Consider the following 144,179-nt stretch of genomic DNA (forward strand, 5'->3'; position numbering starts at 1 on the left):
GTAGAGAGATTATTCCTGTAATAGTTGAAGACCTGACACTAAGGTTTCCCAGAAAAAAAGGAACTCTACATCAAGACCGTAACATAGAAATTTTGCCCGAGTTTCCAGCCTTCTAGTCTGCCCCAGATTTCCAATTTGCCTGCCTCACAATCACATCAGTCAATTCCTTAAAATACATATCTTGATAGTTATCTTTCACATACATATAATTTTCAGTTAATTCTGCTCCTCTGGAGTACTCATTCTAGTTAAGGCATTCAATTAAAAAACTTAGGGATCATTTTTTTATTTGCATTTCACTTACTGAAAACACCATACACACAAATCCACGTGCTCATACAAGCACATCCCACAGTAGTTCGACCTCCTAAACATCACGTGAATTTTACTCTTCATCTCCAGTTCATTTATGATGACATCTGAGAATACTTCAAAAAACAAAACAAAGCCTCCAAACAAATCTACCTTTCAGACTTTTCATATCTGATTTATTGAACACACTGTATTCTCTCATATCTACTTTTGCCTGGTTCATTAATTTTTCCCTGACTCCTAAAGTCACCCTAATTCTTTGAGTCTAACATGATCTTATTTGTGTGTGTGTGTGTATGTGTATATATATGTATATTTGTATACATATATATGCACACACATATATATCTCTCCTAGCCATTATCACACTGTGCTTTTATTTTTTTATTTTTTTTAAGATTTATTTATGCATACAAGAACTGGGGTACAGGCCAGAGGTGTAGCGGGCAAGAGGATTCACCAGAGACAGAGTGAGGACAGGCAGATTTTGCTGAAATACACTGCTGAGGGGAGCAGCGGGTGAGTCAGGAGAGGTCTGCTGTGCCATGTGGGTTTCTTCCTGGCCGGGGATCGAAATTGTGCTGCAGTGGCTGCGGACAGCGTCATAGGCTGTGTCTTAACCCCTTGAGCCACAAGGGAGGCTCTCTTTTTTTTGTTTTTTGTTTTTTTTTTAAATAGTGTCTATCTGCCAGTGCCATACAAGACAAGTGTAGGAAAAAAGCATTAACAAAAAGGATGGGAAAGTAACTAATCCCTTGGGTGGAGAGGAAAGATTCCTCTGTAGATCTTACTAAAGGTAAGGAAAATAAATGAATGATAAAAATCTCAGAGAAGTCTCAGACACAACCAAACGATAGTGTTTTGATCCAGTTGCCCCATTACTCCAATGAGGTAATGGCCCAATGTTCATCAATAAGTGATCATTAAAGACTGTTCCTTTGAAACTTGTGTAAGTAGTTTCAGTACAATCTCGAACTTTAACTAAGATGCCACTTAAAATAATATTACTGTTTAGGTGTTCTGAAATTATAAATGCCACTTTCTTTACAACATTAACATGGCAGTAGACTGAAATCTATGAAAGTAGGAGCAGGAGGCTAGATAGTTATCAAGGTTCACTTTAGCAGTAACAGAAATGTATGACAGTCCCTAGTCTCCTCCTTATACTGGAAACAATATACACAAAAAGAGACAAAGCAGATCAGGAAAGGCAACATTCAGAAATAGACAAATGCCTAGAAATTCTCCATCTTCATACAAAGAAAGAGGTCTAAGAAAACAGTAAACAATGCATATAGATGAAGTTAAAAAAACATTCTCCATTTATAGCTCACAAATCACTTTCACATATTTTCTCATTTAATGTACATATACTAAAGTGAAAAAAGAATAATAATTTCCAAATTTTAAGAGGGGCTTACCCAAGCTATCACAATGGTTAAGCCATGATTTAAGAGTTAAGGTTTCCTGATTTCTTGGTATACTCTTTCCTATTGTACTTAGATATAAAAGGGAATTATATAAAGAAAATAAATTCACAATTTGCGTGAATATACACACCAAAAACTATGTTGGGCGGTATATTTGTATTGTCTTACTGAGTCCCACCACCACCTCTGACATATTTTTGTCTTCACTTGGTGGGTGAAGCTGTTCTGGCAAAGAGGTTTAGTTAATCTTCGAAAATTCACAATTAGAAAGTGGTAGAGCCCAGAGTGACTTCAAATTCCACAAACTCTATGTTAGAGATTGCCGCTTGCCTCCCAATACACAGTTTTCTACTTATTCCCTACTAATAACTACCTGATATTCAGTTGAGCACAATGCCACTTAACTAAAAGACTATATTCCCTGGGTTTTCTTGCAACGAGATGTGGAAATATCAGTAAATCTTGGCACTGCATTGCACCTTCTGGGAAGCATACTGAAGAGGTATACTTCCTTGGTCTTTCTTCCATCCTGTTAGCTGGAAAGTAGATGCTACGGCTACAGCTCTAACAACCATCTAGCTTATAAGGACAGTAGTCAACCCTAGGAAAAGCATAGTTATGTGTTGGAAGTTGAATCCCTGAAAATTGTGAAATGCCATGACACTGGACTGCCTACCTCTTGCAGGAGAACAAAATAAACTACCTTATGTCAATATTTGTTATTATTGATTCTATCAATAATATTTATTCTATAAGTCACGACACCTTAACAAATATCTATCATTCCCTGCTCCAATGTTACAGGAAATTATTCCCCTGATATCAAGGTTTACATATCAGCAAATAATGGTAATGTTTATAAGTTGGACCTTCTTTTTACACTAATAAATCATCTTATATTTGATCATTATATTTTACCTTTATTTCTGCAAAATCCCCGAAAGATTATTTCTACATTCCACTTGCTCCCCACCCCCCAACAAAAAGCAAACTACTCAAAGTCAAAAATTAGTCATAATGTCGGTTATACTAAAAATCTAGCAGAACTACTAAATACATAAAGCTACACAATTAGATAATGCAGCCAATTATTATTTGTGCACCTACTACACACTCCCAAAAGATACAGTGGCAAGCAAAATAAACATAGTCCCAGTCCAGTTCTCATAAATTTAAAGATGATCTTATGTTAAAAAGACAGTCCACATCACTACATTAGGAAAATGAAAATCAAAAACATGAAAATGCTCACACATACTGGGACCATTCCTATCAATAACAAGTGGAAACTAAGTTTTGGGAGGATGTAGAGAAACTAGAATGCTTGCAAAATACAGATGGTAAAGTAAAATGGTGTGGTAGATATGGAAAACAATATGGTGGATCCTAAAAAATTATATGATTCAACAAATCCACTTTTAGATATATATGCAAATGAAAGTAAAGGTATTTTTACTCCATATTCTTAACAATTTTATTCACAATAGTTGAAAGGGGAAAGCAACAGAAGTTCATAATAGTTGAAAAAATAAGCAAAAAAAATTATATACATGCGCGCGTGCATACACACACACACACACATAGCCATAAAAAGGAATTAAGTTCTGATACATGCTACACCATGGATACCTTCAAGACATTATTTCGGTATCTAAAATTAGTTAAACTCATAGAGAATAGTAGTTGCCAGGGGCTAGGATACTGGGGGAATGAAAAGCTACTGCTTTACCCATGTAAAGCAGTTTACCCATGTAATGTCAGTTTCACAGTTCTAAGATGTATATGATGATGGCTACACAGCAATATAAATGTACTTAATACCACTAAACTGTGTACTTAAAAATGGTTAAGATGATCAATTTTATGTTTGTGTTTTTTTACCACAATGAGAAATCTGGAAAAGGAAAAGTAATGCCCTAAGCAAATAAACATGCAAATTTTACACACTTGCAACAGAAGGGTCACAAAAATGTTACCTTTCACTTAAAATGCCTGTAGTTTAGTTACTAAAATTTCTAAAGTAGTCTGTGGTTGTGGTTACGTTTTCACTGGGCTCCAAATAAAATGTACAATAATTTTGTCTAATGGAGGAATGTTACATCAAGTTTATCTCTGGAATGTGGAAAAAATGTTCCTGAGATGCAAGCATAGTATAACTGAAAGTTTATCATATTTAACATGTTAACTCTTGGAACATCCTTCCAAATTTTTGTGGGAAATTGTTGGTGAGCTATTAATATACTCAAACCAAAGGTTCAGCTTTTATAGGTACAGCTAACTAAATCACATGTCAAAGGAATAAGCTACCAAGTGAGAACGTTAAAATATCAGGGAAGAATTCCAAGGTTGCTATTTGGGCAAACCTGCATGAATTTTTTAAGATGTAGTTTTCTGATGTCTGAAAAGTTGCTGACCATGAGACAGCAGAAAAGTAAGAAAGAAATTGTCTGCTGTTATGCAGGAAATGCATATTTCATTTTAGAAAAACATGAAACTAAGAAGGAGCAAAGGGGGAGGAAGGAGAAGAGAAGCATAATGAAATGTAAGGAGCTGAAAAGAAAAAACATTTATTGAAGGGCTAAGTTTGGCTTTCGATTTTTGGTGGGGGGTCACTACTAGATGATAGGCTACTGCTTCTGAAAGAAAGGTTGTAAAAATTAATTAAGCATAACAATGTTATACAGATTAGCCAATTCATCAATTCACTCTAGAAATTGAGCTGACTGACAAGATGAAATGTCAATGAAATTAGACTGTAAGCTCCATGAAGACAGAATTCATATGTTCCTGTTATACCTGGGCAATAAAAAACGCCATGAGACAGACAAAAGTTAAGAATTGAGTTATTTTAAAGGATTTTGTTATAATGAATCACAAATTATACTTTCCATATAGCTATTTTCAATATTATGCCAGGGAAACCTTCCACTGTAAGATCTAAATGTAGCTTATTAATATTTTTCTCCAGTTCCTCTAGAAAAAAGAAACAGAAAAACCAAACACAAGTCTAACTAATGCTACTTTTCATCATCATTATACAAGTGATCCTAAAAATAATGACTTTTGTTAACAGTTAAGGTTAGGAGGAAGAAAAGATACAAGTAGATATAAGCAGATGGGTTCCATGCAGACCAGGCTCAAAGGGAGTAGAGCTGGCTAGCTCTGTGGCTTTTGTCCTCCAAGCCAATTTTGAAAGGAGAAAAAACAAAACAAACCAAAAAAAAAAAAAAAAAAAAAAACCCACTGGAAAAGAAAGCATTAAAAATAACACCATGGCATTAGTTACCATGAAGCCAGAAAATCTGTCCTTTTCTGTAAACCTAACAGCTTTACACTGATATATATGGCACGTGGATCTAAAATACAGTACGTGCAGACATTTTTGAAGGTACTGTATTATTTCTTAACAATCCTTAATATGACAAGCAGGGAAATTCCCCAAGTTATGAAATACAATTTCCCCAACATCTGTACCTAATCTCCTCTATTCAACCTTTCCTGAAACAACTACACATACCAGTAAAACTAACATTTAAAAAGAATGTTCCTATCACAATCTACCCTCCAGATTTTAAAATAACAATTTCTAAAGGCTTTTTTTATACACTCAAACCTTAATCCCACCTGCAGAGAATATGCTCTGTAAACTGATCCTAAAATCTAAGAGCCAAATTACTCAAGGAGTGCCACCCCCAAAGCAGTTGTCAGCAAGCAACATACAATAAAACTCACCCTTCCTTACTTTAAGTTTGGTTTTCTCACTCTTCACATGTTGTTCGAGGGTACAGAAGTTCTTCCTCCACCCATTTTCACTCAGTTTAGGTCTCTATGCCTGCTCCCCAGAGGAATATGGTACAAGCTATTCCTGCTTCCCAAAGTGTGGAACAATGTGCTCTACTCTAGCCCCTTTCCCCAATCCCATCCAAGTGTTCATAGGGTCTTTCAGTTCAAAGAGAAGGAAGGAATTTTCAGAAACTCAATCTAGTGACATACCCCAGTAGCAAATCCCAGGTGCATATATATGAGGGAAAGTTAGAATTGGGAAATATGTTTCATCCTGTGCCCCAAGAAACTAATGCCTGAAGCTTGGTGGGTGTTCATTGGTGAGGGGACAAAAGAATGTTCACTTCTGTGCTTCTTCACAATATGGCTGAGAAAAGGTAGAGGATTTGTACCATGCTGCTGGGAATTTCCCCCTGAAGAGGAAAGGGGACTGAATGAGGAAAAAGGAAAAAGGGGAGAATTTCTTATTGTCCCTCTCCCCTTTACCCACCCCCGCCCCCCAGATGCTACTATATTCAATAGGAACTCTAAGGAAACATGACCAAAAATTTAAAAGCCATAGAAAGTAAGATCACTAGAATTTTAGCTGGTAGTCAAAAGTCTAAAAGGTTAACTATTCAGCTCCTGCAGAGGGAAAAGCAGGAAGAAAAAAGTGGTTCTTGACTGAGTGGAGAATTCTATGTGATTGAATTTGCCGTTCCCCTTCTTGTCTGTTTTCAGAATCAGACTGCCCCCCTCCCTGACAAGCGGACTCAGCACCTGGTGGGAGTAAGAGAAGACAAGAGAGAAAAAAGGGAGACAGAGAAAAACATCAACAGCCATGTTGCCAAACTAACAACTAAATCTATGACATGAAAGAAGAAAATTAACAGGATAGAGAGGAATAAACAAAAGATTGTCTCAAAACAAAACAGGCCTCCTCCCCTTTGCAACTGACCAAGTAACACATAGCATTCACTATAAAGGAGGTTTTTCCATAGTAAATGTTAGAAAATAAACGTGAATTTTACATAACTGGAATTTCAGAGAGTGTTTTATTCCAAGAGTATCTTTAAAGTATGTTGGCATGGATTACTTTACAAATAATTTTTAAAAAGCAGGTGAAATGAAGTTTAAAGTACCCCAAATTGTGAAAGAAATGAGACTTCAATAACATTCTAGTTCTAATGGTTACAGTTAATTAAGAAGATCCACAAATAGATCAAGCCCACCAAAAAGGAAAACTGTCCCTATGTGGGTGGCCATATACTTCCTGGAAATATGTTACCCCAACTCCACAAAGATGTGGCAACAATTCATGGACTTGATGGGACAACAGCTAACGGAAAGACTTTTCATCGAAGTCACAGTCAACACGGTTAGTAGAACTCCACTCAGAAACCAGAATGAACGCCCCATCTCCAGTCATAAACAGAAGTAGGATTAAACTACTGGGATTACAAATCTGTGGTCCGAGATATGGAGACATTAAAGACAAATTACTGCATCCTCTGTATTTAGGCGTCTGGGCTTTAAGTGGGAAGGGTGGGGAGACATGTAAGATTTGCATCATGGACATTATTATTTTTTTTAAATCAAACCCAGGCAAGCAATGATTTGGCCTCCCATTCGCATGCAGCGGGCTGTCAAAGGAACGAGTGTCACACTCTCTAAAATTTACGCGTAAGGAGGCCAACCTGCAATGGAAAACGTCAGCGCTGCGGGACCCGCACCACAGCCTCCTCCCGCGACCACAGCGCAGGAATCCGGCCGCTGGGCGCGGGGGCCGCGCAGCCCGCCACACGCTCGAGGACCAGCCCGGCTCCTCCAACAAGCCTTCCCGGGGTCACCACACCCCCTCGCCGGCGGGGGGCACCGGCTCCTCCAGGCCCGCGGTCGCCGCCGCCGGCCCAACCACAGCTCCCCCGGTCACCCGCGCGCGGCACCCTCCACCGCTCCCTGCGCCCCCCGCCGCCTCAGCCCCCCGAGCCCCGGCGCCGCCCGCCCCGCCGCCCACCGCCTCAGCCTCGGGGGGCGCCCCGGCCTTCCCCAGCCCGGCTCCCGGGCGCGCACAGCCCGCTCCCCTCCCCGGGCCGAGACCCCGCGGCTCGGAAGGGTCCCTCGGCCGAGCTCGCCCGCCGGGGAGAGGGGCGGGCGCGCCCCCGCCTCACGCCCGACCCCGGGGGGGCCGCGACGCCCCGCTCACCTGGCTCGGGCGGCGCCTCCCTCGCTCGCAGCCGGCGGAGAAGGGCGGCCGGGCGGGCTGCAAGGGGGAGAGGGAGCCGGGGGGGAGGGGGCCGGGATGCCGGGAGCCGCCTCCTTTCTCCGCCGTCGCCGCGGCTCCCGCAGCCAGGCCGGGCGCCCTCGCACGCTCGCCCACTTTCTCACAGCCCAGCGGACGCTCGGGCGCTCCCTCACCCCTGCTCCCACACACACTCACTCCTCATTCACACACACACTCACACACACACTCACTCACTCACTCACACCCGGCCGCCCCTCGCTCCCTCGCTCGCCTGACGTGCGCGCGCGCGCGACCGCCCCCCCACCCTCTCCCTCTCTCTCCCTCTCTCTCCCTCTCTCTCTCCCTCTCTCTCCCTCACACACACACAGCGCGCGCGCCGCCGCCGGAGCCCGCCTCGCGCGCCCCCAGACGAGGCGCCGCGCGCCGCCCGCCGCGTGCACAGGCCCCGCGCGCACCCCGGCCCCGCCCTCTCGGCGCGGCGGCGGCGGCGGGCGGGGGGCGACGGACGGCGGGCGGGGGCCGACGGGCGGCGGCTGGCGGAGCGGGGAGCCGGGTCAGTCCGCCGAACTCGGCCGAGCGGATCTGACACCTGCGTCGGGACCCGCCCTCCCGGCGCCGCGGCCCCCGCGCGGCCCTCGCCGGCCAGTGGGCGGCGGAGAGGCGACGGGGGGCGCGCGGGGCGGGCCGAGGGGCGCGAGAGCGCAGCGAGGACGCGCTTTCCCCACCCGCCCCCAAACCGTCCTCGGTGTGGAAGAGAAACGGGTGGGGGGGCGAGTTTTGTTCCCCACTCGAAACCGCGAGGTCAATCCCTTCCGTTGTCCATCCTCCCGGCCCTCGCAGGGTCTCCTCAGGCCCCATTCATCCACGCTGTGAACCCCGACGCCAGCCCACCCCGCCTCGGCCGCCGGGGTGCTGCTGACCGCGGCCACCTAAGTCCTCGCTGCCCGCGGACCTTCCTTCCCAGAGGCCAAGATTTGGGGAGGAAGATCATTAATATCCATAAGGTCCTCACGCGTGTATGCAGGGAAGACAATGCCTCTGTATTCTGAGGCAACTGTTTAAATGGATGTACATCGTCAATTTAGGCAGATTGAAAGATTTAGGCAGAGTCGTGTGGTTTGGCCAACTCGGCCATTTAGAAACCAGGGGGAAGCTTGGGGCGAAAGAGCTTCTGAGCTTCATTGGAGTCTTTATGATGATAAGACAAGAGTATGTTCCAAGATTGCTGTGAGAATGAGATGAGATCCTGAGGAGCATTTTGTAAACACTAAAATTGTTTGAAAATACAATTACGGTTTGAAGGAAGCGAGTATGAATACTTTCAATTCATTAAATTCATATCGGCCAACTCATGTGTATGTTCATTGCTACTCTGCTAACAAATTTTTCTAGATCGTGAAGAATAAAGCCAACGACAACAGATGGCCGTGCTACTTTACATGGGAGATCCAAATAACCTTAGTTGTTTATTACCAATTAAGATATCCGATGTGAGATACAGTTTGCCTTCTTGTTGGTCCCACCCCCCTCACCTCAGGCAACAAAATCTTTTCAGCACTCTTTTCTTTTCCCAAACCTTTGGGCTGTTTTTTGTTTTTCTTGATTTCTCTCAGGGAACTGAGTTTTTAAAAATAAAGCATAACCTGGGGTGGTAATTCTGAAGTGGACAGTTCCACCCACCTCAAGTGCTCTGTATCTTCTTCACCTACTCTAAAAGTTAACTAAAAATATTTTAACTAAAAATGTTATAAAAACAAAAATAGTGAACCATTTCATTGACTTGCTCTACAGAGTAAATGAGTTAATAGGTATTAATATAAAGCCCGGCACAAAGCAAGTGCTAGTATATTTACTATTATGATATGTTATGCCACTCAGAATAACCTAGGATACTGAATTATGTTTACAAAAGATACTTTTAGAGGAACAAATGTGCTAGAAGATATACTGTTTCAAGAAAGTGTGGAAATTTTACATAACTAAAATGTTGCTTCTACGTCTACTAAACAGTCTCCTGGAACATAAATAAGACAAGCATTTTGTGGTCAAGGAAAACAGATCAGAGATAGTAACACTACGAAAATCTGGGGAGAGATACATAGGGAAATGGACAATAGGGAAAAGATTCCATGGTTTGCCTAGGAAATGATCAGTATTACCTAGTTTAGCCTTCATTCCCACTGATAACCATGCACCTCTCAGAAAAAGCAGCTTGAATTGGCAAAACTATGGATAGGTTATTAATTCACCACTTGCCTTTCTTTTCTTTTTTTTAAAGATTTATTTATTAAAGATTTATTTATTTATGCATACAAGAACTGGGGTACAGGCCAGAGGTGCAGGAGTTGGGTGGGGTAGGGGGTGAGAGGATTCACCAGAGACAGAGTGGGGAACAGATTGACAGAAATACACTGCTGAGGGGAGCAGCGGGCGAGACAGGAGAGGTCTGCTGTGCCATGTGGGTCAGCTCCCTGGCCAGGGATCAAACTGGTGTGCAGCAGTGATTGAGGATAGCATCATAGTGCTGAGACTTAAGATTCTGTGCCACCAGGAAGAACTTGTCTTTCTTAAAAATGGCAGAGTCTTGGTGAATCCTCTCACCCCCCACACCTCTAGCCTGTACCCCAGTTCTTGTATGTATAAATAAATAAATCTTTTTTAAAAAGCATCAAATAAAAGGCAGTATCTTATTCAATGTAGTGTCACTATGTGCCAGACATGTCCTCTGAAATTCATAAGGCATACAATAGCACTGCTTTTCAATTAAACTAGTCATAAAAAACCCCAAAACCATTTGAAAAAAAGCTAAGATTATCATTATATGAATTATGATCAAATTCATACTTCATATTTTTATATGAAGTAATAATGGAACAGAAATTATTTTCAGCAAAAGCCACAAAGATTCAGCTTCTTAGATTCATTAATAATCTTTTTAAACATGGATGACATGTTTGGACAGGTATGGATCCATATTTCCTTTGAGAAGCAATGTGCTCAGAAGTAGCCCTTATGGGTTTAAGTGTGTGCCACTCATTTTTAACCAATAAATTAATGTTTTTCAGAAGGTTCGGGGTCAGTCGAATCTCTTAGGAAGATTTATAGTAACTCAGCATCTCGAGAGTCACATGAATCTGATCGGAAATCCAGCTTGATTTACCAGTGACATGAGATTTTTGCTTAACTTCTGTAAGCTTCAGTTTTCTCATCAGCAAAATGAAGATTAACTAATCAAATTATAGGATTAATGAGACAACTCAAATCTAATGCACTACATCGATAAATACTGCCTATTCTTATACAAAACGGATATCAAAATAGTCAAATATCAAGCAGAAGTCATGCAGGCTTTAGATATGCGTTAATAGTACAAATATACATATTTATGGTACTCAGTTCCTAAGTGTGAAACCAAACTCACAGAAGAGCAATGTCTTCGAAAGAAAATTGAAGCGTACCCTTTGCTTGAACCAAGAACAAATTTTTGCTCTTATTCTGAGACACACTCTTTTTTTAATTGATTAAATCAGATTGTCTGGTGTTGGGGTCCAGGCATTAGTGTTTTTTTCTCCAAGGAATTCTAAAATGCAGCCAAGCTGAAGACCAAAGTTTAGACAACAGAATGTTAAGAATTAACAATATATTTTGCCATGTTGAAATTTTACCACTGTATGAATCAATTGTATGAGCATTTCATGATCAGTTGGATTTAGTGGTTAGAATATGATAGCTAGATTTGCAACAAGAGTCATTTTCAAAGTTCTTGCTAGATAATATAAAGGACAAGGGGGAAGCAGGTAAAAGGAATTGATAAAACACAATCTCTTCCCAAAAAGTTGCCCTAGTCCAACCAATCCCCGTCTGATTCTACTTTTGTACAACCATGTATATCTACATCGGCCAGAAAAACAAAATTCATTCATGAAACAAAAATAAATTCTAAATTGCATGTCAAGCAAAAAGTACCCCATAGACAGCATCCAGTGCAAATCTTTTCTTCCTGCATTTTAAGACAAGGGAATAAGCAAGGATTTGATCAAAACTCAAGGTCACGAAGTAGTAAGGAGGAGAATAAATTCAGAAATAAATTCAGGATTGTTAGCAGTACCTAAAATTCTTTGTGGAATCTCACGTGACTGCTGTAAAATTCATGTGACTAGAGAAAAGGTGGGTATCTTCCCTCCGAACCTACACTCGCAAATAAGGAACAGTAGCAGCAGCTGCAGTAAATCTAGCTCTCTCCACTGCTTCCTCTCCCGGAGCCAGCCGGCTAGAACCAGCCCGACAACAACAGTCTTCACAGAATAACTAAACACCGATCTAGCCTTTCTCCACCCATGTCCCTCCTCCTTTCTCTCCACTCCATTGCGGCATGTTAAACTAAAACTGAGCGCCCCTCTAACTATGCTAAGAAAATGCCAGTGCCAGACACAAAGGAGGATGGGGTGGAGAAAAAGAGAGGCGAGTGCGTACATTGGCTGAATCAGGAAAGGATGTAAGGGGTGGGGGGACTTAGAGGGCTGATGGAGGTCCTTCTCTCCTCGTTAATTGTGTCTGATTGTATTTTTTTTCTCTCTTACATAGGAATAACCTGGAATGCTTGTTTAAAATGCAGCTTCCTTGGCTCTCACCTCTGCTTTCTGAATTAGCCGGTGTACCTGCCTTTTTATTTTTTTGAGCCAAACTTAAAGCTTATGGAGTCAGCCATCAGTCTGCATTTTAATAAGCATACCAAGAGATTCTTAGACACATGAAACTAGTGGATGAGAGAGACTGAAATAACCACTGTAAAATGTCCTTTATTTAAAGAACTCAACATTTATAAACTCATTTTATTTTCAAGCAAGCTTGCAAGGTTGAGCAAATACTTTTAGTTCCCTCTAACAACAGAAAATTGAGGCAATTAAATCTTTGGTGGCAATTTCTTGGTCTCCTGACTTCCCTGGCTGCTGGATTATGCTAAAAGTGTATCACTCTGGGAAGAAGGAAACAAATAATGGTGGAAAGGCAGGGTGTGAGCTAAAGAATAGTGGAGGCACAGGGCCTTCCTGGAGGCGCAGGGGTTAAGTCTCAGAGCTATCAAGCTATCACCAGCCAACAAGTTTGATCCAGGCACCTGGCTACATGGTGCAGCAGATCTCCTCTGTCTTGCCTACTGCCCCCCTCAGCAATGTATTTCAGTAAATCTACCCGTTCTGCTCCCCACTGTCTCCAGTTAGTGCTCTCATACCCCTACCCCCCACCTCTGGCCTGGACCCCAGTTCTTGTATGCATAAGTAAATAAAATAAGCTTGCTTCTTGGTCCTGGACTGGTTGAAACAGATGTGGGTGAGAGACCAGTGGAGAGGTGTAGGATAAGGAAAAATGACAGGCTTTTCTGCCCTCCTGCCATCAGGATAGATGATAGATCCTTGTGGACCTGAATGCATGCCTGATGGTGGGCACCTGGAGTAGGATGTGCGCATATGTAGATGGGATTCACCTGGGCTAAGACTGGGCTTTTAAGGGCAGCGTCACAGGGACGCCAGCAGCAGCAAAATCCGAAGAGAAGCTGAGATCACCGGAGAGCCCAGATAGAGTGAGGATTTGCTGGGGGCCGGGAAGACTGCCAGCCTCCCGGCCCCCCAGCACCCCTGCCTGCTATGAACCTGATAAATCCCAATAAAAGACCTGCAAAAAACCACTAAGGACTCTGACTCCTCCTTTACCCGGTCTGCATGGGATCAGAAAACCTGCACTGGTCCATTCCTGACCCCACAAGAGGTTAACAATGGCAGCTTTTATCTTGATTTTGGTTTTGCTCTTTTCCTCCCATACTTGTCTGACTGTTTCTGACCCTTTTCTAATGGTCCCTGCCAGAAGGTGCTTTAGACTTGTGGCAGGCTTTCCAGCCTTGCTTTGGGTCAACCCTGTTTGGCTGGACATTTACTCAAGAGGGGATGAGTAACTTTGGGTGCTAGATTTGGAAACTGAAAGGTCGATGCAGGGACCAGGAATGAGGAAGCCCACATAGAAAAAGACAAGATGACCCTGACACCAGGACCACTGACACCATCAAACCTAAACCTAAAGCCTAAACAAACCTAAACATCAAAACTAAACTGAAGCTATAGACAGGAGAAAACAACTTGGCTCCACCCAAACCTGTTCTCCTACCACCCTACCAACCCAGTTTTCCTGCCTGACCTGTCCGCACCCTATAAAAGGGACATCTCTCCTCACAACGGGCGTGGCTTCACGGACCCCACCTTGGATCCGTGCGGTCCGCTAGGAGCGCAATAAATTTTCCCTTCCTTTGAGAAATTTAGCCTGGCTCACCTTTTCCTTACCACTCCAAACCTTTCGGAAACTATATTCTTTGACTGGTCTGTATTGCACACTAATTGTATTAAAATGTTCCTTTTCATTAAAGGCCTTATATATATTTTGTGTTGATGCAGAAAAACCTATTTAGAACCATCTGGCAGAACCTATTTAGAGCAGGCAGATTTGGGGGTTTGGGGGTGCCACTCTCACTGAGCTGTAACAAAATCTTTATTAAAAAAAAAAAGAATAGTGGAGGCAGGGGCCTCCCTGGTGGCGCAAGGGGTTAAGCATGGCACTATGAAGCAATTCACAGCCTCTGCAGCACGAGTTCTATCCCCCACAGGCCAGGGAGCAACACACCTGGCACAGCAGACCTCTCCTGTCTCTCCCGCTGCTCCCCTCACAGTTTATTTCAGTCAGTCTGCCTGTTCTGTTCCCCACTCTGTCTCTGGTGGGTTCTCTCACCGCCCCGCCCCCCACATCTCTGGCCTGTACCCCAGCTCTTGTATGCATAAATAAAAATAAATCTTTTTTAAAAAAATAATGGAGGCACACTGTAAAAAGGGAAAAAGCAATAGGACACACCCCTTCCCACCCTCACGACTGAACTGGTAGACATTTCAAACCACACATGAGTCATGTGGGTCTGTCACATATCTGAGTCATGAGCAGTGCCCAAAATACTTAACACACGTTTACAAATTGAGTGAATGAATGTGTGGGATACAGCTCCCCTAAGGGTCAAATAGGCATTGACCAATGTGTACGTGTCTTTTTCTAAAAACTGTCACCTTGGTACATGGAACTTTAGTTAATCAATGTCCTTTACTTAAAGAATGCAAATTCTTTTGAAAGCAATGAAGATCCTGGAGGGTGAGGAGGAGCTCTGCTGCTTCCCTCAGTCTTTTATCCTTCCCTAAATGGGGAAGAAAAAATCACTGTTCTTCTTTTTATTTTTGTTTAAGATTTATTTATTTATGCACACAAGAGATGGGGTACAGGCCAGTGATGGGGAGGGGATGTGTGTGTGTGAGAGAGAAGATTCACCAGAGACAGAGTGGGGGGCAGAACAGGCAGATTGAAATACACTGCTGAGGGAAACAGCGGGCAAGTCAGGAGAGGTCTGCTGCACCATATGGGTCACCTCCTTGGCGGGGGATTCAACTCGTGCTGCAGTGGTTGCGGATAGCTTCATAGTACTGCATCTTAACCCCTTGCACCACCAGGGAGCACCCCACTGTTGTTTAATAAATAACATAGAAAAATGTGGTTTGGGGGGATATCATCCAGGTGGAGGTTTATCAGTGACCAGTAAAGCTCATCTTTTTATGCTGAAAGTGAAGATGAAGTCATACTCTCCTTGTCATGTGCAGCCTCCCCCTCCTTAGTCCTCCTTAGTGCCCCACCCCATGACTCTTAGCCAGAGACTTAAAGCCCTTTCTCACTGACCAAAATGAGCTTCCCCTTGCACAATGCACAACTATTAAATGCACAATTACTAAATTGACTTTTCTTTGCTGACACCTCTCATGCTGGTGGTTACATGTTCAGTGGGAGAAAACCCAGAGGAGTAGATTTTCCCCTATACTCTGACAAATGAATGAATGAATTCTGGGAGCATATTCATGCCCTGTCAACTCCATGATTGTCCTGGTTAAGTTTGCTGTCTGTTGCATTTTTTTTTTTTTAAGTTTTTTTTTTTTTATAGAGGCATGTTTTATTTGTTTGTTTGTTTGTTTTTTTGTTTTTTTTTTTTTTGTTTATACATGCACTGGGTACAGTCAGAAGCCCGGGAGGGTGAGAGAACTCACCAGAGCCAGAGCGGGGAGCAGAGCAGGCAGAAGGACCGAAGTACACTGCTGAGGGGAGCAGCAGGCGGCAGGAGAGGTCTGCGCGCCATGTGGGACCCTCCTCTGGTGGCCGGGGAGCAGCTGGGAATCAAACCGGTGCCGCAGAGGCCGCGGGCAGCTTCGCAACCCAGCGCTCTACCGCTGCGCCACCGGGGAGGCCCTGTCTGTTGCATTTTTAAAAAGTTATGTTAGGGGGAAAGGATGTCCTGCGCTAATCCCATACAGGCTTTGTGGACTCCACCCCCACTCCAGACCAAAGCCATCAGGACATTGGGAAAGACAAATCCCGTCACCACCAAAGGGAAGGTGGCTGGGACCTAAGGGTGGAGTTAAGCAGCCACGTTGGGTATAAAAACCAAACACGTGGGCCGTGGGGCTCTCGCTCTGTGGCTCTCCTCCTGGCTTCACGGCTCCTGGCTCGCGGCCAGCTCTCAGAGTGCCATTTGGGATTCCAGATCGGTGGATCGGGTAGGACACATTTAAAACTTTGTCTCCCATTTTTCTCCATGAGCTGTACATTTCCTCATTTGCCCTTCCCTTGTAAATAAACCTTTTATTAACCTTTCGTGTGTGCCTGCAGTAGAGCATTAGTAAGTCCTTTTAAGCGTGCAGGTGAGGACTCACAGTCAGGCACCCTGTTTTGTATCGGGGCTGCCCTATAACAGTTAGACTAGAAAACCTTGTTCATTAGTCTTAGTTCATATAATTATTCTCAGTGCAAAGAATCAGAGAGATTTGTATCTATTCTGTCCTATTTTTTCCCCTTAAATAAGAGCTTTGTAAGAGCTTCTGGAAGATTTTCAGAAGGACTTAGAGAATATTGAGATTGATGTACTAATCCCTCACAACAAACTATATTTCTCCTTCTTCCCAGTGCAAACCTCAGTGCATCAAAGCAATAGGGAATCAGATACAATGCCAAAACCAAAATAAAACCCAAACAAATTTTGTGTGCTCATCCAGTAGACCCAAAATGGAGGCACTTGTGCTATGCACACCGCGTCTTAATAACTGTGGGTTTTTTTGCGTCTCTTACCCTACCCCCATTCTACCCCCCCCCCCTAGCAATTTCAGCCTCTTCCAAGAATACAGTCCTAACTGACCACTATGGAATTTTCTGGTCAGCACCAATGAGGTAATCATTTCATTTCCCAAAGGAAAATGATATCATCAGTCACAAGACTTTTTCCCATTCCCCACAGGTAGGTTACCTAGCTTCTGTCCAAAATTCTACCTTCCCTGTTACTTTGTTTTATTTTTCAAAAGTTTTTTGCTCTCTTGTTTTTCAAGCACATCTCAATCATTGCACTAGATTGGCTTTTTTTGGTAAATCTTCCTGACTTTTCCTATTTCCTACTTTTCTTATATCAGTTGCAACTGAATCCCCAAACGTCCTGACTTTTCCTATTTCCTCCTTTTCTTATATCAGATGTACCTGAATCCCCAAATTAATCCTTCCTTGATTTTTCTTGTTTTTCTCACTGCTTTTCAATCTGAGTTTCATCCTAACAGTGTGGGTCTGCTAGACTTAAGTGGCCTGTTCAGCCACCATTATGGTTACCTGCAGTTCTGCATCCTTATACAAAGGTCAGAACTGCCCAGTCAATCAGTCATATGAGGCAAACCTTACAAGGTGACTTTCAAATCAATCAAGAGCAGAAAGCTTGATCACTCTGGAAAGGATATGCATCACAAGGTATGAACCCGAATGCCCGGGGAGCTGATGACAGATGCATAAACCTACTCCCAACTCATACATCATGAGGTAAGACTGGGAAGGCCCAGGGGGCTGAAGACCGATATATGACAAGGGACCCCAGAAGCTGACCAGTGGAATGCCTTATTGATAAGATTAGGACCATGGCTGGGGGTCTAGGATCCAGTTTTGATGACAACACTTGGTCATCAAGCTGATCACATGGTCAGCAGACTCATGTCCCCCCCAAGCCCCAGATGACATTCCTGAGTTTCACCCATCCATTCTCCTTGTCCTCCTAACACAGGTAGCTGATGCTGTATGATTATTCTATCAATAAAAACGGCCAGAATCTTGCTCTCGAGCAGCATCCTGCATTATGTAGCCTGCTCCACGACTCCCTTATCTTCGTCAGTGTAGTGTTGCCCGGCGCAACATAACAGGATGAAATAAAGTCAGAGAATATGGTAAAGTGAAAAGGAAATTTTGAAAACCTGAACTATGGAGAGTGAGACAGTGGAATCACTAGGCAAACCCATAACACAGAACTTCCCGTTATTTTCACTTATGTGCCAGAACTTTTCTGTATGACTTGGGGCAGACTACTAAAGTCCAGATAAAAGATCCATAATTCTACATAGTAGATAAATGGCAAATGAAGGCTTAGGCATGAGGAAATTACTATAGTATCATTTGGAACATATATAGATAACAGTCCCCAGTCTAGTAATAAAATTAACATATCTTAGGAAAGTGGAATATTCTCATAACTTTCACATATATAAATAGCTAAAGGTCTCTTATTTTTGTAACTAAGCATAATGAGTCAGAGACACTGAGCAAATTGTCTGAAATCACACAGCTGGTAAAGCCATGATTTGAAAACAAGCAGCAAAATACACACTCTTAACCATTTATAATTCCTCCACAAAGTATATTACATTGATTTTGTCTACAGTTTCCCTCCATTTCTTGGTAAAGTTTTATTGAAATATTACTGCCTGCTGCTTATATCTTCAATATTATATACAATCTTTAAATACATAATATACATTAGAATTTATCACAAAGGAAAGAGTTCATTAATCATGCGTACAACCAAAAATTCCTAAATGTATTCTTCTTCAAATACACAGATTCCATTTTTAAAAATATGTATTTATTTATGCATACAAGAGCTGGGGTACAGGCCAGAGATGGGGGGGCGGGGTGAGAGGATTCAGCAGAGACAGAGTGGGGAGAAGAACAGGGTGGATCTACTGAAATACACTGCTGAGGGGAGCAGCAGGTGAGACAGGAGAAGTCTGCTGTGCCATGTGGGTCACCTCCTTGGCCAGATATCATGCTGCAGTGGCAGGGGATAGCTTCATAGTGCTGTATCTTAACCCCTTGTACCACTAGGGGGGCCCCAGATTCCATTTTGATTAAAAAACTAAAAATCAGAGAAATTTAAAATGAATTTACTAAAGTCATTGAAACTTTTAAAAAAAAAAGATTGATTTATTTATGCATACAAGAACTGGGATGTAGACCAGAAGGTAGGGGGGGAGGTGAGTGGATTCACCAGAGACAATGGGGAGCAGAATAGGCAGATCTACTGAAATACACTGCTGAGGGGAGCAGTGGGTGGGACAGGAGAGGTCTGCTGCGCCATGTGGGTGACCTCCCTGCCCAGGGATTAAACTCGTGCTGCAGTGGCTGCAGTTAGCTTCATAGTGCTGACACTTAACCCCTTGAGCCACCAGTGAGGCCCCATCATTGAAACTATTATTACACATATACTTTCTCTCAAAGATCAGATACTAAATATGAAACTATTATCTTAGCAGAGACAGAAATGTTTGAGTTTTCAAAAGGGACACACTGACATGTTGAGGTGCAAAGAGTTGAGTTTAGCAGAAAAATCAAGTCTAGTGGAGAAATCAGGATTGAGTACCTAACAGGCAAAAATAGGTCAGTGTCCCTGGCAGTCACAGCTGGTGGAGAGTGATGTCACCGGGGAAATCGGGGAGGGTGTGGGGGAGGTGGAATTTAAGGTGGGGAAGCAGAGAGACCCTTTGAGGGGGAGATCTGTGGGGCGGGAGAGGAGGAATTTACAGAGAAGCTTAAGTCAGCCTTTTACAGGCTGATTGTAGAAACAGCTGAAGCACCACTTCCTCCCCCCTCTCAGCTTCTCCCAGGCCTCTTTCCCTACCTCCGATCACCATCAGACCCCCTCTGCTGGAGACAAAGACTCCAGAGAAAGGAATGAGGAGAAAGACAAGCCTGAAAAAGAATTTCGATCAGGGAGACCGTGATCAGGAAATTAGTGAAAATGAACATTTTCATTAAATCTTGGAAAACATGATGGAGAAGAGGAAAGAACAAAGGAGAGATGCAGATGAACAAAATAGTAGGAGGAAAAGATGGCTGAATGAAACAAAAGACAGATTGACACAATGCAGCTAAAGTCATAATGGAAATATAATTCTTGTAATTGTGAATTGCTTAGGTTTAGAAAATGAAGCAAAATGAAGAACTGAGAAAAACATCGTAATCATTGTAATTTGAAATTGTCCAAAAAAATAGTGTTTTGGCAACAAGCAAAACTGGGATGCTTTCAACTAAGACTTCTCTCCCCAGCTCACGTCTACGTTCAAAGTTATGCTGTCTCAGCGTTTACTTATCTCGATCTAGAAATTGTCCTGGCTAAGTTAAATGTCACATTTTAGTAGAGATGGTCCCTGTTCAATTGTTAATGATAATAAGAGTAATAATAATCATCTTTGGAATATGGAAAGAGTTCATTTGAAAACTCTTGCTTTTGAAAGACGTCATGCAGTTCACATATTTTGATCAACGACATTCTCTAATCCTGTTCAATTAATTTCAGATCAGCGCTAAATCTCTCTGCTGTGTCCTGTGGCTGTCCTGTTGCTACCAAGACAGTAGCAACAAACCTTTTTCTCCTCTAAGCGTGAATGCTGCTTTTAGGGTGATTGTTATCTCCTCCCTGCTCTAACCAAAATGCACCTATAATGTGCATGGTGAGATACACCATGCCAATAGAGAAATAGAGAAAAATCAGGAAACATCTCACCAGAAGGACGGGTATACAATGCCTACAATTGGAAGAAACCTGTATTTCTTTTCTCAGACTTCCCAAGAAAGGATTTCTATTATTTCTATCATTTATCTCCTGTTTTCTCATCTTCCCCCTTTCTCCAAATCATTCTCTTTATTGTAAGTTTCTCTATTTCCATCTCATGTTGCCCCCACATCTGATTTTGTTGTGTTTTGACTTAGTCACCCAGACTTCCACTAAACTTTCAGAGTTGGAATCAGAATAGTGCATTAGGCAAAAAATCAGGCGCACAAATCACACAACCACAAACAAGCACTCTCACTGCAGAATCCTTTCAACAACGCATTCCGGTTTCTGGCAGTCAGCAGTTTACAGAGACCTGAGCTCTGAACGAAGCAATCCGCACATTCACATGCATGCTGCATGCACATGGCCTCTGCGGTCGGCTCACAAAGACACCATATCTGCAGAAAGGGTTTGCAAGCAGCATATACCGGCTGTGTATTCTCCACCCCTTCCATAAGCTCTTCCTGACTGGCTCCTTCTCCTAGTCACCTCCTCCCTCATGCTGCCTAGCAATACCTCCCCTCCTCTTCCTGCGGTTCTCAGACTCTAACTGCAGTGCCATCCATCACCCTCCCAACAGGTCTTCAGGAAAGCAATTGTTTCAAGAAGCTCACTTTTCCCCTGACTATGAACTTGCTGTAGCAAAAGATTGTCAAAATAGAATTTCCTTCTGGAACACAAAATAGAATTTCCTTCTACAATACTGTAGGCTGGTTCCTAGTCCCCTAACTTGTTTCTATGGATTTTAATTTGGACATAGAAGGGCTTGGGGAAACTTGTGAAGAGGAAGGAAGGAAAAATGGAGGGAGAGAAGGAGAGTGGGGAAAGGAAGGAGAAAGGAAAGAAGAGAGCAGGTAGGAAGGAAAGTAGAAAGATAAAAGGGAGGGAGGGAAGAGAGAAAGTCCTGCAAGAAATTTGAATGAGGACAACTTGGACAAAAATAGAGATACAGACTGAAAAAGGAAAGGGGATTGCACAGGAGGAGAGAGGAAGTGGAACAAGAGGTATGAGGTATAATCATAAATCAATTTTTTATTTCCCAATAAGTTACTCAGGTGATCCCAGAAGAACACAGACAATTCTTAGAAAAGGTTAATAGGAGAACTAGCGATGAAAAGAATAATCTCCTAGTGGTATATTGTTTGTCATGAAATTTCCTAAGAAAACAGCCATCTTCAATATCTGCCACAATGGAGATTTACACTGTATTTGGAAACTTAGATGTTTTGAAAGTATTTTTTGATGCTTGGAGAGAAAATACTCTAAAATTAGGGCCTCCCTAGTGGCACAAGGGGTTAAGACACAACCTATGAAGCTGTCCGTAACCATTGCAGCCTGTGTTCAGTCCCCAGTCGGCCAGGGAGCTACCCACATGGCACAGCAGACCTCTCCTGTCTCGCCCACTGCTCCCCTCAGCAGTGTATTTCAGTCAGTCTGCCTGTTCTGCTCCCCACTCTGTCTCTGGTGAATCCTCTCGCCCCCACCCCCACACCACCTCTAGCCTGTACCTCAGCTCTCGTATGCATCAATAAATAAATCTTTAAAAAAAAAAAAAAAGTACTCTAAAGTTAAAACAGCAACTATTGTGGTCTTGGAGGCCTGATTATACTAAAAATTAATCTGCTGGGGCCTCCCTGGGGTGGTCCAGGGGTTAAAGTCTCAGCGTTATCAATCTATCACCAGCCACTACCACATGGGTTACATCCCTGGCCAGGTAGCTAACATACATGGAACAGCAGCCCTCTCCTATCTCACCCGCTGCCCCCTGCAAGAGTGTAGTTTAGAGGATCTGCCTGGTCTGTTCCCCACTCAGTCTCTGGTGAATCCTCTCACCAACCACCCCACCTCTGACCTATACCCCAGTTCCTGTATGCATAAATAAACAGAAATATTTTATTTTAAAAAATATCTGTTGGTGGGGCATCCCTGGTGGTGCAGGTGGTTGAGCACAGCGCTGTGAAGCTGTCCGCAGCCTCTGCAGTGTGGGTTCAATCCTTGCCAGCTGCGGAGCTACCCACATGGTGCGGCAGACCTCTCCTGACTCGCCCACTGCTCCCCTCAGCAGTGTATTTCAGTCAGTCTGCCTGTTCTGTTCCCCACTGTCTTTGGTGAATCCTCTCACCCTCCTGCACATTGGCCTATACCCCAGTTCTTATATGCATGAGTAAATAAACCTTTAAAAAAATAAATAAAAAATATCTGTTGGTTATCTAAAATTCATGTTTACTTGGCCATCCTGTATTTTATCCAGCAATAATATCCTCAGGGGGTTGTGATACATACCCCAGTTTGAGAAATACTGGAATGCAACAAGAAAATTTGCACTTAGTAAGACCACATGGAGGAAGTTGCAAAGAACACATTCTTGGCACCAACCACAGACATGCCAAGTGAAATCCCAAAGAGTGCTCATAGATCTTCAGTTTGATATACAATGGCGTCACTCAAGTTTGGAAACTGCTGATTTTGCCACAGTTCTTCTCAGAGCCTCCCTAAGTCTTCCTAAAATTTGTGAAATTAATCCAGGTGGCTTTATTGCCCTGGTGGCCTAAGTGAGCAAACCAAAATCTAAGTGTGCAAATGTCTCAAGGTTAAGAAACCAGTCACAGGGCCTCTCTGGTGGTTCAACGGGTTAAGTCTCAGCACTATGAAGCAATCCACAGCCACTGCAGCACTGAGTTTGATCCCTGGCCAGGGAGCTAACCCACATGGGACAGCAGACCTCTCCTGACTAGCCTGCTGTTCCCCTCAGCAGTGTTTTTCTGTCACTCTGCTTGTTCTGCTCTTCACTTTACCTCTGGTGAATCTTCTTACCCCCAGCACCTCTGGCCTACACCCCAGTTCTTCTACACAAAAATAAAAAAAAAATAAAGATGCCAAATAAGCATAAGAAAAATGTCATTAAAAAAATGTAAGTGGGGCCTCCCAGGTGGCGCAGTGGTTGAGCGCTGGGTTGCGAAGCTGCCAGCAGCTTCTGCAGTGCCGGTTTGATTCCCGGCTGCTCCCCGGCCATCGGAGGAGAGTCCCACATGGCGCGCAAACATCTGCCGCCCGCTGCTCCCCTCAGCAGTGTACCTCGGTCCTTCTGCCTGCTCTGCTCCCCGCTCTGGCTCTGGTGAATTCTCTCACCCTCCTGCGCTTCTGACTGTACCCAGTGCTTGTATAAATAAATAAATAAATCTTTAAAAAAAAATGTAAGTGAAGAATAATGAGTTATTATTACCTGCCTATTAGAATGGTTAAACTTCAGAATACTGACAACATGAAATGATAGCAAGGATGTGGAGCAACAGGAACTCTCACTGCTGTTGAGAATGCAAAATAGTATTTTGGTAGACAATTTGGTGGCTTCTTACAAAATCAGACATATTCTTATCATATGATCCAGCAAACATGCTCTTTGATATTGAAGCAAAGGAATTGAAAAGCTACACAGACACTTACAGCAGCTTTATTTGTAATTTCCTGAAATTGGGTTTGAGACAACCAAGTATATATGCTGATGTTATCACAGGCAAGGTTATCCTGAGACCACCATGGAGATAGTCGGGTAACTAGCCATGGTGAGCAGGCGTTCCTGGGCATGCCTTGTGATACCGCTATTGTCCGTAGGTAATCAAGCAGGAATGCTCTGCTGTGATTTGCAGATAACAGAGAGGTCACAGTTACCCATGAGTGGCCAGCTCATAGGAACCCACAGGAAGCAAGAAAGATTTCCTTCAATGGATGAATAGAGTTAAACTGTTTTTCATCCAGACAGTAGAATATTGTTTGGCACTTAAAAGAAATGAGCTATCAAACTATGAAAAGACATGTTGGAAACTTGAGAGCATATTATCAAGTGAAAGCAGCCAGTCTGAAAAGGTTACACATATTGGATGATTCCAACCAACACATAATATGGGAAAAGTTAAGACTGAGACGTAAAAAGGTGAGTTCTCTGGGCTTTTGGGGTTTGGGTGAGAATGAATAAGCAGAGTATGGAATATTTTTAGGGCAGTGAAACTGTTCTGTGTGATACTATTATTGTAGACACATGTCATTATACATTTGTCAAAGCCCATAGAAAGGACAGCACCAGGAATGAGCCCTAGTGTAAGTTCTAAGCTTTGGTTGATAATGATGTGCCAATGTAGGGTCATCAACTGTAATAAATGTACCTCTCCAGTACAGAATGTTGATACTGTGGGCATGGGGAAGATATGGGATAGAGGGTATATGGGAATTCCCTGGACTTCCCACTCATTTTGCTCTGACTCTAAAACTGTTCCAGAATGAAAATCTATTTGAAATTAAAAACAAAAACAAATAAACAAACAAACAAACAAAAAAAACCAGGCAGCAGGTTTCAGATGCTTCTAGAGCCACGCTAAAACTATTTGGAGTAGAATTACCTAGTTTGGTGGTGACTGTGCTTGTTGAACCTGTCAGCCATCTAGAAGATGCTAAGTTTCCATTTGCTTATGATGTTTAGAATCTCTTCATTTTCTCCCCCACTGAATTTTCTTGATGCCTTGAATACAGGAACTATGATTCATGTTTTTTTTTTTTTTATAATTTTTTTTTTTTTTATAGAGGCATGCTTTATTTATTTGTTTGCTGGTTTGTTTGTTTGTTTTGTTTATACATGCACTGGGTACAGTCAGAAGCGCGGGAGGGTGAGAGAATTCACCAGAGCCAGAGCGGGGAGCAGAGCAGGCAGAAGGACCGAAGTACACTGCTGAGGGGAGCAGCGGGCGGCAGGAGAGGTCTGCACGCCATGTGGGACCCTCCTCTGGTGGCCGGGGAGCAGCCGGGGATCGAACCGGCGCCACAGAGGCCGTGCGCAGTTTCGCAACCCAGCGCTCAACCGCTGCGCCACCGGGGAGGCCCTGATTCATGTTTTTTAATTACCTGTGTTTGGAGGAAATGCCTGGCATCAAGAGGCAGCCAGAATATAAATGAAGTACAGTTCTATGACATCAGGAACCTTCCATGCAGTGAGCAAAAACTATTGATAATTTCACAGTCATTTGCCATAGTGGATAAGGTGTAGGAGAAACGCACCGAACTGCAAAGGTTGGCGGAGGAAGTAACTTGTTGCCCTCTTGTGTCCAGTTTTAGGAAATACAACCTCTTCCTCAGCAACACCAGCTTTCTGAGGTGTGGATCCTGTGCTGGGTTTTGGGCATTCAACAGTGAATGCCCCAGATGGCATGGGAAAACAATCTAGGGGAGCTGTAAACTAAAATATAGTATAGACCTATGGTAAGTAAAGACGTAGGAGTGGATGTGATTTATGAGTGAGAAAGCATAGTAAAAGGAGAAGGGAGAGAAAGAAACTTGAAAACTCTCAGCATTTAAAAGTAAACAGAGGGCCTCCCCTGTGGCGCAGCGGTTGAGCACTGGGTTGCGAAGCTGCCCGCAGCCTCTGCAGCGCCGGTTCAATCCCCAGCTGCTCCCCGGCCACCGGAAGAGGGTCCCACATGGCGCGCAGACCTCTCCTGCTGCCCGCTGCTCCCCTCAGCAGTGTGCTTCGGTCCTTCTGCCTGCTCTGCTCCCTGCTCTGGCTCTGGTGAATTCTCTCACCCTCCCGTGCCTCTGACTGTACCCAGTGCTTGTATAAATAAATAAATCAATCTTAAAAAAAAAAAAAAAAAGTAAACAGAAGCAGGCCTCCCTGGTGATGCAAGGGGTTAAGCACTGCACTGTGAAGCAATCTGCAGCCTCTGCAGCAAGAGTTCCATCCCTGGCCAGCCAGGGAGAAACACAGGTGGCAAGGCAGACCTCTCCTGACTCTCCCATTGCCTCCCTCAGCAGTGTATTTCAGTCAGTCTGCCTGTTCTGTTCCCCACTCTCTCTCTCTGGTGGATCCTCTCACCACCCCGCATCTCTGGCCTGTACCTCAACTCTTGTATGTATATATAATAAATCTTTTTTAAAAAAATTAAAAATAAACAGAAGTGCCTCCCTGGTGGGCTAGGGCTTAACTGTCAGTGCTAACACAGCCACAGCCTGAGTTCCATCCCCAGCCAGGGAGCTGACCCACATATGACACAGTAGACCTCTCTTGTCTCGCCTGCTGCTCCCCTCTGCAGTGTATTTTGGTCAATCTGCCTGTTCTTGCTCCCTACTCAGTGTTTTGTGAATCCACTTACCCCCGCACCTCTGGCCTACACCCCAGTTCTTGTATGCATAAATAAATAAAAATAAATCTTTTTAAAAAGGTAAACAGATGATAAAGAATTATAAAAGCACAGTGTGTGTAGAGCTAAGAGGAAATTGAAGATGTAATGATGTAGATGCCGAGAGAAGGGAATGTTTCAAAACAGGAGGGACTGGTTAACTATGCTTAATGCTGCGGAAAAACAAGAAAATGAGACTGAAATTTATCTAGTGTTGAGCATCAATGAAGTCCTTTGTGACAGCTTCTCTTAAAATTGTTAAGAAAGATACTGCTCTGCTCCCCGCTCTGGCTCTGATGAATTCTCTCACCCTCCCGCACTTCTGACTGTACCCAATGCTTGTATAAATAAGTAAGTAAGTAAATAAATAAATAAATAAATAAAAATCTTAAAAAAAAAAAAGAAAGATACTGGATTTCAGGGGAAAAGGTGGTGAGAATAAACTTGCCAAAATCTTTAAGATAGTATGACATCAATGATTATCGGATTCCTCCTTTAGGTTTTCTTGTCCAGGCAAAATAACTTAAGTTCCCTTTTTCTGTCTGACAAAATTCTCTTCTGTGTTCCCTCATTTGCTATTCTACTTTTCAAGTAAGTGGTTGTACAAAATTATAGTGGTTTGATGTATAATGTATATTAAAGAGTAATTTTGTGGTTTCCACGTTTTCTCTCACACACACACCCCCCACCCCATTCTTTTCTCTCTTCCTCACACTTAGCTTTTAGCAGTGCCTGGTATATGACAAATCCTCCACACACATTAGCTATTTTATTAACTAGTGTGTATTTATAGCGAACACATATAGCTGTCTTTCATACTAATAGACGTGCCAATATTAATTACATCGTCACATAATGTTATAAGAAAATGCCATATTTATATAAGACAAAATAATTATATATGATGTAATATATCTACAGTTATCTATTTAGCAGCTTAAAACATTTATTTTCCCAGGGTTGCTGTTTGTTGGGAATATGCTCACAGCTTAGGGGCACAGTCTTCTTAAGGCCCAACTGAGGAGCAAGCCAATTCTAAGTTCATTCACATTGCTTTGGGCAGGCCCTGGGCTGCTGCCAGTTGGCTAGAAATATCTGTTGTTGCCACATGAGCTACAGGGTATAGGTGGGAGTGTAGGGTACAGGGGGTGAGCTATAGGATAGCTCACTGCTGCTTTCATGGAGGACAATTTTGCACACTGCCTGGCACATATAATCTAGAAAAACCTAAACATGAACATTTATGATATAAATGTACAAAATTCAATAATTACATTAGCTGTCACTGTGTATTCATAAAGATATGCATTGAACTTTCCTGTGTTGTTCCATACTTGCAAATTCTAAGCTTGGTTTTCTGATGGGTAGAATGGGGAGATGGAGACTTCCTATCTATAAATGAATTTCTAGTGTTTGTCCTGTTTTGTTTTGTCTGTAGTCAGTTTTATTTAAAAGGCTTTTGTGGTGGGTTTAATTTCAAGATCCATAAAAGAATCCTGAAATGAGACCAAGCTCTGGGCCTTTGCATGGCAGAGAGAGCTGTGCAAGACCACTAGTGCCATCGGGACCTTTGCCCAAAAGCAGTGATAAGATGGAGGACCCATTGTTGGGGATGTAAGTTCCACATGTTACATGTACTCAGTTGACAGCCTTGCTGCTAAGTCTTTTGCTTCTAGAATTTCCTTGCCTATTTCCTTTTGCCCTATTCCCTTCACATACTTCAAGGAATACATTGATTGGTTGTTCCATTGCTGTGCTCCACTGATGCACTCAAAATGTTTATTTTTCTAGAACTTCATCTTCCTGCTTTTGACTCACTTCTAAAATGCTTATATCTATAAATGGGAAGGTCCAGTTTTGAGTCCACATCTCAACTCCATTCAATTGACCACACTGAATTGTTTTGTACTAATTAATATGTCAGCCAGAAAAAAGCAAGATTGTCTCTGCAGTCAAGAATTCTCCATCTGGGCCTCCCTGGTGGCGCAAGGGGTTAAGATACAGCACTATGAAGCTATCCACAGCCACTACAGTACGAGTTCGATCCCTGGCCAGGGAGCTACCCACATGGCGCAGCAGACCTCTCCTGTCTCCCCCGCTGCTCCCCTCAGCAGTGTGTTTCAGTCACTCTGCCTGTTCTGTTCCCTGCTTTGTCTCTGGTGAGCCTCTCACCCCCCACACCTCTGGCCTGTGCCCCAGTAATTGTATGTATAAATGAATAAATCTTTTTTAAAAACTAAAATAAAATAAATAAAAATTAAAAAAGAAGTAGCTCAGAGGAGGGAACAATAAATTCTTCAGAAGCAGAAGGGACTAGGAAAGGTTTCTGGGAAGAGAAAGCATGTAAACTGAGGTCTGAGGTACTCAGCAGCATTTGCATCCTGGACATACGAGTTGGGAAGAAGCTATTTCGGAAAGGAAGAAAAGAGGCAAAGCATAGAGGCAGGAACACCAGCAGGTGTGGGCTGCTCAAGAGGAGGTTGTTTCCCCTCCTCCGAGTCTTCTGAGGAGGTATGTCCACTGGTTCCCAAGTCCTGCGCTGATTCCATGTTTTAAGTTTGGCTGTTACTAATTTATTGCCTCATTCCTACACACACACACACACACACACACACACACACACACACACACCCCAGATTCCCTCCTTTCCCTTTCTCCCCACCTCATATAACCCTCCTCCCTTCCCTTCCTTCCTTTTATGGAAATCTTTTTGGTGTTTAGGCCCTGGATTTAATTTAGTTGGATTGGACTGTAAGAATAATGTTTCTGTACATTTGCCCAGAGGCCTTCAGCTAATGGGCGTATTCTTTACAGGCCAATAAACAGATGAATAAAGCCAGCCTGTGTCTTGAGTCTCTGCCTTCCTTCTCTTTCTTTGCTCTTTACCCATCTTCCAGTGGCTGAAACATTTCTTGAAAACGAACATTTTCCTGGGTAGCTTAAACTTCAGAGGACTGAAGTCACATCTGCACCTGTCAGTCAGTTCAAATTCTCCGAGGCAGGGGGGCTTCCCAGGGGCTCACGGGGAGAGCCAGGCTACGTGGACTGAGCTCTGGGCGTTCACCCCAGCCAGTGAGAACCTCGCATCAGTGGATGGCAGCTGCTTGCTGCACTTCTCTCCCTTTGGAGCTGACTTTGACCTGATGTCATTAAATAAACTGATATGGTTCTGGCTGACCACATCACCCTAAGGAAAATAAATCTGGATCTCTCTAAAACCAAGATCCATGCCTGAGCTCCGGAAAAAGAAAAAAAAAAAAAAGACAACTCAGGAGAGAGGGGACATCAGGACAGCCTGTGAATGAGAAATTCACCAAACTGTATTCCTCAGGGTCTCCTCAGCCCAACATGTGTACGTGGTACTTTGTGCTCTTCGCGAGGTCCTGCCTTGCTTACTCTCCTTTCCTTCTGAGCCCTGATCCCCACCTGCCTTCCCAGAACATTCTGTTCTTATTTCACTACCCTAACCTCAGGCTCCCTCTCCGACCCCAAGAGAGTGCCCCCACCACCACCACCAGGGGAGAATTTCCACACCGCAGACTCCAAGGGTTGAGGTCATGATTGGCCGAAGTTCAGTGTCTCCATCTGTCTGAGCTTCACAGAAAACATGGCTGCTGGTCTCCCCTCTCTATTCTGTGTTTTGCCTTAGCTCCATTTAGCATCTGCTTTTTTCTTTCTCCCCAACCCCCACCTCCTGGCCTTTTCTTTCCCTGACTCTCCCTTAGACTAGACTCACATCTGTTTTCCAGCCTCTCTGTGCTTTCACTGTGGAACAGATGGGAAAAGAGTAAGTTCTGGGGCAGGCAGATTAGGAAGATCTGGGTCTTGGACTCAGATTTGTTGTGGGGACAGTCCAGAATCCATGTATCTCAGAGGTGAGGTGCTTATGGCGCTCTCAGAGGAAGCAGAGGTGCCATTGTTTATGTTAGACTTTAACCATCACTTTCCCTTTTTCCCAAGTAGACAGCAAGCTGGATTCCTCGTGGCCTATCTCTCTCCCTTCCTCCCTCCTTCTGCCTGCCTGCCTTCCCTCCTTCCTCCAGCCATTTACTCTTTTCTTTCTTCTATCTGCTATTTCTGCCTCTAAGTAGGGAGATACAAGGAGACTTAAGGAGCTAATAGATAACTTTACACTTTCATGTTTTCAGCACACATAAAGTCAACCAGTTCTCAGATTTGAGTTTCTCCACTTCAAGTTGATTCCTTCCAAAGTGAAGATATTTTAATGGGCTGCCCACTGGAGTTTCTATGAGTAAGAGCACAATGTCTTTAAAACTCCTGGATCAATGACAGTACTATCCACATATTACAAGATACCAGGAAAAGAACTGGTGGAAAATGAGGCAACTGGAATGAACCTGGCTCCACTTGTCTTTGGACTTCTGACGGCATTTTGTCCTTAGGAATCCAGAAACCAAGATTCTTAGCAGAAGCTTAAACCAAGCCAAAAGACAGAAATGTCTGGCATCTCCTCTCACAGAGCTCCTCTGCATTTCAGAAGGATCCAGAGGTTCAGTATTCCTCAACTTTTCCTAACCCAAAGACAAGCAGTCTTCTTCTTACACAAAGTCTTGTGTCTGTGTTTGCTTGGATGTGGAAATCAATAGAATTCCTGGGAGTAAAATACTTTGAATGGGGGGTGAGGGGGAAAGGCAGAGAGAGAGAGAGAGAGAGAATACAAAGGAATTAATTGGCGCTAAAGAGAAAAATGAAAAGCGGAGAGGATGCAGGAATGATCTGACTGTGGAAGATAGCCAGAGAGATAGAAGCAGATCTGCCAATATGCATTAAAATTCTCCAAGGACAAGATAGAACTATTTAGATAAGAAGGAACCCAAGGAAAAGGGGACTTCAGCAAGATGGCAAAAGGGAAGAAATAGACTCATGGACAAAAGGCATATGGGCCTGGGCCAGCCTTTCCAGGGAACAGCACTGTCTCTCACCAATGTGGTCATAACCTCTGGAATGAGGGTGTGAGTGACTACAAATTCCCATTGCTATTCTCATTCCAGCTTCAGTGTAACATTGCATTGTACTCCTCCCAGACTGGCCTCTCTTTCACGCACGCTCCTTCTCTCTCTCTCTCTTTTTCTCCCCCCCAACCCCCCCACCCATACACATTCTGTCTTGCTCTCCCTCATCTCATTGTTTCAGATTAGGACAAATTTGAAGTCCTTTCCAGGGAGTGGCCTGTTCATCTTATTCTCCAGCCAAAGTAGAAACAGCGTGAGAAGGAGACACACTCAGCAGCCAAAGGACTTGGTGGAAAGAGCAGAGGATCCTGGACAGTGAGTTGCTTGTATAAAATCCTAAATGGACAGAGGGAGTGTATGTGTGTGTGTGTTTCTTGAAGGGTTAGAAGGGGACAGTGGGGAATGTCACTGGACCTAGACTTGAGCAGACATCCCAATGATCCATGGAATTCAAATGAGGGGTGACACCAAGAGGAGATAATATAAAGAAATCCCAGTGAAAAGGAAGATTAGACAATGTAAATGAACAAGGTCACAGGGAAGGGCAAAACGAGGGCCATTTAGAATATAAAATTTCCTCTGACTTGGTAGAAAAGAGGAAGAAAGGGCCTTCCTGGTGGCGCAAGGAGTTAAGTCTCAGCACTATGAAGCTATCCAAAGCCATTGCAGCATGAGTTCAATCCCCGGCAGGGGAGCTGGCCCAAATGGTGCAGCAGACCTCTCCTGTCTCTCCCCACTGCTCCCCTCAGCAGTGTGTTCCAGTCATTCCGCCTGTTCTGCTCCTCACTCTGTCTCTGGTGAATCCTCTCACCCCCACACCTCTGATCTGCACCCCAGTTCTTGTATGCACAAATAAATAAATGTTAAAAAAAAAGAAGAAGAAAAATGGTTATGCCAAGAGTTTCAAGGAAAAATGAATGTTGAGTGAAAGATAAAAGGGGACCTCCCTGGTGGCCTAGGGGTTAAGTCTCAGCGCTATCACTGCTACTGACTGAGTTTGATCCCTGGCCATGGGGCTAACCCACATTTGGCGAAGCAGACCTCTCATCTGCTGTTCCCCTCAGCAGCGTATTTCAGTCAATCTGCCTGTGCTGTTCCCCACTCTGTCTCTGGTGAATCCTCTCAGCCCCCCAGACCTATAGCCTAAATCCCCATGTTTTTTTTTAAAGATTTATTTATTTATTTATGCACATACAGGAACTGGGGTGCAGGCCAGAGGTGGGGGGGGGTAAGAGGATTCACCAGAGACAGAGTGGGGAACAGAACAGGCAGATCTACTGAAATACACTGCTGAGGGGGGCAGCGGGCGAGACAGGAGAGGTCTACCTTGCCATGTGGGTTGTGCCCTGGCCAGCCGGGGATCAAACTCGTGCTGCAGAGGCTGTGGATTGCTTCATAGTGCGGTGCTTAACCCCTTGCACCACGAGGGAGGCCCTTAATCCCCATTTTTCTATGCAAAAAATAAAGTAACATCAGAACGAGGCCCCCAAGTAAGTAAGGGCGATGAAGTTACTTGAGTGGCCTACTTTAAAAAAAAAAAAAAAATGAAAAGGAATCACAGAGTAGAACCAGGAAGTCCCACAGATGTCCTTCCTGGGACTGACCTGCTGATGGCGCCCCTGAGCACCACCGTGTCTATTCCCAACTCCTGTCAGACATGCTGCTCTCGGGACCTGCGATGCTGCTGCTGCTCACTGCCCTCATCATCCCCTCTGGTGAGTCAAAATCTTTTTCCATTAACCTGCCAGTTCCTGAGCTATATGTGCATTTGAGGGTGGAAGGAGCTTAAAGGGAATGGGAGGAAGTGATGTTTGGTGTTGAGTTCAACTGTTATTAAAGAGAAGAGTTGGTGTAAAGAAAAAACCGCAGAGATATGATTGGAGATGATCTCAGACTCAGGGAGCTAAGAGTAAGTCAACAAATAGCAAAGGGAGAAGAAACTGAGACACAAATGCAGACAATAACTTAGAAAGACCGTGTAATAAACAGCTGGACCAAATTCAAATATTGAACGATAAGAAAGGGAAGGAAGTATATAAAAAAAAGCCCTGCAAAACACTAGCACCAGTTCTGACACCAGTATATTCATGTACATACAGAAAAACATATACCCTCTGTAAATACAAAAGAAAAATTATCTTCTCTGATTTCACAGAATCTCATTAGCAGACTGACCACAGAGAAGGAAACTTGGGCTTTAAAGAAATCCTGTTCTCCTAGATACAGACTATGAAAAAAATCACTTGTGTAGTAGTGTGAATAATGGGCTGTGAGGACAGAAGTCAGGACACAGTACAAAGGCCCCCGACCCACTCTTTGAAACAAGACCCCATTCCTGGTTGGGGGGTGAGGTCAAGAGGGCATCCTGAGTCCAAGCATAGCAGAGTAGGATTTTGTGGCCGACCATTGCCTTTCTTGAGTGTTTCTATTCCTGCAACTTTGTATGCAGCTCTGACCATTCATATTGTGCTAAATAGAAAGAAAAGACAGAAAGATAAAGTACAACCATTTGGCTATCATTTATCTGATCTGGTTTCATTAAAGCCTTATGGGATATGCAGCTGGAGTCACTCATATTTTTTTTTCTCCTTCCTTTGGTACAGACTGGACACCACTAGGGGCCAATGGCCAACGAGGAGGTAGGTGAACGCTGGGATCTAGGCTATTGGGATTCTCATCAGGTTAACGCAGATGAATGATCAGAGTTAAAAACACTTGACTACAATGGTGAGAGTTGTTGCCAAGGTGTGAGAAATAGGATCTATCTCACCAGTTTCCATAATCTGATCATCCCATTCCTAAAACTTGGTCTTCATTTTTACTATATCTTTCCTGAGACCTCCTCTATATATCTCTTCTCTCACTCAGAAAATGCTAATGGAAAGCATTTTTAAAAATCAATGTTACAGGGCCTCGCTGGTGGCACAAGGGTTTAAGACACAACCTATGAAGCTATGTGCAGCCACTGAAGCATAAGTTCGATCCCCAGCCAGGGAGCTACCCACATGGTGCAACAGACCTCTCCTGGCTCACCTGCTGCTCCCCTCAGCAGTGTATTTAAAGTCAATCTGCCTGCTCTGCTCCCCACACTGTCTCAGGTGAATCCTCTCACCCCTCGCACCTCTGGCCTGTACCCCAGATCTTGCATGCACAAATAAATAAATATTTAACAAAAAAAAATTTTTAATCAATGTTACAGTGGACTAAAATGCAAAGACAAACTAAGAAGAAATCTCTGTTCTATAATGGTATTGTGTCACCTGAACAGAATCATAAAATTTTGACTCCTTCAAGGAGTACTTACTTCATCTTGATGAAGGAAACTGATCAACTCTACTCTGCCTCAAGGCAGTCAACATCATTAACAATATCTCTCTTCCTTTTCCCAACCCTTGAGAGCACTTAAGTATGCAACCCTTTAATGGAGCATAAAATCCAATTTATGGGTCACAATTGGCTATTCTTTAATGAGTTAGGATAGACTAAAATAAATATCAGTGTGAATTGCAAATATACTCCACAAATAAAGTGTTACTCTTTGAGTTGTATATATGAATACTGGTGCACAATAATTTCTTATTGCATATTCTCATACAGAAGATTAAAATACTTGCCATGGCCCTGCTTGAGGATAAAAAAGCCAGAACCCTGCCTCAGAAACTCCATCACATTTCAGCACTGACAAAACTACTAAACATTCTGAATTCATTTCTCTGAGCTGGTTAAGATCCCATCATGTTTCATGACATTGGGATGCTTTGCTAGCAGTAATACTAACAGATATAATGAAAATGTCTCCATAAAATAGTTTTTCAGAGAAACATTGTGAATCCCAGATAAAGCATTTAGTATAGTGGTAGCTCAAGGAAAAGGTGGATTAAACTAAGGTCTGTGCAGAAAAATGGTATTTAGTCCTAAAATCCTGAGGAGACAATTTGGATACACTCTTAGACCCAATTCCCTACCATGGCTTCACTTTGTATGAGTGACTGAACTGGAATGTGGCTGGAAAAGGGGAATAGGGCAGGATGGGGCTACACCCAGTACAGCCTCTGGAATGATTTTGGTCCATGATTTTTTCAAATATCCACTGGGATTGGACTAGGCTTGGATTCCTTTCATCACAATTTGTTCCGAAAGAAGAAAACTCGTACTGAGTGGTATGGATAAAGGGGCTCGTCAGTTTCTGATGACCTTTATCTGGAATTTTTAAAAAGGCATAAAGAGTAAGCAGGAGAAATTCCTGCAAAATGTTTTGAGTTTTGCCTCCACTACAGTGATCAATAACTGACAGGCTTTATATAGTGCGAGTCTCACCAGTTTCCTAGCTGGCATCTGGGCTCGGAAGTTATAAAGTAAAACTGTGTAAATTTGCTGACCCCTAGTGGGTAAAACAGCTCATGACACTCCATCTACAAGGAGGGATTACAGATGAACTGTTGATATTTGCTAAATATTTAAATGTTAATACTTCTTTGTTGTTTTGCTTTTTAAAAGTTGAGACAGCCTGTTTGAGGAAGAGATGTTACTTAAATAGACGGTATTCTTACTTTATTTTAATAGTTTCCACCTTGACACCTGGACCATTTTTAATTCTTCTCCCGCTTTTACTTTCGAGTGATCAGTTGCAAGGCACTCCTCACTAACACTGGCTTTCCTCTCTCCTCTCTTCACCTCACTTCTCACTGAGCATCACAAAACCATAAACATCACCCTGTAAGAATGCTCATGTATCAGCAAGCTGATACTCAATTACATCAAAAGTATAAATATCAACATTCTATTTTGGTATAGACAATGTAGTAAGCATTGCAAAGAGATCATCAACCCATTGTAATTATTAGCAAGCTTTGTGAGCTTGGGCAATTTACTTATTCTCCTGGTGCTCAGTTTTATCAATTGTAAAAACGGTGATTTAAACAAAACCTAGAACAGTATACTAGTATTCGTTCTTTATATTATTCTCTACTGAGACAATGAAATAACGTACATTATTTCTGCTGTCCAATAAATACTTAAAGTCTAATCCAGAGAGGGGCTGCAATGGAGGATTTTCAGATGGACATGGAGTTCTTTCATCCCTCTAGATAAGACAACAGAAAAAGGGCCTCCCTGGTAGCGCAAGGGATTAAGAAGCAACCTATGAAGCTGTCTGCAGCCTTTACAGCATGAGTTTGATGCCCACGCCAGCCAGGGAGCTACCCACATGGCACAGCAGACCTCTCCTCTCCTGTCTCATCTGCTGCTCCCCTCAGCAGTGTATTTCAGTCAGTCTGCCTGTTCTGTTCCCCACTCTGTCTCTGGTGAATCCTCTCACCACCACCACCCCCCACAGCTCTGGCCTGTACCCCAATTCTTGTATGCATAAATACTTTTTTTAAAAAAAAAAAGACAACAGAAAAAAACATTCTAGACTAGGGCTGAATAAGAATAAATATATTCATGAAGTAGGAAATTTGTTTGAATTATAGGGGAAAGGCCATAGAAAACAAAGAAAAATATAATTGTGGGAGTACCTACGTGTGCTGGGCACCAAGTCAGACAACTCATGGGGAGTACAAGGGAGGGAGGTGGACAGAGTGCTCAGAACAGGCTTTCTGACTTTTCTTTCAGATGATGATGTGACTCCAGAGCCATTCACAGAAGATCCTAGTAAGCTACCTTTTCTTTGTTTCTGTGTTGCTTTCATATCTAGGGCAAGAATTACTAAGGATGATGTCTGTGCAAAGAAAAAGGAAGACTTAAAAAGGAGATTGGTGGGTGTGCTGGGGCTGCAGGAGTCTGTTGTCTATCTTCCAGGATGTGAACTGGCACAATCTTTTTATCTTTTTCATGTCCTTCTGTGGTGGTCCCTATAATTGCCCAAGAACCCACATTCTTTCATGTCAATCTTTCTTGCCTCCTACTAAACCATGCCTTTCCGGGCCTCCCTGGTGGCTTAGGGGTTAACTGTCAGTGCTATCACCTCTATGGCTTAAGTTCGATCCCCAGCTATGGAGCTGACCCACATATGGCACAGCAGACCTCTCCTGTCTTGCCCGCTGCCCCCCTCAGAGGTGTATTTCAGTAGATACTCCTGTTCTGCTCCCCACTGTCTCTGGTGAATCCTCAACACCCCTTCTTGCCCCCTGCCCCATACTTCTGGCCTATACCCCAGTTATTCTACCAAAAAAAAAAAACCCCATCTGTTTCTCCTGCTACCTTTTGCTACTCTTCCTGCCTACATTTTTCATTCCATTTTGGGGATCTTTGCAGATCTGGTGAATGATCCGGCTACAGATGAAACAGGTAAATTTTTACTGCAGTTCTTTCAAAATGGTATGATTTTTGTTAACTTTCATTATATTTATTTCAGCTTGAGTTAATCCTATATATTTTATCTCTGGGAGAGGGATAGAGGGGTTGTGGGGGTAAATTTTCAATGACATTGGGATAGAGACACCTTCTTGTCCTCTAACAAGAGAGAACAAAATGGATTCATAAGTAAAATGAGGCATGGATAATAAAGACATCCCCCAAATTAGTATGTCAATAGACCAAATATTCCTCCAAATTATTCACAATTACTTCTGTTAATGCTGTTCCACTGGACATAATACACAAACCCAGCTACACCTTACCCTGCCTTGATATCGCCACTCTCTTTTTTCTACTCTGCCTCTCCCCTTGCCAATTCTAAGCCCTCCTCACACCTGCTGTTTTGTGCCTTTTCAGTTCTGGCTGATATCGAAGATGACCTGGGTGAGTTCAGATCTGGGATCCCAGGGCGACCAGGGCCATTCTGGGCTTTCCCCAGAGCCCATGCTGGAAGGCAGTATAGCTGGTGATGAATCCCAAAATGAAAGTCTATGTAGCACATTCTTTCAACACTTCAATTTAAATAACATTTTTGATTCCTTAACAAGGAAGAATAGTGTTAGGTGTTTGCCATACCAAATACCAAAACCTGATCTTTCTTTCAAAGTTTCCAAAATGGGCAAAAGGCAGGACAAATCTATAAAAGAGATGTTTGGGTAAATAAAAGTAGCCTTCTAGAAGATTTAATGGTTGAACTGATTCTCAAAAGAAGAACTGGAGCAAACCAGGGAGTCAAGATCTGGGCATTCCAGCCAGAGGAGAAGCATGTTCAAAGGTAAAGCAAAACAGAGCTGGAAATATTGGAGAAACTGAGTTTTTTTAATGATTAATGTTTAATGATTAGGGAAAAAACTGCAAGAGACAAGTGGTAAGACAAAAACCAGATTATTTTTAAAAGAGTTACTGAGAATTTGCTACTAGGTAAAAACTCATTTTCCCTAAAAATCTTTGCCTAATAGACAAGATTGACAAATGATTGGATAACTTTATGTGGCTTCACAAAATGCTACAATCAGGATAAGCATACTCAAACAAAAGACTCAAACATAGCCCTTGGCTAGACTCGGTGTTGGGGGTTAAGATGGAACATTGACAATGTTTCTTCCTGAAGACAAGTCAACGTGACTCAAGTGAATAGAAGAGGGAAGAGCTTCCAGATAAAGAAAACAATATTGTCAAAGGTTTAGGATTCATTGAAAAACCATTATGAGTAGTTTATACAAAGGAAATTTCTAATCAGAGTAATCAATTGGAAAAACATTTGAAACCATGGCATAGATGAGTACCTAACATACTTCTTATAATAACCTACTTTATTAGCACCTCTCTTCCTTCTGATGTCCAGATAACACCCATGGTTAGTCTATTCCTTCAAGACTCATTTGCCTTTGACATGTTCTCCATGAATCAAACTAAGTCTGTATTTAATTTACCCCTAGGTCAGCATTGGTGAAGACTCTATGACCTTCACTATTCTTTATCCAACAACTTCATTCAACATAAAAGAACCCATGCTAATGTATATAATGTACAGAGAAGAAATTTATGAGAAAGAGCTTCTTCAAGATAACAACCTTTTCTCTCTTTAGCTCTAAGATAAAACTCTTTCAGGAATTACTCTTTGCCTTGTGTCTCTAATAAATGTGTTTGTCACACTACAGAGATGCTCACAAAACAGAATTTCTCAACTCTCCAGGAGAGAGAGAAGAAAGGCAAAATCAGATTTCCCATCCTAACTTCTAAATCTCTCCAATTGTGTGCCTCAAACCAGCCCATTATGAGTTTTCTTTTATAAGCTGCTAAGGTGTTAACTCATCTGTTTCTTATTTATGGGTGCCGTGTGAGCAACATGACAGTTACAGAGGTAATGATTTCTGGAGCTAGTAATAATTGAAAAAAACATTTGTTTTCCAGCTTCGTCAAATGACAGAAATACCACCGCAGGTATGACGTCGATTGCATGAATTTTCTTCCTGTGGATTCTTTACTTCTCTGTTCCTAGAGAGTATTTGGTGCATCTTTCAGTTTTCTCTCTCAAATAATATTATTAATGCCATTTATAACCCCCCCTTCATTATGAATTCCTCTCCTAAAAGTCAGGGAAAATGTTGAACCCTTGGTATATGGCCCTGTTATCATCCCTTTTGTTGTTTAGTGGATTTGATTCAGAATTACCATCAGGGCCTCCCTGGTCGCGCAAGGGGTTATGAAGCAATCCTCAGCCTCTGCAGCACAAGTTCCATCCCCAGCCGGCCAGGGAGAAACCCATGTGGCGAGACAGGCCTCTCCTGACTCGCCCGCTGCTCCCCTCAACAGTGTGTTTCAGTCAGTCTGCCTGTTCTGTTGCCCCGCTGACTCTGGTGAATCCTCTCATCCCCCCGCATCTCTGGCCTGTACCCCAGCTCTTGTATGCATACGTAAATAAATCTTCAAAAAAAAAAAAAAAAAGAATTACCATCAATGCCTAAAACTGTCTTCTTGGCATACTAACAATTCTGATGTGCATCCAAGGTTAAAAACTACTGAACTAGAAAGGGTGACCCATGTCAGAATAATATTAATAGGATTTCAATTTGATATTTAATATTGCCACCTGGATAACCCTAAAAGGAATTTTTCCTAGAAGAGCCCTGAGTTTCCAGGTAAAGCAGTATTTACATTTCTTCCTTACCAATTTCCTATTGCTCTGCTTTGGTGAGCAGGAAGGACCTGCCCCAGTTTACCATGATGCTCTGCAGAGACTGCATTTTTTTATACCACTCTCTCCCCTCCTCCAGCCTTTCTTTTATGTTTCTCCCTCTTTTTTTTTTGTATTGGGCTTCTTCAGAGTGCCGAGATGAGAAATTTGCTTGCACAAGACTCTATTCTGTGCATCGGCCAATTAAGCAATGCATTCATCATCAATTATGTTTCACCAGGTAAGGGGTCCCAGAATACCCACAGACCAAATTCTGTGCTGTTGTTTTTGTATCAGTAATTGTTTATTGAGCACCTACTATGGAATTTCAGTCTTTGGTGGAGAAGTTGGGGCATACCTCTTCTAGCTATTCCTCAAAGTGTTAGAACCAGGAATGAAATTGAGGAGAACAGGCTGATCAGGAAGTCTAGATACTTGAGGGCAAGTGAGGATGAGGACTGGAGACATAGTCATGATGGAAACACTAGAATGTTGAATGATGATAGAGAGTAATGGGAAGAAGTATTAAGCCTGACTCTAGGTGGAGTGTGTAAAGTGTCTCTAAGAGTTATCACTAATAACATTTTATCTCCTATTCTCTTCAGGGATGGGGGGATGTGGTTAATTAAGTGTGAAATACCCAAGGAAAAACCCAGACTGGGGAGACAGGGTAGAGTGGGGAATAGAAGGGCTGAAATGGTACTGCAGGCCTCAGCCAGTTCTCCCCCTTAGTGCTTCTTCTCTCTCCTTCCTTAATCATGCATCGGTGCTGGTAGTTTACGACGGATGTACATCATCAACAACGAGATCTGCTCCCGTCTTGTCTGTAAAGAACATGAAGCTATGAAAGGTAAGGTGATGCCTGCGCTTCTTACTCAGGAACCCAGCACTTTTAGTGGTGCTTTTAATGAGGAGGGAGCGCTCTAAGTAGGGACACTATATTAGATGATTCAAGATCAGGCTTTGGAAGAGATCTTGAGTTCCCTGGACCGCCAAGTCACCACATATAAACAATCCAAACCAAACAGTATGCTTAGTATATAAAAATAACTAGAAAAAAAGTACCTCAAGATCTCTTTTCAACTGGATTGCAATCTCAACCTCTCTTAAATATACAGAGCTTTCTCAAACTCTACTTGCTCTGAGGCTCTTTTATAGTTCTGGATAGAAAGACCAGGCAGCCGTTACAAATACTGTCCACTAGTCAGCAGCCATGTTCCTAGCTCTACAAAGAAAAGGAAAAAAAGAAAAAAACATGAATTGAGACAGTAGTGCTTGGATAGGACATATAATTTTAAATGGACATTTTAGACACTTAGAAACTATCTAGATTATAAGTAGTCCACCAATTCCAGGAAAATTTACATTGTTTATTGTAAAATTTCAGGGTCAATGGTAGAAAGACTTTATAAGGACACTCTTAAGTGTGGTTATAGACCATGCAAGGTGTGAATAAAGACACTTGTCACCTCCCCCCCAGGCCAGCCCCAAGTGAGGGCTGTGGTTGGGGAAGGCACCACAGACACAGCTACTTCTGACTCAGCACCCGCCTCGCTCTGGGTTCCTGAGTAAGAGCTGTAGTGAACTTCGCAGAAGGAAACTTGTTGCTTGCCTCCTAGGTTGTGTGCAGGCCACCTGCAAGGGAAGCACCTTGAGATGGAGTCTTTGGGACTCTAGGCACTTTCAAGTGTCTCAGGGGACTTACTAAGTTAGCTATTTGCACTTAGTAAACACTTAAATATATATTGAATGAGTGGACCTCATTTTTTCTTTTTTACTATTTAATGAGCCCATCATCAGAAGAACTGGGAGCTTAGGTATATAAAGCAATCATATATATTGACCACCTGTACTAGGTACTTTTGTACACATATTCCATTTTAGTATAACTACATTGCTGATGCCGCTATTTTAATGCTTTACAGTGAGGTTCAAAAGAACTAAACTTTCTAATTAAGGGTTAACAATAAAGGGCTGGAATTCTATACCAGATCTATCTCTTTGCATTGCAACCCACCACAGCCTTCTCTTTCCCATAAAACAAGAGCCCTTATTTCCTTCTTCCTATCACGCTCTGCTTCCCTTCTAGATGAAATTTGTCGTCAGATGGCTGGTCTGCCCCCAAGGCGACTTCGGCGCTCCAACTATTTCCGGCTTCCTCCCTGTGAAAATGTGGATTTGCAGAGACCAGGTGGTCTGTGATTACCCAGCAGGAGTAAAGGAAACACATGAATGGGAGGAGAGAATGCCGGAGACTGGGGAGTGCCTTATCCAACCATTGCCAGCTAACCCATAGACATTAGGATTTCTTAAACCAGTCCCTTTGCAGTGCCTAGCTTTTGCCCCTACTCCCTGATTTTTCACTAGACTGATAAAATTTCACTTTTTAGTACTTCAAATACAAAGTCTATTATTGCATTATTTACCCTCTTCCCAATATCATAAATATAGTAGATAATTGACAACCATGTGGCTTATATGCAAACATTCTACATATAATTTCAACTTCAGGTAGAAGCTGTGATTGTGTTTTGACTAGCCATAGGATTTCATTTATTTTCCTTGCAAGAGTTTCCTAGATTTAACTCACCCTTCATCTACATACAATTATTTGGCCGGATTGAGCTAATAATTATCTGGCAAATATTCCTTATGGATCACGCAATTTTTTAGTCCTAGAAAAATTCTGCACAGCCAATTCTTCTAATAATACATTAAGACCCAAAGTGTTTTCTGAGGATAAACAAAAAGAATGAATTTGGGACTCATACTTCCCAATTTGATTTTTCAGGAAGGACTGGAAATAAGTCTCAATTACTTTCTCACCTATGGTAGTATTGGAGTTATACCACCTCCACAAGATAATTGTGAAACCAAATCATTGGCCTGAGTTTCCTTGAGTTGGTGCTGTTTCATTCTAGCCACTTAGCAAAATATGTAAGGATTTTCACTATTATATCCTGGTTTGGGATATTGCCAGAAATTTTTCTGTCCCCTTCAGGCCCCAATACCAGTTAGTTTCATGCTTTACTCTCATTTCTCTTTTGCACAAGGAAATTCCTGTATTGTGCCCATCTTTCATACTTCCATTCTCTCCTTTAAAAAAAAAAAAAAAAGGGCCTCCCGGTGGCGCAGCGGTTGAGCGCTAGGTTGCGAAGCTGCCTGCGGCCTCTGTGGCACCAGTTCAATCCCCGGCTGCTCCCCGGCCACCAGAGGAGGGTCTCACATGGCGCGCAGACCTCTCCTGCCGCCCGCTGCTCCCCTCAGCAGTGTACTTCGGTCCTTCTGCCTGCTCTGCTCCCCGCTCTGGTTCTGGTGAATTCTCTCACCCTCCCGCGCTTCTGACTGTACCCAGTGCATGTATAAACAAACAAACAAAACAAAAATAAATAAATAAATATGCCTCTATAAAAAAAAAAAAAAAGCCACATTTCTAACATGCATTCAGTCCTTTTCTCATAGAAAAGTCTTAATACCCCCATAACTTTCCCTTAATTCCAGGTCAAATTTTCAGGGGGTAGGAGGACCTCCCTGGTCGCACAAGGGGTTGAGTCACAGCACTATGTAGCTCTCACTGCAGTTCGATCCCCAGCCAGGGAGCTACCCACATGGTGCAGCAGAACTCTCCTGCCTCGCCCGCTGCTCCCCTCAGCAGTGTTTTCAGTCAATCCACCTGTTCTGTTCCACACTCTGTCTCTGGTGAATCTTCTCAGCCCCCGCACCTCTGGCCTATACCCCAGAGTTCTTGATTGCACAAATAAATCTTAAAAAAAAAAAGTTTCAGGGGATTATTTTGATCTGTTGCTTTTTTTCCCAGAAACACTCTTCCATTCACTGCCTCTTTACTGGTGTTTTTTGACCCTTGTCTTATTTCAGGTCTCAGTGGTTCTAGTTTTCTTTTCCTTTTTTACTCATTATGATATTAATATTATCCATTTCCTGGTGAACACAAATGACAATCTACTTTGTTAGGAAATTTATGAAAACATTTATCTGAGCCACAATAACGCAACTTAGGATGTTGGAGTTCAAGGATTTGGTAAAAGTATCTTTATGCAATTTTTGAGTTTGGATTCCTTCCTGTTGCCTTCAGGAGATAACAGCCTTATCTGCTGATCCATAGGATTCCCCTTTACTTTCTCTTGACAAAATAAGCTGGTAGTGCTCTGGGCAAAACCTTTTTTTCATATTTCATGCTGACAACTTAAAATTCTCTTCTCTCGAATGAAACTTCTGGAAAATCAAGTGTATACTATACTCTCTAAGCAGCAATCCATGCACACTTTCTCAAAGTATTCTTTTGACTCATAGGCGATGGTGCAAAACCCAGCTGGTCTCACCGCTTCTGGGCTTGCTTTTGATGACATCAAACCATATATGTTAACCGTATATGTTGCTAGCCACAAGCTCCTCCCTTCTCTGCTTCAGGGTGCTTGTGGCAAAAGCTGGGGGTTTAACCAAATACTTTACACCTGGTAGAAGGTGCAAGTAACATGCAGCCCAAGTTCCCCCTCTTCGTCTGTCCTGAGCATTCATACCCGCGATGAAAGAAATATGAGGAAAAAACAGAAGAAAAGGTAGAAGAGCACCAGACAAAAGGGATAGAAAATTGGGGGGTGGGGGGTGGTGATGGCATTTGAAATCAGGGCAGGGGGCAGAGGGTAGAGGTGTCGGGAAGGAGGGTGCTTGGGGTTCGTGGTAAAGAAGTCATGAGACATCTGGAAACTTACAAGATAGACACAAGGAAGGTGAGGCAGGATTGTCCTTACAGTTTTGTCAACTCAGGGAGGCAAAGATTTGGTTTAAATTGCATGTCAATGAAAATGAAATCCTTGTTATATTTTATCATTTTCGACCAAACGTTAAGGGAAAGTGACTTGTTGAGTTTCTCTGTGGTAGAGAAACAGGTGGCCACAGTTGGGTTTTTTTTTTTCTCTCTTTTTTTTTTTTCTAAAAACCAGTCAACCAGAGTCACAAGTAGTAGTCAGACGACAACTTCTGGGCAGAACCCAAGATGGAAAAAGCAAATGTTGTTTATATAAATAGATGCACAGAACCCATAGCTTCCTGTTGACAAATCAAACTCACTTCACCTCAAACCCTCAATTTTTTAAATAGCTGATAGTGTTTTTTTTTTTTTTTTTTTTTCGATTTGTTCAATCACTGTCAGTAAGACAGAGACCTAGGGGTCCTGTAGTCCTTTTCTCTGTCTCTGGCATTTTTCTTTCCTCTTGTCTTCCTTTCTTCTGTTTTTACCAAGCCATGCATCTGTGATGTATAGCTTTATGGAGTATATAATTAAATTTAACAGTCCATAAGAACTGAGTTCAAGGTGATCAGTTTGTTTGGAATTCACCTCCTCTAAACCCTACACAAAAAGTAATAGATGAGCAGTGAGTGAGCATAAGGAAATAAATTCACATTACTCACTTAGAGACTGATGGCCATTGAGGTATCAATTATATACTGTTTCTTAATATGTCGTTCTGTTCCAAATGGTCCAACACAAGGCGTTACATGAAGGAAAATGACAATTGCTCACACACAAAAAGTGTTTTGTTTGCATAAAATTACATCCATAGTCATTTTTGAAAAGGGGTGAGCTTGGGGGAGGGAAATAAAATTATATAATACAAGTAAGCTTCTGGAACTGTGTAATATTATCAAAAAACAAGAATGACTTCAATAATGTTCTTTATAACCAAGAATGACAGTTTTACTGGAGCTGAAACTAATTTATTTGAAGGTAACTTAACTGTTTCGTGTTGCCATTATCTCAGAAACAGATAGAAACATGAGGCAGTATAGTAATTAAAGTACAAAAATCCATGAATTCAGAGGTACACTTCATAAGAATTGTGATATGTTCTCATATAGGAAAGGAATAATTCCTCTCCTGCAATGTATTAATGACTATAGTATATTGTCTATATGCAAGGTATCTAGATCACAAATCAACATAGAAGTGCATTCATTTATTTTAAAGATTTATTTATGCATACAAGAACTGGGGCACAGGCCAGAGGTGTGGGGTGGGGGAGGGAGGTGGTGAGAGGATTCACCAGAGACAGAGTGGGGAACAGAACAGGCAGACTGACTGAAATACACTGCTGAGGGGAGCAGTGGATGAGACAGGAGAGGTCTGCTGCACCATGTGGGTAGCTCTCTGCACAGCCAGGGATCGAACTCATGCTGCAGAGGCTGCAGCTGACTTCATAGTGCTATGTTTAACCCCTTGTGCCACCAGGGAAGGCTCCAGAAGTGCATTTAATATAAAAAATAGCATTTGCTTTAGGGCCAATCCTGAGGTGACACTTACCAGTTGTATAATCCTGGGGTGATAATCTCAACTGGTGGGAAGACATGTGCCTTACAAGTGGTTCGTGTTTGCAAAGGATTTAGCCCAGTAAGACTATTACATATTTAACAAGACTATAGGATTTTCCTACAGCTTAAGCTGATTGGTTTCTCTCACTGTTGCAGAGTAGGTAGAAGCTTCTATTCTGTCCCTTATAATAGAGATATGACCCTTGCTGATTAGGCATTGAGTAGAGAAAATGTGGAAAACTGCAAATTCTAATTTACAGTTTAAGAGAGTCCTGATTTATTTTTTTCTCACATCCCAAATCTTCCAAGTAGAGGCTGCAGTGAACCCTTAAATGTCCTAGTTGACGCAGATGTTGGGTTCCAGGATGGCCCTTCCTACTGGGGAAAAGAATTTACCAGTTTAATTTAATTTTTTTTTTGACAAGCAGCAATATCATGTTTGCATATTAATGAGATACAATTAAGTGATCTGCACAATACTGAAGTCTGTGCCCTTTAAGATACACAAAACAGCAAAACATCAATTGAAAACAGGAGGGGAGAAAAAGCATGCCAGTCAACCAAATGTCAACATTTCAGCATTCTTTTAATAAGATTTTAAGAAATGTCAAAGACCTCCCTGGTGGTGCAAGGGGTTAAGTCTCAGCACTATGACGCTATCAGCAGCCACTGCAACACAAGTTCAATCCCTAGCCAGGGAGCTGATCCACATGGGGCAGCAGACCTCTCCTGTCTTACCAACTGTTCCCCTCAGCAATGTATTCCAGTCATCCAGCCTGTTTTGCTCCCCACTCTGTCTCCGGTCAATCCTCTCACCACTACTACCAGCCTTGCACCTCAGCTTTTGAGTGCATAAATAAATAAATGTCAAGATGAAATATGCCCATGTGTCTAAGCAGGAAGCTCAGGATGCGGTACTGGTGATGCTGAAAACATACAAAAAACAAGGGCTGCTAAATGACCAAATCATGGTGACTTCGGTTGGCTTTCTTCCACTGGAACTGAAAGTGAAGCAGTCACCTCATACCCATGCGGGAAAAGGGTGACATCACACAATGTAATTGTATTCATCTGCCACCCTTGGACTGCGTTCCATGTACTCTTTGTCTATCAGAACTTCAATACACTTTTTAATTATGCTGATACTGGGGTTAAACCGAGCTCTGGACTGGCTAATCACCTCTTGAATAAGGTGATTATGCCGAAGTACTTTGCGCGTTTTCATAATTCAAACTATAGTCTCTTGGAGATACATTTTCCTGTCTTCATTTACAGCACTTCTAGTCTGCTCCATTTCTTGGGGTGTCTCTTTCTGCATTGGTGTGGCAACCTTAAATCTTGTTCTCTTAATGCTGAAGTTCATATTTAATGAAAATGAAGATTCTGTGAGTATGCCTTCCTTTTCTGAGTTATGGTCCATCATTTTCACATCAAGCAATGATTTGATTGCTCTGGTCAATTCCTTTTCATTCATCTGACTGCTGTCTTGAAGCTCTTTATAGGTGAGGGTTTCACTGTTGTTAAAAGTCAAGAAGAACGGCCATTTGGTATGTTGTAACTATGGCTACAGATGGTTTGTTCAAATAGTTCATTTTAACTTCACCTGTACAGAAAGAGTGTAACCATGTTAGCTTCCTTCCATTGAAATGCTGATTGTAAAATAATGTGAATATCTGTACACTTTTTTCCAACCCCTGGGGAATTGCCAATATAACCGAAGGAACCTGAGTAAAAGGCCAGGAGCCAGTTCGGAGAATATTTATCTGGAAACTAATTCCCAGGTTTATTACTGTGTCTTGGTTCTTGATAAAATCATTGAACTTTCTGTTGAGATCTGCACTGATACTCATATCTGTGTACATGTGATGAAGCTCCCTGGCAAACTCATAGCCACAGGCTCGCTTTAATTTATTGATCATACTTCCTTCAGCATCCATAGACCTAGATAATCCATGAATTAAACGGTTTGCAAGCATTCTTGTGTATAATTTTTGGAAAAGATCCTTATCGTTGATGTATTTGAAAAAAATCATAGCATCTCACCAGTTTGTCTTCCACTTCATCCTCAGTCATCCCTTTTGCTGATTTCTTAAGTAAGTTGTCACAGTACTTAGCAAGCAATTCAGGTGCTTTACAAACAGATTTAGGCTCTCTGTAATTTACAGCCATTGTAAAGGCCTTATCTAATGCAGCCATAAAGAGCGGATCACCATTCAAAGTGGTGCTGTTAAATTGGACAAACTTACCATGCACTTTCAGTACTGACTCCACAAATTCTGCTGGTGTATTTTCCTGACTCAGATTACTGGTGACCCTAAGGACCTTATCATGGATGTAATTTTGCAGCTCCTGAGCCACATAAGGCAAGCCAGTGGACACAGTACAGAGTAAGATGTACAAATTGGCTATGTCATTTTTTTTCTCTTGTCAGATAATATTCTGACATTCTGCTTGTAAGAACTGCAAGTGGTCTATTATCATTCGTTGCTGAAACTCACACATCACTTTTCTATGTAAACTGGGTGGTAGATATTTTTGACATAGAATTTCTTCATCTTTTAATCTACTTATAACCATTTCCATATACTGTGAGCAGTTCAATTCTTGTAACAAATTGGATACTTCTTGTTTATAATACTCTCTTATGTCAGCCAGAAAAGGGGACTCAAAGATTTCTTGATAAAACTTTAAGGGCAATACCTCCTCATACTGTTCCACATGAACAAAGGAGTTAATAACTGCATGGAATATTTGCTGGTTTGGGTCCTCTCCATCATGATAATTTTTGATTTCTTGAAGTGGCATGCCGAAAAGAATGTCCTGAAGTGGCTTAACCATGAATCTCTTCCAGATATACAAGGGCAACTTTCCTATTTCCATTAATGGTTCTTTTATTTTTATGTCAGTCATAGTGAAAATCAACTGTAAATTTATTCTTTTCAATAAACTGGGTGTTGAGATGCCTATACAAGTAGTTCAGAGAATTTGTGCCCCTGCTATACTCTTCCCAACACCTAGCATATGTGACAAGTACTTGTTCTCTGGACTCCAGAACTCTCTCGCACAAATCTCGAACGTGATTTTCCAAAAATGTCTTTGTTTCTTTATAAAGCATTCCCCCAGACTGTAGCGGATAAGCCACACGTAAGACATACATATCTGTGAAGTGATTATTCCACGTTGTCTTTTCGACATATCCCAATCTAAGAATAGCTTTGATGGCTTTTTCAAGTTTCTCCCATAATTTACCAAAATTTACTGCACTTTGTTGCAAAGAGTGCAGGTTTGGTGTCGGAATCTTTCCGTCCTGCAAAGAAAGAAATCAAGGTATCCAGCAAATAGATTTTCAAGGAAGATAAAGGAATCAGAGGATTCTAACAAAAATCCAAAATGTGTGTGTCATTCAATCAACATGCTTTCCTCAATGGGAGACTCCTCCAGGCCTTCAGGTTCCTATACTAGGAGTAGGGGATGACAGTCACTTCTTGGGAAGTAATTCTCTCGGGAAGTACAGATTTTTGTGTTTCAGAGCACCAACTCTGTAGCTAGGTGTCAATCCTAACTTCCTCCCTCCACCACTGTGATCAACATTTCTGTGCCTGTTTTCCTCCCTGTCAAAGTAGAACCCATTGTTACCAAAGCCTCAGGACTATTGTAAGAGTAAAAGAATGACACGGTCAGGATAGACCTAGTTCCCAGGCCTTGGGGAAGTGTGGGTGATTAACCTTGAACAGCTTTTGAATATCTGTGTCCACACAGTGCTAGGGAAACAAAATTGAGCAAAGCATGTTCTCTTCCCTCCAAGAGATTAGAGCTGCTTTTTAATTTCTGCTTGGAATAACACCTTTTGCCATTTACATTGACATACATTTTCTTTTCAGGAAACGAGGTCCTCTAGACCAGTATATCAAAGTTAGGTTCCAAACTGAAAACCACTTGCTTTGGAATTAATATGCACTTGTTAAAAAGGTGGAGTCTTGGGTTGCTCTCTAAACTTACTGAATGAAAATCAGTAGGGACTAAACACTGGAATCTGCACTTTATACACTAATTCACAAAGTGAGACACCTACACATAGCTACTCACTCCCATTAGATCTCTCGTCAGAATCTTGCAGCCACAGAAGCAGAAAACCTGTTGGTGACCACAATTTGTATTTTTTATAATGTTATCTAAATATCAGCGATTGCAAGATAATGCTTCATTAAAAAAATGAATACCTTCATTCATTCATTCATTCATTTGTTCGTTCATTCATAAAAATGAATATAGAATGGCCTTCATATTTACTTGATCCCATTCTCTCTAACAATCTTGCAGGAATTTGCTTTAGCCCTAGGCCTCAATAGCTATGTCTGAAAATCATAATGGTCCCCAGTGCTTGAACTTGAGATGATGTAGGCAACATGCTTAGCACAGAACTGGGTATAAAGTAAGTGCCCAGTGAATGTTAGCTATTACTACTATTGTTTATCTGTATTTTACACATGGGGAAATACACTCAAAAGGCACTTTGCTAGGAAATAGTGGTGATAGATTTTAAGTGTTTGGGTGCTGGATTATAAAACCCAACTTTTCTGATTACTCTATATACTATATTTCATAGTTGTAAGATTGATAAAGCTTCTTTAGTTCCTTTTCCCCCTCAAAGAATTTTCTTTAGCCTTTTGTTAAGCCCATGACTTTTGATGAATACTTGTTTAATGTTCTTTCAACCTCAGTGACTCCTAGGCAGCTGCTCAGCAGAAGGTGAATGAGTAATTCCTGTATGTTCAGAAGTTGTCCCTCAACTTCTTCACACCCCAGCGATAATTCAATAAATATGGCTGGCCGTAAGCTGAGAAAAACAAAAATCGGGAAATGCAGAAGTGGAAGCACTCCAAAAACCACTTTTACCCACACAGACCCCTTTTTGGACTCTTTCAAAAACAACAAGGTATCAGGTTGAACAATCTACCTGGTGTCCAAAAATAGCAGTCAGGGGAGTCCCTCTGGGAGCTTCTTGGTGCTAGACACAGGAATGGAGACCCTGGAGAAGCCCCAGGGGGGTGCCCCAGGGCTCACACACTGGCCAGAATGAAACCTCACCTTGTGGGTCTCATGATGAGGAGCCACAGAGGTGAAGTCCAGGTGTCTGAGGCTCACCTCAGTCACCAGAGTCACTTTCCCAGTTGCGCTGTTTTCGTTAAAAATAAATTAACCAGTTTGGGCTGTGGTTTTTCAAGAGAAGTTTGGTAAGGGGAGAAGGTTGTTAGTAAGGAAAATGGCCTTTAAAAATAACTGAATGAAACTCCACAAAATTGTCTTTTTCTAATCTCATGAACTAACTCCAAGTCACTAGGAATGAAAAATGCTGTGGTAATGATAAGAGAGGTAATTTCCTTCCTTCAAAAGAAGGAGGCTGAAAAAGGAATCTAGCTTTCTGAGAAATAAAGATTTTCTTATGCTGGACAACCCGTGTCACTTGAATTCCTTATTTTCTAAACAGTCATTGTGCAAGGTATTTAACTGTCAATTTTGTTAGAAAGCTTTTCTAAAGAAGCTTATGTGAAACATGAATAGTATCTCAATTTTGTCTCCCACTGTTGTTCTGTTATGAGCCATCATTCAACCAAACAATGCAGCTGGTTTTTGCTAAAGCCTGCAGGACAGACCCAGTGCCCTGCCTTTGCTATGTGGTTCGTGCCACCTACAGAGTGGAATATGTCTAGCATATTCCACTATTGCCAGATGCTAAGCAGATTCTCAGGAATGACTAAAGAATGAAGTCTTCCTCACAGTCATGCAAATTGTTGCTGAAAGGGCCAGATCTAAGATCTCATATCACTGTATTCTCCAGGATTTGTTTATTAAAATTTTTCCCATTCTTGGGGCCTTCCTGGTGGCACAGCGATTAAAGTCTCAGCACTATCAAGCTATTGCCAGCCATTGCAGCATGAGTTCGATCCCCAGCCAAGGAAGCTAACCCACATGGTGCAGCAGACCTCTCCTGTATCACCTGCTGCTCCCCTCAGCAATGTTTCAGTAGATCTGCCTGTTCTACTCCCCACTCTGTCTCTGGTGAATCCACTCACCCCTCACCTCTGGCTTACACCCCTGCTCTTACATGCATAAATAAATAAAAGTAATTCATCAAGATCTCACTCAAGCACCAGGTGTATCATGAAGTTTCGGTTCTACTGCTTCTCTTCTTCCTTTGAACTACCATCAGTGAACAGGACAATAATACTGGGAATGATGTTTCTGGGGTTGTATGAGAGGGCAGACCACTGTTTTGGGTCCATGAGCAGGGATCCATAAAAAATTACAGAATCTGGGCCTCCCCTGGTGGCTCAGGTGGTTGAGCACAGCGCCGTGAAGCTGTCCCCGGCCTCTGCACCGCCGGTTCTATCCTGGCTGGCCGGCCAGGGTCCCACATGGTGCGGCAGAACTCTCCTGTCTCGCCCACTACTCCCCTCCGCAGTGTATTTCGTCAGTCTGCCTGTTCTGTTCCCCACTCTGTCTCTGATGAATCCTTTCACCCTCCCACGCATCTAACCTGTACCCTGGTTCTTGTATAAATAAATCTTAAAAAAAAAAAAAAAAAGAATTACAGAATCTTTGCTTCTCATTCCCCCCCCCCATTAAACTGTCCTATTAAAAAAAAAAAAAGGAGTAAAGGGCCTCCCTTCTGGCTCAGCGGATTGAACTCTGCACTGTGAAGCTGTCTGCAGCCTCTACAGCGTGGGTTCAATTCCCGGCTGGCCAGGGAGAAACCCACTAGGCATGGCAGACCTCTCCTGCCTCACCCACTGCTCCCCTCAGCAGTGTCTTCGGTCTGTCTGCCTGTTCTGCTCCCCACTCTAGCAAATTCTCTCACCCTTCCACGCCTCTGACCTGTACCCCAGTTCTTTTATAAATATATCTTAAAAATATAGAAAAAAACAGATAATTTCTAAAAAAAAAAAAAAAAGAAAGAGTAAAATAGGGCCTCCCTGGTGGCGTAAGAGGGCAAGACACAACCTATGAAGCTATACTCAGCCACCACAGCACAAGTTCGATCCCCAGCCAGAGAGTTACCCACATTGTGCAGCAGACCTCTCCTGACTCGCCCACTGCTCCCTTCAGTCAATCTGCCTGTTCTGCTCCCCATTCTGTCTTGGGTGAATCCTCGCACCTCCACACCTCTGGCCTGTACCCCAGTTCTTGTATGCATAAACAAATAAATCTAAGAAAAATAAAAAATAAAAAGGAGTAAAATAAGAAATATGGGTCATCTGAGGATATTATCCCAAATAACTTGTGTTAGTCTGAAACTTCCCTGGAATGTGTTTTATCTTTAACAGTTACATGATGCTATGTTAGCAGCCGTGCTGATGGCGCCTTCTCTGCACTTATTCATGTACCAAGGGAAATTAAAGGCATTACAATCTTCTGTTCCGTGAAGACTTTTTTAAATGATGGAAGGATAGGTTTATGGGGAAAAGTCCTAAGGAAAATTAATTTGCACATTATAGTCTACTCTAATTTAGATAGAAATGCTGTTTTCCTCTAGTCTTTGGAAAAAATTAATGTCCTAAGACACCAAGACGTGTTTATCCTGTGGTTTTGACTTACTGCCTGATGCATTGTCCACCTTACATTTAGGGTTAATTCCAGATAGACACAATCCATTTTGAGAAGCAGAAGGCTAGAGGATCATTAAGGTTCCTTCAACATTGAGATGCTGTGAATCTATTTTTTTTTTAAGGCTTAAGCAAAACATTTCCCAATGAACTATGTGTCATTGTTCCCCTTAAGCTCAGCCTAAGGCCTGGAACGTGTTTTAATGCAAAGTTACTTCAATCAAACCTGTTCTACCCACTCAACTCCCCAAAAGCCCAGTGTTGTAACAAAGTTAGAACAAAGAAAAAGTCACATCAGCAGTGGTGGGATATAGTTAAAAGGTCAGATACAGTGACTAAGAAAACCTTGAACTACAAGGGAATATTTGAGTAAAGACATAAACAAGGGATCAAATCGTGACAATATACAAGGTGAGATTGAGTGTCCTTTGCATAAGCAGGAACAGGAGAGAGAAAGAGAGAGTCAGATGGGATAGGTAGGAGCAGGTAGTAGGTGTTGTGAGGATCCTAGTAAGGAAGTTGGTTATTCCCGAGAAAATGAGCCATGGGGAGCTGACAGAAGTGACAGGATCTAAAATGCTTGTAAAAGGATGACTCTGGAAACCAGAAGCTGGGGGGCTAAATGCAATCATGCACGTTGTTCAGACCTGGAGATGATGAAAGTCAGTTCCTGGATTTGTTCCGAAACTACTTTCAGAATCTGGTAAGGGATTGGGTATGGGATTCAGAAGCACCAGGGGTCAAGCAATGTTGCCAGGTTGGCCTGAGACCTGGAAAGCAGGACACTGTCACTGGGATCTGGAAGATGGCGAGACAAGCAGTTTGTGTGAGGGAGAAAACAGGTAATCAGTTTTAGCACATTCACAGCCAACTAGTGATCCTGAACAGAGCAGATGCTGGACACACGTGCCCAGATTTCAAGGGGAAGTTCCAAGCTAGATCTATTAACTTGGAAGCCATCATTGTACAGATAATACTTAGAGCCTTGAGGCAGGAGTAGAGAGCAGAAAATGTACCCTTTGCTCATCACCGTATCCCTAGTACCTGGAACTTTCTATCACACATAGGCATGATGTTGTATGAAATGAATAAATAGAATGTGTATGCGCTGAGGTAAAAGGGAAAAGGCAAAACCTTCAGTAGATTAAATAATGAGAACAGAAATTAAAAGCCTCTTATTTGAAAATTCCAAGTTCAATGAAGTCATCAGATGCTGCTTCTTCCTGATGAAATAGTCATTTTTTAATTGGGCATTTGAAAATTTTTTTAAAGATTTATTTATTTATACAAGAGCTGGGGTACAGGCCAAAGTCGTGGGAGGGTGAGAGGATTCACCAGAGACAGAGCAGGGAGCAGAACAGGAAGACTGACCAAAAGCGCTGCCGAAGGGATCAGCGGGTGAGACAGGAGAGGACTGCCGCGCCATGTTGGCGTCTCTCTGGCCCGCCGCGAATCGAACCCACGCTGCAGAGTCTGCAGACAGTTTCATAGCGCTGCACTCAACCCGCTGAGCCACCGGGGAGGCCCAGGCATTTAAATTTTTAAATAGGCATTTTTAATTGGGGTATGATTGCTTCTGACTCTTTTTTATTTTTTTAAAGATTTATTTATTTATGCATACAAAAACTGGGGTACAGGCCAGAGGTGCCGACGTGAGAGGATTCACCAGAGACAGTGTGGGGAGCAAAACAGGCAGACTGAATGAAATACATTGCTGAGGGGTGCAGTGGGTGAGACAGGAGAGGTTTGCTGCGCCATGTGGATAGCTCCCTGGCCAGCGGGGAATCAAACTTGTGCCGCAGAGACTGCGGATATCTTCACAGTGCTGTGCTTAACTCCTTGCACCACCAGGGAGGCCCGGTTGCTTCTGACTTTGATTAAATACCGTGTTCTGTGGAAAAGATGGCTTGTGCAAAAAAGAAAAAAATTGCTCTAGTGCAACCACCTAGTCTTCTAGCAATTCTTGTAATGCAATCAGAAAGAACAAAAGTCAGTGCCTTGGGAAGCAAAATTTCTTATGTCCCATGTTCTAATTTTCTGTCAGTCACAACGCAGGCTCTGTGAGCGCTTATATGAGATTCAGAGACGTGTGATTAAACAGGGAATAGATACTTTCAGCTCATGGAACATATGGTGTGATTTTTTTTTTCATATGGTGTGATTTAAATGAACATTGCTATGATGCTTTTAAAATTAAAGATATTATTGGAAGCAATTTAAGAAGTCTCTACTGCTACTTTCTGGTTTTACCTGTGGAGCATGGATGTTTTTTAAAGAGAAGCAACCCTGAATGAACCTACCCCAAGAAGCACAGGGAGGCTCAATCATGAAACCCATGTGACTTTGCTTATGACAACCCCGCCCCCATCTTCACTGGACCCAAACAGGAGGAAGGCCTTTGGGGTACCTGGTGGTGGTGATGTGGTGGGGGGAGGAGCCCAAAAGAATCAGCTCAAATTTGAATGTGTGGGTCATTGTCAGGGAGGCAGCAGTGCTGGAGACAAGCTTTCCTTAGCCTGAGAACCACAACAGACACCCTGGATTCCACTATGGACAGGTAAAGGGGCAGTTCTCCTCAGGGGTGGTGGGACTGGCTTCCTTCTCAGGGCTAAGCTAAGTATTGAGTTTGGGAGCTAGCCCTCTCTCATCACTGACTCAAGATCTGCTTGGTCAATGTGCACTTTTTTCTGGATCTGTCACATTTCTGATGAAATTAGGTCTCCACCTAATTTCTTCATCTCTGTCTTTTCCATATTTGAAAGAACCTGTATTATACACCTTACATTGGTTTGTCCTAAGATTTGTTTTGCAGTTAGAAATAGTTTATGTTAGCAATATTAACAAACCAAATGTTCAGAGAGTCAAATCATGAAAAATAACACTTTTACTGAAAATATTAACTGTAATAATTTTGTAAACATTCAACTATAAAACCCCTTGGAGTTTAACTTTCTTAGGGAGACTACTGAATCATTTAATTATGTAAGAAGGAAGTTATTTTTTAGTGCTTGGAGTCAACAGTAATTGCTTGCAAGTCTCTATGATTGTGTTTATTATAAGGGAGAAAAAACTCCACCAAATAAAATTACTTAATAATATAGGCCCAATTGTTAAGCTGTTAATAGCATTGTTACTATCATATACTTAGTTTTCAATTTCTTCAGACATGGCTTGGCTCATTTCTTAAATGTATAATCTGTTAAGTGTTTACATGCAATTTATGACAATTTAATTACCACAGTTTCTCATTATTACAAATGTATGTGAATCATACCTAATCCACATCTCCATTTAACTCTTTCACACAAAATTTACTACAGAGTTAAATATGTAATGGTTGCATTCATCAGGAAATATTTCCCCCACAAATTATGTTTGAGGTAAAGTAGGTTTACATCTTTGTATCTGCTCAGAGTAGGGGCAGAATATTTTCCGGAGGGCAAAGGTTACAGTCATCAGTTTACAATGAAATTTTGAAAATGAACCTGAGGCATAAGTTGTAGGTAAAGTGTCCAATGGAGATGTTTATACATGTGTATGCAAAATAATGGTAAACAGATAATTAAAATTCAGAGAAAGACAAAAAAGGAAAAAAGAAATTCAACAGATGAGAGAGATTTATAATTATCCTTAAGGAATATAAATAATAGCTGCAGAGTGCCTTAGTGAGGACACACTCAAGACACAGGATTATTTTTAATCTGCTTGCCTCTGGTTTGCATTGCTGGGTATGCAGGTAGTGTTCTGCCTCAGGGGGCACAGCTGTCCATTGCAGCTGTCAATCTTTGGACCTAAAAAAACTGCCTCTGCAGTGTCCTTCACAGCCAGAATGGTGCTGGACATAGGCTGCCTGCCGGCTACATGCAAGGGAAGTGCTGAGTCAAGTTAACAGTCCTGAGATTCTATTACATGATCATCTGGGGAAGGAGGGAAAAGTCCATGTGAACTCATCTTTGTCTTGTAATTTCTATATAGAATGTGTTTTCTTGCTCCTAGTAGCAGGTAACTCCTGGTACTGCACACAGTACATGATACAGTTTCCCCTGCTTTCTCATACAGGCAGTCAAGGAGAGTAAATTAAAATGTAAAAGGAATTTATGGTTAAGAGATAATGCTTGATTCTTTTTTTTTTTTTTAAGATATATTTAAATGTAAGAACCGGGGTACAGGCCAGAGTACGGGAATGAGAAGATTCCCCAGAGACAGAGTGGGGAAGAGAACAGGCAGACTGACTGAAATACACTGCGCTAAGGGGAGCAACAGGCAAAAAAGGAGAGGTCTGCTGTGCCATGTGTGTAGCTCTCTGGTTGGCTGGGGATCAAACTCGTGCTGCGGAGGCTGCCGATAGCTTCATAGTGCTTAACCCGGGGTCTCCCCTGGTGGCGCAGCGGTTGACCGCTAGGCTGCGAAGCTGCCCTCAGCCTCTGCAGCGCCGGTTCGATCCCCAGCCACCGGCGAAGGTCACACACGGTGCGACAGACCTCTCCTGCTGCCTGTTGCTCCCCTCAGCAGTGTATTTCATCAGTCTGCCTGTTCTGTTCCCTGCTCTGGTGAATTCTCTCACCCTCCCGCGCTTCTGACTGTACCCAATGCTTGTATAAATAAATAAATCTTTAAAAAAAAAACCAAAAACATAGTGCTTAACCCTTTGCACCACCAGGAAGACCCAATGCTTGATCGTTTTAAAGGGTCCCAAAAAGAAATTTTTTCCTCCGCATTTATAATGCATGCAATTTTTATATGCTAATGAAGTAAATATTAATAATTGTCATGGCAGTAGCACTACAGTCATCACCAATTTTTATTTTCAAAATAAAAATTACTGTTTGTTGGTATCATTTCAGATTCCTGCCAAATATGCACTGTTCATTTATAAACTAATATATGACTGACCAATTTTTATATTATTTGCTATAATGTGTGTGCTGGTGGTAAATCTAGTTTCTAGGGGGGTTTTGGTTGTTTTTTCTTTTTAAAGATTTTACTTAAAAATCTTTATTATTAGAACTGAGGTGTAGGCCAGAGGTGTGGGGGGAAAAGAAATGAGGATTTACCAGAGACAGAGTGGGGAGCAAAACAGGTAGATTTACTGAAATACACTACTTAGGGGAGCTCGGGCATGATAGATGAGGTCTGCTGTGCCATGTGGGTTAGTTCCCTGTCAGGGATCAAACTCAAAACTCAGGCAGAGGCAGTGATAGTGCTTTTAGACTTAACCCCTACACCACCAGGGAAGCTCTAGTCTCTAGGTTTAAAGTGCATTCCTTTAAACTCAGTGTGTGTGAGAGAGAGAAAGAAAGCAATAAAAAGCTCTTGTCTTTGCTAATCTATTTAATAAGGTTGACATTTGGGTACTTCACTTTTAAAGCCAGAGTCTGCCTCACATATTGCACCGTTAAGATGTCAACATATGTCCCCAAAAACTGATGCATGAATGCCCATAGAAGCTTTATTCACAGTAGCCTTGAAATGGAATCATCCCGAGCCTGTGAGCAGATGAATGAATAATGAAACCTGCTGTAGCCACACAATGGAACACTCCAGTAACAGCAAAAGAACCACTAACACAGGCAGCAACATGATATAATTTCAAAGTCATCATGCTAAGTGAATAAATCAGACACCAACAGGGAGACCATGTACGGTTTATATAAGAGTCCAGGAAATGAAGACTAATTTATATTAAGGACAACTTAGTGGTTGCTGGAGGAGAGAAGAATTAACTGCAAAAGTGGATAAGGAAACTCTGGGGTAAAGGCATTCAGGAAATATTCTGTATCCTCACTGAAGTTTTGGGTGTTTACATCTACCAATATTCATAGATCTGTACACTTTAAATCAGTGAAGTATGTAAATTGTACCTCCAAGTGAAAAAAAAAAGTTTCAGTTCTCTTGCCTGCAAACCGTATTCAAATTCCTATCTTCTGCACTTCTGCCTGACCCCATTAGGGGGCAACATTATCTCCACAAATTGGATGACATTTCTGAAAAACTCTAGCTGACAAAATCGGAGATGCTACTCCTTTTTTTGGAATCAACCACACTGTATTTCCACAAATTCAATTCAATTTAGTACAGATGATATCCAAAACACTGTGCCATAACCAGGGAACAAAATTCAGAGCAATATCCTGGCTGAGAACATAGCAAAATGTTTAGATTAACCCCCAGTTAAAGAAGCAAAACACAAAATTAATCAAAATCATGCAAACATGTCTATAAAAAGTCCAGAAGGGAATATTTAACAGCTGTCGTTAGATACTGTGTAAAAGTTAAGTACCATTAAATATATATGTTCCAAATTTTAAATCTTACTTTATAGTATTCAAGTTAACAGTTGGGTATTGCTCTTATACTTAAAAAATTACCTTTTTCAATATTTATTTTATTTATTTCTGCATAGGTCTGTGGTGTAGGCCAGAGGTTCAGGGGAGTGAGAGGATTCACCAAAGACAGAGTGAGGAGCAGAACAGATGGATCTACTGAAATACACTGCTGAGGGGAGCAGTGGGTGAGACAGGAGAGGTCTGCTGTACCCTGTGGGTTAGCTCCCTGGCCGGGGATCAAACTTAGGTGGTAGTGGTGATAGCACCGAGACAACCCCTAGGCCACCCAGATAGACCCCTCCAAAAAATATTACTTCTAAAGTGATACTTTTGTGTCAGAACAGTAATTGGGGAGACATTCAAGCAACCAATTGGTGACAAAAGTGAGCACTTAGATAGGATAAGCTGAGGGATAGGACACCACTGAAATGCTTTTGTTGCTGTTATTGTTCTATTATTGTCTAGAAACTGAGAGTGGTGAAAAGGTCTTACCAGAAGAATTGAAATGTGGTGAGGCTTTAAAGGATTTATAGGTTTTACCCAGAAGGAAAGATAGGCTGGCACCAGCAAGGTAACTGGGGGAAAAGAGCTGAGGAAAAGGAGCCTTCAGTCTCCAAAAGTGGGAAAGGAAGAAAAAATTACTAGGAAATGTAGAAATGTCTAGAAATGGCGGTTGAAGACCAAATGTAAAAAGTGGTGCTAAATACCACATCCGGGAGTGGAGTTTATTCTGTGGGCAGAAAAGAATCATTGGGGGATCTCGGTGGGGAGATGACATGGTCAGCTCTGGGTTCAGTTAACTAAATCTGGTACAGTCTGCAGGACAGAGGCAAAAGGACCAGTTAAGAAGCTAAGACAATATAAAAAATTGAAAGATGAGGGCTTGGACTGAGCAGAGAACAAAAGGAATAGAACAGGTAAAACTTCAAGGATAATCAGATGACTACTTGAATGAAGAAAAAGAAAGAACCAAAGGTGATTCTGAGGGCCTCCCCGGTGGCGCAGTGGTTGAGCGCTGGGTTACGAAGCTGCCCGCAGCCTCTGCGGCATCGGTTCGATCCCCGGCTGCTCCCCGGCCACCAGAGGAGGGTCCCACATGGCGTGCAGACCTCTCCTGCCGCCCGCTGCTCCCCTCAGCAGTGTACTTCGGTCCTTCTGCCTGCTCTGCTCCCCGCTCTGGCTCTGGTGAATTCTCTCACCCTCCCGTGCTTCTGACTGTACCCAGTGCTTGTATAAACAAAACAAACAAACAAATAAATAAATAAAACATGCCTCTATTAAAAAAAAAAACAAAAAACAAAGGTGATTCTGAGTTTTCAGCTGAGATGGGAAAGCCAAGAGACACAGGACAGCACAGGAATATTGTGATCATGTTAAGTTTCAGGTACATATTGGACATTTAGGTAGAGATTAGATGGGTGACCTGGAAACATTAATCATGGGTCTGATTAGGAAGTTTGTATTTCCAATGTATCCATCCCCTAGAAGACAATTGTGGGAAGAGGCTGTTCCCTGAGGTAGCATGGGTGGGGTTCTTGCTGAGTATCTCTAAATTGGTCTTAAATGTAAGGATGAAAGGGGGCTTATAATGAATCTCAGGTTCACTAGGTCTGAGCACGCAGTCAAGGAAGTAAGAACATCTCGATTGGTCCAATGAAGTATACATTTTTAGAAGCTTGATGGTAATGTGTTTCTCCTCTCATCCACAGCCTCCTGATGAACCATAAGAAGTTTCTTTACCAGTTCAAAAATGTCCGCTGGGCTAAGGGCCGGCGTGAGACCTACTTGTGCTATGTGGTAAAGCGGAGAGATAGTGCCACCTCATTTTCCTTGGACTTTGGTCACCTTCGCAACAAGGTATCAACGAAAATTGGCTTCCCAGGCAGTTAAAGCCTAAACAAACACTGCTAGTCTTTCTGGTGGTATTCTACATGTCCACACAGGCAAAACACATAGGTCACAAGGAACATCATTTAATGGTCTCCCCAATTATGCTCCACTTAGTGTCACACATTGCTTCCATGCCAAGAATAACTGCCCCGAGGGGCCTCCCTGGTGGCTCAAGAGGTTAAGCACAGCGCTATGAAGCTATCCACAGGCCCTGCAGCTGGATTCCATCCCCAGCAGGCCAGGGAGCTACCCACATGGTACAGCAGACCTCTCCTGTCTTGCCCACTGCTCCCCTCAGAAGTGTATTTCAGTCAGTCTGCCTGTTCTGCTCCCCACTGTCTCTGGTGAATCTTCTCACCTCCTGCACCTGTGGCCTGTACCCCAGTTATTGTATGCATAAATAGATCTTTAAAAAAAAAAAAAGAATAACTGCCCCCAAACTTTCCTCCCTCTTCCTCAGCATCTGAATTGCCTTTGTGATTTAGGAGGAAATTGAGGGTAAACATCCTCTAGATCTGGAATAATATGACCAACCTCCCAGAAAAATTAAGGAAAAATTAATAACTCAATTCTGTTTTCCAAATGATTTATATTCCCTCATATAAATGGGACCAGTGTGTTCAAGTCAGCATGGTTAGTCCAAAAACTCAGGAAGTCTCAACTGATTAATTCAATTAGTCTCTTAGCAGCTGAAAGAGCAGAGAGGTGCATTTTCAAGGGACTTTTGCACCAAAATCCAAATGGGCTTACATTAAGTTCCTGCCTATGTATACCTCCTCCCATAGCATCTAGTCTTGGTAGAAACCCAGAGAACGCAAAGGTCGAATGACCTTGTCTGGCTCATTGTCTAATGATTACCTTACTATTCATTTTATTTCAACCTCCATTATATCATATACATGACCTCATATCAGTTGTTTCCCATCCCAATCTCTTTCCCCTTGGGTGACAAGACAGTTTAACTATAGAAGGCTTTGCTGTTACCAAGCCTTAACTAACCTCCCTCTTACCTATTCCTCACAACAACATTTTATTGGGTAACTAGTTGGGTAACTGGTCCAAGTCTCAGGAGTGGTGAAGACAGAAAATCAAGCCTAGGTCTTCAAGATTGTGGGACTAACTAGTATTCTGCAGTACTGAGGGGACTTGCTACATCTCACTATCACCACTAGCCACAGGAATCACCTTCCATTGCTCTTGGCATTGCCTCTGACCTCTCAAGTTACATACACCTGTGGCCTCACCTGTGGCCTCACCCTGCTCTAGCCAAGCTCCCTACCTCCACCTAGTGGTCTGGCATATTATCTCAGCAAGCATGCCCAACCCATTTTTTTCCCCTAAAGGTACAAAAAGTACTAACTTCATAAACACAAATGAAATCAGAGATAGTGTGATGCTGCTTTGTCCAAAATCAACTCATTTCATTCTTGATTCCTCACAAAATCCACAGCCTTGTTCCACTCTTCCCATCTGCTCTTCCTGGCAGAACCTTAACCTTCCTGTAAGGGTAAAGGCAAAAACTACAGACACCCAAAAGATCACGGGGGTGAGGGGTTGGGGGCGGGGAGATGATGAATATAATAACTGTAAAGCCACTAGAACCGCAGTGAGGTTTGATAAACTGCAGCTGCGTGCTCTGCTCTCTCCCTAGGCGGGTTGCCACGTGGAATTGCTTTTCCTCCGCTACATCTCAGACTGGGACCTGGACCCCGGCCGGTGCTACCGCGTGACCTGGTTCACCTCCTGGAGCCCCTGCTACGACTGTGCCCGCCACGTGGCTGACTTTCTGAGAGGGTACCCCAACCTCAGTCTTAGGATCTTCACCGCGCGCCTCTACTTCTGCGAGGACCGAAAGGCCGAGCCAGAGGGGCTGCGGCGGCTGCACAGCGCTGGGGTCCAAATAGCCATCATGACCTTCAAAGGTGCGAGTGGGGCCTCCCCGTGCCAGCTTGGGTGCAGCAGCCACCACATGGGATTGCAATGCACAGTGAGAATTGGGGCAATTCAGAGGGAAGAAAGGTTCTGGTTCCCCTTTGGAGCCCCAAATTTTCCATCAATTAGAATCAGAGGAAAATAATTAATGGCTTTGGCACAAGATTGGGGGACAGGGAGGGGAGAAAATTAAAAACGGGCCAAGGTAATTCGTCCTCTTGATTTGAGATCTGAACCATCTTTTCCCTGCCCTCCCTTCTTTTAAAGATTATTTTTATTGCTGGAATACTTTTGTGGAAAACCGGGAAAAAACCTTCAAAGCTTGGGAAGGACTGCATGAAAATTCCGTGCGTCTATCCAGACAGCTTCGGCGCATCCTTTTGGTAAGGGGCTTCTTTCTTTTTCTCCCTCTCTCCAACGTCATCGTTTCCTGGAGCTGATCATATTTTCTTTCCTTATTTTTTACATTTTCATATTATTTGAATAAATAAAATCTATAAGTATGGAAATGTAAATATGAAATACATATAAAATCATGTGTGTATTTGTCACTCCTTATTTCTCCTCTGATGAAAATCTTACTTTCCCTTTGGGCTTTTTGTCGCTATTTCTGCAATTGAATTTGCTCTTCTGCACAATTCAGAATTCAGAACTCTCTGTCTGCCTAACCTTTTCTCCTCCCCTTTCTTTCTGTTGGAAAGTGCTTGATTGTGCTTCTCTCCAGGTAGAATTACTTCCTGCCTTCTCTCCGCTCACTTGTCCCAAAACATGTCATCCACTCATTTTATTTTATTTTTTTTCTCTGCAGCCCCTCTATGAAGTGGATGATTTACGAGATGCATTTCGTACTTTGGGACTTTGAAACCAACTTCCAAGAATTTAACATACTATGAATTATCTATGAAGATGGTAAAGCAGTCCTCCGAGCCTTCTGTGTTCCTTCAATTCTCGCTTTCTTAAAGTTGAGAAAAAAACATTCATGACTTGAAAAATGTCTTGAAAATATAGAGAAGGAACACAGACAGACCCACCAGAATAAGGTTGCAACTGGTACCTTTTTTTCCCCTCAATGCTAGAATGCCCCCTATTGGGAAGCCACAGAACTGTAGAGCCTGGGTGAACCTGAAGTGTCAATGTACTGCCTTTTAGGCAGGAACTAAGGACAAGGTAAATCCTTAATAGCATGGTGAGAGGATCAAATGTCTTAATAACTTGTATCCTTACTTTTTAAAATTCATTTTGAATTTTCAGTGATGTTAGTGGTAGATTTCTATACTCTTTTCCTTTGGGATTCACTTTCAAAAGATCAAACTCTACCATCAGGCCATGATCTATAGATCCTGATGGGCAAATCTAAATCTGGGTGATAGTTACACCAAACCATTCCTCCAGAGCATTAATATCCAAGTTTTAATAACCACCTTTTAAAAACTTGGGGGCGTTTTTTTGTTTGTCCTTAGAGAATTGTTTTTCTTATTGTTCAACACACATGGTCACCTTCAGATTGTTAAAGACTCGTAGAGTGAATGTGAGGACTGTGAAGAAGATACTCTAAAAGTGAGTTGATGCTTCAAGAAACAAATCTGGAAACACAAATCTTTTAAAGAAGCCCATGAATCAGTGAATGTTTGGAAGGGAGTTGCTTGAATATTGACAAGAGAAATACCTATGCTTTCTGATGGGTCATTTAACTTCAGCTGTGTCAGCCAAGTCAGTTTTCTACTTTGTACGTGATGTTTCTCTGAAAGAAATGTTCAACTATGTAAGAAAATGTGACAAAAGGGAATAATATCGGGGGTGGGAAGGATGACACAATATTGCAAGGAAATAGTGTTTTATCCAGAAAAAGTGGGGATCTGACATGGCAAGAAATGCCTCTCTAGTCTCTAACAACTATTTTTGACTGCAAGAAAAATTTTGAAAATAACTATGACTATGCATGTATTAACTAGAAGCCCTTGCAATGCATATGAGTAAATTCAAAGGAAAAGTTGTAAGCATAACTGTATAGTCTCAGCCCTATTGTATATAAGTCTGTGTAAAAGTTAAATATTAAGTCCTTGCTTTATGTACTCATATTTTATATTGTTATATAGCATCTAATATTTTTGTATCATAATTTCCTTTTCTGATATATTAAAATAGACTTCCAATGGCTTATCATTGTATACCTTCAGAAATTATTCTAATAGAAAGGTGTATTATTGCACCAATCAAACATTGTAATATTGCATTGAAACAGTTCTATTGATTTTTTAGTATATTTTTTCCCACAAATTTCATTGTGATTTTCAAAAAATTGAATAATTTTGGAAGTTTTGGAAATAAAATACCAAATAAATTGCAAAAGTGATTTATAAAAAGTCAAAATAGAGGGAGGGGGCCAATGATCTGTGGTAAAGAAATGTGGGGGCTTTGGCAGTGCATGTAGTATGGTGACATATTTCTAAGATCTGTACCTATTCTCCTAAGTCATTTTACTGTGTTGTAAACCAATGCAACCTGAAAGAAAAAGTCATTTCAAAAAAGGAAAAGGTGTGAAAGTTAGCCCATGTACCAATGTCTGCATATATATATGACAAGATTGCTAGAACACCCAATGGGAGAAAAATAGCCTTTGCAACAGCAATTTGGGACAACTGAATAATCATATGCAAAAGAATGAATCTGAACTTCTGCCACATACCAACCATAAAAAGTAACTAAAATTTTATTGTAATACATTGCCATGTAAGAACTAAAAACTATACAACTCTGAGAAGGAAGCATAAGTAGCAATCTTCATGACCTGGGATATGACTACAGTCTCAAATAGAGCACCAAAACCACAAGCAAATAAAGCAAAAAAGTAGAGAAAATATTTACAAATATTATATCTGGTAAGAATCTAGTATCCAGAATATATAAAGAAATCGTAACAAAATAGGCATTTCTTCAAAAGATTTACAAGTATCTAGTAAACATAAGAAAAGATGCTTAACATCCTTAGCCATTAGGGAAATGCAAATTAAAAACCACATTGAGGGCCTCCCCTGGTAGTGCAGGCGGTTGAGCGCAGCACTGTGAAGCTGTCTGCAGCCGCTGCATCGCTGGTTCGATCCTGGCAGGCCGCCAAGGGTCACATATGGCGCGGCAGACCTCTCCTGTTGCGCCCACTGCTCCCCTCAGCAGTGTATTTCGTCGGTATGCCTGTTCTGTTCCCCGCTCTGTTTCAGGTGAATCCTCTCACCCTCCCGTGAATCTGGCCTGTACCCCGGTTCTTGTATAAATAAATAAATCTTTAAAAAAAAAAATCACATTGAGATACCATTCATACTTACACCAGAATGGCTATACACAAAACCCCAATAATACCCATTATTAGTGAGGATGTGGAAAAATCGAAACCTTCATATATTGACTTGTGGAAATCTAAGACTGTGCAGCCACTATGAAAGACAGTTCAGTGGTTCCTCAAAAGTTAAACACAGGGGGCGCCTCTCTGGTGGCGAAAGCGGTTAAGCACCACACTATGAAGTAATCCGCAGCCTCTGCAGCCATGAGTTCAATCCCAAGCCATGGAGGTGATGCACATGGCACAGCAGACCTCTCCTGTCTCACCCACTGCTCCTCTCAGCAGTGTACTTCAGTCAGTCTGCCTGTTCTGTTCCCCACTCTGTCTCTGGTGAATCCTCTCACCCCCTCACATCTCTGACCTGTACCCCAGCTCTTGTATGCATAAATAAATAAATCTTTAAAAAAAAAAGTTAAACACAGAATCATTGTATAAACCAGCAACTCCACTCCAACGTCTATATCCAAGAGAATTAAAACATATGTTCAAACAAAAACTTGTACCTGAATGTACTGAGCAACATTTTCTCATAATAACCAAAAAGTAAAAACATGCAAATGTCCATCAACTTGGTGAAGGGATGAACCAAATGTGATAGATCCATACGATGGTGTTTTTCAAGTCATAAAAAGGAGGGAGCACTGATACCTGCCAACATATAGATGAATCTTGAAAGCATCATACTAAGTAAAAGTAGGACACAGAATTGCATATGGTATGATTCCATTATATGAATGTTCAGAACAGGTAAGTCTATAGAGACCGAGATTAGGGGTTGCTAGGGCTATAGTGAGAAGGGAATGGGGAGTACTTAATGTAAAAAAAAAATAATTAATGTTTCCCCAAATCTCTTAATGTCCCCCCAAATCCCTTTGAATAGGGACTTTTATGAATTTGGTAAAAGTATTTTAGAGATTGATGATGCCACCATGATGATTTGTCAACCCCATAAATATTAAAAACATTTTAAATATGTATAAAGTAACCCAGCCATTCCAATTCTAGCCATCTCATCTTAACACAAAATTCTCATGTATATATCCAAGTTTACATAGACAAGGAGATTCATTCATTCCAACACTAGTAGGGAAAAACTGAAATAACAGTCTACAGTGGAATTGTTTTAAAAAAAAAATAATCCAGGGCCTCCCCGGTGGCACAGCGGTTGAGCGCTGGGTTGCGAACCTGCCCGCAGCCTCTGCAGCACCGGTTCGATCCCCAGCTGCTCCCCGACCACCGGAGGAGGGTCCCACATGGCGCGCAGACCGCTCCTGCCGCCCGCTGCTCCCCTCAGCAGTGTACTTCGGTCCTTCTGCCTGCTCTGCTCCCCGCTCTGGCTCTGGTGAATTCGCTCACCCTCCCGTGCTTCTGACTGTACCCAGTGCTTGTATGAATAAATAAATAAATCTTTAAAAAAAAATCCAAGTTGTTTTGTCTTCTGGAATGGTTAAAAAAAAATCCAAACTATTATCTGTAATTATCTTCAAGGAGAAAAACTGGATGGGAGGGAGGTGGAAGAAAGGGAACTTTCACTTTTTCTTCTATATACTTCTGCAAAATAAAGTATAACTTGTAAATTTTTTATAGTTAAAATTAAAGATAAAGAAAAGACCATTTAAAACTTAGATCTCCAGGGACCTCTCTGGTGGTGTAAGGGGTTAAGCGTTCCATATGAAGCTGTCCGCAGCCACTGCAGCACAAGTTCAATCCCCGGCCGCCCAGGGAGCAATCCACATGGTGCTACAGACCTCTCCTGTCTCACCCACTGCTCCCCTCAGCAGTGTATTTCAATAGATCCGCCTGTTCTGTTCCCCACTCTCTCTGGTGAACCCTGTCACCCCCTGCACCTCTGGCCTACACCCCAGCTCTTGTATGCATAAATAAATCTTTTTTTTAAATAAATAAATAAATAAAAACTTAGATCTCCAAAATAAAAATAACTTAGATCTTCACAGGACTCATTATACTCTTAAGTGCTTACTGACTGTCACACAGCTATAACAATTGAGCAAATTCCAGTAAAGTCTAGCAAAGGGCCTTTGAATGTCTAAAAACATTCCCTCCCAATTTGTGATTTGTGAGACACTTTTTTGAGGATAGGACAATTTGCAGGAAAGTTGAGTCTATAAGTCAAGTTTCACCCAGAGAAAAAGAAACGGTAGGAAACACGGATCTTAACTGAGGCCTACAGCAGAGGAGACAGAGCAGGGTCAAAACAGATTTGGGAAGAGCTCAATGGGACTTTGGAAATGGATCACGGGTGCAATGGTGATGAGAGATCTGCAGGGACTACACCTGAGTGGAGAAACCAAACATTGTCTAAAATTTAACAAAGATGTAAGAAAATAAATACATTTAATAATAATACACACACAGAGAGATCTTGAAAACCTTTTCCCTTTGCAAAACAGGAAAGGAAGCTCTCCTGCCCACCTGTGACTATGCAGATAACCCTCTTTTTTCTTCTTCCTTTTCCTAATAAACCTGTCCTTTTAATATACATATATATTAAAACTAAGATAATATATATAATATATATATATGGCCTCCCTTGTGGTGCAAGAGGTTAAGACGAAACCTATGACGCTAGCCACAGCCACTGCAGCATGAGTTCAATCCCCGGCCAGGGAGCTACCAACATGGCGCAGCAGACCTCTCCTGTCTAGCCCACTGCTCCCCTCAGCAGAGTATTTCAGTGGATCTGTTGTTCTGTTCCCCACTGTCTCTGGTGAATCCTCTTACCACCCACGCCTCTGGCCTGTACCCCAGTTCTTCTATGCATAAATAAATAAATCTTAAAAAATATATAAAGAAAAATGTAAGAAACAGATCTTTCTTATCTCAATGGGGTTACCTATTGATAAGCCCCACACAAGTTAAATCAAAAGTCAAGAATACTTTAATACAAACTAACCTGCATCATACTCAGCCTTGCCTCCTTAAACAAAGGCCAGAAAAATTTTGTTTTCTGGGCAAAACCATCTGACACAGACTGTTTTGCAATAAAGTGTTGAATATCTCAGACAGAGAAGAGCATTTGTAAACTGATGGAATGTGGAAACAGCACAATATCCAAAAACACCTGGCAGCAAAGCACACCGAGTTGCTTATACCTCACCACCCAGGACCAGGAAATATTAATAACATCCTCTTACTCAGTATCCTCTTATGCTGGAATATTCAAATTTAAAACTCCAAGTATGGTCTCTACCGAATGCTTAGAGCTTTTTTCCCATAAAGTAGAAAAAATCATGAAAGTTGAAAAATCAAACTATTGCAAGTTAGAGACTAGCCTAAATATAATGAAGAATTAACTCACCTTACCAGGGCCAGCAAGATCAGTAGAAAAGGCAGAGCAGCTGAAGGACAGGCAGGCTTCAACTCTCCAGCAAGAACACTTCCCTCAAGAGGAAACCAGCTCTGTGAAGTTCCTTCTTAAAATCCTTACGCAAATTAAATCAGACCCACCCAGATTATCTAGGATACAGATTATCTGGTTACATCAATTGATGATGGGCTTCAGACAAAACTGCAAAATGCCCAAAGCAATACCCAGATTAGTATTTGACTGAATAGCTGGAGTCTAGCCAAGCTGCCACTTAAGACACTCCAGAGAGTTAACATCTTTGTTTTTTAAAAGATTTATTTAGGACCTCCCCTGGTGGTGCAGGCGGTTGAGCGGTTGAGCGCAGTGCTGTGAAGCTGTCCGCAGCCTCTGCAGTGCCGGTTTGGTCCGGCTGGCGGGCCAGAATCCCACACTGCGCAGTAGACATCTCCTGATTCACCCACTGCTCCCCTCAGCATTGTATTTCAATCAGACTGCCTGTTCTGTTCTCCATCTATCTCTGGTGAATCCTCTCACCCTCCCACACATCTGGCCTGTACCCTGGTTCTTGTATGCATGAATTAAAAAAAAAAAAAAAAAGATACACAAGGGGGCCTCCCTCCCTGGTGGCGCAAGGGGTTAAGCACTGCACTATGAAGCAATCCACAGCCTCTGCAGCACGAGTTTGATCCCCGGCCAGGAAGAAGCCCACATGGTGCAGCAGATCTCTCCTGTCTCGCCCACTACTCCCCTCAGCAGTGTATTTTGGTCAGTCTGCCTGTTCTGTTCCCCACTCTGTCTCTGGTGGACCCTCTCATCCCACCAATCTCTGGCCTGTAACCCAGCTCTTGTATACGTAAATAAATAAATCTTTAAAAAAAAAAAAAAAAGATATACAAGGAAAAGATATTATTTTTAAAAAAAGAAATAAAAGATTTATTTATGTGTAAAGTGCTGGGGTATAGGCCAGAGGTATAGGGGGTGAGAGGATTCACCAGAGACAGAGTGGGGAGCAGAACAGGCCGATCTACTGAAATACACTGCTGAGGGGAGCAGCAGCGCGGCAGGAGAGGTCTGCACACCATGTGGGACCCTTTCCAGCGGCTGGGGATCGAACTGGCGCTGCAGAGGCTGCGGGCAGTAGCCTTGTAGAGCTACTGCCTTGTAGAGCTCTGCTGCGGGCAGAGCCTTGTAGCCCAAGGCTCAACAGCTGTGCCACCAGAGGAGGCCCATTCTGTCTCTTTTTAGAGAAGAAACTGACTCTCTTTCTGCCTCCTTTTCTTCCTGTGGGTTCCCTCTGTTCACTTCCCTTATTTTTTTTAAGATTTATTTATTTATGCATACAAGAACTGGGGTGCAGGCCAGAGATGGGGGGTAGTAAGAGGATTCACCAGAGACAGAGTGCAGAGTGTGGAGCAGAACAGGCAGATGTACTGAAATACATTGCTGAGGGGAACAGTGGGAAAGACAGGAGAGGTCTGCTACGCCACGTGGGTCACCTCCCTGGCTGGGGGTCGAACTCTTGCAGCAGTGGCTGCAGATAGCTTGATAGTGCTGTATCTTAACACCTTGTGCCACCAGGGAAGCCCCTCACTTCCCCTATTATCTAACTTTCTCTGCTTAAAGTTTCTATTCCATTGTCCCTTGACTTGTATACAACCCATTGTCGATGTCCCCGTCTTTTCTATATTTTAGTCTTTTTTTTTTAACATTTTATTTATTTATTTGTTTGTTTGTTTGTTTGTTTTCTTTATACATGCACTGGGTACCGTCAGAATCGCGGGAGGGTGAGAGAATTCACCAGAGCCAGGGCGGGGAGCAGAGCAGGCAGAAGGACTGAAGTACACTGCTGAGGGGAGCAGCGGGCGGCAGGAGAGGTCTGCGCGCCATGAGGGACCCTCCTCTGGTGGCCGGGGAGCAGCCAGGGATCGAACCGGCGTCGCAGAGGCCGCGGGCAGCTTCGCAACCCAGCGCTCAACCGCTGCGCCACCGGGGAGGCCCATCTATATTTTAGTCTTAATCCTTATGGTTAATTGCAATTTTCCCAAATTCCATCAAAAAGGTAATTTAACTAAAATAAAAATAATCACCCCAATGAATCTTTTTGGTCATTCAAACTATGTTACTACTAAGGTGGTAGCAGTGGGGACTAGAAATTAGAAGGATGAAAGAGTTTAGAGGCTTAGCTTGCGGAGATAAATGATTAGATATAAATATTGACAAATAGCAAAAATTGCAAAGCAAACTGCAAATTTATACACTGACTAGAGCTTTGCTCTCTGTAGTTGTATGGAGAGGAATATATTGCATCTGAGTCTCTAAATCTCATCCAGTGGCCCCAGTCCCCTGTTTAACTAGCTCTATTTCTGGTCCCATAAGCTGATGTGACTCACTTAACAGCAGTTTGTCTTACTTAACAGCAGTCAAACTAAACCCAAAGCCAAATACCAGCTGCTGCTTCTTTCCCTCTCTCCACAACTTTGTTCACTTAGTTTAGTCCTGTCTGTGCCTTAAATTCTACTCTCATTGAATTACCACAATTCTAACCTCTGTTGTTCTAGGTGTTGAATCTATGGGTCTGTTTCTAAAATTTGCATCTTGATCCTCTATTCAGGTTCAGTTCAGTCTTCAGTTTTTGGTAAAACTTATTGATTTTGGTAGGAAAAGGACTCTGTCAAACTCTGTGTAACTTCATTTTGTTTTCTGGTCATTTTGACTCGCCAGGCTGATCATGTGCCCCCAAGCACAGGGAGAGGGGTGCGTTGAGCACCTGCTGTTTTGTCTGGCTCTGTGGGAGGTGCTGGTGCTACAACATCAATGAGAAATAATCTTTCCTCTGAAGTTTTCCTCTTTTCCTAAAGGAGGGAGAGACCAACAGTCTTCAATTATACACTATTTGATGCAAGTGTTTTTTTTCTTTTAAAGATTTATGCATTTATGCACAAAAGAGCTGGGGTATAGGCCAGAGGTGCAGGGGGCAAGAGGACTCACCAGAGACAGAGTGGGGAACAGAACAGGCAGACAGACTGAAATACACTGTTGAGGGGAACAGCGGGCAAGACAGGAGAGGTCTGCTGCGCCATGCAGGTCATCTCCCTGGCTGGGGATTGAACTTGCGCTGCAGTGGCCCTACACAGCCCAACAGGGTGTGTCCCAACCCCCTGAGCCACCAGGGAGGCCCCTATTTGACACAAATATTAACACATAGGCATAGAGGTTATTTTAATCCTCTTTTAAGGTTCAAAGAAGGCTATCTGGAGCAGGACTCCATGAGCTTAATTTTAAGTTTTAAACACTTTTTTTAAAGTAAACTATGATGAGTTCAGAGAAAAGTACATGGATCATGAGCAACAGCTTGAGAATTTTCAAAAATACCAGACAAATACCAATGATGCAGTTACAAATGACTGGTCTCTCAGATAAGAATTAATGAGTTTGTCTTCCCCCATCTCTTTCAATTTCCCCCTTATTTGACAAGTTTGCCTTCTTTATGACTGGTCTCTCAGATAAGGATTAACAAGTTTTTCTTTCCCATATTTCTTGCACTTCCACCCTTGTTTGACAGGCTTGTTTTCTTGCATTCCAAGGAAAACAGCAGTTGTTGAAAAAAAGCAAGCTGGCACCTGAGAGGTTCGGAGCGGTAAAGAAAAGGAGAGCCAGGCTAAATTTCTCAAAGGAGGGGAAAATTTATTGCGCCCCAGGTGGACCTCGAGGACCCAAGTTGGGGGTCTGTGAAGCTGTGCCCGTGGTGAGGAGAGATGTCCCTTTTATAGGGTGAGGAGAGGTCAGACAGGAAAACTGGGTTGGGGTGGGGGGGAAACTGGTTTAGGCAGAACAAAGTTGTTTTTCATGGAGCTGAGTTGTTTTTCTCTTTTTTATGGCTTCAGTTTAGGTTTGATGGTATCAGTGGTCCTGGGGTCTGGGCCATTTTGTCTTTTTCTATGTGGGCTTCCTCATTCCTGGCCCCTGCATCGACCTTTTGTTAGGGGGAAAAGGATGTCCCAAAGCTAATTCCATATAGGCTTTGTGGACTCCACCCCCACCCCAGGTCAAAGTCAAAGACACTGGGAACTCCAAAGTCACTCTCAGAGCTGGCCAGACTGCGAGCTGGCAGAGAGCCAAAAAATGGGGGATCCCCAAAGCCCACGTGTCTGCCTTTTATATCCACCTGGCTGCTTAACCCCACCCTCAGGTCCCAGCCACCTTCCCTTTGGTGGTGATGGGATTTGGAGTTCCCAGTGTCTTTGGCTTTGACCTAGGGGGGGGTGGAGTCCGCAAAGCCTATATGGAATTAGCTTTGGGACATCCTTTTCCCCCTAACACTTTCAGCTCCCACCCATCTCTGTGCTGACCCCTTCCCCCTCCCTTTTGCAGACCCCTGTCCATCTTCCCCCTTTTTTTCCTTTGTATAAATACCCCTGCGCTCTGCCAAAGAGCAGGACGGTTGTCTTTCAGACATGAGTCTGCAGCCCTCCTCATTTGTCGACATATTAAACTACTTCATTTTCCTCAAACTCTTGTTTCCTTTTATTGGCTGAGGGAAACTAAGGCCAGCATTTGGTGTCACCAAGATCAAGAAAGAGAACATTATGGAGATTCCAGAAGCCCCCCTATAAGCAGTTTAAGGAGGTGTAATTGTGATGGGAGGGTGGCTGAAAATAAAATATATCTCCTCCATAAACAGGGGTCTGATTAGGGAAACCCCGTGTTATAGTTACGCAGTTTTAATTTGTAAACTGAGGCTATGGAGTCTATCTAAAAGGATTTCACTTTAAGAGGGGAGAGCTTGACCCAACTTGCCATTGAGAAACATCCTGGGGGTAGTGTGGAGGATGAATTAGAAAGGACCTCTAGAGACTGAAAGCCTGCTTCAAAGACTGAGTCCTTTAAACCAGGACTGCAGTAATGGACAAGGGAAAGATCTAGTGACTGCTAGGGTATAGCATCTACCTTTGACTGATTAGTTTTGGAAGGGGAGGTAGCTGAGGATACCCCCTAGTTCTCACTTTGAAGAATGACTTGATGGGGATACCATAGTAAGAAAAAAATAAAAAATAAGGGGCCTCCCTGGTGGCACAAGGGTTAAGACACAACCTATGAAGCTATCCACAGCCACTGCAGCACGAATTCAATTCCTGCCAGCCAGGGAGCAACCCACATGGCACAGCAGACCTCTCCTGTCTCGCCCGCTGCTCCCCTCAGCAGTATATTTCAGTCAATCTGCCTGATCTCTTCCCCACTCTGTCTCTGGTGAATCCCCTCACCCCCCACACCTCTGGCCTGTACCCCAACTCTTGTATGCATAAATAAATAAATCTTGGGCCTCTCCGGTGGTGCAGCGGTTGAGCGTTGGGCTGCGAGGCTACCCGCAGCCTCAGCAGCACCGGTTTGATTCCCGGCTGCCGGGCGAGGGTCCCACATGGCGCGCAGACCTCTCCTGCCGCTCGCTGCTCCCCTCAGCAGTGTATTTCATTGGTCTGCCTGTTCTGTTCCCCACTCTGGCTCTGGTGAATCCTCTCACCCTCCCGCGCTTCTGACTGTACCCAGTGCTTGTATAAATAAATAAATATTTTAAAATAAATAAATAGATAAATCTTAAAATATATATATAACTAATGTCTCTGTCTCATGGAGAAACTTGCCTGGGAAACTCACCATGTGTCGCTGAAACGGGAGGTGAAACCTTTCCCAGAGTGAACCCAAGGACCACCCATTCTAGACCCCCTGACTCCAAAAAGCCCCATCAATAGTGCTGAGACTTCAACCCTTGCGCCACCAGGAAGGCCCATGTTGGGACATTTTTAAATGGGTAAAATAATTGTTTATAGCAGTCTGGGTTGGGAAAAATAGATTTGATGGTCATCAGTTTGTATCTTATTAAATGAATCCATGTGCGTAGAGGAGAGCCCCAGGAGGAAAAGTGTATAGAAAGAAATGACAGAGAATTTAGGAGCTCGAGCACACACACACAAGTTGTGGGGAGGGAAAGAATGAGTCAGGCAAGAGTCATCTACAGTAAAACAAGAAACCAAGAGAGGCATAAATGGAGACAAAGAAATCCCCAGTTTGCAGAAAGAGGGAGTGGCTACAGAGAGATAAGCCTTGATTGTATTTAACAGGAGGAATAATAATAAGGGCTTCTCTAGAAAGGTGATGAATTGGATTTAAGAATAAATGGGTAAGAAAGAATTGGAGACTCATAGCAACATCAGATATTGTTCCTTCATAAAATTGGACAGTGTATGTTGAGAGTTGTAAAACATTTGTCCATTATCTTAGAAAATGACCTGAAACATAATAAGGCCCTGAGGGCCTTCCTGGTGGCCTAGAGGTTAAGCCTTAGTGCTATCACCATTTCCACCTGAGTTCGCTCCCTGGCTAGGGAGCTGACCCACATAAGGGGTAGCAGACATCTCCTGTCTTGCCCACTACTCCCTCAACAGTGTAGTTCTGTAGATTTGCCTGTTCTGCTCCCCACTGTCTCTAGTGGATTCTCACCCCCCCCATACTGTTGGCCTACACCCCCGTTCTATGCAAATAAATAAATAAATAACCCTTAGATATTTACTTGTTTATTTCTGTATGTATATACGTACATGTATATATACTGTTTTGAATGACTGATGGAGCAGCTTTAACTAGGCTCCAGGTTGAGCTCATGAGCAGATCCTTAATTGTGCTCATTGCTTGCACCCAGGTCATGACTTCTCTTGCTGGGGAGGCCACAAATAGTAACCATTAGCTGGTCCCGTGGAGGGCAGGGCAGCTTTATTGTTTGCTAGGTGAGGTCAGCTGAGGTCTGCTATCACAGTAGCCCTGGGGAGTACACATTCCATTAATCAAGGGCAAATTGATCTGGTCTTATTGAGTAGAGGAGTGATAAAATATCCATCAAAAGTTAAGAGTTATTTTTAATGAAACTGGAATAAAAAACTCAAGGAACAGACCAAAAAAAAGTTGAAGATAATCACAACCTATCTCTCCTGAAAAAAATGTGGCAGTAGATTAAGAACGTTAGGTAAGACATCAGTGTAAAAAAAAATAGTAACAGTACAAAACATAACAAAGCAAAACCAGACAATTATAAATCAGAGACATCCTGCAGGGGAGGAGGAGGGAGAGGGATCAGAGGGAGGGAGGGAGGAGCACAGGGGACTGTGGTGATGGTGCACGGGTATCTTGGGGAAGGAAATTCTATAGGGACTCAATCTGAGGGGGTGGGGGGAAGAAAATATTGTTTAAAAATTAAAAAAAAATTGGGCCTCCCTGTAGCGCAGCGGTTGAGCGCTGGGTTGCGAAGCTGCCCGCAGCCTCTGCAGCGCTGGTTCGATCCCCGGCTGCTCCCCAGCCACCAGAGGAGGGTCCCACATGGCGTGCAGACCTCTCCTGCCGCCCACTGCTCCCCTCAGCAGTGTACTTCGGTCCTTCTGCCTGATCTGCTCCCCGCTGTGGCTCTGGTGAATTCTCTCACCCTCCCGAGCTTCTGACTGTACCCAGTGCTTGTATATATAAATAAATAAAATAAAAAAACACAATCCTATTTTTTATTTTTTTTTATTTTTTATTTTTTTTAATTTTTTTTTTATAGAGGCATGCTTTATTTGTTTTCTGGTTTGTTTGTTTGTTTTGTTTATACATGCACTGGGTACAGTCAGAAGCGCGGGAGGGTGAGAGAATTCACCAGAGCCAGAGCGGGGAGCAGAGCAGGCAGAAGGACCGAAATACACTGCTGAGGGGAGCAGTGGGCGGCAGGAGAGGTCTGCACGCCATGTGGGACCCTCCTCTGGTGGCTGGGGAGCAGCCGGGGATCGAACCGGCGCCGCAGAGGCCGCGGGCAGCTTCGCAACCCAGCGCTCAACCGCTGCGCCACCGGGGAGGCCCCACAATCCTATTTTTAAAAAAAAAAAAAATTTTTTAAATTTTAAAAAAAGACAATTAGGCAATTTGACAGAGGAGATTATGCCTGGAGGCCAAGCGATGTTGGTACTTAAGAGCCTGCAAATAGTTCTAAAAACTTTTTGAGACCTAAAAGCAAAGAAAGACCTCTTTATTACCAAATTCCTGCAAAATCAAAGTAAATAAATGTTTAGTGAAATGTCAATGAGGTATAACATATTAGCTAACTGTATTCAACTTGTATATAAATTTAAAGTTACATAAAGGCAATTAATGTAATTCCTATTCCTGGGGCCTCTGTCTTGGAGACCTGTGAGACGAAGCCCTCTGAGCTCTTAGGAGGGCACCCTCCTTTTTTGTTCTTTTGAAATTCTTCTGAGTTTGAACAAACGGTGATTTCTGCCTGTTCCAATGACTGGCTGGTGGTCAGAATGAAAGGCAGCCTTTTGGGAATGACTCGGAAGTTAAAGTTGGTGAAATACACCTGAGAAATAACCATCCTGTGACAAAGATGCTGCTGTCGAACTATGAGTTTTCTTATTCTGTCCTTAATTGTGGGATCAAGAAAATTGATTTTCAAGAGAGTGACACTGTCGTATTGTCCAAGCTCCATTATAAGCCAACGTTGCAGACCACCTATGAATTTGAGGTGATTTGCTTTATGAAGAGACTTTTCATCCCATCTCTGTAGCCTTTTGAAATGAATGGGCATGACGTCAATACTGTGGGCAACAGATCTCAAGGAAGAGAAAGGCAGCAGCCATCAGCTGTTTCACAATATAACTGTGAACCCAGCCTTGGCGCTGTGAGTAAGAAACAGCCAACTACAAGTTACTGCAACAATAACCACCTATGTTGTGAGTGACTCTTCTCCTTAAGGCACAGGAGCAAGTGGTCCATTCTGTGTGGGAGCCAGTTTCAGTGATACTACTATTCTGTTGGCCAAAGATGGGGAGCAATACCTGTTACCTCTTTAAATACCTTCTGGAATTCTGGAGAGTGCATATCTATGACATTTAAACTTTTAAATGAGTTAAAGTGTAATTGCCACTCTTTGAGAAGTCGTTTGTAATAAAGCTGCTATCTAAAAGTTTTAAAAATAAATAAATAAATATAGGCGATTGAAGCATAGTAGGGTCTTCAGTCCTCTGTGTGCGTGTGTGTGTATAATAATATATATGTATATTTCTTTTTCCTTGCATGTTATTGTTATAGGACAGGGAGAGGGGCAGCCCAAACCCCGCAAACCTGCCTATTCTAAATGGGTTCTGCCATCCGCCGCATCAACACAAAACATACGAGACTTTAATGGGAAGGAACTTTAATAAAACTAGGTAAGGCAAAGAGTCTAGTTTCTAAATGAAGCACCCAAAGTTACCCATCCCCTCGTGGGTAAAAGTCCATCCATATGGGATTGGCCCAGAACAAGGCCCCAAAGCCTGCCACAAGTCTGAAGCGTCTTCCAGTGGGGACCCACAGAAAAGGGTCAGAAACAACCAGACAAGCCCGGAAGGAAAAGAGCAAAATCAACATCAAGATAAAGGCTGCCATTGTCACCTCCCCATGGGTTTCACCCACATCTGTGTCACCCAGTCCACGACCAAAAGACAAGCGCAGTTTCTTCACATGTCTCTAGGCTCCATGTGCCTCCTCCAGGTCTCCTGGCTCCATCCTGCTTCCTTCCTCAGTCTCTTCTGCATCCTCTTCTCTTCCTGTTCAGCTCTACCCTCCCTTGGGTGGGGCAGGGAACCTGGAACCTCCCCCTTTCCTGGGGACCACCCTGGTACATTATAATGTTTTGACAGCTTAGAAAACCCTTTCTGACTGGGGAGATAATGCCCCTCCAGCGACTTGCCAGTTATGGGAGCATGACTTTGATATGCAAACTAACTAGTCAAGAACCATACCTCCTTTATTTGACTCCTGTACCTCAGGAGACATTATTCTTCCTTAGGAAGGGGTGCCAGTTAATTAAGTACCACCCCTATGGGTGAGAACCTGACAAAATGATTCAAGCCAGTCTTAAACTGTTTACCCTGCCTTGACTCTCTCCCCTAAACCCTCTGCTCACAGCTTCGCTCTGCTCACAATAAAAAGATTTTATTTATTTATTTATTTATTTATTTATTTATTTATGCATATAAGAACTGAGGTCCAGGCCCGAGATGCAGGGGGTGAGAGGATTCACCAGAGACAGAGTGGGGAACAGAACAGGCAGATCCACTGAAACACACTGCTGAGGGGAGCAGCAGGCAAGACAGAGGCTGCGGACAGCTTTACAGCGCAGTGTTCAACCCGCTACGCCACCCGGGAGGCCCCAGCTACCATTAATTTTAAGTGACAATAAAATATTAATTCTACCCTTTAAAAGAACAAAAATACCTTTTTTCCCTAAGTTTCTCTCTTAGAAGAGCAAATTGACTGATGACCATCTTATAAAAGAATATGAACACACCCTGAGGAAGGAATCTTAGGCCTGAAGATCTTAAAACAGCCCCTAATGTCTCTTTAGTCAATCAGTGTGACTGTATCTTCTAGGGGATACAAGATACACTCCGTAAGGAAGGAAACCTCCTTCCCAAGATCATGAGAGTGATACTGGAATTGTCAGGCCTAGTCTCCCAGCCAGGAACAGATCCCAGGCTGCAGGGGCAGTGCTGAGCCCCAGCCGCTAGACCCCCACGGGTTGGTGTCTCACGAAGCCGCAGCAGGAACTTCACAGACGCTCAGGCAAGCAAGAGAGAAGAGGCAGGTTTGTTTGGAGAAAGAAAAGTTTATTGGGAGAAAAAGAACAGAAATAAAGTGGGATTCCCAGGCCAGGGAACTAGGCCTGGGAGGGGCAAGAAAGCCAAAGTGGAGTCGTGTCTCAGGGAATATAGACCTTTTTTCCCTCATTATTCTAAAACTCCGCCAGTCTCTTTGTGATTGGTTAGTTCTCGGCTGTCTCACTTAATTTGCTGAGTGGGGGATCTTCACATTCCTTATCTAACAGCTTTCTCTTTCCCCATTTGTTGCATCTTTATTTTTATGGCCCAGTCCTCTGGATGGGCATCCCTGCATTAAGTTAAACAGCTGCCCTTCTAAGTTGTCCATAAATTAAACCACTCTCCATTTCTCCAATCTCCGCCTCCCTTTACCACCTGAAGGAAAACAGGACCAGCTTTAACAATGTTGTCCTTGGTGCTGGGATGTTTGTTTTCCCTAGTGGAATTGGTTACTTTCCCTTGGTTGTCCTTATCTCTGAAGCTCCCTAAATTCTTCAGAGGTCCCCTCCTGCACTGTCCCTAAAACTGCCTAATTTCTAGCTTGCCCTGTGTCTCAAGAGCACCTAGTTGAAGAATATCTCCACCCATTACTCGGGCTTACACTGCTCCGGCTATTCCCCTACCCTGATAGTAGCTCTCATTTTATCAGTTAAATTTCCTTAGAAGGCTAAATATCTATGATATGCAATACTATTTTTATTTTGTTTGTACATAAATGTTAAGGCTGATATAGAGGAAGCTGACAGATCAACATAGTTTTATTATTCTTTATCCATCATCATTTCATTGTGTGTGGGGGGAGGGCAAGCTGTAAAATGATACATGAAATTGACTGAAGGTTGAGTATGAGGACATGTGTGAGGAGCATGTGACTCTCCACCAAATATGATTTGGGATATAGCCAGAAAATTACATAAACATTTTTCTATTCAGGCAGATATGGGGCAACTTTATGATCTTACAAATCTAGATTATTTTACCTCCACTGCTTACCTAGCTACATAATGTCTCATACAGTTCTCATTGTCCATCATTATTCTGGAAAACACGGTTCAGGTCCTCTACTTGATGACCAGTCAGAACCTGGGGGAATATCTCCCGCCTTATCTGTCAGAGGTTACCACTGGCCCACCAACCTTGCCTTTACAGAAATCCCATAGAATAAGTCACCCTTGGGCCTTCCAGGTGGCGCAAGGGTTAAGCACAACACTGTGAAGCTATCCGCAGCCTCTGCAGCATGAGCTCAATCCCCAGCTGGCCAGGATGCTACCCATATGGTGCAGCAGACCTCTCTTGCCTCTCTCGCTGCTCCCCTCAGCAGTGTATTTCAGTCAGTCTGCCTGTTATGATCCCCACTCTGTCTCTGGTGAATCTTCTCACTCCCCTCACTTTGACCTACATCCCAGTTCTTCTACATAAAATAAATGAAATCTTAAAAAAAAAAAAAAAAGGATAGTGGATAGTGACATTTCCTGGGGCTATAATAGCTCATAAACTGTCCCATCTCGTGCTGTGAGAGACCAGGAGGAGATGTGATTACAAAGATATAGAGGAGTTAGCTGTAGAGAAACAGCTCAGACAGAATTGGTCACATGCTATTGGGTAACATTAGAGAGATAGGCTCAAAGGCTTGTTAGCTTGATGTAGCAATATGTTCTAATTTTTGGACCATGAAATCTGCATGGCACAAATAACCACTCCTGAGTGTTAATCAAATAAAATCTAACCCCGAGGTTTTAAAGCTGTCATGGTCCATGAGCCTTGGTTTCTTTTTCCTTCTAATTTAAATCCCATGGGAGTTTCATGTACCCTTGCCATAGGAGAGCTCTACACCAGAAATTAAGACAAAAAGGGAAGCTGGGAGTAAGAAGCAAAAGGTGGAGGGACCCCAATGGACTATGGTGGAGGATTATGGGTGTTTTTGTGGTGGGCGTGGCATGGCAACATGCATCTGAAGAGGTGTGAACTTACACCCCTAAATCATATATACCAAAAAGAGAAGTTAAGTCAAGAGGGATAAAGTATATTTAAATCAGTGAGCTACGAAGTTTGCAAATGCAGTCATGAAGATCTGTGAGGTTGAGTGAGGGTCTCAAAAACACAATCTGACAATGATGAGAGATAAAATTAAAAGGAATCTGCGGTGATCATCTATTTACAGTATAAATTCTGAAGCTTTTTTTACCCAAACCTAGGAGGTTTCAATGATTATTCCTAAGATATTTTCATATTGGTTCACATAAAGATGAGATCATAAGTATACCCAACAAAATTAATATGGCAAAAATTTACACAGCATTGGGGATTTGAGATCAGAATTCCATCCCTACGTCCCAGAATGGCTCAGCTGTCCCATAATTTTAATTTATTCAAGCTACTAGGAATCCTTCTTGGGCACTGTGGCTGGCGGTCTCATTCAGGTTTCTTTACAACTGAGCAATTCTCAGTTGTAAAACAATTATTCCAGATGATCCAGGGCTTCCTTAGATAAAAGATTGTTATTTATAGCTGATAATTCACCATTTTGAGAAATAGTGTTTGACAGTTTCAGATGATGTCAGTTCTCAGCAAGTAGAGGGTCTCAGTGAAGCTAAGTGTCTGTCATTAACACCAGACACATGAACAGCATCCTTGTTATATTGTGTAAAAATTATGTGCTTCTTTCTGAACAGGCCAAAATCCACCCACATGCCTGTGTATTCACTTGCTCTGGGTTCTGGGACAAGGAAGTATTCAGGAAATGACTTGTTTGTTGCTTCCTCTTTCCAGTTCTGTTTCTGGCTCCTATGGTGTTTGTTTATTCTTCAGTAATCGAGCAATAAAGCAGGACTCTCCAAGCACATGGAAACTATTCTCAGAGAACTCAGTGCTGGGCCTCCCTGGTGGTGCAAGGGGTTAAGACACAACCTATGAAGCTGTGAGCAGCCTCTGCAGCACACATCCCCCGGCCAGCCAGGGAGCAACGTGGCGCAGCGGACCTCTCCTGACTCACCTCCTGCTCCCCTCAGCCATGTACTTCAGTTGATCTGCCTGTTCTGTTCCCCGCTCTGTCTCTGGTGAATCCCCTCATGCCCCACACCTCTGACCTGTACCCCAGCTCTTGTATGTATTAAAAAAAATATTAAAAAACAAAACAAAACAAGAAAACCTACTTTAAAAAAAGAAAAGAGGGCCTCCCCCGGGGCACAGTGGTTGAGCGCTGGGTTGCAAAGCTGCCCGCGGCCTCTGCACCGCCGGTTCGATCCCTGGCTGCTCCCCGGCCACCAGAGGAGGGTCCCACATGGCGCGCAGACCTCTCCTGCCGCCCGCTGCTCCCCTCAGCAGTGTACTTCGGTCCTTCTGCCTGCTCTGCTCCCCGCTCTGGCTCTGGTGAATTCTCTCACCCTCCCGCGCTTCTGACTGTACCCAGTGCATGTATAAACAAAACAAATAAACAAACAAATAAATAAAAGAAAAAATAACAGAAAAATTTAAAAAAGAAAAAAAGAAAAGAAAAGAAAACTCAGTGCCTACTTTATTTTTTATTTTATTTTTTTTATTTTATTTTTTTTTTTATAGAGGCATGTTTTATTTATTTGTTTGTTTGTTTTGTTTATACATGCACTGGGTACAGTCAGAAGCGCGGGAGGGTGAGAGAATTCACCAGAGCCAGAGCGGGGAGCAGAGCAGGCAGAAGGACAGAAGTACACTGCTGAGGGGAGCAGCGGGCGGCAGGAGAGGTCTGTGCGCCATGTGGGACCCTCCGCTGGTGGCCGGGGAGCAGCTGGGGATCGAACCGGCGCCTCAGAGGCCGCGGGCATCTTCGCAACCCAGCGCTCAACCGCTGCGCCACCGGGGAGGCCCTCAGTGCCTACTTTAATGTGGAGTAGGTCTTTGGTGATAAAGAATCAGATGTTTTAACATATTAGACCAGGGGCTTCCCAGTGTTCTAGGGGTTAAGTCTCAGTGCTATTGTTACAGGGCAACCCCAATATGAAAATGGGTTGCCTGGCTGTGGGTCCTCACCCACGCGCTTAAAAGGGACTTATTAATACTCCACTACAGGCACACACAAAAGGTTAATAAAAAGTTTATTTACAAGGGAAAGGGAATTAAGGAAATTTACAATTCAGGGAGAAAATAGGGAAATAAAGTCTTTAATGCGTCCTACCCAATCAGCCGAACGAACTGGAAACCCAAAGGCATTCTCCCAGCTGGCCGAATGCTGCGAGCTGGCGGAGAGCCAAGTGGGGGATCCCCTCCAAAGCCCATGTGTCTGTCTTTATACCAAACCTGGCTGCTTAACCCCACACTCAGGTCCCAGCAACCTTCCCTTTGGTGGTGATGGGATTTGGAGTTCCCAGTGTCTGGCTTTGGTCTGGAGTGGGGGGTGGAGTCCACAAAGTCTGTATGGAATTAGCTTTAGGACATCCTTTTCCCCCTAACACTATCACTTCTGGGGTGTGAATTCAATCCCTGGCCAGGAAACTAGCCCACATGGTGCAGCAGACCTTTCCTGCCTGCTGCTCCCCTCAGCAGTGTATTTCAGTAAATTCTCCTGTTCTGCTCCCCACTCTGTCTCTGGTGAATCTTCTCACCCCACCCCACCCCCCCGCCACTCTGGCCTACACCCTAAGTTCTTCTAAGCACACACACACACACACACACATATACATATATATATATATATATATATACACACACATATATATATTAGACCAGTAAATAAGTAGCCACTGAAGCACAAAGAGGGGAAGCAACTTGCCCTTACACAATGGGAAGTAACAGAATCAGAATTTGCACTCAATGACATCACATTATCATATAATAGGCTGGGCTCCTATTCAGCAATACAACAATGTGGCCAGACTGGTTATCTAATCAGTTGATGGCCTATTCTGATTAATTTGGTGCTTGGGTGATATCAGTGGTTAATATGTTATTACTGTCACTCCTGACTATAGGTTATAGTTGAAGCAGAAAATGGATGAAATCTCCTGGAAAGGGTTTTTATGCAGTTTAAGGAAACTAGTACTTGAACACTGTGGAAGTAAATATGTTGTTTGTTTTATTCACTGCTGTATTCCCAATTCCTAGAAATACTGATTTTATTTAAGCTATTGAAAGAATGAATGATAAGTGATACTCTGGTAAAAGACCAATATTTCAGGGCTGGACAGACTAAGAAAAGCCTAAGAAGATAACAGATGTTAGGAGTTGGCGCCTCAACTCCGTCCGGGGTTCCCAAAAACTACACAGAGCCAGAGATGCAAAAGCAAAAAGGCTTTATTGCTAGCTTAAGCTAGGGTCCGACTCTGCCTGGTGTACTGACTCAGCAGCCTCATCAGGTTGAGAGAAGGACCTCTTCAAGGGTGACAAGCTGTTTTTTATACTTTGTTGACAGCAGAAAAAGGGGACCTTTCATATCAGAAAAAGGGGACCTTTCACAACAGGGACCAAGATCAATCTGTGTACATTTCTTTGGCAACCTTTAAGTTTTGTTTACCCTTGCCTTGTGGTTCTTGTGGTTTTTTTTGTTTTTTTTTTAAAGAGAGGCATGTTTTATTTATTTATTTGTTTGTTTGTTTATACATGCACTGGGTACAGTCAGAAGTGCAGGAGGGTGAGAGAATTCACCAGAGCCAGAGCGGGGAGCAGAGCGGGCAGAAGGACCGAAGCACACTGCTGAGGGGAGCAGCGGGTGGCAGGAGAGGTCTGCGAGCCATGTGGGACCCTCCTCTGGTGGCCAGGGAGCAGTGGGGGATTGAACCGGCGGTGCAGAGGCCGTGGGCAGCTTTGCAACCCAGCGCTCAACTGCTGCGCTACCGGGGAGGCCCTGGTTCTTGTGGATTTACCGTGAAACCAAACTTGGGCTCAGCTGTGCTCTTCAAAATGGTTGTCTTCCTTAAAATGGCTGCTGTCTTGCTATGTTTAGTCCTTCAATATCTTACAATCCCCCCTTTTTCTTGTAACTGTGAGAGGAGGCTAATCCTAGCCTCACAGTTGATTTTCTTCTACTTGTAGGTATTGGCTGCATAAAACCAGCATCTGTACTGTGCTAACCCATTAGCAGATGAAAGCAAGCAAGTGATTGATTATACAAGGGCCAAATGTTAGCATTAGCATGAGCAAAACTAAAGGTCCCACAATGGCTGACAATAGGGTTGTTAGCCATGGGGAGTCATTAAACAAAGATTTAAACCACCCCTGCTGAGCCTCTCCTTTCTTTTTTTTGTTTAGTTAAACCTTTCCTTACTTTGGCAAGGGTTCCTTAACAATCCCTGAATGGTTAACATAAAAACAGCATTTTTTCCCTAGAGCTGCACATAGCCCACCTTGCTGTAAGAGAATAAGGTCCAGTCCTTGGCGATTTTGTAACACCACCTCAGCTAAAGAGGATAGGGAGTCCTGCAAGTGGGAAATGGAGACTTTTAGTCTTTCAATGTCTACGTCAATAGCCGCCCATAGGCGGGAATACTGGTGATTTTGGGAGATCAAGGAAGCAGTTCCAGTACCGGTCCCTACTAGACTGGCACCCAAAATTACACTAAGAGTGAGGGCCGTAAGAGGTTTCCTCTTGGCCCGCTTAGGCGCGGGCCCAGTGGTTTGTTTTTTCAGAGAATTAAAGAGACTATCATAAGAATGGTAAATTATTTTGGGAATTAAGAGCACAAGAATGCAAAAGTCCTGGGTCTGATTTAGGATCGTTCCATGAATACAAGCATGTGGAGCAAACCCACCAAGCATCTAAGGGAGGGAGTATATATGAGTGGAACATGTTAGGTCCCAGGGTCACATACTGAGCGCATAGTTGTGCATGAGACTGGGGCACAGCTCCACTGCATAGACCTTGCCCAGATACTTGTTGTAGGGTTAATTTGGCCTTTTGCTGCCATTGACAGCCGCTGTCCTCTATTGAGGTGGAGAGATTCCCAAAGGCAGCGATTTAACACAGCCAAACACGAAGAAGTCAAATCTGGCCGAGAAGCATTAAACACCCGAAACATATGCCCAAGCATTTCTAGAAATGTGTCAGTCTCCGATTGAGCAGCTGGTACTATTTGTGTGAGTGGGTGCTGGAGTTCGCTTGGGGTAGGTGCTAACCTCAAAGAGGGAGTGGAGGTGATGGTTGCCAGAATAACAAGCTCTGGGGGATGGGTCAGGACTAGGATTTTACCTGGTCTTAAAATTGTGCCTAGGACTTTATTAGGTTCCACTGGCAGGGTGGGTGGCAGGGGTTGAGCATTGACCCTCAAAGTAAACAAGACACCTGGATCTATGCCAGCTGCATAGAGTTTGAGTCCCCAGGTCATTCCTTTAGTCCATTGCGGGAGTAGCTTGGGGTTTCTACCTGATGGGGTGAATTTAAGAAGGACGGGGGTGCAGTCTCCCCTTAAACAAAGCCCTCCTTTTCCTCCCCCTTGATAAAAGCCATAACCCAGGGTTTTAGATCCCGGGGCCTTGCCAACCTGAATAAAGTCCCCTGTTTTTGGCGCTGTCCAGGAAATATAACCGGTGGAGACACAGCTCCAAGATGCACAGTAAAAATTTTTTGAGTCCCCACAGATGTGTTTGGCCTGCCCTTTATGCCCCGGGCAAAGGTAAAAGTAACTCTTATATTTGGATACCAAGTCCCAAGGGGAGCCCGATGCATGATTTGGGCAGCTATTTTTCCAGTATTTGTATTGCTAAGGGTCCATGTCATGTTCCACGGGGTGCGAGGGTTCACCCAAGAGGGTGAGCAGGGAGAGACACAGTTTGAAGAGTCAGCAGGAGCAGGAACAGCCTGGTCATAGTGCCGGCTTATTCGGCGGAAGGCTTGTGTGGATCAGTCACCGGGAATTGGTTCGGGTGTCGGCGAAGTTTGACACGCAGCGGGTTGGAAGGGTCTGTCTTAACCTCCCACTGCTCTGGTTGGTGCTGCTTGACTTCTGCTCCCGTTACAGCCCGTGCATGGGTGTAATGAATCCAAGCTGGGATCCCGTCAAACTTAAACGCAAGAGGAGTGATAAAGATAACTAAGTAGGGTCCCTTCCATCGTGCCTCCAAGGTCTTGGGTGCATGTCTGCGCACCCACACCCAATTTCCCGGCTGGAACCGGTGGCCCGGAGGCTTAGTGGGGTCAGCTTCAGTAGAGCCATATAGGCCCCGCAGTTTGGGCCAGGTCTCTGTCCAGACGTGCTGTAGAGCTAGCAGCTGTAATGTGAATGGCCCTTCCGCATGAAATCCTGAACTCATGCCTAGCCCGTGTGGTATCACAGGGGGTAGGCGGCCATACATAATTTCAAAGGGTGTTAATCCCAGGGAATACGGGGAGTTCCAGACAGGGAACAACACGTAGGGAAGGAGAAGCACCCAATCCCCGCCAGTCTCTAGGCATAAATTAGTTAAAAGTCTTTTTGAGAGTTTGATTTATTTTTTCTACCTGTCCAGAGCTCTGGGGATGGTAAGCACAATGTAATTTCCAATCTGTCCCCAGTGCCTGGGCTGGACCCTGGACTACCTTGGCTACAAAGGAAGGACCATTATCAGAGCCTATACCTTGTGGAACTCCATACCGGGGTATTATGTCTTCTAGTAGAGCCTTACAAACGACTTTGGCAGTTTCCTTTCTTGTGGGGAAGGCCTCCACCCACTCTGAAAAGGTGTTTATAAAAACTAGTAAATATTTATACCCATATCTGTCTGGCTTTACCTTTGTGAAGTCCACTTGCCAAATTTTTGCAGGAAAAGATTTTTGTTTTCTACTACCTGAAATTTTTGCTTTGGGCTGGGGCTTTATGGTCTGACAGGCTGTGCAGTCTGCCAGCAACTGCTGACACAGTTTATTTTTATGTTGAAAGGCAACTCTGGCTGTTCTAAGAAGTTGCAGCATCTTGTGGCTTCCGAGGTGTGTGGTGGAATGCAGTAGGTTAAGGAGCAGGCGGCCCATCTGTGTGGGGAGTAGCAAAACTTCCCCAGCCATCCACCACCCCTTTACTTCTTTAGCTGAGGGAAAGTTTTTGTGGATCCAATCACGATCCTCAGTGGAGCAGGTTGGGTTCCCTTCTGGCAGAGGGCCCATTCCTGGTGGTGGCAGGTTGAGGACCTGAAGGAGCACTGGCTCATCTCCTTCCTGGGCCACTTGCCGTGCCTCTGCATCTGCCCTTCAGTTTCCCTGGGCTTCAGGGGTCTGGCCAGTCTGGTGTCCCCAGCAGTGTACTATGGCCAGTCTTTTGGGCAGCAGGACAGCCTGGAGAAGATCCTGAATATGCTCAGCATGTTTGATGGGTTTACCCTCAGAGGTAAGGAACCCCCTTTCTGCATATATAGCCCCGTGTATGTGAGCAGTAGCAAAGGCATATCTACTGTCTGTGTACACAGTTAAACTTTGTTCCTCTGCCAGCCGTAGGGCCTTAGTCAGAGCCACCAATTCTGCTTTTTGTGCCGAGGTGTCATTTGGAAGGCACTGGGACCAGATTACTGAGTCCGAACTAACCACTGTCGCCCCAGCCCATCGACGCCCCTCCAGAGTAAAGTTGCTGCCATTAGTGACCAAACAAGGTCAGCTGCAGACAGGGGTGGATCTCCGCCTCCATGTCCGGGTCTGGCAGTAGGGTGGCAGGGTTGAGACCTGAGGAAGACTTAAACAGAACCCGGGGTGCATCTAGGAGCAAGCTGTGGTAATGAAGCAACCGGGCATTACTAATCCACTTACCCGGAGGATGACGCAACACACCTTCCAAGGCATGGGAGGTAGCCACCATCACCTGTTGTCCCAGGGTGAGTTTATCGGCGTCTTTCAGAGTAACTGCTGCTGCAGCGATGATACTCAAGCACGGTGGCCACCCTGCTGCAACTGGGTCCAACTTTTTGAAAGGTAAGCTACTGGCCTTAACAAGGGTCCTAAGGTTTGGGTCAATACTGCCTTGGCAATGCTGTTTTTTTCATGCACAAAGAGGTTGAAAGTCTTTTCTGGGTCTGGCAAGGCCAGAGCTGGTGAGGTCAGAAGGATCAATTTAAGAGAGTCAAAGGCCTGTTGATGAGCCTCCCCCCAGGAGAATGGGTCCTTTGGGGAGCTGCCTTCTTTGGTGAGTTCATATAATGGTCTCGCAATCTCTGCGAACCCAGGGATCCAGAGTCTGCTATAACCCACAGAGCCAAGGGATTCTCGTACCTTACGCCTGCTTGTGGGCAGAGGAATGTCCAAGATAGTGCGCGTCATGGCCTCAGTGAGCCACCGCTTTCCCTTCTTGAGTCGGTACCCCAAATAGGTAACCTGCTGACAGCAGACTTGAGCCTTTTTTGCACTGGCCCAATAACCCAGCTTCCCCAAGGTGGTGAGAAGTTCCTCTGTACCACTGATGCATAACTCCTGGTTGGAGGCAGCTAGGAGGATATCATCTACATATTGAAGAAGAGTTAGGTGGGGGTGACTGCCACGAAAGGGCATCAGGTCTCGAGCCAAGGCTTCATTAAACAAGGTGGGTGAATTTTTGAAACCCTGTGGCAGTCTAGTCCAGGTCAGCTGTCCACACAAGCCAGTATCTGGGTCTCCCCACTCAAAAGCAAACAATTTTTGACTTTTGGGTGCCAGTGGAATGCAGAAAAAGGCATCCTTGAGATCTAACACAGTATACCACTGATGGGAGGGAGGCAAGGTTGTAGTCCAGTCGTATAGTTTGGATCCAGTAGCGCCCTGGACCCAGGTAGTGCGGCCGGAACGTTTTCCTCCATCTGTCAGTAAAACTGAGTATTGAGCTCCTGTGTCAACCAGAAAGTCCACATCCTTCCCCTCCACTTTGAGAGTTACCCTGGGCTCAGGGAGAGGAACCGAACCCTGACTTCCCTAGTCACTATCATCTGATGCAGCCGTCCCGGCCAGGAGAACGGGGGTAGATTTTGGGTTATTTTCCTGTTTTGTTACTTCCAGGCAATTTTTCGCCCAGTGTCCATATTTTTTGCACTGGTGGCATTGATCTGTGTCCCACTTGAGAGGGGAGCGTTTGGATCCCTGTCCCTGTCTTGACAGTCGCCTACTTCCATCGGAAGTTTTATTTTGGGCCGGGTCGCCCACGGTTGCTAACAGAATTTTTGTCTTTTTTTGTTGTTGTTGTTTTGTTGTATGGATTTTTTTGTCCTTTGCCCTTATTTTATTTTTTCGCTCCCTTTGTTTTGCTCTTAACCTTTTTTGTTTATTTTCTTCTGACTTTTTTTATTATAAACTTTTTTAGCTGCCCTTAATAATTCCTGAATTGGGCGTTCCCCCAACCTATTTAGTGACTGCAGTTTTCTTTTAATGTCTGGGGCTGTCTGATTTACAAAAGCCATAGTAACAGCCGCGCGGCTCTCAATTGACTCAGGGTCTAGGGTAGTAAACTGTCGAAATGTCTCCATTATGTGCTCCAGGAAAGCAGCCGGGGTCTCAGTCACCCCCTGACGTATATTTCCTACCTTGGCCAAATTGGTGGGTTTGCGCGCTGCGGCGCAGAGACCAGCCATAAGAGTCTGGCGATAGATTCGGAGATTCTCCCCACCTTCAGGCGTATTGTGATCCCACTGAGGTCTTTCCGTGGGAAAGTGGCGATTGATGACTGCCTGATCCTGGGTCGGCCTCCCATCGGCCCCCTTGGGACCTGATGGCAGGCTTCCCCCAAAATTTCTGTCCCGCTCTTCCGTGGTAAAGAGAACTCTCATTAGCTGCAAGCAATCATCCCAAGTAGGCTGATGGGTGAAAAGAATGGACTCAAGGAGGTTAATAAGTCCCCTAGGATTTTCAGAGAAGGGAGGGTTTTGATGTTTCTAATTATACAAATCGGAGGTTGAAAACGGCCAGGATTGGAGGTTTTGCTGGCCGTTCTCACCCACTGGGCCCACTACCCTTAATGGGGCCACTGTGGTTTGATCGGGTCGCCCTCTCTGGTCAGTTCCTTCCCTTCCCGGCTGGCGATGTCTTGTCCGGGCACCCACAGGGGAGCCGGGCGGGGTTGGCTCGGGATCCGGAATTAGAGGCTCAGGATCAGGTTCTGGGTCTAAGGCGGGATAAGGGGGAGGTGGAGGCCTCATAGACTCAAGGCTCTCATCAATATCCTGGGGATAGGAAGAATTTTGGAGGACAGGCTTTTTGGGCCCTTCTTCTTGTTGTGCCAGACAAACAAGGGTTTTTCCTTGTTTGGCTGCCAGGGCAAGTCGTGGAACAAAGGGTTGCAACCACTCAGGGGGAAAGGTAGTAATATTTTCCCACAAAAGTATATAAGGAATTTGATCAGGGTGAAGAGCCATAACTCGCTTTTTGACTTGTTGAATGACAGCGAGGTCTAAGGATCTTCCACTTGGCCACTGGATGCCAGAAAAAGTTGGCCATTTACTGGAACAGAAAGTGATTAGTAACCTTTTCTTAACATCAAGACTAAGGTTTTGGGCCCTCGCCCGGACCTCCGAGAAATGGTCCACCATGAGGGACAATGGTGTGGTTTGTCCCTGGCCCATCCTGTAGAAAGAAAAACAAGACAGGGACAACAATTCCCATGAGACACAAACTGAAGACCACAGATAACAGAAACAGGCCCTCGGGCTTATGGGAGAGGACAGTGATTGTTTTCCAAATTTGCCTCCCCGTCCAGGCTTGAGCCTCAGGATGGGTTCCAGAAAAACCATTGGAACTGGCTCCGGAAAAACCATCGGATCCCGACGGCCTCGTATGCCCCAGATTTCCTGATTCCTCGTCGGAACTGGGCCTCGTACGCCCCAGAAAAATCTGAATTTCCCTGGGCGTGGGCCGTCGCGGGTTAGAGACGTCTCTCCAAACCCCGTGCCCCTGGTCGTATGGCGCATCCGCCTGACCCAGGAAGCCCATATACCAGGAATCAGATGTCCTCCTCTGGCCTGAGACTTTCTTTGGCCACTTCGTGCAGTGATTGGGTATCCCGGACGAGCCCTCAAAATGTTAGGAGTTGGCGCCTCAACTCCGTCCGGGGTTCCCAAAAACTACACGGAGCCAGAGATGCAAAAGCAAAAAGGCTTTATTGCTAGCTTAAGCTAGGGTCCGACTCTGCCTGGTGTACTGACTCAGCAGCCTCATCAGGTTGAGAGAAGGACCTCTTCAAGGGTGACAAGCTGTTTTTTATACTTTGTTGACAGCAGAAAAAGGGGACCTTTCATATCAGAAAAAGGGGACCTTTCACAACAGGGACCAAGCTCAATCTGGTTGGGTACTTTTCTTTGGCAACCTTTAAGTTTTGTTTACCCTTGCCTTGTGGTTCTTGTAGTTTTACCCTGAAACGAAACTTGGGCTCAGCTGTGCTCTTCAAAATGGTCGTCTTCCTTAAAATGGCTGCTGTCTTGCTATGTTTAGTCCTTCAATATCTTACACAGAGAAGTAGGGATTCAGGAGTCAACAAGTCAAGGATGTCTAAAACTTCCAAGAATAACGTGGTAAAATGATGTTGCAAAGAGAAAAAGAAAAGTAAAGACAGATCTCCCTGGGTGGTGCAGGCGGTTAAGCGCAATGCTGTGAAGCTGTCCACAGCCTCTGCAGTGCGGATTCGATCCCGGCCAGCTGGCAAGACTCCCACATGGCATGGCAGGCCTCTTCTGTCTCGCCTGCTGCTCCCTCTCAGCAGTGTATTTCAGCAGATCCCCCTGTTCTGCTCCCCACTCTGTCTCTGGTGAATCTTCTCATCTCTTGCATCTCTGCCCTACACCCCAGTTCTTGTATGCATAAATAAAATAAATTCTTTGAAAAAAAAAAAAGAAGGGCCTCTCTGATGGCGCAGTGGGTTAAACACTGCACTATGAAGCAATCCGCAGCCTCTGCAGCATAAGTTCGATCCCTGGATGGCCAGGAAGCAACCCAGATGGCACAGCACTCCTCTCCTGTCTCGCCCGCTGCTCTCCTCAGCAGTGTACTTTGGTCAATTTGCCTGTTCTGTTCCCCATTGTCTCTAGTGAATCCTCTCACCCCCACCCCCGCATCCCTGGCCTGTACCCCAGCTCTTGTATGCATAAATTTAAAAAAATCTTTTTTAAAAAAATGAAGCATTATGCTTAATTGCCTTCGGCTCAAAATAATCCACATGCCCAAGTGCTATATTTGGAGGTAGAAGAGGAGAGGCAGATCCCATGGGAAATGACAAAAATAAAACAATTTACTAATGAGTTTGATGCCCTTTATTCAAAGAAGGGGATATATTTCCTGAATGATGATGGGGAGTATAGTGCCTGAGAAGTATGGAGTACTCTTCCCAAGGGATATGTGGGCAAGAGAGACCTTTATTAGAATGACCGAACTAGAACCTCTAATCTCAATCCAGACATCAGATGAAATCAGTCCCTCAAAAGTCCCTCATTTGAGTGAAACCACATGAGAAATCCAGGGCAAAAACCCCTCAATTTAATCAGTCCCAAATTCTTGACACAAACATTGAAATAAATGATTCTTGCCTGTTCATGAAACAATATACACACCAAATCATTCCATTCAGCTCGAAGTCACAGGAAGTTGGAGTAAAAGAGTGAACGGAAATCATAGGCTACGACTGAAAGGATATGTGGTGGAAACATTTCATAATGACAGTTCTGAAGAGTAAGTGTGAACAAATTAAGTGTTTTGTGACGTCTTCTTGAAATCGTGAAACAAGAAGGGAGACCCTGAAAAAAAGACAGAAATTAGTATATTTTTCTTAAAGCTATTATCACCACTAACATTTAAAGACACCATAGGAAGACCATTAAGCTACTTTACAGTGAACATCAACAGACACTGCAGCCTTCAGTCCATGATACACACCAATACAGGGGAAGATCTGCATCTTTAGAGCCTGGGTGAGCTGTGCTAACAATAAAAACCACAGTCGAATTACAATGGGATTGACCTATATCCTATACCCATGCATCCATTCCCTTCCCCCACTTAACTCCCACAAAAAAGTTGTTTTGTTCTCACATTTTCCAAGGATGGGTAAACTAGCTAAAGAAATAAATCTCCATGTACGTGGCAAGGAGATGGTGAGGACAGTCCATGTCAAAAAGATCAGGGGAGGGTCTTCCCTGGTGGTGCAAGGGGTTAAGTCTCAGCACTATGAAGCTTTCTGCAGCCACTGCAGCACAAGTTCGATCCCAGGCCAAGGAGCTAACCCACCTGGTGCAGCAGACCTCTCCTGTCTCCCCTCAGCAGTGTATTTCTGTCAGTCTGCCTATTCTGCTCCCCACTCTGTCTCTAGTGAATCCTCTCACCCTCTGCACCTCTGGTCTGTAACCCAGTTCTTGTATGCATAAATAAATGAATATTAAATAAAAAAAGATCTGGCGAGAAGACTGAAGAAGGATGCTGCTTTGTGGATCAGAATCTTTAGCCCTGAAAGTTACTTACTAGAAAAATGCAGTGGAGTTCCAGTGAATACAGATTCATAAACTCATGTGGGAATCTTGGACAGTGACCTTCTTCCCCAGGTGGGTAGTTCACAAAATTCCTCCAGCAGTGGTGGTAGTCTAAGGAATGCACAGGTTGGTTCATCAACAAATACAACAAAAACATAGCCAAAGAGGGTCCACCTTAAAAACGAAACAGATAAAGAACCCTCTTGCCAATTAGCAACTAGAGCTGGAAAGACTCGCCCAGAATCCAAGAGGAAAAACCAAAGCAGCTCATTTAAAGCTCTAGCTAGGCAGCCAGAATGGGAAGGGTGGAGAAAGGAGTGAGATCTTTGATCTTGTCCTTGCTCTGAATTTCACACCTGGTTCTCTCTTGCATTCTTTTGAACTTTCACATCTGAGACTTGCAGCCTGGGATAATCTCCTGGCCCAGAATCAAACCACCAGCCCTTGTCTCATAGAAACAAGATTCTTCATTGCTGGCCTCCCCGGTGGCACAGCGGTTGAGCGCTGGGTTGCGAAGCTGCCCACGGCCTCTGCGGCGCCAGTTCGATCCCTGGCTGCTCCCCGGCCACCGGAGGAGGGTCCCACATGGCACACAGACCTCTCCTGCCGCCCAATGCTCCCCTCAACAGTGTGCTTCGGTCTTTCTGCCTGCTCTGCTCCCAGCTCTGGCTCTGGTGAATTCTCTCACCCTCCCGCGCTTCTGACTGTACCCAGTGCTTGTATAAACAAAACAAACAAATAAATTTAAAAAAAAAAGATTCTTCATTGCTTTTACCTGGGACTTTCATGACCTGGATGAGCACACCGCTGTTTCTGAGGTCCCTGAGTCCTTGCCGGTTCGATTCATCCAGGTGATAGTAAAGCCGGGTGACGTTTATAATGAGAGTCACATTAGGATGTTGACTCAAAAATTCTCTAATAACCTGTGAGCATTCAGAACAGGGGCTCCAGGACAAGAACCAGATGATGGTGCAGTGGACAGCTGGATGAAAATCTGCAGTAAATTTTTCTGTAAAATTGACTTCGACATGCCTGTTGTTATTGCAGGCTGTATTTCGCCAGATCTTTTGGCTCCTGTTCCAGTGGATTTCATAGAGCAGACAGGTCTCTTTACGGAGTTGTGTGGGGTCAAAGAAGTCTGCAAAATCCCAGGGTTCAATTCTCCTTCTGAAATATAAAAAGTAATCCTTGTTTTAATGCCATCTTAGCAGGACATTAGAACACACTTCCTGCTCTGTCTCCTGTCAGGAGTTCTAAAACCGGACATCCCTACAGGAGCTGACAAATCCTAATTAAAGGGAGATATACAGGGCCTCCCTGGTGGCACAAGGTGTTAAGCACCGCACTATGAAGCAATCTGCAGCCTCTGCAGCACAAGTTCGATCCCCAGCCGGCCAGGGAGCAACCCACATGGCGCAGCAGATCTCTCCTGCCTTGCCTGCTGCTCCCCTCAGCAGTATATTTCAGTCGGTCTGCTTGTTCTGTTTCCCATTCTGTCTCTGGTGAATCTTCTTACCCTCCGCACCTCTGGCCAGCTCTTGTATGCATACATGTACCCCAGCTCTTGTACGCATAAATAAATAAATCTTTAAAAAAAAACAAATAAAGGGAGATATACAAATATGTACTGCAAAAACAATAAGCTAAGACATCTTAGGAAATTTTTTTTTCTCTTTTAAGCTCTTAGTTATCCAGGAGCCTGTCTGAATGGCCATGATTTCCCTCACAGGCACTGAAGAGAACTTGTCCCACTCCTGTTGTGTGATTACCATTGTACGGTGCTTCTGTTCACATATTAATGTGTCCTTCTTTCTCTTTGAAGGTTTCTCATGATGTTCTCAACTTTCTATCTCATACTTAGAGCTGTCATGTCCCAGTCATTCATTTTCTTATTCCCCAGTGGACTCTGACTAGGTTTTCTCTGGTGTGGAAGCCTCAAATTGCCAACAAGATTCCATAGTCAAGTCTGAGAAGAGAGTAATTTGGCCTTAGGACTCTTCCACATCAATTCTGTATTTTTTCTTGGAAAGACACTCAGATTGCTCTCCGCGGCAACTTTAGGTTCTACCTTCTCCCATTCTGACATCTCAGAATTGGAAAGCTCAGCTGTGTATTGAGGATGTTCTCTGCAATATGGTGAAGTCATGAGCTGTAGTTTCCTAGTATTCCCCACCCATTCTCTAAGGTATCACCTGCATTTATTCCATAGGTGAGTTCTTCCACTCACGGAGACATGATAAGGGTGTGACTGGAAAATGGGCATATAGTAAAAACTATCAATGGAACAGGTAACTTCCCTGGATCTTTCACTAGTCACCCTAAAAATGTGATTTAAAGAGATAAGAGGAGTAGTAAGAAAGTAATAGAACAAAGTTGGGAGAGAATTTATTTAAACAAAAACTGAAAACATAGGAGCAAAGATATAGAAGATAATAGTCATAGAGAATGAATCCGGGAGAGGACAAAATAACAAAAGAATGTGAGCATGGAAAAGAGGAAAGAAAAAGTAAGGAAAGTAACTGGCTCTTAAATATCCCTTTTTTTTTGTTTGAATTAATACATACTGCAATGGGATCTTTCTTACCTCAAAGTGGCATCTCCAGCTGAAGGACCTGTTGACCAGACATGAATTGTTAAATAATATCAAAATGAAAATGACCTGCTAAGAAAAAATGTTCTGTTTTTCTAAACCTGCAAATATTCCTAGAAAAATAGAGTTAGAAAAATAGAGTTAGAATTTTTCTCCTAAAATAATTGGATTGGACCAGTTCTCTGCATCAAGAGAGCAAGTTTTGAAGGGCTCTGCTAAAATTTATTTTCCCAGTTACAGAAGTGCTAACCCTCTTTAAGATTCCAACAAGGGCCTCCCTGATGGTGCAAGGGGTTAAGACGCAACCTATGAAGCTATTCGCAGCCACTGTGGCACAAGTTCGATCCCCAGCCAGAGAGCTACCCGCATGGTATAGCATACCTCTCCTTTCTCTTTCGCTGCTCCCCTCAGCAGTGTATTTCAGTGGATCCTCTGTTCTGTTCCCCACTCTGTTTCTGGTGAATCCTCTCACCCCCCCAGCATCTCTGGCCTGTATCCCAGCTCTTGTATGCATAAATAAATAAATAAATATCACCTCTACCTGTGAGAATGGCCTATTTCAAAAAGACAAGAAGAAACAAACAATGGCCAGGGTGTGGAGAAAAAGGAACACTCTAAGCCCTGTTGTGTACATGCTGTGGGTTGTAAATTGATTCAGTGTCAATGGAAAACTGTTGAGGTGCTTCAAAGAACTAAAAATAAAATTGCCATATAATCCATCAATTCTGCGTCTAGATATGCAGTCAAGAAACAAGAAAACACTGATTTTAAAAAGATATATGCACCCCAATGTTCATTGCAGCTCCAGTCACAGTAACCAAGACATGGACGGGTATCTAGATGCCCATCAAAAGATGGTGTGGCATATTACATGGTGGAATATAACAGAGATATAACAAACATGAAATCCTGTCATTTGAGACAATAAGAATCAAACTTGAGGGGATTATGTTAAGCAAAATAAGTTACAGTGAAAGAGATACAAATCCCGGGTGATCTCACTCGTTTGTGGAACATAAAACAACAACGCAATCAATCAAAGAAAACAAAACAAAAATAACCCTGAGACTATGATAATGGAGGGTACATGAGGGTAGGTGGGAACACTGGGCACAAAGAGTTGAATGGACATTGGTAGAAGGTTATCAGACCTGGGCCTCCCCAGTGGTGCAGAGGGTTGAGCACAGTGCTGTTGAGCTGTCCGCTGCCTCTGCAGTGTGGGTTCGATTCCCGGTCAGCCAGGGAGCTACCCACATGGCATGGCAGACCTCTCCTGACTCGCCCGCTGCTCCCCTCAGCAGTGTCTTTGGTCAGTCTGCCTGCTCTGCTCCCCACTCTGTCTCTGGTGAATCCTCTCACCCTCCCTGTACCCTGGCCTGTACCCCAGCTATTGTATAAATAAAATAAATAAATAAATATTTTTTAAAAAAAGATTATCAGACCTTTGGTGGTGGGCATGGAGTGGGATCACATATTTGAAAAACTGTGATTCTGTACCACTGAGCTTAATGCAGTATTGTAAACCAATGGTACCAAAATAAAAATAAATGCAATAATCAAATTCACTTCCTAATCTCAAATCAGATTTTTTTCCATAAACTCTTCTCTAACCTAATCAATTTACTCTTCATATTTCAAACACCACCCTGGGAATTCCCTCAAACTCTCTTTCAATCAACCAGGAATCACCTTTTCCTCTTTGCCATTCCAACTTCAAATTTCATTTTGGTATTAGCACAAATCCTACCTCATCTGAAAATCATTTTCTTTCACAGTCTGACATGTTTTCCCTCTTAGAAACTGAGCCTTAAATTATCAAATGACATGCCCTCTGCTATTATGCCTTCTGTTGCTATTTTAAACAATTATTTTAACAACTGTTTACTTAATTTTTATTATGGCGGAACAAACATTGATTTAACGTCATTTGATCAAAATTCTTTGTGGACGTGAATAGATGTAGTAATAAAGAAGTGGAAGAAATAGTAGTAAATAAATCTTATTTAAGAATGATATTAATAGGAAATTTGAAAAATAATCCAGGATATAAGCACAAGCAGGACACACACACACATGCACATACACACAAACAAACATACTTTATGTACTTTTCCAGAATATGGAGCTTGCCAGACACCCGCGGTTCACTTTACCTGTGTCAGAAGTCATGGTGCCTCATTGGACTTTCCCCCTGTGCTCCTATATACTCTTAGCAGAAACATGTCTGGACATTGCTAACTCATTGAAACATGTCTGGACATTGCTAACTCACCCCTGCCACTTGGGTGGAGGATGACTCATTCCTGAGTCTCAGGGAATTAATGGGCATCTAGACAGATAGGTAGGAAATCAAGAGGGAAGTGGGTGCAGGGGGTTAGACATTGGATTGATAAAGAAAGTTTATGGTACAATTAACATAAACCCTATAGAGTACATCACTGGGGACATTCCAATTCTAAAGCTCTTCCCTGATAACATCTGAATTTAACAAAGTTTCCCTATCCTTTAAATTGAAGTTAAGAAGAGACTGATTCATCATTCTTTATTGCAGAGAAGAGAAAGAAAAGAGAATTTTCCCATTTTGTAATTGGAAGCTTTCAGCATTACCTGGTGAAGATACAGTGACATTGTGTTGCGCTATTAGTCTCTCACTTTATAACTTCCTCTTATTTTGCTCTTTGCCCCAATCCTGTTGGAAAGGGGAGGGGCACTGCTAGTTGGAAATCAGAAGGACTTTGACTTCTGAGTCAGGTGGTTGGTGCAAAAGCTATTGGTGATTCCTCTTCCTTCTAGAAGCAAACATAAATGTGTTGCCAAATGCACTTGTGGTTTTTTATTCTCCTTAAAAAAAAATGAATGCTGTACTCACTATTGCCATTGTCCCCCTGTCCTAACCCCACATCAAGTTCCTCTGAATTTTCATCACACACTCTCAGAACTTAGGTCACCTCAAGACCTAAGGCCCCCTCAACCACAGGTGCCACCTGCCTCCCATCAGTAGGGATGATAGGGTGTTGGGATGTATATTCAGTTTAGGCCTGTGACTAAATCATTAGCCTCAGGCTAGCCAGTCTCATTTAGAGGAGGGTCCTCAAACAAGGGGAAGTGACCCTGGTAAGTGGGGTCCCACTGAGGGTCTCAACTGCAACCAATCCATGCAATTTGGTTAGACTGCTACGCACCTTGTTAAAGGTTCCATATGACTTTAACGATGTGTCAATATGCAATATGTATACATTGTTCCAAACTCCTGCAATTTCCTTCAGTTTATTACTTTCTAGTACCGAGGGAAGATATTGAGACAGGAAGAATGCAGGAAAGGGACAGGAATCAAGGACCAAAATTTTGCTATTCCCAGAGCTTAAAAACCTGATGGCTAGGCCTCCCCGGTGGTGCAAGGAGTTAGGCAGAGCACTGTGAATTTGTCGGCAGCCACTGTAGCACAATTTCAATCCCTGGCCTGCCAGGGAGCTACCCACATGGTACAGCAGACCACTATTCCCCTCAGCAGTGTATTTCAGTTAATCTGCCTGTTCTGTTCCCCACTCTGTCTCTGGTGAATCCTCTCATCCTCACCACGCCTCCACACACACCTCTGGCCTATAACCCAATTTTTTTTTTCTTTTTTTGTGGGACACTCGCCGGCGGCTGGGGAACGAACTGGCGCTGCAGAGGCTGCAGGCAGCCTCGCAGCCCAGCGCTCAACCGCTGCGCCACCAGGGGAGGCCCTGTAACCCCATTCTTGTATGCATAAATGAATAAATACTAAAAAAAAAACAAAAAACCTGGTGACTCTAGGCCTGGATACCTGCTGCCAAAATTTTCCTTGGCTCATTTATTTTTTTCCTTTTACCAGTTCTGAGCTTCTTTCCTCAGCTTATCAAATAGGCTATGGGAAGAAAAGGGAGGTGCAGACCAAAGGGTCAGATCAGACACGTTTAACCTGAGCTGTGATCACACAGCATCCACGAGAAGTTCACTTGGAAGAAGGTCACGATCCCTGTACCCACCAAGCTGCAGCTGATGGGTTCCCACAATCAGCAACATTAATGGATTTTAACCAAGTCCATTCTCCTTGCTTTCTCTGCCAATAAAGTTTATTTTTTTTTTTAAATTTTTTTTTTCTAGAGGCATGTCTTATTTATTTATTTATTTATTTATTTATTTATTATTTGTTTGTTTGTTTAGTTTATACATGCACTGGGTACAGTCAGAAGCACGGGAGGGTGAGAGAATTCACCAGAGCCAGAGCGGGGAGCAGAGCATCTGCCAATAAAGTTTAATTCCTTTCTTCTCAAAATCCATTCCTAAGACCTATATAGATCCCTGCCTCAAATCTCACAAAGGGTCTCTTATACCCAGCGAAGTCTCCTGGGAGTGCTCTTTTCTTGCTCTTTCTCTAACCAATAAACCCTGGCTTCTTGTCTGCCCAAACCAGTGTCTGCCGAGTCCTCTTTTCAATAATTGTTTTTTAATTTTATTTATTTTTGTATGGAAGAACTGGGGTGCAGGCCAGAGGTGCTGGGCATGAGAAGATTCATCAGTGGCAGAGTTGGGGGCAGAACATGCCAATCTACTGAAATACTCTGCTAACGAGAGCAGTGGATGAGATAGGAGAAGTCTGCTGTGCCATGTGGGTTAGATCCCTGGATCAAACTCAAGACCCAGGGTTATAACACTGAGACTTAACCCCTAGGCCACCAGAGAGGCCCCTCTCTTTCACTATTGACCAGAAGATCTTTTTTTTTTTTTTTTAAAGATTTATTTATTTATTTAAACAAGATTGATTGATTGATTTATACAAGCACTGGGTACAGTCAGAAGCACGGGAGGGCGAGAGAATTCACCAGAGCCAGAGCGGGGAGCAGAGCAGGCAGAAGGACCGAAGTACACTGCTGAGGGGAGCAGCGGGCGGCAGGAGAGGCCTGCGCGCCATGTGGGATCCTCCTCCGGTGGCCGGGGAGCAGCCGGGGGATCGAACCGGCGCTGCAGAGGCTGCGGGCAGCTTCGCAACCCAGCGCTCAACCGCTGCACCATCGGGGAGGCCCCTGACCAGAAGATCTTAGCAGTCTATTCCCTGCCTGAAAGCTGATCTGTTGGTCCATTCCTCTGACTCCTAGTGGGCGGAACATATCCTAGCAGTGGATATGCAGCTAGGCTTATCCACCTGCTTTGTGGGAGAGGTTGGGATCAATCTGAGGGGTCAGGCATTGCTCCCCTTTCCAGTAATACTATCAGGCTCTGTCCATCTAATCTTGAATTCAAGCAAGCTACCCTCTTCACAAATGACTAGAAGCTGGACACAGTTTAAGAATACCTTTGTCCCATTTCTTGATCTTGAGATGAAATTTTCAACTTCAAATACATATATTCTACTTTTTTTTATATAGAGCCATGTTTTATTTATTTATTTATTTTATTTGTTTGGTTTTTTTTTGTTTGTTTGTTTATACATGCACTGGGTACAGTCAGAAGCTTGGGAAGGTGAGAGAATTCACCAGAGCCAGAGCGGGGAGCAGAGCAGGCAGGGGGACCGAAGTACACTGCTGAGGGGAGCAGCGGGCGGCAGGAGAGGTCTGTGCGCCATGTGGGACCCTCCTCTGGTGGCCGGGGAGCAGCCGGGGATCGAAACGGCGCCGCAGAGGCCGCGGGCAGCTTCGCAACCCAGCACTCAACCGCTGCGCCACCAGGGAGGCCCTATTCTACTTTTTTTTTTTTTAATAATAAATTTTATTTTTATATTCCCCATGCAATTGCAACCCCCCATTTTGACCCCAATCCTTCCCCTCCCACCCCCCACCCCCCACCCCCCAAAAAGTGTCTCGTTCATAGTTTTTTGTTGATTTTGATTTTCACTTTCATATAGTTATTCATTTTCCTGGTCCCTTATTTAAGTTTTCTAGATTCCTGCTATGAGTGAGAACATCCGGTATTTTTCTTTTTCTTTTTTTTTTTTTTTTTTTTTTTTTTTTTTTTTTTTTTGTGGGACCCTCGCCGGCGGCCGGGGATCAAACCGGCGCTGCAGAGACTGCAGGTAGCCTCGCAACCCAGCGCTCAACCACTGCGCCACCAGGGGAGGCCCTATTTTTCTTTTTCTTTCTGGCTTATTTCGCTGAGCATGATCCCTTCCAGCGCCATCCATGTTGCTGCAAATTACATGTGTTTATCTTTTTTGAAGGCTGAATAATATTCCATGGTGTATATGTACCACATCTTCTTGATCCAGTCATCTATTTTTGGGCATTTGGGCTGTTTCCAAAGCTTAGCTATTGTAAATAGTGCTGCTATAAACATAGGGGTGCAGGTACTCTTTGGAATTGATGTTTCTGTGTCCTTTGGGTAAATACCTAGGAGTGGAATTGCTGGATCATATGGAAGCTCTATGTTTAGTAGGTCCAAACATCTCCACACAGCTCTCCATAGTGGTTGGACCAGTTTGCACTCCAACCAGCAGTGCAGGAGAGTTCCTTTTTCTCCACACCCTCGCCAACATTTGTTGTTGCTAGTTTTTTTAATATGTGCCATTCTCACTGGTGTGAGATGGTATCTCATGGTAGTTTTGATTTGCATTTCCCTGATTACAAGTGATGTTGAACATTTTTTCATATGCCTGTTGGCCATTTGCATTTCCTCTTCAGAGAAGTGTCTTTTTAGCTCTTCTGCCCATTTTTTGACTGGATTATTTTCTTTGTTGTTGTTGAGTCTCATCAGCTCTTTGCAGATTTTTGTGATCAGTCATTTATCATTAGTGTTGTGTGCAAAAATGTTCTCCCAGTTGGTGGGGTTTCTCTTGTTTTTGTTATTGTCTCTTTTGCTGTGCAGAAGGTCTTTAATTTGATGTAGTCCCAGCTGTTTATCTTTGCCTTCACTATCACTGCTTTGGGTGATGTGTCTGTAAAGATGTCTTTGATGTGCCTATTCTACTTTTTTATATACAGAATAGTTTGCCTTTGTTATCTTCAATGCAAGTGCCCCCTTTCCTGGAGAGACAAGCCACCCTAGCCGTAGTGACTCGACCTTGTGTCTTTACCATAGCTCTTTCTACCTGACTTAGTCTCTCTAACCTTAATTTAAAGAAAGGTCAATTCCCCGGTGGTGCAGCGGTTGAGCGCTGGGTTGCGAAGCTGCCCGCGGCCTCTGCAGCGCCGGTTCCATCCCCGGCTGCTCCCCGGCCACCAGAGGAGGGTCCCGCATGGTGCGCAGACCTCTCCTGCCACCCGCTGCTCCCCTCAGCAGTGTACTTCGGTCTTTCTGCCTGCTCTGCTCCCTGCTCTGGCTCTGGTGAATTCTCTCACCCTCCCGCGCTTCTGACTGTACCCAGTGCATGTATAAACAAAAACAAAACAAACAAATAAATGAATAAATTAAAAAAAAAAAACCACATGCCTCTATTAAAAAAAAAAATAAAGAAAGAAAGGTCATTAAGGGGCCCTCCCTGGTGGCGCAAGGGGTTAAGACAAAACCTGTGAAGTTATCCACAACCAGTGCAGCATGAGTTCAATCCCCAGCCAGGGAGCTACCCACATGCCTGCAGCAGGCCTCTCCTGACTCTCCCACTGCTTCCCTCAGCAGTGTCTTTGGCCCGTCTGCCTGTTCTGCTCCCCACTCTGTCTCTGGTGAATTCTCTTACCCTCCTGCGCCTCTGACCTGTGCCCCAGGTAGAAAGAGAAAGGAAAGAAAGAAGGAAAGAGAGAGAGAAAGAGAGAGAGAGAAAGAGAGAGAAAGAAAGAAAGAAAGAAAGAAAGAAAGAAAGAAAGAAAGAAAGAAAGAAAGAAAGAAAGAAAGAAAGAAAGAAAGAAAGAAAGAAAGAAAGAAAGAAAGAAAGAAAGAAAGAAAGAAAGAAAGAAAGAAAGAAAGAAAGAAAGAGAAAGAAAGATTCTAAATTGGGATGTGATAGAGAAGAAGTTTGGAATTAAGATAGCCTCAATCTCTAGCGGATTCATGTTGTTTGTACCTTTGTGCCATAAGCTTTCTCTACCAACTCAAGAATGAAACTCTTGCACCCACTTCTCTCTCGATTTCCTACCTATCTGTGCAGCACATATAACCAGTAACTCCCTGAAACTCAGTAATGAGTCATCCTCCACTAAGCAAACAGATAATTACACATGAAGTGTTCAGTTATGTTGATGACAGAAGCGATCAGCACCATATATAATTCCAGAGGCAAGGGACAGTGACAGAGCACCATGACTTCTGACACAGGTAAAATGCACAGGATGGGGGTGGGGGGTGACTGGCAAGCTCATATTTTTAAGAAAATACAAAAGCTCTGTGTGTGTGTGTGTGCGTGTGCATGTGCACTGCTTGTGCTTATGTCCTGGAATATTTTACAACCTTCCTATTATTAATAATAGGATATTGGGCCTCCCCGGTGGCGCAGCGGTTGAGTGCTGGGTTGCAAAGCTGCCTGCAGCCTCTGCAGCGTCGGTTCGATCCCAGGCTACTCCCCGCCCACCGGAGGAGGGTCCCACATGGCGCGCAGACCTCTCCTGCCGCCCGCTGCTCTCCTCAGCAGTGTACTTCGGTCCTTCTGCCTGCTCTGCTCCCCGCTCTGGCTCTGATGAATTCTCTCACCCTCCTGTGCTGTGCTTCTGACTGTGCCCAGTGCTTGTATAAATAAATAAATCTTTAAAAAAAAAAAAATGTAATAAATAAATAAATAAATAAATAGGCATACAGAATGGGTCCCTTAGGGTAATCTGACAGCTTCACATGTGGATTCTAGGAATCCAACTGTTAGGGTAATCTAATGGTTACAGACTCCGGTTCTTAGAATCTAGGATTCCAGGAATTGCAACCTCACAGTCAGTTAAGCTCTTAAATGGCTGCTGTACTTTAAAATGGCTGCTGTTACACTCTATTCTTACATTAGCATTTACTAGTATGATATTAACATTAATATTAGGATATCAGGGTCAATATTAGCATATTAGGATATTCGTATTAGCCTTTACTAAGATTTATTATCTACTACTACTACTTGCACTACTATACTACTAATAGCTCTTCACATCCACAAAGAATTTTCATCAAGTAACAGAAAATTGTTTGTATTACCACAATGAAAAATTAAGTAAACCACTCCTGCTATAGTTAGTGTTAAAAAAAATTGTGAAAGAGAAGAATACTTCAGACTTTGGAAGAAAAAGATTTTTGGATGGGGTGGGAGTTGAGCAGAAGACTACAAAAGAGGAGAATTTGGATTGGCAAAGAGAAAAGAAGATTCAAGTTAAAAAATTTTGAGAGAATTTCCAGAGATGGTGTTTGCAATTTAAGGAAAGTAGATTTGAAATGATATTTTACAAGGTCTCATTTTGCACAGGGAGTCAGCTACTCTGGTGTGGATGCCAATAGAGTTCATTAAGTCCTTTATCAGTAAAAGTCTATGCTAACCAACATGTTTCAGGCAGCGTGACAGAGCCTGAAACACCTTGTGTCAGATATACATAATCCATAGCTCACGTCATTACTATTCAGTGTTGTCACAGGTGTGTGAATATATAACATAATGCTCACTATCACGAAGGAAGTACAGGAGGCCATGTAGCAACATAAAAATTACACCTAGGAGCCTCTTCAGAATAACTTTTTTAAAAGATTTATTTATTTATGAATAAAAGAACTGAGGTACAGGCCAAAGGTGTGGGGGTGAGAAGATTCACCGGAGACAGTGGGGAACAGAACAGGCAGATTGACTGAAATACACTGCTGAGGGGAGCAGTGAGCCAGTCAGGGGAGGTCTGCTGTAGCTTCCTGGCTGGGGATCAAATTCTTGCTGCAGTAGCTGCAGATAGCTTCAGAGGTTGCATCTTAACCCCTTGTGCCACCAGGGAGACCCATTCAGAATAACTTTGTCCTTGCATTCAATCCTTTCTGTTAGAGCCTTGTAGAAGAAAACCTTGTTTGCAGTTGGGAAAATGAATTTTATTTTATTTTATTTTATTTTAAAGATTTATTTATTTATTTATACAAGCACTGGGTACAGAGGGTGAGAGAATTCACCAGAGCCAGAGCGGGGAACAGAACAGGCAGACTAATGAAATATACTGTTGAGGGGAGCAGCGGGCACAGCAGGAGAGGTCTGCATGCCATGTGGGGCCCTTTCCAGTGGCAGGGGATCGAACCGGCACTGCAGAGGCTGCGGGCAGCTTTGCAGCCTCAGCGCTCAACCGCTGTGCCACCAGGGGAGGCCCAGGCAAATGAATTTTAGCAGAGCCCTTCAAGGCTTGTTTTTCTTGAGGCAGTGAACTGGTCCAATCCAATTATTTCAGGAGAGAACTTCTACCTTCATTTTTCTGAGAAGGTTTTCTTTTTCCTGGTATATTTTTCTTAGCTGTTCAATGCATGTGGATATAATTTGATATATTCATATCTCTGTCAACAGGTCCTACTGAAGAAGCTGCCTTCAGGTAAGAATGACTCTATCATAGTACACAGGTATTCAGCCCAGAATAAATGCATATTTGGGGCCTGTGGGCCTACAGCTTTCCTTTGTTCCCCTTTGTTTTTCTTTTTTTATTGTATTCCCCTTCTTTTTTCTTTCTTTCATTTTGTTTTTCTGTGTTTTCCACTTCATTCTCTATGATTATTAAACATTTTATCTTTGCTCCTATGTCTTTTGTTTTCTATTTAAATAAATTCTCTTCAGCTTTGTTCTATTACTATCTTACTACTCCTCTTATCTCTTTAAACCACATTTTTAGGGGCCTCCCCTGGTGGTGCAGCGGTTGAGCCCTGGGCTGTGAGGCTGCCCACAGCCTCTGCAGCACCGGTTCATTCCCCGGCCACCGGTGAGGGTCCCACAAAAAAAAATCACATTTTTAGGGTGATTAGTGAAAAATCCAGGGAAGTTACCTGTTCCATTGATAGTTTTTTAATATATGCCCATTTTCCAGTCACACCGTTAAAGAGAGACCACTGTCAGGCAGTATTATATCATGTTCTTCTACCCACCTATGGAATAAATGCAGGTGATACCTTAGAGATGAGTGGGAAATACTTGGAAGCTACAGCTCACGCTCCACCATAAGGCAAAGAACAGTCCTCAACACACACCTGAGCTTTCAGAGTCTCAGATGTGAGATCGGGAGAATGTAGAACCTAAAGTTGCCACAGAGAACAAGAAAGAGAACCTAAAATTGCCACAGAGAACAAGAAAAAATATGGAATTGATGTGAAAGAGTCCTAAGGCCAAACTACTTCCTTCTCAGACTTGACTATAGAAACTTGTTGGCAATTTGAGATTTCCACACCAGAGAAAACCTAGTCAGAGTTCACCGGGGAATAAGAAAATGAATGATTGGGACATCCTAATGTGACTCTAATTATAAATGTCGCCCCACTTTACTATCACCTGAAAGAACAGAACCAACAAAAACTCAGGCCCCCAGAAACAGGTGTGCTCATCCAGATCATGAAAGTCCCAGGTAAAGCAATGAAGAATCTTAGGCTTCTATGGCACCTCTAGGCATGAAATAGAAAGATGAGAACATCATGAGAAACCTTCAAAGAGAAAGAAGGACACATTTATACATGAACAGGAGCACCAGACCGTGTACACAGTGGTAACCACACAACAGGAGTGGGGCATGATCTCTTCAGTGTTTGTGAGGGAAATGATGGTCATTCAGATGGGCCCCTGGATAACTTAGAGGCTGAAAGAGGAAAAAAAAAAAAAAAGGTTCCTGAGATGTCATGACTTATTTTTTTAAAGATTTATTTATTTATGCATACAAGAGCTGGGATATAGACCAGAGATGCAGGGGGTGAGAGGATTCACCAGAGACAGCGGGGAGCAGAACAGGCAGACTGACTGAAACACACTGCTGAGGGGAGCAGTGGATGAGACAGGAGAGGTCTGCTGCACCATGTGGGTAGCTCCCTAGATGGCCGGGGATCAAACTCTTGCTGCAGAGGTGGCGGATTGCTTCATAGTGTAGTGCTTAACCCCTTGCGCCACCAGGGAGGCCCCCTATAACTTTTTTTTTCCAGTACATATTTGTATATCTCCCTTTAATGAGGATATGTTAACTTCTGTAGGGGTGTCAGGTTTTAGAACTCCTGACAGAAGAGGGAGCATGAAGTGAGTTCTAATGTCCCACTAAGATGGCATGAAAACAAGGAGTGCTTTTTATGTTTCAGAAGGGTAATCAAACCCCAGGAATTTGCAGCCTTCTTTAACCCAACACAACTCCGTAAAGAGACCTGTCTGCTCTATGAAATCCAGTGGGGAAGGAGTCAAAAGATCTGGCGACATTCAGTTGAAAACACTAACAAACACGCTGAAGTCAATTTTATAGAAAAATTTATTGCAGAAAGAAGTCTTCGTTCAACAGTCAGCTGCACCATCATCTGGTTCTTGTCCTGGAGCCCCTGTTCTGAATGCTCGCAGGTTATTAGAGAATTTTTGAGTCAACATCCTAATGTGACTCTCATTATAAACGTCGCCCGGCTTTACTATCACCTGGATGAATCGAACCGGCAAGGACTCAGGGACCTCAGAAACAGCGGTGTGCTCATCCAGGTCATGAAAGTCCCAGGTAAAAGCAATGAAGAATCTTAAGTTTCTATGAGACAAGGGCTGGTGGTTTGATTCTGGGCCAGGAGATTATCCCAGGCTGCAAGTCTCAGATGTGAAAGTTCAAAAGAATGCAAGAGAGAACCAGGTGTGAAATTCAGAGCAAGGACAAGATCAAAGATCTCACTCCTTTCTCCACCCTTCCCATTCTGGCTGCCCAGCTATCTTTAAATGAGCTGCCTTGATTTTTCCTCTTGGATTCTGGGCGAGCCTTTCCCGCTCTAGCAACTAACTGGCAATAGGGTTCTTTTTCTGATATATTTTTAAAGTGGACATTTTTGAATATGTTTTTGCTGATGAACCAACCTGTGCATTCCTTAGACTACCACTACTGCTGGAGGAATTTTGTGAACTACTCACCTGGGGAAGAAGATCACTGTCCAAGATTCCCACATGAGCTTATGAATCTGTATTCACTGGAACTCCACTGCATTTTTCTAGTAAGTAACTTACAGGGCTAAAGATTCTGATCCACGGGCCTCCCCTGGTGGTGCAGCGATTGAGCGCTGGGCTGTGAAGCTGCCCTCAGCCTCTGCAACCCTGGTTTGATCCCTGGCCACCGGTGAGGGTCCCACATAGCACACAGATCTCTTCTGTTGCACCCACTGCTCCCCTCAGCAGTGTATTTCATCACTCTGCCTGTTCTGTTCCCCACCCTGGCTCTGGTGAGTCCTGTCACCCTCCCACACTTCTGACTGTACCCAGTGCTTGTATAAATAAATAAATAAATAAATCTTTAAAAAAAAAAAAAAGATTCTGATCCACAAAGCAGCATCCTTCTTCAGTCTTCTTGCCTGATTTTTAAAAATATTTATTTATTTATGCATACAAGAACTGGGGTACAGGCCAGAGGTGCGGAGAGAGAGAGATTTCACCAGAGACAGAGTGGGGAGCAGAATAGGCAGACTGAATGAAATATACTGCTGAGGAGAGACAGGAGAGGTCTGCTGCACCAGGTGGGTTAGCTCCCTGGCCTGGGATGGAACTTGTGCTGCAGTGGCTACAAAAAGTTTCATAGTGCTGAGACTTAACCCCTTGCACCACCAGGGAGATCCCTCCCCTGATCTTTTTGACATGGACTGTCCTCACCATCTCCTTGCCACGTACATGGAGATTTTGTTCCTTAGCTAGTTTACCCATGTCTGCAAAATGTGAGACCAAAACAACCTTTTTGTGGGAGTTAAGTGGGGGAAGGGAATGGATGCATGGGTATAGGATATAGGTCAAGCCCATTGTAATTCAACTGTAGTTTTTATTGTTAGCACAGCTCACCCTGGCTCTAAAGATGCAGATCTTTCCCTGTATTGGTGTGTGTCATGGACTGAAGGCTGCAGTGTCTGTTGATGTTCACTGTAAAGTAGCTTAATGGTCTTCCTATGGTGTCTTTAAATGTTAGTGGTGATAATAGCTTTAAGAAAAATATACTAATTTCTGTCTTTTTTTCAGGGTCTCCCTTCTTGTTTCACGATTTCAAGAAGACGTCACAAAACACTTAATTTGTTCACACTCACTCCTCAGAAATGTCATTATGAAATGTTTCCACCACATATCCTTTCAGCCATAGGCTCTGATTTACGTTTACTCCTTTACTCCAACTTCCTGTGACTTCAAGATGAATGGAATGATTTGGTGTGTATATTGTTTCAAGAACAGGCAAAGATAACACCCTAAATGGTGAATACTGTGAAGAATGTAGAAGTTTTCAGTGTGTGATTCTATTCACTAAAAATGGATTATCTGAGAAAGAAGTAAGGAAAAGAATCCTATTTTCTAGAGTATCAAAAAACAACAAATAAAATACTTAGGAATAAATTTAACCAAGGTGATAACAAATCTCTACACTGAAAATGACAAGATGTTGATGAAATTGAAGACACAAATAAATGAAAAGATTCCCATGGATTGGAAGAACTGCTATTGTTAAAATGTGCATGCTACCCAAAATCATCTAGAGATTCAGTGCAATCACTATCAAGGGTCCATTGTCTATTTTACAGAAAGAAATAGAAAAAAAAATCCCATTTCCTATGATACCAGGAAAGACTCTGAATAGTTAAAGCAATCCTGAGAAAGAAGAAATCTGAAGCATCATTCTTCTTGGTTTCAAGCTATATTACAAGGTAACAGTAATCAAAACAGTGTAGTATTTGCCTAAAAACAGACACAGACCAATGGAACAGAATCGACAGCTCAGAAACGAATCCATGCACACGTAGTAAACTAATATTTGACAAGGAAACCAAGAATATTCAATGGTGAAAGGACAATGTTCAATAAATGGTGCTGGAAAAATCAATATTCACATGAAAAAGACTGAAACAAGTCCTTTATCAATAATAAAGGGTTTTGGTTATTTTGAAATTTAATTATTTGTTTATTTTACCATTCAGCTGTAGAAGTTCATTATATATTTTGAATACTTGTCCCTTACCAGATATGTGGTTTGCAAATATTTTCCCCCAGTCTATAGTTTGCCATTTCATTTTGCTGACTATTTCTTTTTGTGTGTAGACACTTTCAGTTTACAGCAGCACAACTTGTTTATTTTGCTTTGTTGCTTGGACTTTTGGTGACACATTCATAAACTCATTACAAACACTAATGTCAAGGAGCCATTTTCCAATTTTTTAGGAGTTTTATGAATTTAAGTTATATTTAGGTATTTATTCCATTTGAATTAATTTTTGTAGGTGGTGTTAAGATTACTTCATCTATAAAATTTTGAGGATTATTGTTTAAGAAAATAGAAAAGATTGCTCACATATGGCTTTAGAAAAAGGAAAATTAAATGCCAGAAACTTCTGTTTCTAAGTATTAGATCTCTATTGTGGTATAACATATTACCCTAAATCCTAGTGGCTTTGTCAAGAAACAGCTATCATCTCACAATATGTGTGCCAAGAATTTGGGAGTGACTTTTTGTATATATGTGTGAGTAACTTTATGTGAATGTGGTGACTTTTGGATAGTCATAGGTAATTCAAAGCTGGTGTCTGTTTACCTGAGGAATAAATCATGTGATGAGACATCTGTATCTTTTAGAAATACCCCACCATTACCTTTCCATCCTAGAAGTGAAGGAGCTAGAGGTTGAATTCAGGATGGATGCAAATGATGTGATCAATCCCCTTATGTAAAGAGGCTTCCATAAAAACTCAAAAGGAGGGCTTCAGAGGCATTCTGAATTGTGAGCAAGAAGGCATCCATGTGTTGAAAGGATGATGCACCCCAAGATGCAAAAGATTGAAGCTTCTGTGTGCAGGATTCTTCCTGATCTCACCCTATGTACCTCTCCATCTGGGTGTTTATTTGTATACTTCATTATCCTTTGTGGTAAACTGGCAATCTAGTAGGTAAAGTGTTTTCCTGAGTTGGGTGTGCTTCTCTAGGAAATAAATGGAATGCAAAGTGGCAGATCTGGGAATCTTGGATTTATAAACAGGAGGTGAAATAACAGTTAACAATCTAGACTTCAAATGATATCTGAAATGAAAGGGATCTGACATTTATTCTCAGTAGATTATGTCAAAACTGAATTGCACTGTAAGACACCCAGCTGCTGTCTGCAGAAGACCAGAGTCTTGGATCTCCCTGGTGGCACAAGGGGTTAAGTCTCAGCTTTATGAAGCTATCAGCAGCCACTGCAGCATGAGTTCAATCCCCGGCCAGGGAGCTAACCCACATGGCACAGCAGACCTCTCCTGCCTGCCCTTTGTTCCCCTAAGCAGTGTATATAGTATATCTGCCTGTTCTGCTCCCCACTCTGTCTCCTGTCTCCAGAGAATCCGCTCACCTCTCCTCACCTCTGGCCTACACTCCAGCTCTTGTATACTTAAATTAAAAAATCTTTAAAAAAAAGAAAACCAGAGTCTTGCTTGGTGGGGAAAACTCCACACATCTGATCTCACAAGTGCTCAGTATGAGACACAGAAATTTTTTTTTCCACCTTAACTATTTTTAAGTGTGCAGTTCAGTAGTGCCAAGTGTCTTCGTTCTGTTGGGAAAGAGCCCTACAGAATATTTTCATGTTGCAAAATTAAAACGTCATACTAAAGGGCCTCCCCTGGTGGCGCAGCGGTTGAGCGCTGGGCTGCGAAGCTGCCAGGCAGCCTCTGCAGTGCTGGTTCGATCCCCGGCCCCCGGCGAGGGTCCCACATGGTGCACAGACCTCTCCTGCCACGCCCCCTGCTCCTCTCAGCAGTGTACTTCGGTCCTTCTGCCTGTTCTGCTCCCTGCTCTGGCTCTGATGAATTCTCTCACCCGCCCATGCCTCTGACTGTACCCACTGCTTGTATAAATGAATAAATAAATCTTTAAAAAAAAGTCATACTGAATATCAGCTCCCCATTTCCTCCTCTCCCAACTTCTGCAACCACCATTCTACTTTCTGTTTACATTAACTTAATAACTTTAGATATTTTATTTGAGACATCATAGAGTATTTCTTTTGTGACTGACTTAATTCTCTTAGCATAATGTTCTCAAGATTAATTCAAGTTGTAGCATGTGACAAGATTTCCTACTTAAGGGTAAGTAACATGCCATCATTAATGGTATATCCAGATCTTTTTTTTATTATTATTATTTATTTATAGAGGCATGTTTTTATTTATTTGTTTGTTTGTTTTGTTTATACATGCTCTGGGTACAGTCAGAAGTGCAGGAGGGTGAGAGAATCCACCAGAGCCAGAGCGGGGAGCAGAGCAGGCAGAAGGACAGAAGTACACTGCTGAGGGGAGCAGCGGGTGGCAGGAGAGGTCTGCGCGCCATGTGGGACCCTCCTCCCGTGGCCGGGGAGCAGCCGGGGATCGAAACAGCGCCGCAGAGGCTGCGGGCAGCTTCGCAACCTAGAGCTCAACCGCTGAGCCACCGGGGAGGTCCGGTATATCCAGATCTTACTTAACTTTTTAGTTGGCTTGCTTCCACCTTTTTGTATTATGGGGGCAGCCAGGGAGAAGTATAAGAGTTCACCAGAGACCAAGTGAAGAACAGAGCAGAGCAAATAGATTTACTGACATATACTGTAGAGAGAAACAGTGGGCAAGACACGCAAGGACTCTACTACACACAGAGGGAGGGTCCTGAGGCTCTGTTTATACTCCAGGTGTCATTGATTGGTTAAGGTGACCAGTCTTGGGTGTGTCCTGACTTATGATCTGAATTAGCATAGAGGATCATCAGCTTAATGTCCAGGGTCCCTCCCTTGGCAATCCCATCCACTCCCTTTATCCCTTCAAGCCTCCCAAACTTGCCTGCTGGGCAAGGAGTGGGGGCTTAGTTTTTAAATTTAGTAACCATAACACAAGTTAGGCTATTGTGAATAGTGTTACAAACATAGAAATGCAAATATCTTTTAATCCCACCCCTCCATTCAATTCTTTTGGCATACATATCCAGAAGTGGAACTTCTTAAATTCTATGTAAAATTTGAGGAATCACCACACTGTTTTTCATAGCTGCACCATCCATGGGTTCCAGAATAGGCAAATCTGGGGCCTTCCTGTTGGCGCAGCCAGGGTGGTGCAGCAGGTTGAGCGCAGCGCTGTGAAGATGTCCGCAGTGAAGCTGTCTGCAGCCTCTGCAGCGCCAATTCGATTCCCGGCTGGCCTGGGAGATTCCCACATGACACGGCAGACCTCTCCTGTCTCACCTGCTGCTCCCTTCAGCGGTGTATTTCGGTCTTTCTGCCTGTTCAGCTCCCTGCTCTGTCTCTGGTGAATTCTCTCACCATCCTGTGCCTCTGGCCCGTACCCCAGTGCTTATATAAATAAATCTTAAAAAAAAAAAAAAAAAGGCAAATACATAGAGGCAGAAAGTAGATTAGTGGTGATGTAGTTTGTAGAGTGTGGGATCCTGGGGTTCACTCTGGGAAAGATTTCCCCAGAGCTCCCATTTCAGAAACACGTGGCGAGTTTCCCAGATGGGTTTCTCCATGAGACAGAGATGTTAATTATATTTAAAGAGCAGGTTTGTTAGGGAAAGGGACAGGTTTGCTGAGAGAGGTCTGCATGGTCACAGACGGGCGGCCTTGAGGAGAGCTGCCTCCACTGAGGGAGGTCAGTGAGAAGCCCCAGCACGGTATAAATCATGGGCAGGCAGGAAGCTGCCACCCTGCAGAGGGAGAGAGTTGGTGAGAAGAGGCACCTGTATAGTCACAGGTGTGCAGTGGGAGTGCTGCCCCAAGCCTGTGCAGAGACTGCACTGATATAGTCCTTTTCTCCTTGGGAGTGGTTGCTCCTCCGTGGAGTGGCTATTTGTTGCTGATGTTGGGTAACAGGCAAAACTAGAAAGGGACCAGAGATTCCAGGGTGGGCCCAATCTCCATAGCTTTACCCTCAGGCCTGTGCTCCACTCCCCGTAGCATCTGATCCTGCTTGGGTCTCAAGCCTTGTGATAAGGCACTGGCGCCTGAGGGTCTGACCTCTACAGCTGGGTTAATGGTCATTGTTATTCCCCTCGACCCCACCTCCTTGTGAGTCAGGTTCTGGTCTTGGGGCACCTCCTTTCCAGTCTTTCTATTCTTGTCCTCCATCAAGTGGTTGCCAGAGGACTGGGGGAAAATAGATGATGTGAGAAATGAGTCCCTTAAAGCGATTGATTATTACAAAAGAATTCATTTGTACCCACACATAGGCATAAACAGATAAAAAATGGGGGGACATGATTTTATAGTAATGGATTTTTCATAAGCTCATAGTTCAGACTGTAGGAATTACATGGAGCAGCTGAAATTATATGCAAAACAATATATGTGTACTATTTTCTTTCTTTTTTTTTTTTTAATTTTTCTAGAGGCATGTCTTATTTATTTATTTGTTTATTATTTGTTTGTTTGTTTGGTTTATACATGCACTGGGTACAGTCAGAAGCGTGGGAGGGTGAGAGAATTCACCAGAGCCAGACCGGGGAGCAGAGCAGTCAGAAGGACCGAAGTACACTGCTGAGGGGAGCAGCGGGCGGCAGGAGAGGTCTGCGCGCCATGTGGGACCCTCCTCCGGTGGCCGGGGAGCAGCCGGGGATTGAACCAGCACTGCAGAGGCTGCAGGCAGCTTCGCAACCCAGCACTCAACCGCTGCGCCACCGGGGAGGCCCCGTACTATTTTCTGAGGAAGTCTATGTTTCATCAGATTCTCAGTAGGATGCTTGATCCTCCAAGCTGTAAGTTCTTTCCATGTTTTAATAGATCTGCTCTTCCCTGTTTTAATCAGCAGAGGGCAGAAATACAATTAGCAGTCAGTTCTTTATCATTTTCTAAAATTCAAGTCCTTGATTTCTGCTATTTCTGCTCTTGTTCTAGTTTGTCTCTAGGCTGAAATTCCCTTGCTACAAGCCTCCTTCATCTGGCAAAATCCTACATCTCTGCCCATATCAAAAGCAGCTCTTTGTCTTTAATTGAGATGGAGTCATTTTTTCCTTTCAGTTTCTATTTCCATTCAATACCTATGGTAGTTACCATAGTTTTCCCTTCAAAATTGCTATTGATTTAATTGTTATTTTTCCAGGAGCCTGTGGATAATTCCTCCATCAATCATCACAATAAAAATTCATCTTTATTTTATTGTTCTTTTTTTTTATGATTTATATATTTATTTATTTATTTTTAACAGAGGTATGTTTCATTTATTTATTTGTTTGTTTATACATGCACTGGGTACAGTCAGAAGCGCGGGAGGGTGAGAGAATCCACCAGAGCCAGAGCGGGGAGCAGAGCAGGCAGAAGGACCGAAGTACACTGCTGAGGGGAGCAGCGGGCGGCAGGAGAGGTCTGCGCGCCATGTGGGACCCTCCTCCTGTGGCCGGGGAGCAGCCGGGGATCGAACCGGCGCGGCAGAGGCCGGAGGCAGCTTCGCAACCCAGTGCTCAACCGCTGCGCCACCGGGGAAGCCCAAAAAAATTCATCTTTATTTTAAACATGAAAATATAGATGGTAGCTAAAATAGTCATCCTCAAGGAAGTTTCCCTAAGATCTGTGTGCATCTTTCTCAGAAAGATAAATTTATATTATTGCCATATGGCAAAGGTAAGGGTTGCAAGGTTTGTGACAAATTTTTGTTCAAATGGATCTCCCTGGTGACTTAAGGGGTTAAGACGCAACCTATGACGCTGTCTGCAGCCACTGCAGCATGAGTTTGATCCCCACCAGGGAACTACCCACATGGCGCAGCAGACCTCTCCTGACTTGCCTCCTGCTCCCCTCAGCAGTGTATTTCAGTCAATATGGCTGTTCTGTTCCCTGCTGTCTCTGGTGAATCCTCTCACATAGCCCCCACGTCTGGCCTGTACCCCAGTTCTTGTATGTATAAATAAACAAATCTTTAAAAAAAAAGTTGATAAAAGCAAAAGATCCTTGTTCTTTCCTATTATGAGTCACATAACTCCTTTGGTATTTTTCTATATTATATATATATATATATATATATATATATACACACCTGTATATATATATATGTTTGTTTTTTTTTTATTTATTTATTTGTTTGTTTGTTTGTTTTGTTTATACATGCACTGGGTACATTCAGAAGCGCAGGAGGGCGAGAGAATTCACCAGAGCCAGAGCGGGGAGCAGAGCAGGCAGAAGGACCGAAGTACACTGCTGAGGGGAGCAGCGGGCGGCAGGTTAGGTCTGCCGCCATGTGGGACCCTCCTCCGGTGGCCGGGGAGCAGCCGGGGATCGAACTGGCGCTGCAGAGGCCGCGGGCAGCTTCGCAACCCAGCGCTCAACCGCTGCGCCACCGGGGAGGCCCTATGTTTGTTTTTAAAGTAACAGTGCTTAGCATGAGATCTGCCATGGAAAGTTGATGACTAGGAAAATTTGTAACTTGCTTTCTTTATTTTTTTTAAAGATTCATTACTTATTTATACAAGAACTGGGGTACAGCCACAGATGTGGGAGGGTGAGAGAATTCATCAGAGACAGAGTGGGGAGCAGAACAGGCAGATGGACTAAAGACACTGTTGAGGGGGGCAGCAGGTGAGGCAGGAGAGGTTTACCACGCCATGTGGGTTTCTCCCTGGCCGGCCTGGAATCAAACCCGCACTGCAGAGGTTGCAGACAACTTCACAGCGCAGCGCTCAACCCCCTGTAACTTGCTTTCTTTAAAGCTCAGCTTCTTTATCTATGAAACAAAAGTAACAACACCTACCTCAAAAGACAGTGAAATGATGTTGATGAATAACACATAGAATAATGCCTAACATTAATAAGTCAGTTTTCCTCTATCTAGAGTCTAGTACAATTCTCTATCTAGAGTCTAGTACAATCATGATAGAGTCTAGTACATTCATTTATTTATATAAGCACTGGGTACAGTCAGAAGTGCGGGAGGGTGAGAGAATTCACCAGAGCCAGAGAGGGGAGCAGAGCAGGCAGAAGGACTGAGGTACACTGCTGAGGGGAGCAGCGGGCGGCAGGAGAGGTCTGCGCGCCATGTGGGACCCTCCTGTGGCCGGGGAGCAGCCGGGAATTGAACCAGCGCTGCAGAGGCTGCGGGCAGCTTCATAATCCAGCGCTCAACCGCTGCGCCACCGGGGAGGCCCCAATCATGATGGATTTTTAAGGAAGAAAAACTCTATAAACACAAATGTATTGATATTTCAGACATAACAGTTATAAAAAGATTTATTATTTAAAGATTTACTTTATAAACACCCTATTCCTATTTTTGACAGCTAGCCACAGCCACATTCATCCACTACCATGTTTTCATAATGACGTAGAATGACGTTGTCGTCATTGTCCTGGTAGAGCATGGAAATGGGGGACAGCTTGGTGGGGATACAGACGGCCTGGGGGATGTCTGGTTCGACTGCATGCATCAGTGCTTGCATGAAAGCGTAATTGGAACTGTTGAGGGAGGTGGTCAGTGAGAAAGGACAGTTTCCGTGACAGTAATTTGCCATGAAGCCCTTGGGGGCAATGATCCACTTGTCCCAGCCCAGGTCCTGGAAGTTGATGAAGAGCTGGTGACGATGGCAGAGATTCTTATAGGAAGTCATAGGGACAGAGGGGGCTGCTCTCTTTTTTCGGAAAGCAGGGTGACACTGCTCAGGGTTGAGGGTTACCATCAGCAGGTGAGCATTCAGGGAAGTTCTCAGTCTAGAACAGGTGTCGTCATGCTGAAAATTCCTCTCTGAACCTTGATTTCCCTTGATCAGTATCTCCAGGAATAAACCTAAGTTCTTCAGGGAGTTGTTCTTCCAATTCTTAAGCACACTCAGCAGGTTAAAGTGAAGAGCGCCTTGAGGCCATGGTACTGACTGCAGGATTAACATTCGACCTGATGGTGGGATGGATGGACCCCACACATGAGGCTCCCTGACCAGGGACAAAGCCAACTCCAGCTCTGGGTGTAGGTTGTAGTAGGTGTTGGGCCCCAAGTCCAAGCCCAGCCGGGCCACTGTTAACTGCTCCTTCTCTTCGATGGCTGACAGGTTAAAATAGAGGAGCTTCTGCAGGCAGGAGGAGACTTGGGGAGGTTTAGAGTACAGAAAGAAACCTAGGTAGAAACAGACACATGTAGGAGTCATTGTAACATATTTACTTCCTATTCACCTGCATGATTTAAATGCCCAATGTGGGCCTCCCTGGTGGTGCAAGGGGTTAAGCACAGCACTATGAAGCAATCCACAGCCTCTGTAGCACGAGTTCCAACCCCAGCCAGGGAGCAAATCACATGGCGAGGCAGACCTCTCTTGACTGGCCTGCTGCTCCCCTCAGCAGTGTATTTCAGTCAATCTGCCTGTTCTGCTCCTCACTCTGTCTCTGGTGAATCCTCTCACCACCCCCTTCTGCATTTCTGGCCTGTACCTCAGGTCGTGTATGCATAAATGAATAAAAATCTTTTTACAAAAGCTTTTAAAATAAATAAAAAATAAATGCCCAATGTAACATGTATAGCCACATATGCAAAACAAGGAAGGGCAGGAAATTATCATTTATACACAAAGCTTAGCATTTGGGACCATTTATTTCTTTCTTCATTCAAGGCCAGAGACCCTGATCTTTACACCTGTGGACCCCCAAGCAGTCCTGAATAGACTTTGGAAGCTCCATTAACTTAGATGGGAAAAAGATTTATTTTCACTAAACTCTTTTAAATGAAATTGAGCATATCCTTTAATCATGAATATCAGCAACAAATTCCAATATTATCTGGGCCTGTGGCATTGTTACCAATAAAAATCAAAGGAATGTTCATATGTTAGATAATGAAAAATATCTTGAAACAGCATTTATGCTCACACTACTTTGAAATTATAATTCTAGTCCCTTTGCGAGATCTTATTATTTGTTGCTTAAATTAAGACAGACAATTTACTAAACAAAATATTTATTTATTTATTTATTTATTTATTTATTTTTTAATAGAGGCATGTTTTATTTATTTATTTGTTTGTTTGTTTTGTTTATACATGCACTGGGTACAGTCAGAAGCGTGGGAGGGTGAGAGAATTCACCAGAGCCAGAGCGGGGAGCAGAGCAGGCAGAAGGACCGAAGCACACTGCTGAGGGGAGCAGTGGGCGGCAGGAGAGGTCTGCGCGCCATGTGGGACCCTCCTCCGCTGGCTGGGGAGCAGCCGGGGATCGAACCGGCACTGCAGAGGCTGCTGGCAGCTTCGCAACCCAGCGCTCAACCGCTGCGCCACCGGGGAGGCCCTAAACAAAATATTTTTAAAATATTTATTTTTAATTTTGTAAAAGAATTTTAGTATTGAATTGATTTCTGGGTTTTGAAAAATATTTTATTTGGGGCAGATAAACCATTGTTCTGAGATGTCAGTATAAAGGTGACCAGTAGAAGAGAAGGGATTAACCAGAGGAGGCATGAGGAATCCTCTAGGGTTCTGTCACGTTCTGTTTCTTACTTTTTTTTTTCTAAAGATTTATTTATTTATGCATACAAGAGCTGGGGTACAGGCCAGACGTGTGGGGGATGAGAGGATTCACCTCCTAGGCCAGAGGTGTGGGGGGTGAGAGACAGAGTGGTGAACAGAACAGGCAGATTGACCGAAGTACACTGTTAAGGGGAGTAGTGGGTGAGACAGGAGAGGTTTGCTGCGCCTTGTGGGTAGCTCCCTGGCTGGGAATCAAACTTATACTGCAGTGGCTGCAGATAGCTTCACAGGTTGTGTCTTAACACTTTGTTCCACGAGAGAGGCCCCACGTTCTGTTTCTTGATCTGAATGCTGATTATTCCTTGAAAATTCATTGAACTGTTCTCTATGGTTTATGCATTTTCAGAATGTATGTTACATTTCAACTAGTATCTAGTTTTTAAAATTGTCAAATTGTGGGAAAGTGAGAATTCTGACATACTTATGGTGAGCTATAACTTTTGTTTTCTTTTTTGTTGTTGTTTTAAAGATTCATTTATTCATGCATACAAGAGCTGGGGTCAGGCCAGAGGTTGGGGGGCGGGGAGGTGGGATGGGGTGAGAGGATTCACCAGAGACAGAGCGGGGAACAGAACAGGCAGACTGAAACACACTGCTGAGGGGAGCAGCAGGCAAGACAGGAGAGGTCTGCTATGGCCATGTGGGTTTCTCCCTGGCCTGCCAGGGATTGAACTGGTACTTCAGAGGCTGCAGATTGCTTCATAGTGCGTTGCTTAACCCCTTGTGCCACCAGGGAGGCCCAGTGGGCTATATAACTTTTGTAGGACATTTGCTATATATTGAAAGTATGAATGTAGCTACTCTTTGGTACAGGAATCTCTCAGAATTTATCCTAGGAATTACACACACACACATAGTGGATACCTACACCTATCTAATTGCATCAGTTACATAAATTATTTCCTGTCCAGGCAATGGAATGTCAGGCAACCATTAAAAAAAGGGTAAGTTGGGGCCTCCCTGGAGGTACAAAGGTTTAAGACGCAACCAATGAAGCTGTCCGCAGCCACTGCAGCACACATCCTTCGGCCTCGGCGGGCCAGGGAGAAACCCACATGGCACAGCTGACCTCTCCTGACTTGCCTGCTGCTCCCCTCAGCAGTGTATTTCAGTCAGTCTGCCTGTGCTGTTCCCCACTCTGTCTCTAATGAATCCTTTCACCCCCCACACCTCTGGCCTATACTCCAGCTCCTTTATGCATAAACAAATAAATCTTTTAAAAAAAAAAAAAAGGGGTAAGTGGACTGCTTGTTCTGACTTGACAGAAATGTTCATAATACTAGAGGAATGTAAAGTACAAAATATTCACATTTATAAAATAATATTACAAGTTTATATTACATATATTAAAAGGAGAAAAATGTGGAAGAATATACAACTATTAGTGGTTTTCTTTAGGAGGAGCATTAGGGAGGGAAAATGCTAAGATTAAGCCCTTTCTCTGTATCATTTGAGATTATGATCACCACAAAAATCTGTTCTGTCCATGGGAGAGGGATAAATGAGGGCTCAATCTCCAAACTGTATCCTCAGCTATTTTCTACTCCTTCCATGAAAAACCCCGGAATTTTCCCTGAAACTTCACCCTCACCCCGACTCCCCACCACCACTACCGAGGCCCTGAGCCAGTAATACTGAGACTATGTGTGGAAGTGATTAGTTGGTCTTTCCCCCTTCTATATTCTTTCTTTTTTTTTTAAGATTTATTTATGCATACAAGAACTGGGGTATAGGCCAGAGGTGCACTGGGGTGAGAGGATTCACCAGAGACAGAGTGGGGAGCAGAACAGGCAGATCTACTGAAATACACTGCTGAGGGGAGCAACGGGCATGACAGAAGAGGTCTGCTATGGCCATGTGGGTTAGCTCCCTGGCTGGCCAGGCTCGAACTTATGCTGTAGTGGCTGGTGATAGCTTGATAGCTCTGTGTCTTTAACCCCTGTGCCATTAGGGAGGCCCTCTATAAATTCTTATAGGGCAAATTTATCTATCATCTCTATATTCTCATACATAGTTCCCAGCACAGAGTGGGTATCCAATCAACACTTCTTGGAAAAATTCAAATCTTATCTCCAGTTGCCATAAAACTACTTAACAGGGGCTCTCCAACTTCACCTACAAACCACCTGGAAGGCTGTATAGAAATGCAGATTAAACACCCATCTCTAATTTTGAATAAGAATTGGGTGGGAGAATGACAGGCAGGAACTGGACTGGGGAATCTACTTCAAACCCAGCACCTAGGTAGTTTTGGCGGCTGGTCAGTTAGGCAGAGTATACTAAATGGCACTCAGACAGATGCTTATGTAAAGGATGAGAAAGGCATATATCATGGATCAGTATTCACAAATCAAGAATAACCTTTCCATCCAAAAATAGTGAGGAGGTATAGAGAAACAAAGCAGGATTTATAAACCTAACTCAATATTTTTGTCCCTTGCTTGCCATGTCTTTAGGACATGGAGACTGAGGCCTAATTCCATCCTCAATGCTTCCACCTAAATTGTAAACACAAAACTGTTGATTCAGAATGAATCTATTTGGAATCCTGACTTTTTTCAAGCACTATCTATAGGATCTTGAATAGAGTACAGGTTATCTACTGCCTAAGCCTTAATTTCCTTAAGTAAAAAAGTTGATCCTAGTATATGTCTTCTTCCTCAATATTTGTGCTTGGATTAAATGAGATAAAATATATAAAAGACCAGCACAGGGCCTTCTAGGAACCCCTCAGTAATGGTTACTTCCCCTTTCTTTCCTTTCTTCACACCACCCACTGCCAGATTTTTCTCTTAGAAATACTACAATTTCCTTACCTTGATCAGGGAAAAGTCGGAGTACATTCCCACGGACACCCAGTTCCTTTATGTAGCATAAGTCTTGGGGAACCCCAATGGTGGCTGCTGCCTCTTGATCCTGAAACATTTTCTTCAAGAAATAAGGCACAGGTTGAAATTTCTGGGGAGAAGGCACCTTATCTAAGCCCAGAAACTGAAGGAAATGTTCTTGGAACTGGAACGTCTGGACCAAGGCCAGAGTTAACAGGAGGCAGAGAAGGAAGACTGTCTGGCACAGAAGCATGGCCTCTGAGCTGAGACAAAGCTGGCTAATCCCGCTGAAGGGAGCTCTAGCTCCTGACTGCCCAGCAATTCAGGTGCTGTTAATTTATCTGATGTAGGATAATCAAGTGTGAATTGCTCTCTTCCCAGCTCCTCAAAGGCAATTGGATGTGAAAAGATGTTGAATTTTTTTTCTCTTCCTTTGCTCTGCTCTTTGAGAAAAAAGTTCACAAAACAATGATTACAAAAAAAAAAAAAAAAAACCCACAAAACAATGATTACCCATGCTTGGAGCTAACTCTCAAAAACTCTGAGCCATGTCAGCAGTAGAGTGGCTTTTATTCACTCAACAAACTTGTGCTAAACATCTATGATGTGCAAAGCTCTGAGATAGGTAATAAACACATGTTAATGAATAATTAGGAATTTTATAATTCAAAGTCTAATTAGACAAACACATAGTTAGATTTCTTTTTTTTTTAACTGTGTGCACAGCTATGTAGGAAATCAAACCAGGGAGAACTTTTCCCAGTAAGTTATTTTGTTCATTTCACTTTGTCTTTTCTGATTAAAATCAAAAGTGGGCAGATTGGGTTAATTCTGATTCCTTTACTTATTAGCTATATAACATTGGGCATGCCACTTAACCTTAAGCTTTTTTCTCAACTGAAAATAAGAACTGATCTTTTAATTGGCCATGTAAATTGACAAGATGGTGTGTTGAAAGTGCTCTGTACACAGCCTACTAAATGGTTGACGTCAACTAGGAGTTGACTTCAGAGTCTGAGTGGATGTTTTTCAGTAAGATCCTCAGGCATTTAAGGGTGAAGAAATTACATGAAAAAGGATGTGGAGGTTAATGAAATGCTTAAGTATGGCAACAGATATCAATTTCTGGTTTTATTTTGTTTTGTTTTTTGGCTAAACTACAAGAAGCTTTTAAAATGCTATAAAAGAGCTAGCTTGCCTGTTACCAAAATCATTTCCAAGCTTTTTGAGGATGGAGACTTTATCTCCCTCTTTTTCTTAAAAAAAAAAAAAAAAATATATTCTTTATTTATGCATACAAGAACTAGGGTATAGGCCAGAGGTGCAGATGATGAGAGGATTCACCAGAGACAGAATGGGGAACAGAACAGGTGGGTTAATTGAAATAGTCTGCTGAGGGGAGCAATGGGCGAGACAGGAGAGGTCTGCTGCATCACGTGGGTCAGCTCCCTGGCCAGGGATCCAACTCAAGCCACAGTGGCTGGCAATAGCTTGACTTTCACCCCTGTACCACCAGGGAAGTCCCAGAACTTTATGTTTTTACCACTTTTATTGCAAGAACTTGTTTCCCTAAAGGAAAAACAAAATGTTGTATTTAATATATAATAATATAATAGTTTTCCATCATCAGCAGGATACAAGCCAAACCCTTTAACTTGGCACTTAAGAACGTTCCCGATATTCCTAGGTAGCCCACCACGTTTCCACTCATGTGTGACATATGGAGAAAGCAAAGAGATGAACTAAATAAAACAAAAATAAACTGTACCATAAGATCAATTAGTGGTTACCAGAGGAAAGGAGGTAGGAGGTGGGTAAATCAGGACAAAGGGGATAATGGTATAGGAAAGGATAGAACTGGACATTTAGTGGTAAACTAAAAGTGAATCACATCTGAAGCGTATATAACATTATAATGCAAAGGTATTTCAATAACATAAAAAAGATGGGTCTCCCTGGTGGCGCAAGGGGTTAAGACGCAACCTATGAAGCTATCGGCAGTCACTGCAGCAGGAGTTCCATCCCCAGCCAGGGATCAACCCACCTGGTGCAACAGACCTCTCCTGGCTCGCCTGTTGCTCCTCTCAGCAGTGTATTTCAATCTGCCTGTTCTGGTCCCCACTCTGTCTCTGCTGAATCCTCTCACCCCCCATGCCTCTGGTCTGTTCCCCGGTTCTTGTATGCATAAATAAATCAATCTTTAAAAAAAATATAAATTTATTCATTTTATTATAAATTACTAGTTGATTCCTCAGAAAAAACTTGAAAACAAACAGTATGATAGTGAAGATGTTATAGCAAATCCATAAATCACATTCACTCAGCCATATGTGTGCAAGAATATTTAATGGCATGGAAACCTACATACAAATATTGTTAGGCAAATAAAAGCAGATTTTGAAATATTATACAAAAATAATCCAATTTTATTTTTCAAAAGGTGCAGAAAACATCTGGAAAGTTAGAAATAAAAATGTTAAAAATTGAAACTTCTTACTATTTTTGGTGAAGTTCTTAATTTCCCAAAATTTTATAACAAACACTTATATTTTATCATCAGAAGAAATTACATAAACAAAATAATACCGTTATCACCAATATATGGAGTGATGTGGGTGCTTTTACTGGTCAGTGAGCTGATATTTACTGCCTAGAAAACTGTTCTATGTACCAGGACTTAGCAATAAAGATTCATAGGTAAAGAACTGGGAAAATGCATATTAACAACTAAGGAAACATCAAACATATAATGAAACGTCCCTAATTAAACTTCCCCAACATTGACATTCACATCACCTTCCTACTGAAAACAAAACAAAACAAAGTTAAAAAATAACATCTACAGGACCTCCCTGGTAGCAAAGGGTTTAAGTCTCAGCACTATGAAGATAGCAGCAGCCACTGCAGCATGCAGCATGAGTTCAATGCCTGGCCAGGGAGCTCACCCACATGGCAGAGCAGACCTCTCCTGACTCAACTCGTCCACTGCTCCCCTCAGCACTGTATTTCAGTAGATCTGCCTGTTCTGCTTCCCCACTCTGTCTCTGGTGAATCATCCCACCACCCCCAAATCCCCTATCCCCAAACCCGATTCTTGACTATACCAGACAGACCTGATTTCCACAAATACACATGTCAGGCCTTGGTCCAAATGGTAAGCAAATTATTTGTTCCAAGTTGTAAATAAAATTAAAAAGCCCTCTGTTGCTTTTTATGAGTTTTAGCTATCTCAGTTACTACCCATCAGATCATCTAAATCACCTTATCTATTTGCCTGTCTATTTATTTATGCATCCAACAACTGGGGTACAGGCCAGAGATGCAGGGGGTGAAAGGATCCACCACAGACAGAGTGGGGAGCAGAACAGGCAGACTGACTGCAATACACTGCTGAAGGGAGCAGCAGGCAAGAAAAGAGAGGTCTGCCTAGCCATGTGGGTAGCTCCCTGGCCAGCCGGGGATTGAACTTGTGCTGCAGAGTCTGCGGATTGCTTCATAGTGCGGTGCTTAACCCCTTGTGCCACCAGGGAGGCCCCTGCAATACATTTAAATGAAAAACAATCATACGTTTTTTCTTATGAATTAAGAAGACAAAAACAGTATTGGTGAAGCAGTGTGTGGTGCATGTGGTGGGGGATGTACTGTTAGTAGATCTTCGATCCCCATGTGGGTCACCTCCCTGGCCAGGGATCGAACTCATGCTGCAGAGGCTGCGGATAGCTTCATAGTGCTGACACTTGAACCGCTCGCACCACCAGGGAGGACCCTAATATATATTTCATGAAATGATGGTGAGATTAAATGGTAGTGTTTTTTTCATTAATACTCTTTTTTTTTTAATATTTATTTCTTTATGCATACAAGGCCTGGGGTACAGGCCAGAGGTGGAGGGTGGGGTAAGAGTATTCACCAGAGACATAGTGGGGAGCAGAACAGCAGATTGACTGAAATATACTGCTGAGGGGAGCAGCGGCCCAGAGAGAGGAGGTCTGCTGAGCCAGGTGGTTAGCTCCCTGGCCAGGGATTGAACTCACGTTGCAGCGGCTGCGGACTGCTTCATAGGTATTGTCTTAACCCTTTGTGCCACCAGGGAGGCCCCAAAATGTTATTGTTTTATTTTAAGTCACAGTCTGAGAATCATTGACCAGGATGACTTGGCATTTTCATGTTTCTCTTGGAGAATTAAGGTGAATTTAAAAACAAAGCCCTTTCATTCTTCTCAAAGAAGCAGTCTCTCTGCTCGTGGTGGGGGCAGCTGGGGCATCCTCACTTTGAAGAAGGCGAGAAGTGATTTGGTGGACCTGAACAAGCGGAGGAAATGCTTCTCCAGCAACCAACCACGTGATCCACACTCAGGACCAGGGGACCATCCAGAAGGACGAGGAGAGGAGGACATTGACAAGGTGACAGGCAGGCTCAAAGGCCAGTTTAAAACCTACCAGGGCTGCAGGGCCATTAGCATGATGGGCTTGTCAGATGGACTGGCCAAGACCCAAACATAGTCTCAAGGAACTTCTGAAGGGGAGATCAGGAATGTGAATATTTTTCATAAATAGTGAAAAGCCAAAAGCAACAACAACAAGGGAAATTGCTAGCTTTATTCTATAAACTGATATGCTCAGAAGATGTTTGTAATCAGAATAGCCTATTTTCTTGATTTTCCCCAAAGGCAAGGATTAAAAAAAAAATGTTTCAATGTCTAAATTGTCTTATCTAAAAGACTAATCTTTAACCTCTAGCCTAGAGTAAAGAAAGCAAGATAGTTTTCCTTTCCTGCAAAGGTATAATTTGCAGCTGATAAGAACTGGTAAGGTCAGTTTATTGATGTGGATACCAATGTTTTGTAAGACTTGCATTCTTAGATAACAAATTCTTGAAAGTATTCAAAAGGTCATTAAAAAGATGTCCTTCCTGACATTTACTCTTTGAACTAAACTGTATGACTTCTGTTGAGATTTAGAAGCTCCAAGTTTATTTTTGTTGTTTCAAAACTAGTGGCAGAAGTTACAAGTTTGTTTTTTTTTTTTAAGACTTATCTTTATTCATGTATGCATACAAGAACTGGGATGCAGGCCAGAGGTTGGGGGGAGGGGGGAATGTGGATATTCACAAGACAGAGTGGGGAACAGAACAGGCAGATCTACTGAAATACACTGCTGAGGGGAGCAGTGGGCGAGACAGGAGAGGTCTGCTGCCCATTTGGGTCAGCTCCCTGGATGGGGATTGAACTTGTGGTGCAGTGGCTGGAGATAGCTTGATAGTGCTGAGACAACCCCTTGGACCACCAGGGAGGCCCAATTTCCAGGTACTCTTTTTTTTTTTTTTGGCTGAGTTTCCACTATTTCAAGCGCATCCTGTATACAAACTAATATATCATTTCTTACCTTTGAAGAAATTAATAGTAGTTTTCTAAACTTAATCTTTTAGTCTGTTTTTTCAAGTTCCTTCATTCTGTTTGGCTTTTAATCTCATACTCCATATCATATAAAGCATATATATATCATAAAAAGCGTGAAATTATTTTTAGATTTTTAATCTTATCTTTTGAACATATTTAGGGATTATGCTTTCTCAATTCTCTCAGTATTTTCACTTTCTCTAGTTTGGGGCTCAACTTCTGCAAGTTAAATTCCTCACTTTTCTTTCTTGTTTTGTTTTTAAAGATTTATTTATTTTTACACAAGAACTAGGGTACAGGCCAGAGGCACGGGAGAGGGAGAGAATTCACCAGAGACAGAGCGGGGAGCAGAACAGGCAGACGGACTGAAGTATATACTGTTGAGGGGAGCAGCAGGCAAGATAGGAGAGGTCTACTGTGCCATGTGGGCATCTCCCTGGCCAACGGTGAATTGAACCCATGCTGCAGAGAGGCTGCAGACAGCTTCCCAGCGCTGCGCTCAACCCGGTTTCTTGAATGAGAGTCTGTGTCTCGTTGCAATCTGGTTTTTGCCCTAGCCTTTCTTTTTAAAGATTTATTTTTTTAATAGAAGCACTGGGTACAGTCTTAAGTGCGGGAGGGTGAGAGAATTCACTAGAGCCAGAGTGGGGAGCAGAACAGGCAGAGGAACCGAGGTACCCTGCTGGGGGGAGCAGCGGGCGGCAGGAGAGGTCTGTGCGCCATGTGGGACCCTCGCCCAGGCAGCCGGGGATCGAACCGGTCCTACAGAGGCTGCTGGCAGCTTCGCAACCCAGCGCTTAACCGCCGCGCCACTGGGGAGGTCCCTGCCCTGGCCTTTCATAATGGAATTCTCAGGGTCTGCTCCAGGAAAGGCTCCCAGGGCAGGAGGAAGAAGTTAAGTGTGCCTCCAAGCCAGGCTTCTTCAATCTCAGCCTGTATCTGAATCACCTGGGAAGTTTGTTTACACAGGATGGCAGGGCCGCCATCTTTGATTCTGTGGGTCTTGTTTGGAGTTCCACACATTTTTTTCTTATCTAACTAGTTCCCGGGTGCTACAGATGCTGCTTGGAGGCCATACCTTTGAGAACCAATGGAATAAAGTGTTGTAACAGGGCAAAGATTTATGGCTTCTCTTCACCCCCCTACCAATACTTCTGTTTTTGCTTTTTTACTAAAAGTAAAACAAGATTGCTTTGGAGTACTTCTTCCTAGTTTCCAACTAAAGGGAGAATGGGGGAGATTGGGCATTGAATAGGAGATGGGTAAAACAAAGAGTGCGGCGGTTGGAGACAGGTTCTCCCACCTCCTGCAGATAATCAGCAGTTAATGTCTGGCTCTTTGCTAGAATTCATTCAAGTATCTGACTGAGATACTGAGATACTGAGATATCTGAAGGTAGCAGTGTAGAAACTTAGCTTTCAGTTACTCCCAAATGTTAAATGCAATTAAATAGACAGTCTATAAAACAAACTAAAACTACAGCTGCAAAATACGCATCCTTAAGTGTATCAAGCTATTAAACTGTTGCTAGCGCTTTATGTCTCCTGTTTTTACTAGTTCACAAAGTGAAGCAGGGAAACTTTCTCAGGTAATTGGAAATTCATCTGAATTTGGGGGGGCACCTTCCCTGCTCTAAAACACCTAAAGCGCAGTTCACAAATCATTATCCATGTCCACACATAGAGTTTGGGGGGAAATGGAATTTTAAGGCAACCTTATGAAGACACAATCCTTGAGGCGTGCTTCATAAATTTTTCCAATGGACTTGACGAAGTCTTGATTATTTTAATGCAGAGCAGATGAGGAGTTAGCCTATTAATTCACGGATAGGTCTACGCCCACTCACCTTATCCCTTTAATCATTAGTCATTTACATTAAAATAGGCGGCAGATTGGCTTTTCTGGAGTTCTGGAGGACAGGACGGAAATTTTGATGTTAATTCCTTTCTTCACCACGCTTTGTTGGAGCTCAGGTTTTCTAGTTGTTTTTCCAGGGTCTGTGCTGTAATTTGAACATCACCTTCCGCCCAAACCCAAAGATCTTGGAGGAGCTTCAAGCTGTGACCAGACTTCCAATGGACTCCTCAAAGAGTTTGAACCCAACCTTGAGCCCTGAGTCTTCTCAGATGTGCACTGAAGATAGTTCCCAGGAAGATTCAGGTAAGCTAGAGGGTGCATCCTTGACTAGGGGTTCGGGAAGAGCGAAGAGGCTCCCTTCCTTTCTTATATTGATGGCAGTCTTTTTTTTTCTTTTTAATGTTTGCTTTTTTATATTTTTGACTTCAGTCTTGTAAAAAGCAAGAAAAGAAGGGCCAGGACTTGTTGGTCCTTCCAATTAAAAATAAAATGATTTCTCAATCGATAAGGGGGAAAAACGAGGGGTGGGGGATTGTATTATTTGCTTACTATGCTCGGGAATACTTGGATCTCTTAAATCCAGTTTGTGGGAGAAAGCAACTGAAATTCCCCCCAGAACTTGGCTCAGAGCATCTGCGATGTTTTTCCCCTATCCACCAAGAAAGTTAGAAAGGGACAAAAGACAAGATCTAAAGTTCAATTTCACCTAAAGGCTTTCTTAATCTCGCCCAACTTCTGGGGGTTGGCTTTTCAGCGAAATTTACCCTTTAGGAATGTTAATAAATGGGGAAATGGCTCTTCAGAGGAAATTGAAGGAAGGGGGTAGTTTCATAAAAGCCAGTGAATGTTCTCTATAATGTAAATTTGCAGGGTGTAAGCTGGAGGGCTGCTTTTTTTAGAAAATGCGCGCCAAAAATATTGCCTCGGTTCTGTGGATTTCTTAGAGTCTAAGCCAGTTTGGGGTTTGCTCTGAACCAATCGCCATGTTCGAACCCCTGGTTAATGGCAGGGTTGGGTGGTGTAGGGTGCTGTTTGGGTGGTCTGGAGCCCACAGCCCCAACTACCCAGTGGAAGGCTATGAAGCTGCGTCAGCTGCATTGCATCCCATCCGGCCACAGTACAGGCAGGTTGAGGAAGGAACCCTGGTCGATAGATAAGAGAGAATGAAGGTGGAGGGAATTAATGAAGAGAATATTTTTATAATAAACTTTGGGTGTGTCCAAGGTTTTTGTGCTTTTCCTTTGATGTGTCTGACGATTCCACAACCAGGGATCAAAGTCCTAGAAGCTGAATGGATACTGACTTAATTGAATACTTTCACACACAGGGAAAAAATTAATGTTAACTGTCTTAGTGTAGGAGGTGTGTGTTTATGCATAATAGTTGCGATAGGAAGAGGCAAAAGTGAGTGGTCGATTTCCAAAAATACTGAGTTTGAACAGAAAAATCTGATACCGTGAAAAAGCTCAGTTTAGCTGCAGAGGATGATAACTTCTTCCTGTCCTAGTTCTGCTTACCAATGCAACTTTGGGAGGAGACTTGTATTTTGATTTTTTTTCTTTCTTTGTTTGTCATAGGCTGCGTTGTTGATGTTTTTTGTCGCCCTCCTGCCCCCCTGCAAAAGAAACTAACCGGTCTGTTTATAATTGTCATAAAGATAAACTAAAATTTGTTCACCAGAACATTTTGACTTGTATTGTAATGCATTATGTCCTCAAATTTTCTGCCCATTGTTTTCCCATTTGGTACATACTCTACTCCCCGGTACCTTTTGACCAGGAGGTGGTGGGGGAATCTCTAATATTGAAGCAAGTGATTACAAGAAGAGGTTTTGTTTGTTTTTTTGGACAGTGGACCATTAGCCATCATAGTGGCTTTTGGGAGCACAGTAGGTGAGGTTCATGCTGTCATATAAATGATCTGGCACCTAAAGAAGAACCCGTTGTGGTTCTCTGGCTTGAGAGCAGACTGACCAAATATGAGGGGGGTAACTTCTGCAAAATACAATCCCCCTTAATGGATCTTCATTTTCAATTTTCTTTCAGCTACTTCTCAACCCGTCTCAGAAGGATTAATAAAGAATCTCAGTAACTTGACTCTCAACCCTAATATCACACTTCCATCCCCTCTACCAGAATATCCATCCCAACAGCAGAATCAAGAAAATACCCTACAGGGCACACCCTACAAGAGGCGGGGAGTAAGGACACTGCTGTCTGTGAGGAAAGAACTGAGGGAAAGGATGGTAAAAATCAGATACCAATATCTTAACCGATTTTCTCTGGTAAGTTGGTGTGGGCAGGCATTTTGAAGATTCTCCAACTCCTCTCAAGTATTAGAGGTGTAATATTAGTATTTTAACTCTTTCTTAATTGTTCTCAATATTTTATTTTTCTTTCCATGAAGCTGCAGGAAGAAATACGGAGGAAGGAAATGGAGGTAAATAAAACATTTTTTTTGACTACACTCGTGGGTTGGTGTCAGGTTTTTTTTTCCTTTTGTTTGGTCGATACTTTTGGAGAGGAGAGGGCTTGGACTTGCTGGATCTCTGGAGTTAAGTCAGTTTGTTAAACTGCTTTTTTAGATTCACAACAAAGTTGGGGAAATTGAGTGCAGGGTTCCCCTATATTCCCCCACCCTACACACTCCACCCTCCCACTAATTAGCATCCCACACCAGAGTGTTAGTTCCAATTGGTGACTTACATTGACACACCCTCACCTGGAAATTTGTAGTTTTCATTAAGGTTCAGTCTTGTTTGTGTTTGGACTTTTTCATGTGCTATAACAAACACAATCTTCATGATACTATTAGAAAGAGGACAAACACCTGAACAGAGTGGCCAGCAGCTGAATGAGTCAACTCCTGATTATGACATTCAGGGAAATGACACTAAAATGCATTTTTTTAAGATTTATTGATTTATTTATACAAGCACTGGGGTACAGTCAGAAGCGCAGGAGGGTGAGAGAATTCACCAGAGCCAGAGCGGGGAGCAGAACAGGTAGACAGACGAAATACACTGCTGAGGGGAGTAGCAGGCGCTGCAGGAGAGGTCTGCGTGCCACGTGGGACCCTCACTGGCAGTCGGGGATCTAACCGGTGCTGCAGAGGCTGCGGGCAGCTTCGTAGCCCAGAGCTCAAGCGCTGTGCCATCAGGGGAGGTCCTAAAATACATTTTTATTGATAATCAGCCACTGTTGCTATTACAAAAATAACACAATCTGGCATTCTTTGATACCCATGTATTTTAAACAAAGTAATGTTGATTAACATTTTCTTTTTAAAAAAAAAAATTTATTTATGGGCCTCCCTGTTGGCATAAGGGGTTAAGATACAACCTATGAAGCTGTCTGCAGCCTTTGCAGCACAAGTTCAATCCTCTGGCCGGCCAGGTAGCTGACCCACATGGCACAGCAGACCTCTCCTGTCTCAATGCTGCTCCCCTCAGCAATGTATTTCAGTCAGTCTGCCTTCTCTGTTCCTGACTGTTTCTGGTGAATCCTCTCAACCCCCCACACCTCTGGAGCTGCCAGAGATCCCCTCAACTCGTGCTGCAATGGCTGCGGGTAACCTCATAGTACTGCATCTTAACACCTTGTACCATCAGGGAGGTCATCCCCCCGACCCCCCTCCCCACCCCGAATATTATAATACTATATATTTTCCTCTCCCTGCCCGCGCTACCCCAGAAAAATGTTTTGGTTTTGCCCTTTTTTTAGTTGGTTTAATAACCAACATTAGCATTGAGGGCTGTTATATCTCCTTGAAGGTATGATCCATTTCATTAAATTATTGACCCAATTTTTTTTTTTTTTCAGATTGAAAAAAGGATAAAAAAATTTCAGTGTAGCTGTCATTATTGCCTATATCACAGAGAGTTTCCCGAGGAGAAGACAACCATGGAGAAGAATTCTGACACTGATTCAATTTAGTCCTAATCACATTTAATTGTACTGCTTTTTCTTGATTATTTTAGGATCATTATGCAGCAGTTTGGGAACATTACTTATGCTCTGATGGACTATATGCCAGTATTTTGTTAACCTGTGATAGAAGTTCTATGATGTCTTTTTTTCTTGCATCTAACTTGATTCCAGTAACTTAAAAGGAATCTTAACAGCTTGCATTTAGTGACTTCAAATATACTTTAGTCCCACTTCTTTTTTTTAAATCTCACTCAAAGAAGCACTACAGTTGCTTGAGTATTTTAGAAGGTCTGAGTCAATAAAAACAATTATTTGGTGTTTTGGCTAGGATATAATTAGGGTAAGAGGTTCTACCTAGAATTCCTCGTTTGTATTTTTGTTTTGTGGTTTTTTGGTTTTGGTTTTGGTTTGTTTTTGAGTTCCTGGTTTTCAAAAATTTGAATTGTAATGGTTTTTGATTTGCGATTTCAATTTTCAGGAGCAAACAAATGTGTGTATAAAAAGTCTTATTAAAAATGAGATGTCTTTAAGAAACTTGTTCATTTAACTTGTTTTTGCTAACTGTGTAGTCAACGAACCGTAAGTCTTATCCTCGTCACATTAATATATAAGTATCTGACATTCTAATATTTTATGACATTGTTCTATTGGGAAGAAACTTTACAGGATTTGGATTGACTGAAATACACTGCTGAGGGGAGCAGCAGGGGAGGCAGGAGAGGTTTACTGCACCATGTGGGTAGTTCCCTGGCCGGAGATCCAACTCATGCTGCAGTGGCTATGAACAGCCTTATAGGTTGAGCTGCCCGGGAGGCCCTCTTTTTGTCATCTTTAAGAAAGTTTTTTGATAACAGCTTTTTTGAAATATAAGTGGCATACCATATACTTGATCTATATAGTTGTTCTTATGCTAGTACCGCAGTCTTGATTTGGGATAAGTTATCTTAAGAAGCAACCTTTCCCCCCTCCCCAAGATGTGAACATCTAGTCATAACTTTGGAAGGAAATAATGTGTGCAACTTGCTAATAAAGTGCTAACTGAGATCTCTCCTGTGTCCTGGTTACCAGGACTCTCTTTTCTGAGGTATCCCAGCTGTTCCTCCCTGCAGTTAGCTGAGGGCACCATTTAATGAGGGCAGACATAAGGACATATGGTCCTCTGTTAAAGGAGATTAGAGATAGGATAGGACAAAACATTTGGGAACAGAGGTTTTTGAAAATCCTGTCTCTACTGCATTTTAGTGGAGAAAGGGAAGGATGTTTAACACGGATTTCATCTTCCTATAGCGACTGGCGTGACCACTTAATTTTCTGTGGCCTCATAAAGCTGGGAGCTGGTGGTCTTCTCTAGTTTGAACTGGTGGACAGCCTGATTTGCCCAGGCCTAATATAAATGATGAATGAGAAAAGGAGGTAGCCATGAGGATAATGTGGGTCAGATGTTGAGATAATATTGCTATTTGTTGAGGCAAGTAAAGTTCAGGAAGTGGCTGGAACCCCAAATCACCTTGTCAGCAGCTACTCATGACTGTCCACTCAGAAGGAACTAGGTGAGATTCTCAAAAACAAAGTTTGTGGGAAGTGAAGGAGCAAAAGTTTGTGTCTTAGGTCTATTTCTATGACAAAAAACCAGACAAGGGGAGATGCCCAGGGGGCTCTCCAATAAATATGACCCATGAAATAAGCAAGACTCAAACCATTGTTAGAGAGGGAAGATGGTCATTCACTAGTAAGGACCCAAACAACCCTTGTCTGCCACCAAAAAAGAAGAGCTCTGAATTGCACATAACTTAAAATTTATTTTTTTTTAAAGATTTATTTATGCATACAAGAGCTGGGGTACAAGGCAGAGGTGTGGGGATTGAGAGGATTCACCAGAGACAGAGTAGGGAACAGAACAGGCAGAGCTACTGAAATATACTGCTGAGGGAAGCAGCGGGCAAGACAGGTATGCTGTGCCATGTGGGTCACCTGCCTGGCTGGCTGGGGATCAAACTCATGGTGCAATGGCTGCGGACAACTTCATAAGCTGTCTTAACCCCTTGCACCACCAGTGAGGCCCTATAAGTCAAAATTTAAAGTGGGCTTTTTTTTTTTTTTTAAAGAGGCATGTATTTATTTGTTTGTTTGTTTGTTTATACGTGCACTGGGTAGTCAAGCGCGGGAGGGTGAGAGAATTCACCAGAGCCAGAGTGGGGAGCAGAACTGGCAGAAGGACCGAAGTACACTGCTGAGGGGAGCAGAACAGGCAGAAGGACCGAAGTACACTGCTGAGGGGAGCAGCGGGTGGCAGGAGAGGTCTGCGCCATGTGGGACCCCCCTCCTGTGGCCTGTGGGACCCTCCTCCGGTGGCTGGGGAGCAGCTGGGGATCGAACTGGTGCCGCAGAGACTGCAGGGAGCTTCGCAACCCAGTGCTCAACCGCTGCACCACCAGGGAGGCCCTAAAGTGGGCTTTTCAAAGATTTATTTATGCATACAAGAACAGGTACAGGCCAGAGGTGTGGGGGGAGGGGGTGAGAGAATTCACCAGAGACTGGGGAACAGAATCGGTGGATCTACTGAAGTACACTGCGGAGGGGAGCAGCAGGCAAGACAGGAGAGGTCTGCTGCGCCATGTGGGTAGTTCCCTGGGGTGGAGAGGGGATCAAACTCATGCTGCAGAGACTGCTGACAGCCTCACAGCGCTGAGGTCAACCCCTTGTGCCACTAGGGAAGCATGAAATCACATCTTTAATGGTCCTGTATCTTTATCTACAGCCACATTCTGAAGTATTGGGAGTTAAGATTTCAACAGAAGTGTTTGAGAGGGCAAAATTCAGCTCATTAAAAAGTACCTAGTTCCTTAGACAAGATTTTATGAGAGTTCAGACTTGTCACTGAAGAACCGGGTCAGAAAGGTCCAGTATAGAAAGCACCTGCTCCAAAGACATCTGGCAGGAAAACATGAGGATATTATAAAAGGAATAAAGGCTCTTTTTGACATGTTGGCAAAAAATTAAAAAAAAAAAAAAAAGCTCATGCCCCCTCAATTTGTCTGCAAAGGGCTCTCCAACACAGCTCTAGTACAAGGAAAATGCTCAGTAAGTGTTTATTCTAAGAGTGAATAATATAAGAAATAAATTACCTATCTTTATTTTTTTTTAAGATTTATTTATTTATTTATACAAGCACTGGGTACAGTCAGAAGCGTGGGAGGGTGAGAGAATTCACCAGAGCCAGAGCTGGGAGCAGAGCAGGCAGAAGGACTGAAGTGCACTGCTGAGGGGAGCAGCGGGCGGCAGGAGAGGTCTGCGCGCCATGTGGGACCCTCTTCTGGTGGCCGGGGAGCAGCTGGGGATCAAACCAGCGCTGCAGAGGCTGTGGGCAGCTTCGCAACCCAGCGCACAACCACTGCGCCACCGGGGAGGGCCTCAAATGAACTATCTTTATAATGGTGGATGCCAATTCAAACATTTTCATGGAGTATGTTTCCATTATAAGTATTGCTTCATCATCTTGCAAATGAATCTCAAAGATGTGTTACAAGAAACATTCTTCCAGGTCCATTTTCCTGAATGAGTGAGTGTAGCACAAAGGTCTTCAGAACTGTTGTGTTCACCTTGGTGCCAAATTCTGAAAGGAAGAAAAGAGATGGTGGTGTTTCTTCAATCTGAGAAAAGGTTAGAGACCCTGAGGGGGCTGGGGTTGCACTGAGTCTAAGTCAAGGTTAGATGTACACCAAATACGACTTCCTTAGTTCTGTTGACACATTTTATAAAGGTCTTCATGATTGGGCAGGTTCTCCATCTGTGCTTCTGGCATTTCCCTTGAAAATTAGGCCAACATCACCCAATATGCTCTGTCATCTTATGTAACTCAGTACTCAGTAAATTTCCTCCCAACAGACAGATATCTAGAGCCTTCCTCCTATTTATCCACCTTATATTCTATCCCCATTGAACTTCCAATCCTGTTGGGTTTTCTTAAATAATAATCTCCCCCTGGTGCTAACAATTAATACAGCTCATTACTTTCTCTTTTTTTAAGATTTATTTTTATTTATGCATACAAGAAGTGGGGTGTAGGCCAGAGGTATGGGGGGGGTGAGAGAATTCACCAGAGACAGAGTGGAGAGCATAATAGGCAGATCTACTGAAATACACTGCTAAGGGGAGCAGCGGGAGAGACAGGAGAGATCTGCTGTACCATGTGGGTCACCTCCCTGGTCTGGGATTGAACTCTTGTAACAATTGTTGGTGATAGCTTGATAGTGCTGTGACTTTAACATCTGCATCACCAGGGAGGCCCCAGCTCATTACATTTTTGAAAAATGTGTTCCTTTTGGAATCCGAAGGACTAGTTAAAAATCTCAGGATTTGCAATTACACCCTATTATTTTAGGATTAGTAATTTCATCCCCCTGATTCTTAGTTTTCTGCTTATTTTTTATTTTATTTTATTTTTTTTTAAGTTCTCTCTCTTTTTTTTTTTTTTTTTTAAGGAGAACTCTTGTTTTTTTGTTGTTGTTTATTTATTTATACAAGCACTGGGTATAGTCAGAAGTGCGGAAGGGTGAGAGAATTCACCAGAGTCAGAGCTGGGAGCAGAGCAGGCAGAAGGACCGAAGTACACTGCTGAGGGGAGCAGCGGACGGCAGGGGAGGTCTACGCGCCATGTGGGACCCTCCTCCGGTGGCCGGGGAGCAGCCAGGGATCAAACCGGTGCTGCAGAGGCTGTGGGCAGCTTCGCAACCCAGCACTCAACCGCTGTGCTATCGGGGAGGCCCCTCTCCTATTTTTTTTAAAAAGATTTATTTATTTATGATTACAAGAACCAGGGTACAGGCCAGATGTGTGGGAGGTAAGAGGATTCACCAGAGACAATGGAGAACAGAACAAGCAGATAGACCATAGTACACTGCTGAGGGGAGCAGCAGCCAAGTCAGAAGAGGTCTGCTGTGCCATGTGGGTAGCTTCCTGGCTGGGGATTGAACTTGCACTGCAGAGGCTGGGGACAGCTTCACAATGCTGCGCTCAACCCCTTGTGCCACCAAGGAAGCCATATATATATATATATATATATATATATATATATATATAAAAGATTTATTTATGCATACAAGAGCTGGGATGTAGGCCAAAGATGCGGAGGGTGAGAGAATTCACCCAAGACAGAGTTGGGAACAGAACAGGAGGATTGTCTGAAATAAACTGCTGAGGGGAGCACTGGGAGAGTCAGGAGAGGTCTGCTATGCCATGTGGGTCTGCTCCCTGGCAGGGGATCGAACTCATGCTGATGTGGCTGCAAATAGCTTCATAGTGTTGACACTTAACCCCTTCCACCACCAGGGAGACGTTCCTCTTAGTTTTCTGATCATAAAATTTGGGGACTGGGCCTCCCTGGTGGCTCAAGGTCTGGGAGTTAACAAAATTGTGGGGCCTCCCTGGTGGCACAAGGGGTTAAGCACAGCACTGTGAAGAAATCC

The 144,179-nt window shown here is 43.2% G+C and overlaps 5 protein-coding genes and 1 pseudogene across 6 annotated transcripts; 3 read left to right on the forward strand and 3 right to left on the reverse strand.

Annotated features, from left to right (window-relative positions):
• The first annotated feature begins 33,248 nt into the window (after positions 1-33,248).
• On the forward strand, positions 33,249-43,200 carry MFAP5 (microfibril associated protein 5). Its single transcript, XM_084256075.1, has 9 exons — positions 33,249-33,583; positions 34,472-34,507; positions 37,482-37,520; positions 38,124-38,156; positions 38,583-38,609; positions 40,140-40,169; positions 41,053-41,143; positions 41,679-41,752; positions 42,992-43,200. The coding sequence occupies exons 1-9, from the start codon at positions 33,526-33,528 to the stop codon at positions 43,102-43,104; spliced, it is 501 nt and encodes a 166-aa protein (XP_084112201.1). The 5' UTR covers positions 33,249-33,525; the 3' UTR covers positions 43,105-43,200.
• A 5,077-nt stretch (positions 43,201-48,277) lies between these two features.
• LOC311185450 (cullin-2-like) lies at positions 48,278-54,837 on the reverse strand (annotated as a pseudogene). The gene is made up of 2 exons: positions 54,826-54,837; positions 48,278-50,536 (listed from the first exon to the last, which is right to left on the reverse strand). The product of its transcript is annotated as a cullin-2-like (transcript).
• An 801-nt stretch (positions 54,838-55,638) lies between these two features.
• AICDA (activation induced cytidine deaminase) lies at positions 55,639-65,843 on the forward strand (the record flags this gene model as incomplete). The annotated part of the gene is made up of 6 exons (XM_084256076.1): positions 55,639-55,675; positions 57,315-57,390; positions 62,869-63,016; positions 64,701-64,971; positions 65,249-65,364; positions 65,790-65,843. 6 exons carry the CDS (start codon positions 55,639-55,641, stop codon positions 65,841-65,843), a joined length of 702 nt encoding a protein of 233 aa, XP_084112202.1.
• A 29,048-nt stretch (positions 65,844-94,891) lies between these two features.
• Positions 94,892-102,396, reverse strand: LOC311185452 (C->U-editing enzyme APOBEC-1-like; the record flags this gene model as incomplete). The annotated part of the gene is made up of 5 exons (XM_084256077.1): positions 94,892-95,026; positions 97,630-97,748; positions 98,413-98,804; positions 100,222-100,249; positions 102,381-102,396. 5 exons carry the CDS (start codon positions 102,394-102,396, stop codon positions 94,892-94,894), a joined length of 690 nt encoding a protein of 229 aa, XP_084112203.1.
• A 9,911-nt stretch (positions 102,397-112,307) lies between these two features.
• LOC311185453 (C->U-editing enzyme APOBEC-1-like) lies at positions 112,308-113,642 on the forward strand (the record flags this gene model as incomplete). Its single annotated transcript, XM_084256078.1, has 3 exons — positions 112,308-112,312; positions 112,372-112,769; positions 113,129-113,642. 3 exons carry the CDS (start codon positions 112,308-112,310, stop codon positions 113,266-113,268), a joined length of 543 nt encoding a protein of 180 aa, XP_084112204.1. The 3' UTR covers positions 113,269-113,642.
• Positions 113,643-122,476: 8,834 nt separating this feature from the next.
• On the reverse strand, positions 122,477-127,783 carry GDF3 (growth differentiation factor 3; the record flags this gene model as incomplete). The annotated part of the gene is made up of 2 exons (XM_084256080.1): positions 122,477-123,303; positions 127,519-127,783. 2 exons carry the CDS (start codon positions 127,781-127,783, stop codon positions 122,477-122,479), a joined length of 1,092 nt encoding a protein of 363 aa, XP_084112206.1.
• Between the last annotated feature and the right edge of the window lie 16,396 nt (positions 127,784-144,179).

The sequence above is a fragment of the Talpa europaea genome (genome assembly GCF_964194135.1).
Source record: "Talpa europaea genome assembly, chromosome: 15".
Taxonomy (NCBI): Eukaryota; Metazoa; Chordata; class Mammalia; order Eulipotyphla; family Talpidae; genus Talpa; species Talpa europaea.

Excerpts from the sequence above, each read along its gene's own strand:
- MFAP5 (XM_084256075.1), top strand. The coding sequence starts at position 33,526 with ATGCTGCTCTCGGGACCTGCGATGCTGCTGCTGCTCACTGCCCTCATC. Across the intron at positions 37,521-38,123 it reads GCCATTCACAGAAGATCCTA|ATCTGGTGAATGATCCGGCT; the intron begins GTAAGCTACCTT and ends GGATCTTTGCAG. Across the intron at positions 40,170-41,052 it reads TGACAGAAATACCACCGCAG|AGTGCCGAGATGAGAAATTT; the intron begins GTATGACGTCGA and ends GGGCTTCTTCAG.